Genomic DNA, 124577 nt, shown 5'->3' with positions numbered 1-124577 from the left:
AATGTAAATTCTTTTAAATTTTGTCTAGATATCAGCAATAGAAATCTTGGGTAGTTTTACTGATTTTACTTTAAAAGAAACGATAATAGAAATAGTTGAATAACTGCTGGGATTCATAACATAGATTGCCGAGATTCAAATAAAAGCAAAACTATTTTTTTCTCCACTTTTGACATCCTTAATGATGAAGTAAATGCCACTCAATGAACATCATTTGTTTGAGTGTATATATTTCTCAGGTATAATAATTGTACCTGGAATGAAATTTATAAATATGAATGTTATTTCTATATTGTTTAAATTCATTTATCTCTGTTTTCTTAAAAAATACTATTTGATACTTTTATGTCATTATTTTACTTTAGAGTAGTGTTCATATCAACATTCATATATATGATTATTTTTTAAAATTGTTTATTTTTTTCATTTAATTTTTTTTTTCTTTAAAAAAAATAACATACATATATAAAAAAGAAATAAAAATATTTGAGCACACCAATAAAAATATATATACTTAATAGACTATACAAAAAAATTTAAATATAATACGTCATCTGTCATTTTCATAAAAACATTTTTACCTTATCAAATACAAATATGTATGTGTGTGTTTGTTTTTGGGAGACTGTGTGTTAAAATTATAAATTAGGGCAATATTTCATTTGTTACGATTAACTATTTTGCATATTTTATGAAAATTAATCCATTGTTAATAACTAACAAAATATTTTTATCGATTTGTAATGTGTCCACATCTTTCCCTCCACATGCTTGTTAAAAATTTGAAAATTTGTCGGTGCTGTTAACACTTTGTGAAGCGGTTAATATTAAACCCAACCAGTAAATCTTAAAATTTTTTTAACTTACAAAATAAGCCATTTTAAATTTATTTTAAAATTATAATTTTCTAGACGATCTGAAGCACAAATGATTTAATGTTTGTTTTTAGACAAAATATACATATTTTAGAAATTTTCTCATAGACTGAAAAGTCTAATACTTGAGACCGTGAACACTGCTACTAATTTCTATTAGAGAGGTAAAAAATAATATACTATGCATCTCCTTAATGTTCGCTTTAAGTCGTTATCAAACTATTTTCAATTATAACTTGTATTATTCGCATACAATCTCTTTGTCTGGCAGATGTATTGTCAACCAGTTGTTCAATAAATTTACTGGTTTCGATGTTCGTATTGGGTGGTACATCTTGGGTACACGATATGTACTTGTTAAATATTTCCGTATTCAATGAGGTTGAGCGATAGCTTTCATCACGCTGCAGCAGTTTACTAAGTGATTCAGCTGATGCTAAGAGTTTGGATTTGGTCTTTTGATAGGCGTGTAATTCCTGTAAGTTCATGTAATCAGTACTTGTGATATCAATGGTTTGTGATGATTTATCATCGGGCGGAGAACTAATGGCCTTTTTTGTCAGCAGCATACGTATGTGATTTTTACGTTCTGACACGAAATTGCCCAATAAATAGCCTGGAATGAGATGAGAAGTAATTGATACTTAATTAATTTTAATTATATTGGTTTTATCGAAGATTTTCAATAAAAAGAAAATGTATCTAACATTTCCTATAAAAAAATTATTTAACATTTCCTAAAAATTTAAAAATATAATTTATCGAAAATTTGGTAATGAGCAAAAAAAATTGTCTAAGATTCGGGACAGAAAAAAATTTAGTTTATTAGTTAGTTAGTTAGTCAGTTAGTCAGCCAGTCAGTCAGACAGTCAGTAAGTCAGTCAGTCAGTCAGTCAGTCATCAGTCAGTCAGTCAGTTAGATATCTTTAGTTATTTTTTTTTGGTTTTGGTTGGTTGGTTTTTGTTGTTTTTTGTTTTTAGTTAGTTCTTTTTAGTTAGTTTAGTTCGTTATTTTTAGTTTATTATTCAGTTATTTAGTTTCATTTAGTTATTATTATTTTCGTTAGTTTTCGTTCGTTCGTTCGTTTCGTTCGTTCGTTCGTTCGTTCGTTCGTTCGTTCGTTCGTTCGTTCGTTCGTTTCGTTCGTTCGTTCGTTCGTTTCGTTCGTTCGTTCGTTCTTCGTCGTTTCGTTTCGTTCGTTCGTTCGTTCGTTCGTTCGTTCGTCGTTTGTTGTTCGTTCGTTCTTCGTTTCGTTTCGTTCGTTCGTTCGTTCGTTCGTTCGTTCGTTCGTTCTTCGTTCGTTCGTTTTCGTTCGTTCGTTCGTTCGTTCGTTCGTTTCGTTCGTTGTTCGTTCCTTCGTTCTTTTCGTTCGTTCGTTCGTTGTTCGTTCGTTCGTTCGTTCGTTCGTTCGTTCGTTCGTTCGTTCGTTCGTTCGTTCGTTCGTTCGTTCGTTTGTTCGTTTCGTTGTTCGTTCGTTCGTTCGTTCGTTCTTTCGTTCGTTCGTTCGTTCGTTCGTTCGTTCGTTCGTTCTTCGTTCGTTTCGTTCGTTCGTTCGTTCGTTCGTTCGTTCGTTCGTTTCTTCGTTCGTTCGTTCGTTCGTTCGTTCGTTCGTTCGTTCGTTCGTTCGTTTTTTTCGTTCTTCGTTCGTTCGTCGTTCGTTCGTTCGTTTTCGTTCGTTCGTTCGTTCGTTTCGTTCGTTCGTTCGTTTCGTTCGTTTCGTTCGTTCGTTCTTCGTTCGTTCGTTCGTTTCGTTCGTTCGTTCGTTAGTTCGTTCGTTCGTTCGTTCGTTCGTTCGTTCGTTCGTTCGTTCGTTCGTTTCGGTTTTCGTTCGTTCGTTCGTTCGTTCGTTCGTTCGTTCGTTCGTTCGTTCGTTCGTTCGTTAGTTTCGTTCGTTCGTTCGTTCGTTCGTTCGTTTCGTTCGTCGTTCGTTCGTTCTTCGTTCGTTCGTTCGTTCGTGTTCGTTCGTTCGTTCGTTCGTTTCTTCGTTCGTTCGTTCGTTCGTTCGTTTCGTTCGTTCGTTCTTCGTTCGTTCTTCGTTCTTTCTTCGTTTAGTTCTTTGTTCGTTCGTTCGTTTTCGTTCGTTCGTTCGTTCGTTCTTCGTTCTTCGTTCGTTTTCGTTCGTTTCGTTTGTTCGTTCGTTCGTTCGTTCGTTTGTTCGTTCGTTCGTTCTTTCGTTTCTTTCGTTCGTTAGTTAGTTAGTTTAGTTAGTTTTAGTAGTTAGTCGTTCGTTCGTTAGTTGTGAGTTAGTTCGTTAGTTACCCGCTTCTTTATGAATTCTAGCTCTCGTCCAATTACAAAAATAATAAATCTCTATTGTTTACTCACCCGAGATTAATGTAAAAATGCAATTGTTACCACTAAACTGATGCAGGTCCGTTTGGTGACATATTCCCGATATTCTGACACATTATTGGCACGCACTGCTGTTTCATAACTTAGTACCTGATGCATTGTTTCTGTTTAATAGTTTTTTGTTAATATTAAAAAAAAATATTTCAAATGTTTTTTGTCAGTTCTTTAAAATAGTTATTGGTTTTGATGTTGTTGTTATTTCTGAGAAAATTACATTTATATTTATAGTCGTGGGCTTTAGATTCATTTGTTTGCTCTACTGTGACGCACTAAGACTAGCGGCAACATGTTTAGTCTTTATTGGAAGTTTCTTGTTTTGGTTTAACTGCAATGAAAGAAATTTAAAAGTTTTTAGTTTTTTATTCTTTTAAGAATTTTATAAACAGTTGAAAAAGTATTAATGTATGTACGCAGACGACTTTGGGTCTTAAGTATTTGAAACGTGTTGAGAAAATATAAGGAGTAAAGAGATAAAGTAAAAATGTTTATATCAGTTGATTTAATTTTCTAGGAATGTCTTAAAGATTATTAATAACATATTTAACTGTTTTCGAAGGAAATTTGCAAATATAACAGTATTTACTACTTTACAATATTGTAATATTTTTAGTTCGTAAAGAGTTGTTTTCTCAACGCTAGGGTAGCTCAGCCTTGGCTAGGGTCCTGCCAGAAATGTATTTAATAAGAACAAACTTTAAATATTTTCATTTCAAACGTTATAAACTTTATTTAAATTAAAGGAATATTTATTTATTTAAATTAAAATAACAACACCACACACATTCTCATAATATTACAAATAATTAATTTTTATATTATAAACGAAAGGCAGGTCAACCAATTAAAATTTATTGACATAGTAACTTAGCTAGGAAACTATTTACCTTATCAGCAGCCGAAAATAAACTGCCCATTGTACTACTGTTGATAAGTCTTTTATACTCTCGGTCGATCACACAGACCAGGCATGGAAAATTTAGTACTTTAGAAACTTTTTCAGTACTTTTGATATTGAAAAATACCGCGGTTCCCACACGACATTTTCGGAACTTTTTCAAAATTATAAACTTTTGATAAGTAGTCCACATGGTAGTCTAGTCTAGCATATAGTATATAAACTAAATTATAGACTAGACTAGTCTATAGATTGTAGACTAGAATATAGTCTATAGTCTAGTCTATAGTTTAGTCTATAGTCTAGTCTATAGTCTAGTCTATAGTCTAGTCTAGTCTAGTCTAGTCTAGCAGTATTAGTCTAGTCTAGCATATAGTATATAAACTAAATTATAGACTAGACTAGTCTATAGATTGAAGACTAGAATATAGTCTAGTCCATAGTCTAGTCTATAGTCTAGTCTATAGTCTAGTCTATAGTCTAGTCTATAGTCTAGTCTATAGTCTAGTCTATAGTCTAGTCTATAGTCTAGTCTATAGTCTAGTCTATAGTCTAGTCTATAGTCTAGTCTATAGTCTAGTCTATAGTCTAGTCTATAGTCTAGTCTATAGTCTAGTCTATAGTCTAGTCTATAGTCTAGTCTATAGTCTAGTCTATAGTCTAGTCTATAGTCTAGTCTATAGTCTAGTCTATAGTCTAGTCTATAGTCTAGTCTATAGTCTAGTCTATAGTCTAGTCTATAGTCTAGTCTATAGTCTAGTCTATAGTCTAGTCTATAGTCTAGTCTATAGTCTAGTCTATAGTCTAGTCTATAGTGTAGTCTATAGTGTAGTCTATAGTCTAGTCTATAGTCTAGTCTATAGTCTAGTCTATAGTCTAGTCTATAGTCTAGTCTATAGTCTAGTCAATAGTCTAGTCTATAGTCTAGTCTATAGTCTAGTCTATAGTCTAGTCTATAGTCTAGTCTATAGTCTAGTCTATAGTCTAGTCTATAGTCTAGTCTATAGTCTAGTCTATAGTCTAGTCTATAGTCTAGTCTATAGTCTAGTCTATAGTCTAGTCTATAGTCTAGTCTATAGTCTAGTCTATAGTCTAGTCTATAGTCTAGTCTATAGTCTAGTCTATAGTCTAGTCTATAGTCTAGTCTATAGTCTAGTCTATAGTCTAGTCTATAGTCTAGTCTATAGTCTAGTCTATAGTCTAGTCTGTAGTCTAGTCTATAGTCTAGTCTATAGTCTAGTCTATAGTCTAGTCTATAGTCTAGTCTATAGTCTAGTCTATATTCTAGTCTATAGTCTAGTCTATAGTCTAGTCTATAGTCTAGTCTATAGTCTAGTCTATAGTCTAGTCTATAGTCTAGTCTATAGTCTAGTCTATAGTCTAGTCTATAGTCTAGTCTATAGTCTAGTCTATAGTCTAGTCTATAGTCTAGTCTATAGTCTAGTCTATAGTCTAGTCTATAGTCTAGTCTATAGTCTAGTCTATAGTCTAGTCTATAGTCTAGTCTATAGTCTAGTCTATAGTCTAGTCTATAGTCTAGTCTATAGTCTAGTCTATAGTCTAGTCTATAGTCTAGTCTATAGTCTAGTCTGTAGTCTAGTCTATAGTCTAGTCTATAGTCTAGTCTATAGTCTAGTCTATAGTCTAGTCTATAGTCTAGTCTATAGTCTAGTCTATAGTCTAGTCTATAGTCTAGTCTATAGTCTAGTCTATAGTCTAGTCTATAGTCTAGTCTATAGTCTAGTCTATTGTCTAGTCTATAGTCTAGTCTATAGTCTAGTCTATAGTCTAGTCTATAGTCTAGTCTATAGTCTAGTCTATTGTCTAGTCTATAGTCTAGTCTATAGTCTAGTCTATTGTCTAGTCTATAGTCTAGTCTATAGTCTAGTCTATAGTCTAGTCTATAGTCTAGTCTATAGTCTAGTCTATAGTCTAGTCTGTAGTCTAGTCTATAGTCTAGTCTGTAGTCTAGTCTATAGTCTAGTCTATAGTCTAGTCTATAGTCTAGTCTATAGTGTAGTCTATAGTCTAGTCTATAGTCTAGTCTATAGTCTAGTCTATAGTCTAGTCTATAGTCTAGTCAATAGTCTAGTCTATAGTCTAGTCTATAGTCTAGTCTATAGTCTAGTCTATAGTGCTAGTCTATAGTCTAGTCTATAGTCTAGTCTATAGTCTAGTCTATAGTCTAGTCTATAGTCTAGTCTATAGTCTAGTCTATAGTTAGTCTATAGTTGTCTATAGTCTAGTCTATGTCTAGTCTATAGTCTAGTCTATAGTCTAGTCTATAGTCTAGTCTATAGTCTAGTCCTATAGTCTAGTCTATAGTCTAGTCTATAGTCTAGTCTATAGTCTAGTCTATAGTCTAGTCTATAGTCTAGTCTATAGTCTAGTCTAAGTCTAGTTATAGTCTAGTCTATAGTTCTAGTCTATAGTCTAGTCTATAGTCTAGTCTATAGTCTAGGTCTATAGTCTAGTCTATAGTCTAGTCTATAGTCCTAGTCTATAGTCTAGTCTATAGTCTAGTCTATAGTCTAGTCTATAGTCTAGTCTATAGTCTAGTCTATAGTCTAGTCTATAGTCTAGTCTATAGTCTAGTCTATAGTCTAGTCTATAGTCTAGTCTTAGTCTAGTCTATAGTCTAGTCTATAGTCTATAGTCTAGTCTAGTCTATAGTCTAGTCTATAGTCTAGTCTATAGTCTAGTCTATAGTCTAGTCTATAGTCTAGTCTATAGTCTAGTCTATGGTCTAGTCTATAGTCTATAGTCTAGTCTATAGTCTAGTCTATAGTCTAGTCTATAGTCTAGTCTATAGTCTAGTCTATAGTCTAGTCTATAGTCTAGTCTATAGTCTAGTCTATAGTCTAGTCTATAGTCTAGTCTATAGTCTAGTCTATAGTCTAGTCTATAGTCTAGTCTATAGTCTAGATCTATTTTCAACAGGTCGTCTTTTCGTAATGCGTACGCCCAGGAAATTTTCAACATGATGATATTTTTATTTCTATTAAATGAAGCCAGTGTTATATATTTTATTTTAATTTAATTCAAAGCTTATCACGCAAAGTTTATTTAAAAAAACGTATCTCATAGAGTGTAAATACGCGATTAGGAATTTATATTTAATATTATTAGCATTTTCGACCCGAACATTACCACGACACGCGTAAATATATATTTATTTACTTTATTCTGACGTTTAGCGCGACACAAACACAACTCACGACAGTCAATTTTATTAAGTATCACGTTAGTTGATTTGTAGTTATATTCTTTTAATATTGTTTAGTCATTTTATTCACTCAGCTTCTGTTGCTTTCGATCTACCCTCGTACGTAGACTAGTATTTTATTAAAATCGATTTTTTTCTAATGACATTACAATTAACCTATAAAACAATAAAACTTCTAACAACTATGTATCATTATTATCGTCATCATCATCGTCATCTAATCTTTCATTATTTGGCAGTGTTCGCTGCCAATGAAACATTAGTCGTACAATCTAATTATCCTTGATAATTGACTGCATTCACAAACAAAACTAAGGACAAATAAACAAACAAAAACAACTACTTACTCTACTATTTACTCGTACAATAACAATAAAATTCACTAAATTACATATTGTTATGTGTTTTTAAAGTGCTATGGCAGTGGCACTGACTGTCAATCATTTTTCACTGTCTTTCACATATCACAGCCATTCAAACGGCTGTGTTGGCATCCATGTTCACACACCAATTAACAAAAACCACAAATGTTATTTGCAGTTTTAGAATTCCAAAAGACAGGAGGAGTATTTTCACCAAAAGTAAAAAAAAATAAAATAAACACATGAATGTGGAGCAATATGTTTTGCAGTGGGTATCATTGATGTCTAAACTAAAACTCAATTGTATTAATTTCATTTGTAGATGCTGAAATAACGACAGTTTCGATATGAATACATTTTTAAATCAATATTATTTTTAGTTGATAGGCGGATTCTTTATTTCTCTTGCTAAAAGTGCCACAAAATATTGAAGGTCGACATTTAACACACGTATTTATTTGTTGCTATACATAGTATAAAAGGGAGGAGAAAAGACAGTCAACTGACTGCCAAACACAATTGCGACAGAGACATTAAAATGCAATTTCTTACGTCAAACAAATAAAATTTAATGCATACATGTGTAATGAGTAAGCATTTACCCGGTTTACATTTAATTGTGCCAACAGATTACAATGAATCGTAATGGTTGCAATTATTTTCAACTAAATCTCGTAGATTTGCGACAATTTAAGAGAATTATATTTCTAAAAATGGAAAATTAATTGAAAATTTAAAAAAAAAATGTTGTTTTATTAAACATTTTCTAAACAAAAAGAAAATAGTTTAAAAAAATTTCTATAAAAAGAAAAATTCTACAAAAGAAAGGTTTATCGCAAATTTCCTATAGAAAGTTGTAGGAAAACCTGCCTATAAAAAGACAATTCTTTAATTTCCTAATAAAAAGAAATTTTAAGAACATCAAAAATTCTCTAACAAAATAAATTTATTGAAAATTTTATATAAAAAGAAAATTATTATAAAGAGTGAATTTTTCGAAAATGTACTATAAAGGGGAACATTTTCGAAAATCTTCTAAAAAGAGGAAATTTTTCGAAAATTTTTTAAAAAGAGGTAATTTTCCGAAAACTTTCTATAAAGAGGAAATTTTTTAAAAATTTTTATAAAGAGGAAATTTTTCGAAAATGTTCTATAGAGAGGATATTTTTCGAAAATATTCAATAAATTTACTATAAAGAGGAAAATTTTGCGAAAATCTTCTATAAAGAGGAAAATTTTGCGAAAATCTTCTATAAAGAGGAAAATTTTGCGAAAATCTTCTATAAAGAGGAAGATTTTGCGAAAATCTTCTATAAAGAGGAAAATTTTGCGAAAATCTTCTATAAAGAGAAAATTTATCGAAAATCTTCTATAAAGAGAAAATTTATCGAAAATCTTCTATAAAAGAAAATTTATCGAAAACCTTCTATAATAAGAAAATTTATCGAAAATCTTCTATAATAAGTAAATTTATCGAAAATCTTCTATAAAAAGAAAATTTATCGAAAATCTTCTATAAAAAGAAAATTTATCGAAAATCTTCTATAAAAAGAAAATTTATCGAAAATCTTCTATAAAAAGAAAATTTATCGAAAATCTTCTATAAAAAGAAAATTTATCGAAAATCTTCTATAAAAAGAAAATTTATCGAAAATCTTCTATAAAAAGAAAATTTATCGAAAATCTTCTATAAAAAGAAAATTTATCGAAAATCTTCTATAAAAAGAAAATTTATCGAAAATCTTCTATAAAAAGAAAATTTATCGAAAATCTTCTATAAAAAGAAAATTTATCGAAAATCTTCTATAAAAAGAAAATTTATCGAAAATTTTCTATAAAAAGAAAATTTATCGAAAATTTTCTATAAAAAGAAAATTTATCGAAAATTTTCTATAAAAAGAAAATTTATCGAAAATTTTCTATAAAAAGAAAATTTATCGAAAATTTTCTATAAAAAGAAAATTTATCGAAAATTTTCTATAAGAAGAAAATTTATCGAAAATTTTCTATAAAAACAAAATTTATCGAAAATTTTCTATAAAAAGAAAATTTATCGAAAATTTTCTATAAAAAGAAAATTTATCGAAAATTTTCTATAAAAAGAAAATTTATCGAAAATTTTCTATAAAAAGAAAATTTATCGAAAATTTTCTATAAAAAGAAAATTTATCGAAAATTTTCTATAAAAAGAAAATTTATCGAAAATTTTCTATAAAAAGAAAATTTATCGAAAATTTTCTATAAAAAGAAAATTTATCGAAAATTTTCTATAAAAAGAAAATTTATCGAAAATTTTCTATAAAAAGAAAATTTATCGAAAATTTTCTATAAAAAGAAAATTTATCGAAAATTTTCTATAAAAAGAAAATTTATCGAAAATTTTCTATAAAAAGAAAATTTATCGAAAATTTTCTATAAAAAGAAAATTTATCGAAAATTTTCTATAAAAAGAAAATTTATCGAAAATTTTCTATAAAAAGAAAATTTATCGAAAATTTTCTATAAAAAGAAAATTTATCGAAAATTTTCTATAAAAAGAAAATTTATTGAAAATCTTCTACAAAAAGAAAATTTATCTGAAATCTTCTACAAAAAGAAAATTGATCGAAAATCTTCTATAAAAAGAAAATTGATCGAAAATCTTCTATAAAAAGAAAATTTATCGAAAATCTTCTATAAAAAGAAAATTTATCGAAAATCTTCTATAAAAAGAAAATTTATCGAAAATTTTCTGTAAAAAGAAAATTTATCGAAAGTTTTCTATAAAAAGAAAATTTATCGAAAATTTTCTATAAAACGAAAATGTTCTATAGGCAGGCCATTTTTCGAAAATTTTCTAGAAAAATAATAGTTATCGAAAATCTTCTGTAAAGAGGATATTTTCTATAAAAAGAAAATTTATTAGAAATGTTCTATAGAATGAAAATTTATCGAAAAATTGCTGTGAAAAGTTAATTTATCGAAAAGACTTTTATGAAAAGAAATTTTATTCAAATAAAATATCCCAACAGTTCGACCACTTGGCGTTACCCTTAGCCACTGACTACCCAGGTGACTAGCTATTTTAACATGTGCTACTCCTACGTGGAACTCAATCGTCACTCCATAGACTACGAAGAGACTATCAGAAAGCTAGTCCAAAGATGTCAAATTGTGGATATGAATACTTTTCAATAAGTTTGTTTGTGTCCACTCTCTACATTATCTGGGGACTGTAAAGTGACGCTGTCTCCACTATCGCTTACACAGATGACTGTTTTCATCATTGTTTATAAAGAGTACCTACATACATTCGTTACGAAAGACGAATTAGAGCCAAACAGGTAGTTAGGAGTTAGGAGAATATGACCCTCATTGACTCTTTGTCGAATTGCTGGGACTCGCAAGTGTTTATTGAATTCATTTTTATACCCTTCACTTTCGTGAGAAGGTTATATATAAGTTTGTCGTTCCGCTTGTAATTTCCACAATATAATTTTCCGACCCTATAAAGTATATATGTGCATATATTCTGGATCCTTATAGATAGCGAAGTCGATTAGTGCATGCTTTGATAAAAATGCAACAACAACATTTTTTGTTCTTGTACTGAATGGTGAGGGTGAGGATGTCAAGAACTATGACATGACGTAAACATTTGGATTAATCACTAAATACATTAGAATGAAATAAAGTAAGAGTACGCATACATACATATTTTATGTGAAATATATAAGAGTTTTTAATGACGTAACCAGCAAAAACTAAGTATATCGTCTGCATTACTTTTAAGTACTCTAATAATGACTTAAATACAATTATATACAAAAGTGCTTATGTTTTATGCTTTGCTATTTAACATTAGCAACTGCTTTTTGACACAAACAAAAAATGTATTTGTGTATGTAAACCATTAACGTACAATAAAGTAACTAATCAGTGGTGTTGTGAATATGTATGGCAGCGGGAAATAAAGTGATATGTAATGACTTTTTTAAGTACTTATTTGTAAGCGAGCGTGGTAAGTAATTACCTCCAATGACATTGCCGTGTTAAAATATCAAGTAGTGAGTATGCTTTAGCAAAACAATTAAGAGAATTTAGACGGAACTCGAGAGAATCTTTTAGATTCATTTTAGTTTCGATTGTCATAGAATTCCATATTAAGAGATTTTCTCACTATTTCATACTTATAATTTGTGGTCAAACAGATCCTAATAGGTGTCCAATCCATGTAAATTAACCATTTGGTATGTTTTGATTCTGGTAATAGAGATTATCCAGAAAACTAATTTTTATATAAATTTATAAAATGTTTTTAAAATAAAGTGTATTTATACCGCATCACAACAATTACTCTATGTGTGGGTTTTTTTCAATTGATGAATAAATTTAACACAATTTTGCAAAAAAAAAAAAAGCGAAGGAAATATATTTACTTTATCCTGAACTACAAAAAAGGTTACGAACTATTCATAAAAACTATAAAATTCCAAATAGACACAAATACACAGGCATACAAGCTTTTACCATAACCCAGGCAAAAATTTATAATGCAATACTATCTAAATGTTAATAACCTTAAGTACCTTGTTCTTTCTTTTTAAATATTACTAGCATACCCTGGGTGCTTCGCTACCCTAACCAAAAAGTCCCTTTCAGTAGATTTTCATTCACTAAGGTCCCTACGTTTTAAATATTATATTTTTATGTTCAATATCGTAAAAATATCAAAAAGTACTATCGGAAAAACGAAAAAGTACAAAAATCTCTCTCAATAAATTCTCATTTAATAAGGACCCTGTGTCATGTGTTTCGGTTAACCATTATAGAGTATCCAAAAGGTAACATTTGAAGAATGGAAAAGTACTAGAGTTCCCACTTACAGAATATTATTCAGTCAAGACCATGTATGTTAACAATTCTGTTCCTAGGTTGAATATTTTAGAAAATTCAAAAAGTACCATTTATGAGATAAAAAGTACTAAAAAGTTCTCTCTCTTAAGAGTATCATTTGAAGAAAGAAAAAGTACCAAAATGCAATAAATTCTACCTTAATTGAAAGTACTAAAAAGAAGATTACAATTTTTTCCCTTTTCGCTTAGAAATATATTTTTTCGAGAATTAAGTGTACAAAATCTTCCGTATTTAAATCTATACATTACAGATACAGCTCAAACGACTTAAATCTGCATTCATTTGTTCCAGAAAAATTGTGCTTTCAAAAAGTACCAAACAATTTACTCGAATTTGGTCCTATATAGCCCTTAGTACTCGAATTCCAAAATAATATACCAATAGCTTTTTTTGTGTGAGTAAATAAACTACTTTTTCAAATTTTATAAAAATTGGCTTAATGAGTTTGAATAAAATAAAATTTCCCGTTTCTAACCTTTTTGGTACTTTTTTTCCCAGTGAAATAGCAAAATTTTTGTTTCAATAAATATTACAGATTTTGTCCGTAATTTAATAGGAATACTTCAGTAAATCAAAAAAGTTTTCTTAATATGCTACAAAAAGTACCAAAAATACAGTTTTCTCTCTGAATTTTAAAAAAGTACGAAACAGGTGTCTCTTAATTTTTGAGATATATTCAAAATATTTACAAAAATTTTATTTTGTGTAGTAGTTCAAAAGTTATAAAGGCCCAAAAAGGTACTAAAATAACCTTTGTTACACATATTCAACCCATAAGAGTACGAATTTCAAAAAAGTACCAGACACCCATCTGCTTATTTTAAGAGTAGATACAGTTGCATTTAAAATTTTTCTTGTACCACTAATGTTAGGTAAGATAATTAAGAAAACCTGTTTTACCCCTAAATGTACAAATTTCCAAAAATCCCCCCTTAGTGGATCTAACCAAAAGCACATCTACTGTCAAAATTTCATGATTCTAGGTTCAGCCGTTTGGGCTGTGCGATAATGAATCAGTCAGTTAGTAACGCTACTCTTTTATACATACATATATAAAATAGATTTGTATTTCATCACGTAAGGGAGAATTTTTACGTTTCCCACTATTTAAAAGACAATGACTTGTGGTCTATGACAAATAAAATCTACTTCAAAATATTTGCTGGGACTTAGGCAATACTTTGATAAATATATTGGTGTGAGTAAGTAAATATTTATGTATATATATATGAAAGTATATAATATAACAATATATTGTTGCATTAACAGTGGCAATTTGAATGTCTGTAGAAAAAGTAACGAATGAGTGAGTAAATTGCTTTTATATTTTAGTTTTTTTTCTCTCGTTATTATTTCATATTTATCGATTTATATGCTAAAATTGTAATAATAAAAGAATTTTATAACTATCTATTTTTAATAACAAAAATATAAAAAAGGTATAAATATTTGTATGTAAATAAATGGTTTAATAAATATGCATGTTTTGAAGGTTATTCACTAGATTGGTAGTAGGCTTTATAATTTATATAAAATTGGGTTCAAATAGTAAATATTCCAAATAAAATATATTAACATTTGATATCCAACATTGTACTCAAAGCTCTAGAAATTGGTTTATATACATATAAGACTATATATAGTGAAGGACGATCATCGCGGAATTCATACTATTAAGTATTACAAAATTCGGGTTACACAAGATCTCCTTCATAAAGCAGATCTTATGATATTTAAAACTATCGCCGGATTTGAAAAATAAAACCTGATATACATGGACAATTTCGTGTCAAGTGACCCAACTCAAAAAATCCATATGGATGAAATTTCCAAATAACTGCAAATAAGCTCTTAATGCTTCTTTGAAAGTAGTGATAATACCATTTCATTGGAAGTACTTAATAACTTTTTGTTAAAATAAGTAAATAAATTTTACTTGATACAAAATATTTTTTTTATTAATTTAACTATACTATATAATAATAAATCATCTAATGCCTTACGGATATAGAATGTGTCATCAATTCTCAACAAATTATTTCCATGAACCCACCACAGAAGAATGTATATGTATGTGTGTAGGTTGACATTGGTTCTTTATAAATGTTAGTTAATTAGCTAAATATATTTAACATTAAATGTCATTTTATACAATTAATTAAAACTAAGTAAATAAATTAGATTATCTAAATATTTAGAAACAAGAGTAATTAAATATAAAACAGGTAGTATTATTTTTTTTAACAAAATACTTAAATAAAAATTGACAAACAAATACATATACCCGGCAGTTTTGTTAAGGACAAATGACCACTATCTATAAAAAAACTTTCTAACATTTTAGAAAATAAATGATAAATATTTATAAATTTTGCAGTCTAGTAAAATTGTGGATATTTTTAGTTTTAGTTTATTTAATAGTGAAATTTTCCTGAATGTATAAGTACTACCAACGGTTCTTAGTGCATATTAAATTCGATCTTTTGCAACTTATTTAAGGAACTACAGGGTAAACACAAACACCCACTCATATTGTATTTTTTTGCGTATTTATTGAAAATATTAAATATTTAAGTGGCAATGTTAATTAAAATAATAAATATTAATACCAAAACAATTTGTCAAAATATATCAAATGTCGGTTATTAAACTAACTGTACTATTTGTAATTAATTGAATTTGGTTTTTTTAATTTATAAAATAAGTACGAACAAATCAGGCATGGAAAATTTAAATTTTGAAATAGTTATACTAAAAATTATAGCCTAGAATAAAAATAGAATTTAACCTAGACTAAACTAAAACTGTAGAACAAGACTATAGACTAGACTATAGACTAGACTATAGACTAGACTAGAATAGACTAGACTAGACTATAGACTAGACTATAGACTAGACTATAGACTAGACTATAGACTAGACTATAGACTAGACTATAGACTAGACTATAGACTAGACTATAGACTAGACTAGACTATAGACTAGACTATAGACTAGACTATAGACTATAGACTAGACTATAGACTAGACGATGACTAGACTAGACTAGACTATAGACTAGACTATAGACTAGACTATAGACTAGACTATAGACTAGACTATAGACTAGACTATAGACTAGACTATAGGATAGACTATAGTCTAGACTATAGACTAGACTATAGTCTAGACTAGACTATAGACTAGACTATAGACTAGACTATAGTCTAGACTATAGACTAGACTATAGACTAGACTATAGACTAGACTATAGACTAGACTATAGACTAGACTATAGACTAGACTATAGACTAGACTATAGACTAGACTATAGACTAGACTATAGACTAGACTATAGACTAGACTATAGACTAGACTATAGACTAGACTATAGACTAGACTATAGGACTAGACTATAGACTAGACTATAGACTAGACTATAGACTAGACTATAGACTAGACTATAGACTAGACTATAGACTAGACTATAGACTAGACTATAGACTAGACTATAGACTAGACTATAGACTAGACTATAGACTAGACTATAGACTAGACTATAGACTAGACTATAGACTAGACTATAGACTAGACTATAGACTAGACTATAGACTAGACTATAGACTAGACTATAGACTAGACTATAGACTAGACTATAGACTAGACTATAGACTAGACTATAGACTAGACTATAGACTAGACTATAGACTAGACTATAGACTAGACTATAGACTAGACTATAGACTAGACTATAGACTAGACTATAGACTAGACTATAGACTAGACTATAGACTAGACTATAGACTAGAATATAGACTAGACTAGAGACTAGACTATAGACTAGACTATAATGACTAGACTATAGACTAGACTATAGAACTAGACTATAGACTGAACCTATAGACTAGACTATTAGACTAGAACTAATAGACTAGACTTATACTGACTAGACTGACTATGACTAGACTATAGACTAGACATAGACTAGACGTAGAACTAGACTATAGACTAGACTATAGACTAGACTATAGACTAGACTCTAGAACTAGACTATAGACTAGACATAGACTAGAATAGACTAGACTATAGACTAGACTATAGACAGAGACTAGTAGACTGACTATAGACTAGACTATAGACTAGACTATAGACTAGACTATAGACTAGACATAGACTAGACTATAGACTAGACTATAGACTAGACTATAGACTAGACTATAGACTAGACTATAGACTAGACTATAGACTAGACTATAGACTAGACGATAGACTAGACTATAGACTAGACTATAGACTAGACTATAGACTAGACTATAGACTAGACTATAGACTAGACTATATACTAGGACTATAGACTAGACTATAGACTAGACTATAGACTAGGACTATAGACTAGACTATAGACTAGACTATAGACTAGACTATACGACTAGACTATAGACTAGACTATAGACTAGACTATAGACTAGACTATAGACTAGACTATAGACTAGACTATAGACTAGACTACTAGACTAGACTATAGACTAGACTATAGACTAGACTATAGACTAGACTATAGACTAGACTATAGACTAGACTATAGACTAGACTATAGACTAGACTATAGACTAGACTATAGACTAGACTATAGACTAGACTATAGACTAGACTATAGACTAGACTATAGACTAGACTATAGACTAGACTATAGACTAGACTATAGACTAGACTATAGACTTAGACTAGACTAGACTAGACTATAGACTAGACTATAGACTAGGACTATAGACTAGACTATAGACTAGACTATAGACTAGACTATAGACTAGACTATAGACTAGACTATAGACTAGACTATAGACTAGACTATAGACTAGACTAGACTATAGACTAGACTATAGACTAGACTATAGACTAGACTATAGACTAGACTATAGACTAGACTATAGACTAGACTATAGACTAGACTATAGACTAGACTATAGACTAGACTATAGACTAGACTATAGACTAGACTAGACTAGACTATAGACTAGACTATAGACTAGACTATAGACTAGACTATAGACTTAGACTATAGACTAGACTATAGACTAGACTATAGACTAGACTATAGACTAGACTAGACTAACTATAGACTAGACTATAGACTAGACTATAGACTAGACTATAGACTAGACTATAGACTGACTACTAGACTAGACTAGACTATAGACTAGACTATAGACTAGAACTATAGACTAGACTATAGACTAGACTATAGACTAGACTATAGGACTAGACTATAGACTAGACTATAGACTAGACTATAGGACTAGACTATAGACTAGACTATAGACTAGACTATAGACTAGACTATAGACTAGACTATAGACTAGACTATAGACTAGACTATAGATGACTTATAGACTAAGACTATAGACTAGACTATAGACTAGACTATAGACTAGACTATAGACTAGCCTATAGACTAGACTATGACTAGACTATAGACTACGACTATAGACTAGACTATAGACTAGACTATAGACTAGACTATAGACTAGACTATAGACTAGACTATAGACTAGACTATAGACTAGACTATAGACTTAGACTATAGACTAGACTATAGACTATAGACTAGACTAGACTAGACTATAGACTAGACTAGACTAGACTATAGACTACTAGACTATAGACTAGACTATAGACTAGACTATAGACTAGACTATAGACTAGACTATAGACTAGACTATAGACTAGACTATAGACTAGACTATAGACTAGACTATAGACTAGACTATAGACTAGACTATAGACTAGACTATAGACTAGACTATAGACTAGACTATAGACTAGACTATAGACTAGACTATAGACTAGACTATAGACTAGACTATAGACTAGACTATAGACTAGACTATAGACTAGACTATAGACTAGACTATAGACTAGACTATAGACTAGACTATTAGACTAACTATAGACTAGACTATAGACTAGACTATAGACTAGACTATAGACTAGACTATAGACTAGACTATAGACTAGACTATAGACTAGACTATAGACTAGACTATAGACTAGACTATAGACTAGACTATAGACTAGACTATAGACTAGACTATAGACTGACTATAGACTAGACTATAGACTAGACTATAGACTAGACTATAGACTAGACTATAGACTAGACTAATAGACTAGACTATAGACTAGACTATAGACTAGACTATAGACTAGACTATAGACTAGACTATAGACTAGACTATAGACTAGACTATAGACTAGACTATAGACTAGACTATAGACTAGACTATAGACTAGACTATAGACTAGACTATAGACTAGACTATAGACTCGACTATAGACTAGACTATAGACTAGACTATAGACTAGACTATAGACTAGACTATAGACTAGACTATAGACTAGACTATAGACTAGAACTATAGACTAGACATAGACTAGACTATAGAACTAGACTAGACTATACTATAGACTAGACTATAGACTAGACTATAGACTAGACTATAGACTACTAGACTAGACTATAGACTAGACTATAGACTAGACTATAGACTAGACTTATAGACTAGACTATAGACTAGACTATAGACTAGACTATAGACTAGACTAGACTAGACTAGACTAGACTATAGACTAGACTATAGACTAGACTATAGACCTAGACTATAGACTAGACTATAGACTGGACTATAGACTAGATTATTGATCAGATCACAGACTAGACTATATAATTTTTAGCAACAAAAATACTTCGGTTTTTTTCACTATCAAAAACTGCTGTAAGAATTACAATATTACTGAAATTTCCATTCTGGATCAAATTTCACAAAAAATTTAATAACTGTTTAACTAAAAGGTTCTCTAAGAATTTGACAACTAAGGATTTTTTAACATAAGTCTTCCTCTGCACAACAGGGTGCCGCCTGTCATTCATTTAAAATTGTTGCCACTTTGTCAACTAACAAGTAGTTATTTACTAATAATTGCGCCATTTATGCTGTCACTGGTCGCTATCATTTTTAATGTGACAACTATTGTACTTGTGATGGAATTATTTTCCTTTTTAAACTGTTCAGTGAGGGAATAATTTAATTGTAGGTTCTGGGAAAAAAGTTATAATTTTGTAACAATTTATTCGCTTTTAATCACAATGGTACAATGGGGCACAGGTGATAAAATTTCATGAAAGTTGAAATTTGGCTATGTGCCATTCATTCTATTTTCTCTTTAAACCGGAAAAGTAATACAAAAGGTCCGAGATGGGAGGCCATACGGACAGCTGGAGAAATTTTTGCTTGGAGTAACAAATATTCTCCATTTCTATAATTTAACTTACGCCGGTATAGTAAAGTCGATCTTATCCGACTGTACTTTTTTTAATTAATAACTATTTTATTGTTGTCATGGTTACAGATACATTGATGAAATAAAGTGTAAAATTCCACCTAAAGTAACATTTTATTAAATTGTTTGTTAATCAACAATTTGCTGGAAAAATAACTAAATAAGAATTGAATAAATTTCTAATGAAATTTATTGGCATGTTTTCGTGTTAAATTTGTTTTAAAATATTTTTTAAATAATAACATAAATAAATTTTATAAAAAATTAAAAAAAATTAAATTAAATTCTATTATTCAAATGTTCGATAACATTTGCAAAGAGGATTGAGAATACGTATCAAATATTTTTAACTGATTGAGAATTATAGAAGCAAATATGCATATAATAAATATTAAACTGCTAAAATAAAAATCTTAAATGTATTATTGTCCAACATAAGTTAGAAATGGTTAATTATTCACTGGTGTATTTTTAATAATTAAAATATGAAAATTTCTTTTCTTTTATACATCCCTTTTGGGCAAATGAATTCATGTTCTACAAATTACTTTCTCGCCCTACTTACAAGTTAATTTCTGTTGACACGATATTTTCTATGCAATTTTTCGCACTTAAACAGATTAAACACAAACTGTTGCTGTTGTTGCCCTTTATTGTATTTGAATATGTTACAATGTGTTTTTTTTTTTTTTTTTTTGTAAATATGCAGCAAATAAATACAATAAAACAAAACAACCTAACCGGCTTTTACACACAAACTAAGACAGTGGCGGGCCTTAGAAGTGGATCAACGTATTAAGTTGTAATGTGGGCGGTTTGTATTAGGTTTCTACTTAAACTTTTTCATGCATGTAGTTCCATGTTAGGAGCTTAGAATGGCAGAAGAATTTAAAGTAACTAACTGTAAGAATTAAAACATATGAGTATATTTTAGTCAGTTACGTTCGACTACATGATACTCTATGAGGGTAGTGGTGGGTTAGATTCACACCCTAAGGCACTGGTAAAGGATAGAGGCCTAGGTGTATTTTTCTAACTACTAACTAACTAACTAACTAACTAACTACTAACTAACTAACTACTAACTAACTAACTAACTACTAACTAACTAACTAACTAACTAACTAACTAACTAACTAACTAACTAACTAACTAACTAACTAACTAACTACCTAACTAACTAACTAACTAACTAACTACTAACTAACTAACTAACTAACTACTAACTAACTAACTAACTAACTAACTAACTAACTAACTAACTAACTAACTAACTAACTAACTAACTAACTAACTAACTACTAACTAACTAACTAACTAACTAACTAACTAACTAACCTAACTACTAACTAACTAACTAACTACAACTAACTAACTAACTAACTAACTAACTAACTAACTAACTAACTAACTAACTAACTAATAACTAACTAACTAACTAACTAACTAACTAACTAGAACTAACTAACTAACTAACTAACTAACTAACTAACTAACTACTAACTAACTAACTAACTAACTAACTACTAACTAACTAACTAACTAACTAACTAACTAACTAACTAACTAACTACTAACTAACTAACTAACTAACTAACTAACTAACTACTAACTAACTAACTACTAACTAACTAACTAACTAACTAACTAACTAACTAACTAACTAACTAACTACTAACTAACTAACTAACTAACTAACTACTACTAACTAACTAACTAACTAACTAACTAACTAACTACTAACTAACTAACTAACTAACTAACTAACTAACTAACTAACTAACTAACTAACTAACTAACTAACTAACTAACTAACTAACTAACTAACTAACTAATACCTAACTACTACTAACTAACTAACTAACTAACTAACTAACTAACTAACTAACTAACTAACTAACTAACTAACTAACTAACGAAATAACTAACTAACTAACCTAACTAACTAACTAACTAACTAACTAACTAACTAACTAACTACTAACTAACTAACTAACTAACTAACTAACTAACTAACTAACTAACTAACTAACTAACTACTAACTAACTAACTAACTAACTAACTAACTAACTAACTACTAACTAACTAACTACTAACTAACTACTAACTAACTAACTAACTAACTAACTAGCACTAACTAACTAACTAACTACGAACTAACTAACTAACTAACTAACTAACTAACTAACTAACTAACTAACTAACTAACTAACTACTAACTAACTAACTAACTAACTAACTAACTACACTAACTAACTAACTAACTAACTAACTAACTAACTAACTAACTAACTAACTAACTAACTAACTAACTAACTAACTAACTAACTAACTACTAACTAACTAACTAACTAACTAACTAACTAACTAACTAACTAACTAACTACTACTAACTAACTAACTAACTAACTAACTAACTAACTAACTACTAAACTAACTAACTACTAACACTAACTAACTAACTAACTAACTAACTAACTAACTAACTAACTAACTAACTACTAACTAACTAACTAACTAACTAACTAACTAACTAACTAACTACTAACTAACTAACTAACTACTAACTAACTAACTAACTAACTAACTAACTAACTAACTAACACTAACTACTACTAACTAACTACTAACTAACTAACTAACTAACTAACTAACTAACGAACTAACTAACTAACTAACTAACTAAATAACTAACTAACTAACTAACTAACTAACTAACTAACTAACTAACTACTACTAACTAACTAACTAACTAACTAACTAACTACTAACTAACTAACTAACTAACTAACTAACTAACTAACTAACTACTAACTAACTAACTAACTAACTAACTACTAACTAACTAACTAACTAACTAACTAACACTAACTACTACTAACTAACTAACTAACTAACTAACTAACTAACTAACTACTACTAACTAACTAACTAACTACTACTAACTAACTAACTAACTAACTTCGGAATCTTGCTTAGATCTCTGTTATTGATGCACCGATTTTGATGGTCTTAAATCGAAAACTTTACAAAAGCATGGCTGATAGAATTACTCAAATATGAAATTTATTCAACAACAAAGGTATATCGATGAGTTCAATAGATACAAATTCTGGGAAACATTCGACCCGAGCAGTCGACCCCTTAATTAGGATCAACGATAAATTGACTCAGAATATGATGCCAAGCCGGTTGGTATTCTTAGAAATAACCAAAGTCTAGTTTTCAAAGAATTTGCTCAGTTTTAAATTGAATAAATAACTAGAAATCGATCTTGAATATTATTCAAGGCCCAGTGCTACACTTAGAGTTGGCCTTACAATTGTGGGTCTTTGCAAGCATACATACAATATTTGGCTTAAAATTATTAAAGTTAAAATGCTATATATTTTACCTAATTGAATCAAATTTAAATAATTCTATAAATAACATAAAATATTCTTTTAAGTACTTAATTTTTTTGAAACACACACTTTAAAAACTTTCTAAACACATACAGGTTTTTATATGATTTTTTTTCTCCAAAGTTTTTGACAATTCTAAAATAATACTACTTTAAGATAAAATTGAAACTTCTCTCTAACTTTTATTTTGGCAACAAAAGAAAAAATTAAAAATTAAGTAGCATTTTAAATCGAAAACTTTTTGACAATAAATATATACAATATAATACAAAAGTATGTTTGCCAAAAAAAAAGTTTAAGAAAACAAGATTAAAATTAATATATTTTTGCTTAAATTTATACTTTTTTTATGAAATTTATTATTAGCTTTTAGCAAGATAAACAAAATATAATTAAGATGTTGTAAATAAAACAAAAAATTAACTTGTCATGGTATGAAGTTAAGCTTTAAAGATGATGTTGTAATCCATTAAAGTTAGACATAGATAGAAGATGTCTATGTGACCTTTTGCCATCGACAACAGAGACAGGAAAGCAATGAAAATTCCATCTTAATAACTGTTTAAGTAACAGTTTATGTTCTAGTTAATTTTCATATGTTGTAGTGGTAGGGGTTAGATAAGTGGCCTTTAAATCACCCATACAAAGTAAATATAAATTAAAGAATATCCAAAGTGTTGCTAGGGAGACAATTTTCAAACTTTTCTAAGGCATAGTTAGCAAAAACTTACATTCAAATGTAATGAGTTAAAAAGCCATTAAAATACTTTTTACTACTTATTTATTGACATTTTAACTCATTATTTTAACGCGACGATATCATTGGTGGCAAACTACTACTTAAATAAGTCATTACCGAATATAATAAATGGTAACGTGATAGAAGTAGTTATGACAAACTATAAAAATTAAAGCAAAAACAAGATGTTAGCAATTTCCAGAGGAATGGGGCTAAAATGGTTTTGTAGATCTAAGTACCAATCCCAATATTGAACCAAATTCGAATAAATAGTTTGATACTTTTTGGAAAATAAATGTTCTTAAGCAAATGAATGCAAATTTTTATCGTTTGAGTTTAATAAGTGATAATCTATAAGAGGAGACTCTTTGCTACATTGTGTTCTTCAATTGTCAGTTTTGCTATATGTAATATGAACCCAAAATAAATAGATAAGGTCCTTATTGAATGAGATTCCGCAAGAGAGAACTTTTCGATATTTTTTCGTTCCTCAAATTTTAACAGGGCACATTTTGATTATTCAAATAGTACTATTTGAATTACCTTAATCGTAGAACCGAAAGGTATATTTTCCTCCTTCAAATTAGATTCTATAAAAAAGAACCTTTTGGTACTTTTTAGTCCCTCAATTTTAACATATAGGGATCTAAGTGAATGAAAGTCTACAAAAAGGACCTACTTGGTACTTTTTACACCCTACACCACTTCAGTAGGTTTGTGCTGATGTTTGTAACGCACAATAATATTGGTCCTATACCCACCCAAATCGGCTTAGAATCATTTTCTTGTTCGATTTATCTATGTCCGGCCGTCTGTCCGCCCGTCCAGGTAAACCTTGTAATCAAACTACAGGTCGAAATTTTAAATATAATTCAAAGAAATTGTACCCGAGACGAAGCCTATTGAAAATGGTTAACATCGGTCCATTGTTTCACCTAGCCCCCATATAACTGAATCCTCCGATTAGGTCTCTTGAGTTCATAATTATGTTTAAGATACTCGTATCTCGACAAAAAGCTGCAAAACCAATTTCTATACTAGTGTTGATGACCCTAATGACGTTTATAAAGATAGGGCCTTATTTGACCCTAGCCCTTATACAAATGGCTTAAGTATGTCTTAGGCAAGATACAATTCAACTTAAATACTTTATTATGAAAACTAAATCACATTTTATTTTTATAACTGGTGTAGGGTATTATATGGTCAGCCTCGCCCAACTAGAATTTTTAACTTGTTCTTTCTTCATATTAAATTTAATAGAATAATGAACATAGAAACATATAATTTTTGATTAAATAAAAATCTATAAGTGGTCCTCTAAGATGTTTTCTCAAATGAAATATTGAAAAAGAAACATTATGAAACATCTAATAAATTACAATTTTCTATAATAATACCTAATCTTACTTTGTATTTAATTTTTATTAGAGTAGCGAAGCACCTTATTCTTTAAGTGATTTTGTTATAACAAAAAATTACCCACTTTTTAAAGAAATATTTATAAATAATACTCATGTATAGCCAGCCATTTCTTAGAATCTGAGGATTTCCTAAATTTAACTAGTGAAAATAATATTGCTATATTTTATGTAGTTTCTTTTATCTTGTAATTATGAAGTCCTCAAGGTCACATTAAATTGTTAAGAATACACATCAATGATTTTTGTGGTTCTCTTACATTTTTATTTATGGTTTTTGGTAAATATTTTATAAAGGATGCTTAAATTAACTTTATACACATTGTTAAAGCCCAACAATAAATTGGTAGTAAATTGTTTTTTTAAAATACTATATATTTTCCACATTACATGGAAGTATACATCCATATAATGTGATGATCATATAGTTATGTAAAGTCCTAAGTTCCAGCTTCCATTTTTGTCCCAACAATCTCAATAGTTAATATAAATATAATTCTTATTTGATTTATATTATATTACGCTTAACTTTCGCCACCTTAATATATTTTAAAATAAAAAAAATATTTTTGAAGAAGCATAATTTTTTAATGCTGTTTGCTAGACATATTTCATTTACTTTGTAGTGAAATCTTTTGCTGGGAACATTTAGTTTATGCAAAGTTTGGCACATTTGTTAAAAAAAAACTTAAATATAATTTGTTACTGTTTGTGTTTTTAATGTTGTATAAATGTCAGTAAAATTACAAAGTTACAAAATTACAATGTCACTTAAATAAATATATTTAAAAAATACATTTTATAAACATAATTCACATTAAAATTTAAATATTTTTAAAATAAAATTTATTTATTTACTTACATATAAGGATTGTTTGCTTACTTGTATATGCATATAAAATTAATTTTTAATAATTTGTTTATAACTTCTTACATATGTGTAAAGAAAAAAACAAAATTTTTACATCTGAAAAGTGAAGTAATAGCTATTTAAACTCTTTGGACAATTTTTGCTAGGACCAATGGGTGAAAAGTTTCACTCATTTGACCCTGTATATGTCCACCTTTGACCTCCTCTAACTCTGGCAGTTATGGCCTATTTTCCAATAGTACTAACCTTGATGCAAATTTCATCTAAGTCGACTTTTTGAGTTGGGTTCCCCCCGAGGACATGTAACCTTGGTAAAATCTCCATACCTCTAGTCTGTCGGGACTATAAACCGGAGATGATCAAATGTATCCTCGGCCTTTCCTTGGAATGATTTAATATGGGGTCGAACCAGAACATCAGATAATAATAATCAGATACTACGGGTGGCCCACAGAATTTTGTCCTGGCTAGTCAGTTGGTTGAGGTTCCTTCGAAATCCACGTAGCGGCTGTAGTTTATACCTAAATTCGCGGGGAGAGAATAGTTGTTTAGGGACTGATATATCTAAATGCCATATAAGTCTGGATTCTCTGTCCGGTGCTGTTGCCATCTCAATAGATTGTAACGTAACAGAGCAACTTATGTTTTATTTCTGAACCCATTGAGTATCTCTTACTCTTCGCATAGTAGGACGCCAGTATGGGAAATTTTCAGGCAGACACTTGGTAGTTGCCTGTCATTCCGTATATCGTTATTTATAATCTGAGAATTAAACTGATGTAAGTTGATGAAATATCGGGAAAGACGGCTTACGGCAGGAGTCTAGTAATGATTTAGTATACCTTTTACTTGAGGGAAGTTCTCGGTGCTGTTGCGACTTATGCGACTTATGGTTGAGACCCACCACTCAACTCGGAGCAATTATTGGGTTCGATTTGACTTAAAAATTAATTTCGAACTAGCAAATACGTCTATAGGTGCTGTTACAAAAGCAACCTTGTGAAGTGGTTGTGCGATTAAGGGACGAGAAATCTGCCTGAGCGGATGGAGTGATACGGCGTCGCTCATGACAACGCTTATACCTGATGGTACATCTCGGTGTTATATTGTGATTATGGATTTATCGGGTACGTCTGTTGGGGTTTCGTTACCCTCTTTTCTGATTCGACCGGCACTTCTCCGTTGAGGTTCCTTCGGGATCCACGTAGCGGCTGTGATTTATAACCAAATTCATATTCATAGATACATATTGTTACATGCTACGCGACTTATGGTTGAGGCCCACCACTCAACTTCTCGGGGCAATTATTGTGTTCGATTTGACTTTGGAAATTCCCACATCCTTTGTTACATTTCTCAACAGAGGGATTCTGATTTATTGGCTGGGTATTTCGAACTACCAAACACGTCTCTAGATGTTGTTGCCGAAGCAACAGAGCCTTGTGAAGTGGTTGTGCGATTGAGGGACGAGAAATCTGCCTGAGCGGATCGTTAAGGGATGGGGTTGATACGGCGTAGCTCATGATAAGGCGGGTATAAGCCTATCTCTATCTATGGTCTATCTCGGTGTCACATTGAGATTATGGATTTATCGGTTGCGTCTGTTGGCGTTTCGTATTGTTGCTACCTGTCATACAATAACGTGATCACTTGGCAAGGGATTGGAAAGCTCGAATACTTCGGCAAAGTGCTTGTACAAAAATTGCCACCTGAGTGTTCTTCATCAAGGTCACTCGGGGGCGCGTGGTAGACTGTTCTCAAGTCTATCCAGCGGAAGAAAAAGACCACCGTAAAATAAGTCCGTCAGGTGCCAGGTGGTCACGTTAAGCACTTACAAATTCTTTTTGAGTTGGGTCACAGTACTCATGGTTTGAGAGGTATTTCTAGAAAAAAAGTGGTCAACTGGACATACATATATCTAGGACAAAGTTAAGCATCCAATTAAATACTACTTGTCCCCGTACATGTAAAATGTTATATCCATTGAATTATCCGATACCAAAATATTCGATTCGGCTTCACTGTAAAATGTAGGACTAGGATGAATAAGTTAAGAAACTTAATGGAGCTACAATATAGCTACATATTTGATTAAATTTAGTTTCATTGTACTTTAACTGACAGCAATGGCACTTGCGCATAAGCGAATCATATTAAATTCTTGCAAACACCGACTAAAATACCGGTAAATCGTATATTTTAAATTAACAAAATTTTTGGTAACTGTTTTCAATAAGTTATAGATTTTTTAAAATATACTTCCATCAAACCAACATAAAAATAATTTACGATGTTTTAGATTCCACCACTGTATTCATTATTACCCATTACGAAAGTAGTACGTACAAACGTAATAGCAAAATTACTACTACTACTATTATTCAATGCTATCTAGCAAAATGAAAAATATTTCTGAATAAAAAAAAAAATTATACAACAAAATCATGGTGACCAGTAAATGGAATTTTTATTCTTTTTTTTTACTTTACAAAAAAAGCTTTACAAACAGAAACCCTTTTCAAACTTTTAAATTCCATGAAAAAAAGAAATTTAATATTATACTTAGTAAATAAATAGAAAAAAAAGTAAAGTCACACTTACAGTTCTGGCATCAGTTTTTTTTTTTTTTTTTTGTTTTTGAAATTTCTTTTATTTGTTTGTTGGTTTGTTTTACTATTTATTCATTAGTTTTTGTAGGGAAATCATTAAAGTGGGTGTGAATGTCAAAATGTTGTTGTATCAGTAAGTGTGTGAAAGTGTTTGTAAAAAAAATAGTTGTTTTCACTTAAATATTCTCTGGTATTTGTTACCAAATGACCGCAATTTCTATTTACTTCGAACATTTATTTCACATACAGATTTTTTAATTGAATTTTCTATCAAATATAACAATTTTATTTGCTTTTTCCACTTATATTTAATATTTTGGAAAATTATCTTTTATTTTTAATAAAAATTATTTATTTTTATTTTATGTATATATTTGCTTTAGTTGTTATTATTGTTATTTATTTTTTTTTTATTACATCTATATAAGTATGTGTTAATAAATGTATGTGTGTTTTTTAATGTAAGTGTATATATACTTATGTATATGTATAAAATAAAACACGCGTATATCCGGTCGGTATCATGTAATTTTTATATGTATTGTACTTCAACGGTTCTTATTATATACTGAATATTATTGCATAGTTTACGGAGACTTTAAAGCTTTTGCTATGTTTTTCTTGTTGTTTGTTTTTTATCTTATCATTACTTACTGTCAGTGGTGAATTTGCTCCAAAAGCATTCTCTTTTTATTGGAGAGGTGAATGAGAATAACGATGAATTAAGAGAGTTGTATTTAGTATACCCTTCACCTTATTGGGAAGGGAATATATAGGTTTGTCATTCCATTTGGAATTTATAAAATTTCCTTATGTAGTATACATATGTTCTGTATCCTTATAGATAGCGGAGTCGATTAAGCTACGTCCGTCCGTCTGGCTGTCTGCCCATCTATCCGTCTATATAATCAGAAAACATGCTGATTTGATCAAAATTCCGAAACAACCCATGAAAATATTGTCAAAAGCAACCAATTTTTGTTATTATATGTAAAATTAAAAAATAGAAAAAAAATAAAATCTAAAAAGGTTACAAAATTTAAAAAAATCAAAAGAATCGAAAATTAAAAAAAAAAAACTTTTATTTTTTTTTTTGTAATGCAGGGTATATATTATTCGTCACAGCCGAATACAGTTCTCCTACTTGTTTTTGTTATATTTGTTTGTTGGCTGAAGTGAAACAATTTTAATTTTAAATATTTACTATTAGAAATGCTTTTAATTTCAAACTTACGGCACAATGGGCTTTGTTTGGAAACTAAGTTATGTGCTGGAAAGATTTCGGCCGGGTATAGGCGTTTTATAGGAGTTTTAAACTCTGGCGTATTTCGAATACAGTCTTCGCTAAGTTTTTTTGATAAATGGACTCTTTGGACTTTATGTCATTTTGCTCATAGACATTGTGACACTTATAGTTAGCGGAGTCAATGTCCGTCTTCCTATCTGTCTGCATGCCTATCTGTCTGTCCATGGACACTATGACTTAATTAATTGTGTCATAACGTCCATGGACATTATATCACTGGACATTAAGATACGCCACCGTTTTCTTCATATATTTGGATTAGTTTTGAATCAGTCCTAGTACTTTCAGGAGTACTCTTTATACACGTGTACGGAGTAGTCGTGTGACCTGACAAGGTTATACAATGCATAAGACTGACAATGTGGCTGCGTCACAAGTCCATGATCGTATATATTTTATATGTTGACATGAAGGATATAAACTTGGATATCAGGACCAGGAAATTTGAAAAAAGGCAAAACCGTCTGATGCTTTTCTAGAAGAATGAGCCGTCTGAATCCCAATTTGACTCCATTACATCTGGGATTTAAGATATCGTGTCCTGAGACGTTATAAGAGCGCCAAGACAACTTTAATCATAAAACGTTGTGTGCCATCTGTAAGTCCATTATATCAAAAGGCTTAATATTAGACATATCATTCTTCTTTTTCGAGATATCTTCACCTAAAGCTTGAAAACTCATGGTTTTCGGTATATTCATGGTATTTATACCCTACACTATTGCAGTGTTGATGGTATTATGCTTCGTAAATATTGTTTATAAGGAACAAAATTACTGGATCCAAACCTATCAGAGGTTGTTCTTATCGACTCATAATCACTTTTTGGTTCGATTTAACGATGTCTGTCCATCCATCAACTCCAATGGATGATTTCTCAGCAATTACAGCAGATCTTTAAAGAATTCAAAAAGTATTTTTATATGAACAAGCTTTAGGTCAGAAGCCTTTATTTTAAAGTTCACAGCATGGACTTACAGCTGGCATACTTCATTTTATAAATAAAGTTGTTTGCCGCTGTTAAAACGTAAATTGAAAAACTTTCCCATTGTACTTTAGTTAATAACATTGTTTGTTCACGTATGACATGTCGTTAACGATTAACTTTAGTTGTTGATAGTAAATTCTCTATTGCTTTGAAGTATTTCTTTTGTTTTTCATTTCGATATTCTTAAGCATTTTTAAAGTTCTTTTGAAGTTTAAATCCGCTTAAAACCAAACTATAGGTGTTGTAATATATAAATATTTCATCAACAATATTCAGTTACTACTTCCTCTACAATAAAATTTACCTTGTATTACATTATTGATTTGATGATAACTCTCTTTGATTTGTGTAAACTGAGACAATGTCCATTTCTATGGAATGAAATGCTTATAAGGAAAATGGTTTATATATTGGCAGCAAAAATTAGCTATATTCAAAGAACTGCAATCAAACTAAGCAAACAACAACAGCTATAGTTCTTTTCTATTATAATAAGACACCATCAAAAAATATACATATTTTTTAAATACCATTTTAATGTGCAAAGTAATGACAAACTATTTAAAATATTTTGCAAATATTTAGTAAATATTTTTTATGAATGCTGAGAAAATATGCTTTAGATTTTAAATGAAATAATTGAAAAATATTCCACTAAGTGCTTTCTATCCCACTTTTGCTGTTTGGTTGAAGTATTAAAAAAGTTGATATTTTATAAATATTCACTTATTTTTTGGGAAAAAGTAGGTGTTGTAAAATATTTAAAAAAACATTTTCTGGTTTGTATGAGCAGCGCTCGTAAATATGTCTGCATATAATACACGTTTTCGTTTTCTTAGAAACATTTTGAAGAATTTTTCGTAGAAAATTGTGATACATATACATTAGGGTGACCCCTTTTGTATGGAGAAAAAGTTGGGTAATGATGTTTCTTTATTAATTTTTTAGATTTCAGTTCATTACATTAAAGAAATTTATGGAAATATTTAAAAAAATTTAAATTTTTGTGAAAAAATTAGAAAATTTTTCATATTTTTGAACTGATGATAAGCCATTAAAACCGCCACTCAAAAACTTTTCACATGATATTAATATTTCTCATCATTCCTTTAAGTGAAACATGAAAAAACTTAAAAGAGGACATTTATAAGCTTTGACCCAGTCGATTCAAAATTGACCCCAGAACAAAAATTTTAATAAACGGTACCTTAGAATGAATCAAATTTTCATTTTCGGTGAAAAATCTTTATTTCTCCATACAAACGGAGCTAGCTTAATATATGTATACATGGTAACTTCTATTTTATTTAATAATAATAAAAGAGCAAAAATTATAAAACGAAACTTTTGCTGATTTCAAGACAAATTCAATAAAGACTATTTATGCTTAATTGAATTCTTATTTCATTAACAATTTGATTGATATAGGTGTAAATTTTTTCACCTATTTATAATATAACCCACGTTAAAAAAAAAAAAAAAAAAAAAAAAAAAACCTTTTTAAATATTTCAGAAAAAAATTTACAGTTTTAAATATTAACTTTAATCAATTTATTTGACCTTTATAAAACCTATAGACTGGAAGAACAAAAATGTAAAAGAGGATATTTTATGCTGACATTAATAAATAACTCACTTAAATTGAATTGATATTTTAAATTGTTCAAATAAAAGAACAAAAAAATATCTTTCTATCATACGCCTTGACTTGTTTACTCAATTTATTAATAAAAAAAACTCGAATATCAAACAACGTAAAAGTTAAACAAAATTGTAAAAAAACAGATTTCCAATTATTGCCGAGAGCTATACTAGGAACACCAAATACATTTTTTTACTTTTAATTTAGGAGTAAATTTGTTTTCCCGAGAAGGAAAAATTTAAAAAAAATTTATTATTATTTTCTCACTTGTAGCTTTATTTAAGAATCTAAAGAAAATTTTACGTTTTCACTAAAATTTAAGTGATTTATCTAGATGTCTTTCATATAAAAATCCATTAAGTAAATGTAAGTGTGATGACAGGAATTAAGATAATTCTTAATTGGAGCTTTATTTGAGGATTTTAGCTTTTTTCTAGAAGATAGTAGATAGATTAGATAGACGATAGATAGATAGATAGATAGTAGATAGATAGATAGGGATAGATAGATAGATAGATAGATAGATAGATAGATAGATAGATTAGAAGATAGATAGCTAGATAGATCGATAGATGATAGATAGATTAGATATATAGATAGATAGATAGATAGATAGATAGATAGATATTAGATAGATAGATAGATAGTAGATAGTAGATCGATGATAGATAGATAGATAGATAGATTAGATAGATAGATAGATAGATAGATAGATTAGATAGATAGATAGAATATAGATAGGATAGAATAGATAGATAGATAGATAGATAGATAGATAGATAGATAGATAGGATAGATAGATAGATAGATAGATAGATCGATAGATAGATAGATAGATAGATAGAAGATAGATAGATAGATAGATAGATAGATAGATAGAAGATAGATAGATAGATAGATAGATAGATAGATAGATAGATAGATAGATAGATAGATAGATAGATAGATAGATAGATAGATAGATAGATAGATAGATAGATAGAAGATAGATAGATAGATAGATAGATAGATAGATAGTAGATAGATAGATAGATAGATAGATAGATAGATAGATAGATAGATAGATAGATAGATAGATTAGATAGATAGATAGATAGATAGATAGATAGATAGATAGATTAGATAGATAGATAGATAGATAGATAGATAGATAGATAGATAGATAGATAGATAGATAGATAGATAGATAGATAGATAGATAGATAGATAGATAGATAGATAGATAGATAGATAGATAGATAGATAGATAGATAGATAGATAGATAGATAGATAGATAGATAGATAGATAGATAGATAGATAGATATAGATAGATAGATAGATAGATAGATAGATAGATAGATAGATAGATAGATAGATAGATAGATAGATAGTAATTAGTAATATAGTAATTGATAAATTTCAATTACAATTATAAGTAATTGTTATTGGTCAATTACATACTACAAGTACATTACTTTAATTGACAAAACTTCAATTGCAATTACAAGAAATTGTAACTGGTTATTGCTTATTACAAGTAATTGTAATTAATCATATAATGTGTTAATCATTACCACCAAGTCTGTTGCTTGTAGACATGTCTAATGGTCTCCGGTGTCATTCCGTGCTTATTGACGAGAATGTGACTGCCAAAGCCGAAAGTGTGCAACTGATGAAAACGTCATTTCGACCAACGGCAAGCGCTACACAACCATCTGCTATTTGTCTTATTACATTTCCAGTTCGTTCGGCTATTGGTCATATGTATATTTACATTGTCCGAAATATGTCGGAAACACCCATTTTTATCAAGTACCGACAAAGACTTTTTCATTGACCCTGCTTTGACGTATGCACGTTATTATATTGCGTATTTTATTTCTCTTAAAGACATCAACCATCACAGAGGATTTATGTTGAAACAGCAAAAGCAATTTATCTTCCAATCTATCATATGTATTACAAGAGTCTTCAATCATAATATTAAAACTTTATCTAATTTCGACTTTACTTGAAACAATCTTTGAACATTTTACCATCTAAACATACAAACATACTTCATCTTCTACTTGTATTCCTACTTAAATGTTTATCATCGGTATTTCTAATATTGAAACTTAACCATACATATATACATATACTTCAAATATTTCAAGTACTTGCATTGTATTAAGCTATTTCATTCTATTAATATTATCTTGTAATTTAAAATCATTGAATAGAAAATAGTAAAACACAAAACAAAAGCTTTCATGTTCTTACTTGATAACAATGTATGTAGTATGTAAGTAAGTCTAAGAGTGTAATATAGAATGTATGTAGTTCGATATTGTTTTGAAGATAAATTCAATAATTAAGTTAGAAAACCATTAGAAACGTGCATAAAATCAATAAAAACACAAACACAAAGTTATATGTACATACACCTAGGAAAATGTGAGAGAATGCTGTAAATGTTTAGACTTAGTTATATAAATAAACATACTTACATACATATAAAAATGTACATATGTATGTTCTCATAAATACAAACACTGTAAACACTTGCGGTAAGAGTAGCTGGTGGTATGAGTGTTACAGAATTATTTTTGAATTAAATATTACTCATACTTCACAGGGCACTTTAATGTAACATATAATTGAAAAATAAACACAATTTTATATATATATATATTTTATAAAGGAAATGAAAATAAAATTTTATTTATTACTGTCAACAGTTTTTTTTAAATAAATTTGAGAAAATTTTATTTAACTTAAATGCATTTGTATTCATTGTAGAAATCTTTTATTTATTTTTGATAAAATTGGCCATTTCATCAAATTAAATAATATTCATATGTATTAGGGTGAGCGGAGTTATCCTAAAGCAACATTTTTCGTATCCTTGTCATATCATTCATTTTGAAAAAGTGTATCCTAGAAACCATTAGATATTAATTTTCCGCAGAAACATTAGCAATTTTAATTTTACAGCCACCCTAAGGTAGGTACATACATACATATGTATATAGTACATATTAGAGTAAACATTAATTATTTTATAATACTGTGATCAAAGTGATCACATATTTTAATCCTTTGTGCTCTAGGGCTTTCCGTTTAGCCAGAAAATGGACTATTATGTTCTCACTCAAAAATTTACTTTTGGTGGGAAATGAAAGTGATCACAGATTTTAATCCTTTTTGCCCTAGCGCCTTCCGTTTAGCCAGAAAATGGCTTTTATGATTTTACTCAAATATTGAATTTTGTTGGAAAACAAAAGTGATCACAGGTTTTAATCCCTTTTGCCCTAGGGCCTTTCGTTTAGCCAGAAAATGGACTTTTATATTCTCACTCAAAAATTGAATTTTGGTGGAAAATAAAAGTGATCACAGATTTTAATCCTTTTTGCCCTAGGGCCTTCCGTTTAGCCAGAAAATGGACTTTTATATTCTCACTTAAAACTTGAATCTTGGTGGAAAATAAAAGTGATCACAGATTTTAATCCTTTTTGCCCTAGGGCCTTCCGTTTAGCCAGAAAATTGACTTTTATGTTTTCACTAAAAAATTTAATTTTGGTGGGAAATTAAAGTGAACACAGACTTAAATCCATTTTGCCCTACGGCCTTCTGTTTAGCCAGAAAATGGACTATTATATTTTCACCCAAAATTGAATTTTAGTGGCAAACAAAAGTGATCACAGATTTTAATCCTTTTTGCCCTAGGGCCTTCCGTTTAGCCGGAAAATTGACTTTTATGTTCTGACTAAAAAAATTAATTTTGATGGGAAAAAAAATTTTTTTTGCCTAGGGCCTTTCGTTTAGCCAGAAAATGGACTTTTATGTTTTCACTAAAAAATTGAATTTTGGTGGGAAACAAAAGTGATCACAGATTTTAATCCTTTTTGCCATAGAGCCTTCTGTTTAGCCAGAAAATGGACTTTTTTTTGGTGGGAAACAAAAGTGATCACAGATTTTAATCCTTTTTGCCATAGAGCCTTCTGTTTAGCCAGAAAATGGACTTTTATGTTTTCACTAAAAAATTGAATTTTGGTGGGAAACAAAAGTGATCACAGATTTTAATCCTTTTTGGCCTAGGGCCTTCCGTTTAGCCAGAAAATGGACTTTTATGTTTTCACTAAAAAATTGAGTTCTGGTGGGAAACAAAAGTGATCACAGACTTTAATCCTTTTGGCCATAGAGCCTTCTGTTTAGCCAGAAAATGGACTTTTATGTTTTCACTAAAAAATTAAATTTTTGGCGGGAAACAAAAGTGATCACAGATTTTAATCCTTTTTGGCCTAGGGCCTTCCGTTTAGCCAGAAAATGGACTTTTAAGTTTTCACTCAAATATTGAATTTTGGTTGGAAACAAAAGTGATCATAGATTTTAATCCTTTTTGGCCTAGGGCCTTTCGTTTAGCCAGAAAACGGACTTTTATGTTTTCACTAAAAAATTGAATTTTGGTGGGAAACAAAAGTGATCACAGACTTTAATCCTTTTGGCCATAGAGCCTTCTGTTTAGCCAGAAAATGGACTTTTATGTTTTCACTAAAAAATTTAATTTTGATGGGAAACAAAAGTGATCACAGATTTTAATCCTTTTTGCCATAGAGCCTTCTGTTTAATCCTTTTTGGCCTAGGGCCTTCCGTTTAGCCAGAAAACGGACTTTTATGTTTCCACTAAAAAATTGAATTTTGGTGGGAAACAAAAGTGATCACAGATTTTAATCCTTTTTGGCCTAGGGCCTTCCGTTTAGCCAGAAAATGGACTTTTATATTTTCACTCAAAAATTGACTTTTGGTGGGAAATGAAAGTGATCACAGATTTTAATCCTTTTTGCCATAGAGCCTTCTGTTTAGCCAGAAAATGGACTTTTATGTTTTCACTAAAAAATTGAATTTTGGTGGGAAACAAAAGTGATCACAGATTTTAATCCTTTTTGGCCTAGGGCCTTCCGTTTAGCCAGAAAATGGGCTTTTATGTTTTCACTAAAAAATTGAATTTTGGTGGGAAACAAAAGTGATCACAGATTTTAATCCCTTTTGGCCTAGGGCCTTCCGTTTAGCCAGAAGATGGACTTTTACATTCTCACTAAAAAATTGAATTTTGGTGGGAAACAAAAGTGATCACAGATTTTAATCCTTTTTGGCCTAGGGCCTTCCGTTTAGCCAGAAAATGGACTTTTATGTTTTCACTATAAAATTGAATTTTGGTGGGAAACAAAAGTGATCACAGATTTTAATCCTTTTTGGCCTAGGGCCTTCCGTTTAGCCAGAAAATGGACTTTTATGTTTTCACTAAAAAATTGAATTTTGGTGGGAAACAAAAGTGATCACAGATTTTAATCCTTTTTGCCCTAGAGCCTTCCGTTTAGCCAGAAAATGGAATTTTATGTTCTCACTCAATAATTGAATTTTAGTTGGAAACAAAAGTGATCACAGATTTTAATCCTTCCGGGCCTTCCGTTTAGCCAGAAAATGGACTTTTATGTTTTCACTATAAAATTGAATTTTGGTGGAAAACAAAAGTGATCACAGATTTTAATCTTTTTTGGCCTAGGGCCTTCCGTTTAGCCAGAAAATGGACTTTTATGTTTTCACTAAAAAATTGAATTTTGGTGGGAAACAAAAGTGATCACAGATTTTAATCCTTTTTCGCCTAGGGCCTTCCGTTTAGCCAGAAAATGGAATTTTATGTTCTCACTCAATAATTGAATTTTAGTTGGAAACAAAAGTGATCACAGATTTTAATCCTTTTTGGCCTAGGGCCTTCCGTTTAGCCAGAAAATGGACTTTTATGTTTTCACTATAAAATTGAATTTTGGTGGAAAACAAAAGTGATCACAGATTTTAATCTTTTTTGGCCTAGGGCCTTCCGTTTAGCCAGAAAATGGACTTTTATGTTTTCACTATAAAATTGAATTTTGGTCTAAAACAAAAGTGATCACAGATTTTAATCCTTTTTGCCCTAGAGCCTTCCGTTTAGCCAGAAAATGGAATTTTATGTTTTCACTATAAAATTGGATTTTGGTGGAAAACAAAAGTGATCACAGATTTTAATCCTTTTTGGCCTAGGGCCTTCCGTTTAGCCAGAAAATGGACTTTTATGTTTTCACTATAAAATTGAATTTTGGTGGGAAACAAAAGTGATCACAGATTTTAATCCTTTTTGGCCTAGGGCCTTCCGTTTAGCCAGAAAATGGACTTTTATGTTTTCACTAAAAAATTGAATTTTGGTGGGAAACAAAAGTGATCACAGATTTTAATCCTTTTTGCCCTAGAGCCTTCCGTTTAGCCAGAAAATGGAATTTTATGTTCTCACTCAATAATTGAATTTTAGTTGGAAACAAAAGTGATCACAGATTTTAATCCTTCCGGGCCTTCCGTTTAGCCAGAAAATGGACTTTTATGTTTTCACTATAAAATTGAATTTTGGTGGAAAACAAAAGTGATCACAGATTTTAATCTTTTTTGGCCTAGGGCCTTCCGTTTAGCCAGAAAATGGACTTTTATGTTTTCACTAAAAAATTGAATTTTGGTGGGAAACAAAAGTGATCACAGATTTTAATCCTTTTTCGCCTAGGGCCTTCCGTTTAGCCAGAAAATGGAATTTTATGTTCTCACTCAATAATTGAATTTTAGTTGGAAACAAAAGTGATCACAGATTTTAATCCTTTTTGTCCTAGGGCCTTCCGTTTAGCCAGAAAATGGACTTTTATGTTTTCACTATAAAATTGAATTTTGGTGGAAAACAAAAGTGATCACAGATTTTAATCTTTTTTGGCCTAGGGCCTTCCGTTTAGCCAGAAAATGGACTTTTATGTTTTCACTATAAAATTGGATTTTGGTGGAAAACAAAAGTGATCACAGATTTTAATCCTTTTTGGCCTAGGGCCTTCCGTTTAGCCAGAAAATGGACTTTTATGTTTTCACTAAAAAATTGAATTTTGGTGGGAAACAAAAGTGATCACAGATTTTAATCCTTTTTGGCCTAGGGCCTTCCGTTTAGCCAGAAAATGGACTTTTATGTTTTCACTAAAAAATTGAATTTTGGTGGGAAACAAAAGTGATCACAGATTTTAATCCTTTTTGGCCTAGGGCCTTCCGTTTAGCCGGAAGATGGACTTTTACATTCTCACTAAAAAATTGATTTTTGGTGGGAAACAAAAGTGATCACAGATTTTAATCCTTTTTGGCCTAGGGCCTTCCGTTTAGCCAGAAAATGGACTTTTATGTTTTCACTATAAAATTGGATTTTGGTGGAAAACAAAAGTGATCACAGATTTTAATCCTTTTTGGCCTAGGGCCTTCCGTTTAGCCGGAAGATGGACTTTTACCTTCTCACTAAAAAATTGATTTTTGGTGGGAAACAAAAGTGATCACAGATTTTAATCCTTTTTGTCCTAGGGCCTTCCGTTTAGCCAGAAAATGGACTTTTATGTTTTCACTAAAAAATTGAATTTTGGTGGGAAACAAAAGTGATCACAGATTTTAATCCTTTTTGGCCTAGGGCCTTCCGTTTAGCCAGAAAATGGACTTTTATGTTTTCACTATAAAATTGAATTTTGGTGGAAAACAAAAGTGATCACTGATTTTAGTCCTTTTTGGCCTAGGGCCTTCCGTTTAGCCAGAAGATGGACTTTTACATTCTCACTAAAAAATTGAATTTTGGTGGGAAACAAAAGTGATCACAGATTTTTATCCTTTTTGGCCTAGGGCCTTCCGTTTAGCCAGAAAATGGACTTTTATGTTTTCACTATAAAATTGAATTTTGGTGGGAAACAAAAGTGATCACAGATCTTAATCCTTTTTGGCCTAGGGCCTTCCGTTTAGCTAGAAGATGGACTTTTACATTCTCACTAAAAAATTGAATTTTGGTGGGAAACAAAAGTGATCACAGATTTTTATCCTTTTTGGCCTAGGGCCTTCCGTTTAGCCAGAAAATGGACTTTTATGTTTTCACTATAAAATTGAATTTTGGTGGAAAACAAAAGTGATCACAGATTTTAATCCTTTTTCGCCTAGGGCCTTCCGTTTAGCCAGAAAATGGACTTTTATGTTTTCACAAAAAAATTGAATTTTAGTGGAAAACAAAAGTGATCACAGATTTTAATCCTTTTTGGCCTAGGGTCTTCCGTTTAGCCAGAAGATGGACTTTTACATTCTCACTAAAAAATTGAATTTTGGTGGGAAACAAAAGTGATCACAGATTTTTATCCTTTTTGGCCTAGGGCCTTCCGTTTAGCCAGAAAATGGACTTTTATGTTTTCACTATAAAATTGAATTTTGGTGGGAAACAAAAGTGATCACAGATCTTAATCCTTTTTGGCCTAGGGCCTTCCGTTTAGCCAGAAGATGGACTTTTACATTCTCACTAGAAAATTGAATTTTGGTGGGAAACAAAAGTGATCACAGATTTTAATCCTTTTTGGCCTAGGGCCTTCCGTTTAGCCAGAAAATGGACTTTTATGTTTTCACTATAAAATTGAATTTTGGTGGAAAACAAAAGTGATCACAGATTTTAATCCTTTTTGGCCTAGGGCCTTCCGTTTAGCCAGAAAATGGACTTTTATGTTTTCACTATAAAATTGAATTTTGGCGGAAAACAAAAGTGATCACTGATTTTAGTCCTTTTTGGCCTAGGGCCTTCCGTTTAGCCAGAAAATGGACTTTTATGATTTTACTAAAAAATCGATTTTTGGTGGGAAATAAAAGTGATCACAGATTTTAATCCTTCTTGGCCTAGGGCCTTCCGTTTAGCCAGAAAATGGGCTTTATGTTTTCACTAAAAATTGAATTTTGGTGGGAAACAAAACTGATCACAGATTTTAATCCTTTTTGGCCTAGGGCCTTCCGTTTAGCCAGAAAATGGAGCTTTATGTTTTCACTAAAAAATTGAATTTTGGTGGGAAACAAAAGTGATCACAGATTTTAATCCTTTTTGCCATAGAGCCTTCCGTTTAGCCAGAAAATGGAATTTTATGCTCTAACTCAATAATCAAATTTTAGTTGGAAATAAAAGTGATCACAGATTTTAATCCTTTTTGGCCTAGGGCCTTCCGTTTAGCCAGAAAATGGACTTTTATGTTTTTACTATAAAATTGAATTTTGGTGGAAAACAAAAGTGATCACTGATTTTAATCCTTTTGGCCTAGGGCCTTCCGTTTAGCCAGAAAATGGACTTTTATGATTTTACTAAAAAATCGATTTTTGGTGGGAAATAAAAGTGATCACAGATTTTAATCCTTTTTGGCCTAGGGCCTTCCGTTTAGCCAGAAAATGGAGCTTTATGTTTTCACTAAAAAATTGAATTTTGGTGGGAAACAAAAGTGATCACAGATTTTAATCCTTTTTGCCATAGAGCCTTCCGTTTAGCCAGAAAATGGACTTTTATGATTTTACTAAAAAATCGATTTTTGGTGGGAAATAAAAGTGATCACAGATTTTAATCCTTTTTGGCCTAGGGCCTTCCGTTTAGCCAGAAAATGGGCTTTATGTTTTCACTAAAAATTGAATTTTGGTGGGAAACAAAACTGATCACAGATTTTAATCCTTTTTGGCCTAGGGCCTTCCGTTTAGCCAGAAAATGGAGCTTTATGTTTTCACTAAAAAATTGAATTTTGGTGGGAAACAAAAGTGATCACAGATTTTAATCCTTTTTGCCATAGAGCCTTCCGTTTAGCCAGAAAATGGAATTTTATGTTCTAACTCAATAATCAAATTTTAGTTGGAAATAAAAGTGATCACAGATTTTAATCCTTTTTGGCCTAGGGCCTTCCGTTTAGCCAGAAAATGGACTTTTATGATTTTACTAAAAAATCGATTTTTGGTGGAAAACAAAAGTGATCACAGATTTTAATCCTTTTTGCCCTAGAGCCTTCCGTTTAGCCAGAAAATGAATTTTTATGTTTTCACTAAAAAATTGAATTTTGGTGGGAAACAAAAGTGATCATAGATTTTAATCCTTTTTGCCCTAGGGCCTTCCGTTTAGCCAGAAAATGGACTTTTATGTTTTCACTATAAAATTGAATTTTAGTGGAAAACAAAAGTGAGCACAGATTTTAATCCTCTTTGGCCTAGGGCCTTCCGTTTAGCCAGAAAATGGACTTTTATGTTTTCACTATAAAATTGAATTTTGGTGGAAAACAAAAGTGATCACAGATTTTAATCCTTTTTGGCCTAGGGCCTTCCGTTTAGCCAGAAAATGGACTTTTATGTTTTCACTAAAAAATTGAATTTTAGTGGGAAACAAAAGTGATCACAGATTTTAATCCTTTTTGGCCTAGGGCCTTCCGTTTAGCCAGAAAATGGACTTTTATGTTTTCACTAAAAAATTGAATTTTGATGGGAAACAAAAGTGATCACAGATTTTAATCCTTTTTGCCATAGAGCCTTCTGTTTAGCCAGAAAATGGACTTTTACATTCTCATTAAAAAATTGAATTTTGGTGGGAAACAAAAGTGATCACAGATTTTAATCCTTTTTGGCCTAGGGCCTTCCGTTTAGCCAGAAAACGGACTTTTATGTTTTCACTAAAAAATTGAATTTTGGTGGGAAACAAAACTGATCACAGATTTTAATCCTTTTTGGCCTAGGGCCTTCCGTTTAGCTAGAAAACGAACTTTTTCACTAAAAAATTTAATTTTGGTGGGAAACAAAAGTGATCATAGATTTAGTCCTTTTTGCCATAAAGCCTTCCGTTTAGCCAGAAAATGGACTTTTATGTTTTCACTAAAAAATTTAATTTTGGCGGGAAACAAAAGTGATCACAGATTTTAATCCTTTTTGGCCTAGGGCCTTCCGTTTAGCGAGAAAATGGACTTTTATGTTTTCACTAAAAAATTGAATTTTGGTGGGAAACAAAAGTGATCACAGATTTTAATCCTTTTTGGCCTAGGGCCTTCCGTTTAGCCAGAAGATGGACTTTTACATTCTCACTAAAAAATTGAATTTTGGTGGGAAACAAAAGTGATCACAGATTTTAATCCGTTTTGGCCTAGGGCCTTCCGTTTAGCCAGAAAATGGACTTTTATGTTTTCACTAAAAAATTGAGTTTTTGGTGGGAAACAAAAGTGATGCCATAAAGCCTTCCGTTTAGCTAGAAAACGGACTTTTATGTTTTCACTAAAAAATTGAATTTTGGTGGGAAACAAAAGTGATCACAGATTTTAATCCTTTTTGGCCTAGGGCCTTCCGTTTAGCCAGAAAATGGACTTTTATGTTTTCACTAAAAAATTGAATTTTGATGGGAAACAAAAGTGATCACAGATTTTAATCCTTTTTGCCATAGAGCCTTCTGTTTAGCCAGAAAATGGACTTTTACATTCTCACTAAAAAATTGAATTTTGGTGGGAAACAAAAGTGATCACAGATTTTAATCCTTTTTGGCCTAAGGCCTTCCGTTTAGCTAGAAAACGGACTTTTTCACTAAAAAATTTAATTTTGGTGGGAAACAAAAGTGATCATAGATTTAGTCCTTTTTGCCATAAAGCCTTCCGTTTAGCCAGAAAATGGACTTTTATGTTTTCATTTAAAAATTGAATTTTGGTGGGAAACAAAAGTGATCACAGATTTTAATCCTTTTTGCCATAGAGCCTTCCGTTTAGCCAGAAAATGGACTTTTATGTTTTCACTAAAAAATTGAATTTTGGTGGGAAACAAAAGTGATCACAGATTTTAATCCTTTTTGCCATAGAGCCTTCTGTTTAGCCAGAAAATGGACTTTTTTTTGGTGGGAAACAAAAGTGATCACAGATTTTAATCCTTTTTGCCATAGAGCCTTCTGTTTAGCCAGAAAATGGACTTTTATGTTTTCACTAAAAAATTGAATTTTGGTGGGAAACAAAAGTGATCACAGATTTTAATCCTTTTTGGCCTAGGGCCTTCCGTTTAGCCAGAAAATTTACTTTTATGTCAAATATTGAATTTTGGTGGGAAATAAAAGTGATCACAGATTTTAATCCTTTTTGTCCTAGAGCTTTCCGTTTAGCCAGAAAATTGAATTTTATGTTAACACTCAATAATCGAATTTTGGTTGGAAACAAAAGTGATCACAGATTTTAATCCTTTTTGCCCTAGGGCCTTCCGTTTAGCCAGAAAATGGACTTTTATGTTTTCACTCAAATATTGAACTTTGTTGGAAAACAAAAGTGATCACAGATTTTAATCTATAACCTAAGGTGTATTAAATTATAGAAATCAAAACTAATCGTCTTAGTTTTGGCTCTAGGGCAAAAAGGATTAAAAATAAAATAATAAAATATGCTTTAAGGAGGTATAGAATCATTATTTTGTGATTTTTAATTACTAATAGTATTTTAACATTATTTCAAATCGTTTTAGATACTTTTTTAAGCGTTTCTCTGATTAATCAGATTGTTGTCATCAAAAGTAGTCTAAGAAGACACAGTTTTGAGACCAGTTTGAGTCATTCGACAATCCTCCAAATGCTGACTGGGTCTTTTTCAGCGATTTCCCTTAGTAATTTCTAATCCTTTTTTCGTTATAAGTCCTTTTTACTTACACATTATAGAATTGTCCCCATTGTACATTGCAAGGTACTCATAACTCATCCACCTAAAGTTTGAAATATCAAATAATTTTAAATTTTTTAAATAAAACTTTTTAATGATTTAATTTTGTTACTTTCCAGCTGCAATATCTATTGTCAGCAACTGTTTTTTTATTATACTGTCTATATGACGAAATTGGAGATTTTTTTATAATTACTTTAGCTCATGACACCCATGGTGTAAAGTAGACAATTAAAAAGCTACAAAAAAAGTTTGCATTTTCAGGCAACAAACACATTTTCTTCTCATACCAAAGTTTGTCACAAGCTTGTTGTTTAATGTTTAAAAAAAGTGTCAGATATCAGCAACCATAAAAATGTATATATAATCAAAGTAAAATTGCATTCATTAAAAATTTCTTGTAGTTTAATTTTATGAAATTAATTAAAATTATTTAAATTAAAAACTAAATACTACCTTAACAATCGATCTAAATTAAGTAAAGGAGTTACAGTTCAATTGTTTAATTTGATAAATTTATTATTATTTCATTTTCATAAAAAAAAAAATTAATAAAAAGGTGCTAAGAGCTTTTCTGAATACATGTCACTTGTATGACATTCAACTTAACAAATCCTAAGTGTTCCAAAGCAACATATGTACAAGTGCAAGTTGTGTGCGCTTCAGTAATACGAAAGTACATATGTACTATAGTTATGTTGAAGCTATCTGTATGAGAATACTCTCAAGAGAGCGAGAAAGAATGTATACTTCAGTATTCTTGAAATAGGCAATCAACATATAGTTGCATGATTATGTTATTAGAGTTTCCCAAAGAATAGCAGGATTAGAATTGTATTCATATACTTACCTTATAAGTATTCAATGGCTACTAAATAACATTATAATACAAATACTACTAACACTAACATTTATTAGATATATATGTAACTCTGAACCGAGTATGTTGGATACATCATACCGAATGCCTAAGGGAAATAAATATTTACCTCCAATGACACTGCATGCTAAAATTAAGTTGTGAGGAGCATTATTTTTATAGTAACTAAAAGTTCTATGGATCTTTATGTTGGGTAATGTGTAATAAAAACTCTTGATAAGGATTGCCCTAATTTCTAGCTACATATTTACATTTATTAATTTCTACAGTGTGTAAAATATTTATGTATGAAATCCCACAAATTTGGATTATTTTTACTGTTATAATTTTTCTTTTAATAAATTTTGAAATTTCAGAAGTATAATAAGCTAACTTTTATAAATACTACTGGAAATGATGTAGAATTTTTTAGTTCTAAATTTCACAGATCTAAAATTTTCACATAACCGAAGTATCTTTCTGTGGGGTCACCTGAAGCCAACTCCAGTGCGATTTTGTAAAATTTTATTTCAACTAAAGTCTTATTTTTCATTTATTTCCCAAATAATCCCACACACGATTTAGTCTATACTTAACAGGACTTACATTATGCATGACTTGTTATGTTAGTTATTTTTATAAAAATAATTAAGATTTTTAACCGGTAACCATAGATATGTTGAAAAACATATGGTTCACATTGTGATACTTAGTTTAAAAAATTGGTATCACTGACATTTGCCACTATGAGGTATAATTCTTTTTTTTTTATTATTTAACATGTGTATGTGTTTGTATGTCAATCCACTTGAATAATAAAACTCGAAAGTTAAGTACCTGTATATACTTACACGTATGTATGAATACATACATATATATGTATGTACAATTTATTGTATTCATTTTTATACCCTACACCATTTTAGTCGGATTTGTGCTGATGTTTATAACGCATAGAAATCATGGTCATATACCCACCAGAATCATTTTCTGAGTCCGTCCGTCTGTCCGTCTGTCTGTCTGTCTGTCTGTCTGTCTGTCTGTCTGTCTGTCTGTCTGTCTGTCTCTCCTTGTAATCTAACTACAGGTCGCAATTTTTATGATAATTCTAACATTTAACCTACTGGTTAACCTACTGGTGTAGGGTATCATATGATCGGCCATGCACGTCTATACTTGCTTACTTGTTCAGAACTTTTTTGGTTTTTAACGAAATTCACATACTGATACATATGTTTGAATATTATATTAGGATATTCCATTAAAAACAACAAAGATTGGTCTCCTTTTTGTATTATAGAATTTAGAACTAATTATTTCCAGATTTTAATCAAAACAGCTGGAAGCAAAGACTTGACGGGTTCTATACAAAAAAGTTTAAGGCTATTAAGTGTTCGTCGATAATGTCCCTTTCAAATTCACTCTAAGCTACAGTTTCATAGATTTATGTAAAATTCAATTCTTTGAGGCTGAATTTCAGCGGATGGATAAATGTTTGATATGAAAGTACCTTTCGAAAACCTTTTATATGATATTGCGCATATTTTCTTTGTAAAAAATATCGAAAAAATCATAAAAACATCAAAAAGGACCTTCGATCACCAGCTCACCAATTGATGCCGTTAGGACAAACAAACAAATTGAGAGTTGGTTTATTACATACAATGAGTTAAATTTTCATTTTCGGGAGTAACTTCCATTATGGGGCCCACCCTAATGTACATATGTGCATGGAATTCAAGTTGAAAATCTTGTAAAGTGTACATCTCATGTGAATATTTTGTTTTTTTGTGAGATTATTTTTTGTTTTTACATTCATTACATTCTTTTTACTGGCATTTATTTTCAAATAAACATAAAATTATGTACACATGGCAGAAAGCAAAAACAAAATGCTAAAACAAAAAGGGAAATATGTATGAATTGAAATTAAAGCATTGATCAAATCCGACAGAATAATGCGTTTAAAACCATTAAAATTTCATTAAGTTTGAAATTATAAAAAATCGCGGGCAAAAAATGACACTGAGCAGTAACGACTTAACCCTTTATAGCTCCATGTAACATTATTTGTAACAAACCTGAAATTGTCTCTGAAATAGGTCCTTAGCACATAAATATTTAAATTAGTAGAGCACTTTCATAAGATACCACTTAACTGTATTATATGCATTTTAAGATGGTATGTAGCAAACTCATTTTCAATTCTTATACGTATGCATAAACATCTAACGCCCCTTTCGAAAATCAGTTTTCCCCATTACTTAAAGATAACGGTATAAATGCGTAAAATCTTAAACTTTATTCAATGCAAAAAATTCCAAGGCTACACAAAAAACCCCCCAAAATGTTACAAATGCTTACCACAACTAAATATACACCATGGCCCTTGCGAAGGTCATGCTGCAAAAGCTGAAAGAACTTTGAAGAATGGAACGTGCATAAAACTGAAATATGAACGTGATAAAATGTATTTTTCATTCACATCTTCACACAGGGCAATGATCTGTGTTGACATTAAAAAAAGACGAAAGAAAAAGAAATGTGGACATTTTATCTAATAAATAAAAAAGAAATTATTTAATAATAATAATTACATACAAAAATGTACACGTAGGAGTGCATATGTTTGTTTGATGATCTTAAGATATAAAACAGTAAATATTTAAGAAATGAAACATTAGCAAAGAATTGTTACTATTGTTAAATTACTCAAACTGAAAATTAGCATTATTAACAACATCTTAAGTGAGTTTTAAGGCCATGTTAAGAAACAGAGAAAACCATAAAGGGGAAAGAACATAGTGTTATTGTTATATGCATGGTTGAGTAACCACTTTTTTTAAAAGACCCTACAATTTGGGATTGGGAAAGAAGTACTTCATTATATTCGGTAATTTTATTCTTTAAGTGATTTTTAAATTAGTGTTCTTAAAGTACCAATTAAAAAAGGAAAAAGTAGCAATATGTTTACTCTTATAAATTTCCATCAGGAAATTTTAGTTTCAATATTTCGGAAATTCAAAGAAGTTCCGTCTGAATGACGGAAAAGTACTTTTAATTTAGTCAGTATGCTGCGTGTTTAATTTTGCGTGTTTTAGGTTTAATATTATAAAAGATAGATAGATAGATAGATAGATAGATAGATAGATAGATAGATAGATAGATAGATAGATAGATAGATAGATAGATAGATAGATAGATAGATAGATAGATAGATAGATAGATAGATAGATAGATAGATAGATAGATAGATAGATAGATAGATAGATAGATAGATAGATAGATAGATAGATAGATAGATAGATAGATAGATAGATAGATAGATAGATAGATAGATAGATAGATAGATAGATAGATAGATAGATAGATAGATAGATAGATAGATAGATAGATAGATAGATAGATAGATAGATAGATAGATAGATAGATAGATAGATAGATAGATAGATAGATAGATAGATAGATAGATAGATAGATAGATAGATAGATAGATAGATAGATAGATAGATAGATAGATAGATAGATAGATAGATAGATAGATAGATAGATAGATAGATAGATAGATAGATAGATAGATAGATAGATAGATAGATAGATAGATAGATAGATAGATAGATAGATAGATAGATAGATAGATAGATAGATAGATAGATAGATAGATAGATAGATAGATAGATAGATAGATAGATAGATAGATAGATAGATAGATAGATAGATAGATAGATAGATAGATAGATAGATAGATAGATAGATAGATAGATAGATAGATAGATAGATAGATAGATAGATAGACATTTTTTGTTACCATACTTTTGACTAACACTGTACATCAAATTTACACATGATCCTTATATACACACATGTGTAAGTAAATTTATGTAAATATGATGCCCTTACATATATATCTAGAATACTTTATCACAATAAACAATTTAAAGACCTACAAAAAGAAGAAGAAGGAAGAAAAAAATTGCAAAAAATTAATATTTGATGTTTGACATTTACTATGTTTGTAAAAGAGGAAAGAAAAAGACAAAAAATAAATACAACATTAATTATTCATTATGGAAAATGTAGAACTTTTAGATACATATGATGTCTGATGTTTTTTTCCAGGTATAAACTTAATATTTTCATAGGAATGTAATATTTTGTAATATATTTAAAATATTTTTAATTTTATTCTAATATTATTAAAAAAACAAGTACATACGTAGTTAGTTGATTTGAAAGGACGATGTATCTTACATCAAATCAGAAGAAATACACCTGGGCCTCCATTGAGCCCACTGCCTCTGGTGCGAATCGAACCCATGACCTCCGGTCTGACAGACTAAAACACCAAATTTGTGTATCTTATTGGGAGTTTTGCTTATATCTCCGTTATATATGAACGGATTTTAGTGATTTTCAATAGCAAACTTCACAAAAGCATATTTGATAGATTTCCGAAGATATATGGAGACTTTAGAGAATTGTTTTCAACATACAGACTGGTATACATACAAAAGGACATCGCTAGATCGACTTCTAATCGAATGCGAAGACAATAATGTTAGTCCAAACTTTAATAATAAGCCTTCTTCGGAAAACCAATCACGTTTTGATGCTGATTAAATGTATAAGAAATACGCTGGCCACTTAGATTTCTCACGATGAATTTTTATGAATGACCCTAGTTAACAATGACTATTAAGTTTAAGTATACATTTGATACATACATATGTATATTAGGGTCACCCCAAAATAGAAGTTGCTGAAGTTCCCGCCTTAAAAGAAAATTAGTTCATTTAATGATACCATTTATCATTTTTTTGTCCTGACATCAATATATGGGTGGCGTCAAACATTTTGAAAAATGCTGTCTTAGAATAAAACAAGCTTTCATTAGCGATAGGAATATCATTACCTCATTTGTTCTCCAAACAAACTGGGCTACCCTAATATATACACTAGGATTTACATGCATTGTTGTCATTTACATATATTACATAGGCTTATAAGTACCACTTAATATTACATTGGCCTTACAGCTTTTATTTTCTTTTTTTTATTGTTTTATCATTCTTATTGTTTTGGCTACAAAAGATTTTACATATATACTTTTGTAGTTATACATATGTATATGTGTAAATATATGATGTATCATTTTATTTTACACATGCATTGAATATTTTATGTATTTACTCGGGTATATAATGTATCTTTTATTATGCACTTTCACTTAAACACTTATTTTTTATTATTGTTTTGTTCTTATTCTTGTTTGTGATTGAAGCCTTGAAAGATTTTGTTTGCTTTCATTCATACATTCATCTTATTTTTTTATGTATGTAGGTTTTCAATAACTTTTAAGTGTCAATATTGAAATTATATCTGTATACTATTTATAAATGACAAATATGAAATTTATTTTTAATTTTTATAGAACTTTTCACATATACATACATACTTTAATATTTACAGTATATCGAGGGACTATTTCCAATATTCTATATCTTAAATAACACAAGTTTTCAGAAGAACAATAATCTACAATATTTTTCTACAATTTTGTATTATTTGCAAAATTCATACAAATTAATAGAGTTTAAAGCAATTTTTGGAAAATATAAAGAATTTTGAAAATTATCTCTTTCTAAGACAGAAAATTTTAAAAATTGTTAATATATATATACCTACACATTTTTTTAATTTACATATATCACGTATCCGGAAGTCTTTGTTGAATATTTTGACATCAATCTATAAACTTCATGTTGAATGTTTATGTAGTATGAGCAATATATAATTTATATAAGAAATAAATATTGCTCATACGCCACATAATTTTAAGGTAAATTCTATAATCAAACATAAATAGCTTCTAAATTGAATAGTGTTCTATTTATAAATATTAAAAAAATTAACCACACATTGTTAAATCACTATTACACCTATACCTCGGTTTCCACGATACTTAAATACGTTGCTAAAAAATTTAGGCAGATTGTATTTGAAAAACTTTGTGTGGAAAAGTTTATTAAACGCAAAAGAACAAATGGTTTTTCTAACTACGAAAAACAAAACTTGTTAAATAGATAAAATAAACCAAATATTTCTTTATATACAAAATACAATTTTGATATAAAAATTTGTTTATTCAATTTGTTTAAGGTATGTAAATTTTTTTTAGTCCCAATATAATGACTTCAAATAATGAAGAATTCGTGTAAATCGACGTAATTTCGATCCCTCGATTAACAGGAAAAAATGGGAAATTCATATTAAAGTGTAAGTGTAAATCGAGGTATATGTGTACACACTTATTTCGTTTAGAATGCAATTGAAATGTTTGTAGGTTTTTTTTATAGTTTTTAATGAGAAAACTTTTTAATTTAAAGCTATTGACATTCACAATATGCACAAGTGGATTCTAAAATTTTACGAATAGTATGAGTAAAGTAAAGTTAGTTATGTATAAAAAACTAAAAGTAGTTATAGTTTAGGAGTGGGAAAATATATAAAAATGGTATACATTAGCTACATACTTTTAGTTTTTGCGATAATAACTAACTGCCAGCTGTTCGACAAGATAGTAGACACTGTCCAAAATTATCTAACAATAATAACCTAATATTCAGTAACAGGGGTTATATACTTAGGAGTTAGGGTAAAATAACGAATGATCAAGAAATTTCCTTATAAAACTTCATTATTCTTAAACTGATTTTCTAAAGGGGGCCTTATATGGGGATAGGGACAATTAGGAACTAGTCCTCATAAAATTGGATTTAATTTTTTGGATTAAAAGGCAACACTTGTGTCCTTAAAACAAAATATCGGATTTGAAAATCGGTTTCAAACTACCAAACTTATAATTTTTTAAAATTAAAACTCCAAAAATAGCTCTTTCTCATTTATGGGCAATTTTATGAAATTTGCACCAAGGTTAAAACTATTGGATAGTAGGCTAGACACACATTTTTAGCTCTATCGCTCCAGAACTGCCGGACTTAGAGGGGGTCAAAGTTGGCCTTTTTTCATACAGGGTTTTATTCAAATGAGTATAACTTTTCACCTATTGATCCTAGCAAAAATTGCCCAAATGAGTTCAGATAGTTATTTCTTCATTGTTTCAAAAAATTATTTTTTTTTTAATTTTTTTCAAAAAACTCCCTTTTTGGGACATCTATCAAAAAAATTTTTTTTAACTTAAACAAGATTTTTTTTTAATATCTGCTACTTAATTTTCCCCTATCCTGCAAGGAAATATGTTGATTAGCTCAAATGCACTATTAATAGAATCTGCGAACAGAATGCTTATAAGGAACCTATGGCCTATCATTATTTAATTGTATTTAAAACCATCATTTTATTGAGCTAAACTTCATCATATTCTGACATACATACATATACTTACCATATAAAGGACATTTAGTTTTGTCCTTCGCAACCAAAAACCAATAGTCTGTCATTTAGTAAAGCTAATGTCTGCTAAATTTTTTCTTGGCATAGAATTTATAAATAAAACCTGCCAACCTCCACTATTAAATTAAACAGGTTACAATAAAAATATTTTACACATACATACCTACAAAGACTTTTTCATTACGTATGTATATAAGCATCCTTCTTATCAACACATACATGGCAACATGATTGCTTATGGTTTTGCGTCATCAATTTATATAAATTTGAAATTTTCATTACATCCTTTTATAAATAAATTATTTTAATTTATTATGTATATAATAAGCAAATAAATGCATGTATTTTTCAAAAACACATTTTCAATATATTAAAAATATGCATAATAACTTCCCTTAACTAATTAACATGTACATACTGTTTTTCTCATCATTCTTGTTGTCCATCAGCACCTACATACATACCTGCTTTATGTCATGCAATATTGATTTTCATCTTTAACCAACTGAAATTAATGAACTTTATTACTGTTCTTCTGCGTGTTGTAAAAATACTGAATAAACTATTTTGGTGGAAAAACCAAAATGCTATACGCAACATAACGTAAAGGGGTGAAAGCAAACACATGACATAAAACTGCTTTAATTAGAAAAATGTTACAGATCGTTCTCTGGTGTACATTATTACCTACATATTGCTCAAGGCAACATGTTGTAACAGTATATGTTGGTCAATTAAGTTAATATTTTGATTTTTTTTTTCAACATTTATAAATTGCTGACACTTGTTTGTTGCAATATCTAACATACAAAATAGAACTAAGAAAAGGTCATAAGGTCAATTAATTTGAAAAGGAAGTCGAATTGAATTATGCATAACAGAAGTGGGAAAAGTATAAAAATATTGAAAAATTTCGAACAATTTGTCATGTGAGTATTTTTTTAAATACCCAGCAAAAACTCGGTAATGGGTTGTACTTCAATAACCACTTACTTTTCAATGACTACTACTTACCGTAACATGTTGTAACAGTATATTGGTCAATTAAGTTAATATTTTGATTTTTCAACATTTATAATTGCTGACACTTGTTTGTTGCAATATCTAACATAAAAAATAGAACTAAAGAAAGGTCATAAGGTCAATTAATTTGAAAAGGAAGTCGAATTGAATTATGCATAACAGAAGTGGGAAAAGTATAAAAATATGGAAAATTTTCAAACAATTCGTCATGTAAGTATTTTTTTAAATATATATTTAGAGAAGATTTTCAACATTTTAATTACAAGATTGAATAATCTTTATAAATAGAAAAAGAAAAAAACTTTATTTACACAAAATTTTTCATAGAATTGTAAATTTTCAGAAAATTTCTAAAATTTTTGTTAGTTGTTTTCAAATAAGTGTGTTTGTTACATCAGATTCGAAGTAAAACACTTAAGCCACTATCGGGCCTGTTGTGTTCTTCTTTAAACAATATAAATCGTATGAAAAAACTTATACAGCAGGACAAGATGACTAATGAATTAGAAAGTGTCAATTGCCAAAGTTGGATATTTTGGTCACAGGGTTTTATTCAAATGAGTGTAACTTTTCACCTATTAGACCTAGCAAAAATTGTCCAAAGGAGTTCAGATAGCTATTTCTTAATTCATTCCTAATTTTTTTTTTAATATATTTCTTTTAAATTTTTAAAAAACATTTCAATAATACCCTGTATGACCAAAATGCCCAACTTCGACCCTCTCTAAGTCCGGCAGTTCTTTACCGATAGAGCTGAAAATTTGTGTCTGACCTACTATCCAATAGTACTAACCTTAGTGCAAATTTTGTCAAAATCAATTTTTTGAGTTGGATCACTTGACATGAAATTCCCCATATATGTATATCACATTATTAATAAGGCATTACTATACTACTTTTATGTAATCAGAACGATATGTGGTATTCATTAAATAGTATGTTATTACGTAAATGGTTTCAATTGAATGTTGTGAAAACTGATAATAAACGCAGTGGACGTATCCTCCTATGCAATTTTTTCTCAGAAACAAAACTACTTGTTTAACTCCCAATTTGCAGGCGATTGCAGTAAGTACTTACATATCTAACTCCCTATTTTTAAGCGAATGTGTCCTTGCCTGCAATATCCTCTCCTTTTAAAATAATGACTTAAAATGCAATTGTGTATTAAATATTAGCATTTTAACTCCTTACTTTTCAATGTAAGTTTTTGCTGGGATATTTTCAAAAAAATCTCTTTATACCTATAGAAAAAATTAAAAAAATTGTTAATAAAAATTTTTAATAAAATTTCCAATAAAATATATTTGGAGACTATTGAAAAATGTTTAACAAATTCTATAATTATAGAAAATTTTTCAAAAACTTTTATTTTTGGTAGAGTATGCTCTTTTAAAATTTATCCACGACTCCTAATACTTCTTCCATTTTAAACTAAAAAGTTTTATGTGCCCATGTTTATGTAAAAAAAAAACATGTTTACTTTTCCATTCAAAAACATGTCTATATTAACTTTGAGTATATATGTTGTACGTAGTTTTTCATAGGATTACGAGTAGTATTCTTTTATTTGCAACAGTTGTTTATAAAAAAATTTGCTGTATCGCATCTCCATACTATAAGATTGATTTAACAATAGATAAGTATTTACTTCAAGAGAGTTACTTACGTGGTGAATATGGACGTGTTTTTTTAGAGAAGCGCAACAATTTTAAGAGAGAGAGTGGGAGCTTTTATAAACCAAAATATGTTATATAGAAATAAAAGCTTTTTTTTTTGAGTGATTGCCAACATTATGTGAATTAAGTATTAAATATGGTAATCATTTTTACATACCCAATAATTTACTGTTCAATAACCAATAGTGTTACACACTAGAACTGCCGATGATCCAAGAAAACCTTGTACATACGCTACAGATCACAATTTTAAAGATAATTTAATGAAATTTGGCAGATACTCTTCTTAATGATGAAAATGGTTAAAATTGGTCCTTTGTTTCGGCTAGCTCCCATACAACCGTACCCGCCAAATAGGGCTTTTGAGCCCATAATTATGTTAAATCTTCTAGTATCTCTACAAAAATCGGAAAAACTTAGTTTTATATAAACCTCATTTAACCCCAGCAACCATACAAAGTCGTCCCCTTCAGAAAATGACGTGAAGGTCAAAATTCACTTAAAAAAATAATATCACGATGAAATTCTGCATTAATCACTCCAATGTAGATTTACCACTACCAAAGGATAGGCCCATATATACTAGAGTGTCCCAAGGAACATCCTTTTTAAGAATTTCATGTAGGAATACCTCTCAATCGATGTGTATTAATGTACTGAACACCAGAAAAATAAAAAATATTTGTTTTCGAATGGTCCTCAGTTCCCTACCAGCGATTAAAAATCCTGACCTCAGTATAATTTGTGAAAAATATTATTTTGAAATAGGTTTCAAAAATTCCGTAATTTTAAGCTGATTAAGGGAAAAACAATGTTAATTTTTGTACAGTATTTATGGTCCATAAAATGATTTTAAGTTGGTTGAAAAGGCATATTATTTTCGCTTTTTATCGAAATAGATGTCAAAATTGTCGTAATTTTTAGTTTATACAGGGAATTGTTAAAAAAATAGTTTGGCATTTGGTTTGGTCCATTTTAGTATTTTTTAGATTATTTTGAAATTTATATACCCCTTATAATACACTTAAAGTCGTTTTGCGGACCAGGAATAGTCTAACAAAAATTTTAATTATTTTTCCCGCGATAATCTCAAAATTATGGAATTTTTGAGACCCATTTCGAAAAGATTGCAGAAAAAATTTTCGGGAAGGGTAGGGAACTTAGGGCCTTTTCAGAAAAATTAGTTTTTATTTTTCTCGTATTTAGTACATTAATACGCATAGTTTGAGAGGTATTCCTCCAAAAAAGTGGTCCACGGGACATCCTAATATATACCCTTTATTAATCGAACATGGCCATTTTTGCCAAAACATTTTCATTCAGAACAAGAAAAGATCATAAATAGAATGATACGATTTTTTTACTTGTTTTAACTAGTGTAAAGTGTACAGAAATCATCCACTTTTCTCGATAAACATTGTTTACAAAGTTATTGAAGTTTTTAGATTTTTTGTCTTTGTTCGTTTTAATGAGCTTTTGAATAAGACTTTCAGATGACATAACAAGTTGTATAAATAAAAGTGTCTATAACGTTTCAAAAACCTGAGGTGATGGAGAAATTCTAAGGCTCGATCGGTTAAAAAACTTTTAGAGTTTATCACCAAAGAAATGCGTGAATACCAATTCTGCTTTACTTTGTTAAATGTTTATATACAAAGTTATTGAAAAGTTTTTCATTCATTGCAGATAAAGCACTATTTCTCTATTATTATTTATGTACGATAATAAAATTTCCGAAATTTTTCTTACATAAAAGAACATTTTGCTCAATTAACAAAAATTTTTTTTTCGTTCCCCCTAATGTCCATAATACATTTACATTTATGATAAATGACATTACTAACATGTGAAAAACTTTTTTACCAGTTCAAGTTTGCCGAAGCACTAAAAGCACACAATTTTGAACAGCTATACAACTACTACTTTCAACAACTCAATACAAAAAGCTTTATGTTGTACTAAAAAAGCTATAATCGTATGTTAGTTAATATTTTTACCACAACAAAAGTTTAAATTACTCCAAGCTTTTTCTCTTAAATTCGGAGTTCAAGCAACGAAATTAATCCATCATTAATATTTTTTTTAATAATTTTTATATTTCTGCAAAAAAAAATTCTGGTGGATTTTAAATTTAATAATTTTTTTTAATCTAAAATAAATAATATATATTTAATAAAAATTCTATTGCAGTTAAAAAATAAATAAAAATTTATTTTTATATATAGTTAGTAATAAAATCAATACAGCTGTTTGACCTCTCTTTTTACCACCATGTTTGTATGTATGCATGTATGTACATATATTGAAATTATCGTTAAACATTCTCTATTCAATTGTGAAAACAGGAAACAAAACTTAGAAAAGCCTCTTGACCCACATTACCAAGTTGACTAGTGCTTAAATATTGCTAACATATGTTGTATGTTTGGCTAATATTTTATCATTCTTACAGTTTATTTACCTTTGTCAGGTATAATTTTGGTAGAATGTTTCTATAGTTTTCAAATACCGAAGAAGCCAAATAAGTTTTAAAATTTTTCACATGTCTGGTAGAAGTCTATTATAGTAAAAACAGAGAAATTGTATTTTACATGCTTCGTACACAGATTAAAACATATTGATTTTTACTGCAATAATGGTAGAACTCAAAAAACTTAATTTTGAGTTTTGAATATTTCTCATCTTGAATCAATCAAAAATAGCTATTTTTGACGCCGAAAATATATAAATCTATACGAAAGACTTTAAACGAAAATATTTTGTTTACACAGTCCAAAATTTTGAGTTATGTTAGTCTTATAGTAAATGAGCTATAGCAAACATATTTAAAGTGTTTTTGTTTTTATTTTAATCGATGACAGTACTTTTAAAGATTTAATACGGTTTGTGTTTTTAATGAATTATTGAACAAAACTAATTAAACAATAATAGATTTCCTATTTGGAAGATTATTCTTTAATCTTATTAAGCAGATAAATGATTCAATGTAAAAATTTAACTTTAGGGCAAGAGAAGACTCATCAAGTAAAACTGATTTGTGACCTCTCGAATTTAATATACAATCTTTTAGGCGAAGTTATACCTTTGTACTACACCGAGAGCAGATGAAAAAGTTGATGAGCGTAGAGAGAAATATTTGTAATAATATATTTGCAAAATGAATCAGCACTGCCTCTGATATGTGACCATATTTCTGGGTTCAAGCATCTCTTTGAAATACAAAAAAATTTCTTTTTGTCGAAAAAAAGTCGAAAAGTCGAAGTCGACTATTTTGTTCCAAAAAAGTCGATAACTCGACTATCGTCTATGAAAAAAGTCGAAAAGTCGACTTTGTAAAAGTCGTAAAAAGTCGAAAATAGTAGAAAAAAGTCAAAAATTGTCAAAAATTCGAAAAAGTGGAAAAAAAATCAAAAACTCTAATATAGTCGGAAAAAGTCGGAAAATCTCGAAAATAGTCGAAAGAAGTCAAATAATAGTCGAAATAATCGGAAAGGAAAAAGTCGAAAAGTCGGAAAATGTCGAAATAAGTCCAAAGGTCTGAAAAAGTTTAAAAGTCTAAAAATCGACTTTTAATTAAATAATAAAAATCGAAATATCGAAAAATCTACTTTTCATAAAATGCAAAAAGTCGAAAAGTCGACTTTTAACTAAATGTAAAAAGTCGGAAAATCGAAAAGTCGACTTTTCGTTTCAACTAAAGAACCCTAGTTGTTATCACTTGACAGGCCGACAAATTTTTATCCCAGAGACCAAAGGATTGAGCTATGCTGAATCTGGTCTTAGAATTTAACATCTTGGATTCGAGATATCGTGTCCTGAAATTTGAAAAAGCGAAACTTTTGGCCCTTTTTGAGACGTTAACAGTGCCAAGACAACTTTATTTATAAAGAAGTTTGAATGTGATGGAGATAATTAGATTTCAGAATCGGATTCAACACGGCTCAATGCTTTAGAAAAGTTGGTCTCAGGGTATCGACTTTTTTCAAAATTTTTCGGCCTATGCAATCGTGATCTTTGAATGTCGCGACATTAACCTCAACCGACATGTCGGTTGAGGTTAATTCTGCAAAAACAATAATAAATCCGGAGAGTTGTAGGATGAGTATATATTGGATTTGTGCATATGTTTGTATATATAAATTATAGAACATCGTTAATACCCTTATAAACACTTGTATTCCGATTTTTAGACTGAAAATGTTTCTATATGTACGCAATTTAAAGAATTTTATGAATAATGGATGCTTAGGTTAGGTAAGGTTAGGTTAAATCCGAAGAAATACACCTAGGCCATTATCAGGCCTGTTGTGCGCTCCTTTTCATGAAAAAAAAATTGTAAATCTATTATTTTTCAATGTTCAGAAACTGTTTCCTGGACGTAATTCCTAAGAATTTTCCAATCAGTGTTAGTCAGCAATATTATTTCTGGAATAAAATCACTTCCAAGACACTTTGATCTAACTTCGTTGAATGCCTAACAGTGGCAAATAAAGTGATCCAAAGTTTTACTGCCCTCTCCACATGCTCCACATTCGTCTGAATCCGCACGTCCAATTTTGTATAGATGTGCTCGTAATCATGTGTGTCTAAAAAGAATACGTACCATCATATTAACCTCAAGCTTGCTCATTTTGAGGAGATTTCTCGTCTTGATCTCATCAGGGTTACCCCATAGGATCTTTGTGGTTCTACCCACCGTTTCATTATTCCAACAGGCCTTATGGGATTCTCTCACCCATATTTTTAATTCGACTTTTCTTGAGTCGTATGGTTTTGCATTCGTCAGGTTAACTACCTCTAGCTTCCTTCCCTTTAAAGCTATTATATTCGCTTTTTCGTTGCAACTACTCCCGAGTGACCTGGTACACATATGATGACAACCTTACCTCTGGGAGAGTATTCGGTTAAAGCTTTTTACAATCCAATACGGTCTTAAATTTAATTCTATCGCCTGATATTGCACATTTCGTTATTGCTTGGGCTTCTGCCTGGAAGCTTGTGTTATGATTAGGTAAACGGTGGTATATTTCAGTTTCTGGGATGGTATATTTTAGTACCCATATGATGAAAACCTTACCTATGGGAGAGTATTCAGTTAAAGCTTTTAACAATCCAATAAGGTCTTAAATTTAAACCTGATATTAAGCCCTGTGGGCGCCATATTTATTCTTATCCAATTTACACATTCCGTTATTGCTTGGACTTCTACCTGGAAGCTTGTGTTATGATTAGGTAAACAGTGGTATATTTCAGTTTCTGGGTCTTCAATCTAGAACCCCACCAATTTAAAGCCATCCGATAACGAATTCCTACTGGTATTTGCTCTAATGTTCCGCTTGACCAAGACATTTTATCTATAGCTGCGTGTAGCAACGGAAACTTACTGGTATTTGCTCTTATGTTCCGCTTGACCAAGACATTCTGGGATCACCGTTTCAAAGTTTCTGGGGTGGTTTCTCCTATTTATTTTAATTTTTTTTTAATATATGGATATAATCAATAGATAGATTAATATATAAAGGACATTCATTGCAATAAACTATTAAAGAGAATATGTAAAGAATTATACAATATATGAAATTTTCTTATTCTGAATGAAAATTGTCTGGGAAGAAGGTTATATTCGTTATGAATTATTATGTTTCGTGAAATAATTTTTGGTGTAATATGAAACCTATAACCGGAATTCGTACTTAATACATATTGAAGACTTAAAATAAATAACATTTTAAATGTCAAATGTTTATTATTTTTGTCAAACATACCACTACAAAATATTTTACACAAACATATGCAATTGTGCAAACATTCTAAAAGAGAAAATAATCACATTTCCTACAATGAGCTTAATACAAAAATAAAAAAAAACCTCGCTAAGGTTTCCATCGATCAATAGAATCAGAATAAACAATTTCACGTGCCGCAATGACAAGTAATTTTGTTTGTTTTCAATGCATTGCCAATTCATTCACCCTTTAAAATTGTAATAGATTTCAAATATTTCAATATTTACTCATCCAGCCAAGTAGAATCAAGCGTGCAGAAAATAATATTGACAAGTATTACATAGAAAAAATGTGACATTTTCGATTTGTTTTGTATTTTCTTATGCCTTTACACTCTTAGGCTCATATGTTTTCAATGACCGATTTTGAAAATAGCAAAAAGTACTAATGTAATTAATGACATACTTATACCAAGGTACTTGAACAATTTTCAAACAGTTCTTCGCGAACTCTTGGATAATTAACATTGGATAAGAAAAGACAAATTTTTTAAGTGAAATTTTTTCAAAATTTTGCACACTTTTTGGTTTCTTTCCAAGGATATATTAATTGAAATAAAAGGATATATTGGATAAACTACCGAAGGATATACAAGGATATTAAATATAAGCGTAGTTACTTTGTGTAAAATGCGCTTATAGAATTAAGCAAAAAAGTAAATAAAAAAGTGATTATATAATAAGTGAAAAAATTAATTAAAGAAACCTTAAAAAATTTTTGGAAAAAATCTGCAGAAAAAATATTAAACCGGGATAAAGGATATAAGATTGAATTTGTGCATAAATAAACAAAATATAAAAGGACTTTTTGAAAAAAAAAAAAATTAAAAATATTATGGACTGTTGAAATATCTACCTTTGATCCATCCAATTTGTAAAGAAAAATATTTAATATTATCCCTCATGTATAATGGACAATTAGTCAATATTTGTGTTGATAAAATACCGATTTTAGTTGTCAAATAAAATTAATTTCGAAAATATCTGATTCCAACAAGATGTTTTAACCAATAAGGTTCCAAAAAAAAGTCAACCGAAAAATCTCAAACAGGATTAAATCTAATTTTCCAAAAGAACTTGACTCAACCATAACCGTCTGTTTAAAATATTCAATTAAAACTAATTTATATAAATAAATCCTTAGATATCCAAGGATTTTAGACTCCTTTGGAAAATCTAGTTTTTATTTATTGTGGAAACAAATAATTTATTTTATTTTTAGATAATAAATTTATAATTCCATTAATCTGGAATTTCAATTCATGTTGAGAAAAAGCTAAAATTACAACCTTAAACCTAAAGGAAGAAAAAAAAAACTTTCAAAATGGCTAGTGATCCGGAAAAGGGGAAAAATGAAGAAGAAAATTATAATATACAATTTGCAGATGAATATGTTTTATCGGATGTGGAGAAATCTTTTTTATTGGCTTGTGAGCGTGGTGATATAGCAGGTGTTAAGGCGTAAGCTAATCACTATCATCTTAAAAGATGTTTCAAATTATCGACGTTGCTTTTTGTTTTAGAATAATTGAAGAGAATAAACCCTTCCCGGATAAGTTTAATCTTAATTGTGTTGATCCTATGAATCGTTCGGCCTTAATAGCAGCCATTGAAAATGAAAATTTTGATTTAATTGTTGTTCTGTTAGAGGAAGGCATAGAGGTTGGCGACGCATTACTGCATGCTATATCTGAAGAATATGTTGAGGCTGTGGAAGAACTCTTACAGTGGGAAGAAACGCATCATAAAGAAGGTAAACCATATGTAAGTATTAGTTATGTATGTTTATCAATGAATTAAAATAATTTGTTTTTTTTTTCTGTAAAGAGTTGGGAAGCGGTTGATCGTTCCAAATCGACATTTACTCCTGATATAACGCCCCTTATATTAGCAGCACATCGTAACAATTATGAAATTTTAAAAATTCTATTGGATCGTGGTGCCACATTGCCAATGCCCCACGATGTCAAGTTAGTATATTTTAATATATTTTGTATTATTTAAAATTTTCAACTAGAACTGAAATAGAACTGAAATAGAACTGAAAAAGAACTGAAATAGAACTGAACTAGAACTGAACTAGAACTGAACTAGAACTGAACTAGAACTGAACTAGAACTGAACTATAACGGAACTATAACGGAACTATAACTGAACTATAACTGAACTAGAACTGAACTAGAACTGAACTAGAACTGAACTAGAACTGAACTAGAACTGAACTAGAACTGAACTAGAACTGAACTAGAACTGAACTAGAACTGAACTAGAACTGAACTAGAACTGAACTAGAACTGAACTAGAACTGAACTAGAACTGAACTAGAACTGAACTAGAACTGAACTGAACTAGAACTGAACTAGAACGAACTAGAACTGAACTAGAACTGAACTAGAACTGAACTAGAACTGAACTAGAACTGAACTAGAACTGAACTAGAACTGAACTAGAACTGAACTAGAACTGACTAGAACTGACTAGAAACTGAACTAGAACTGAACTAGAACTGAACTAGAACTGAACTAGAACTGAACTAGAACTGAACTAGAACTGAACTAGAACTGAACTAGAACTGAACTAGAACTGAACTAGAACTGACTAGAACTGAACTAGAACTGAACTAGAACTGAACTAGAACTGAACTAGAACTGAACTAGAACTGAACTAGAACTGAACTAGAACTGAACTAGAACTGAACTAGAACTGAACTAGAACTGAACTAGAACTGAACTAGAACTGAACTAGAACTGAACTAGAACTGAACTAGAACTGAACTAGAACTGAACTAGAACTGACTAGAACTGAACTAGAACTGAACTAGAACTGAACTAGAACTGAACTAGAACTGAACTAGAACTGAACTAGAACTGAACTAGAACTGAACTAGAACTGAACTAGAACTGAACTAGAACTGAACTAGAACTGAACTAGAACTGAACTAGAACTGAACTAGAACTGAACTAGAACTGAACTAGAACTGAACTAGAACTGAACTAGAACTGAACTAGAACTGAACTAGAACTGAACTAGAACTGAACTAGAACTGAACTAGAACTGAACTAGAACTGAACTAGAACTGAACTAGAACTGAACTAGAACTGAACTAACTGAACTAGAACTGAACTAAAACTGAACTAAACTGAACTGAACTATTACTCGATTTCTCTTGTGATTGTGACTGTTGACATGTATACATACATATGTATGTATGTATGTATTGCAGTTACTTAAACATATGTACGTATAATTAACGCATTATCTGGACGAAAGAAACTATGACCTTTAAAGGAAACTTTTACTTTCTAGTATCATTTTTTATATTTGAATACAATTTTCTTAGAAAGCTATGTTGATTTTTTTACTTATGTTGATATAAAAAGACTAATGTCCTTAGAGTCGACATAATTGAATTTATTAAACAAAAAATACATAAAAAGCTTACCACCCTATATATAACAACATAATCCCACCACAAATGTATTAGATAATACCAAGATGTTTATAAAATGTTATTGTTTGATTATAGATGCGGTTGTGATGAATGTGTAACATCACAAGAAAGCGACTCCTTACGCCATTCTCAGTCGCGTATTAATGCTTATCGTGCGCTTTCAGCTAGTTCGCTTATATCCCTTAGTTCACGTGATCCTGTTTTAACAGCATTCGAATTAGCATGGGAATTGAAACGTTTGCAAGCAATGGAGTCAGAATTTCGTGCAGAATATGGAGTAAGTTTGCTAATGTTCATAAAATAATAATAAAATATGTAATTAAATTGCTAAATACGATGGAAAAATATACATTACATATTTAATAAATTTTTGTTTAATATTTGCAGGAAATGCGTCAAGGTGTCCAAGAATTTGTTACATCATTATTAGATCATGCTAGAACATCAACCGAACTTGAAGTAATGTTAAACTTTAATCACGAAGCATCTAATGACATTTGGACTCCTGGTCAAAGACAGACATTAGAGAGATTAAAATTGGCCATTAAGTATAAGCAAAAGACGGTAATTTAATGTTTCCAATAGAATGAATCTTTCTAGGATTATAAATATTTCTCATATAAGTTAGAATTTTGGTATAAACTCACTGTAATGTATTTCTGGTGGGGAAGCCAGAAGAGCTTTTCCAAAATTTTAAGAAAACTAACAAATTGTTGTCTTAAACAATGTATTTTCATTTACTTCTATAGTTTGTGTCTCATCCAAATGTACAACAATTACTGGCCGCCATTTGGTATGAAGGTTTGCCCGGCTTTCGTCGCAAACAAAGTTCTCAACAAATAATCGAAGTTGTGAAATTAGGTTGTATGTTTCCCATCAATAGTATGAATTATCTTATGGCCCCCGAATCAGATGCTGGCAAATTTATGAGAAAACCATTTGTTAAATTTATCTCACATTCGTGCTCTTATATGTTCTTTTTGAGTAAGTATTTCATAGATTTATTTGTATCGCCTTTAGTTTTGTATTGAAATTTTAAACTTGAAAATGTTCTTTTGAAAAGTACAAAAAACAACATACGTACTTTTTCCAGGAACTAGGGCCGATTCTAAATAAATTTAAAAGATTTTATTTTTGTCAGGTTTATGTTAGCTATTTGTAGCGAAATTTAAATTAGAATTTGAAAATATGAACGTGGATATATACGATTTGTCAGTGACTATTATAACTTTTTGTTTTTCTTTTAATCCCCGCAGTGTTACTTGGCGCTGCTTCATTGCGTGTGGTTCAAATAACTTTTGAGTTGCTAGCGTTTCCATGGATGCTCGAAATGTTGGAAGATTGGCGTAAACATGAAAGAGGTTCTCTGCCCGGGCCCATTGAATTGGGTATCATTACTTATATTGCAAGTAAACATCTAAACAAATATCGAAATTATATATAAATACTTGTGTAAATTGAAACTTTCGTTTTCAGGTTTAATTTTGGGTGAATTAAAATCATTATATTCCGATGGTTTGTTTGAATATATTATGGATTTATGGAATATTGTGGATTTCATTTCGAACATGTTTTATGTAACGTGGATATTATGTAGGGCCACCGCCTGGATTATAGTGCATGTGTGTATATACACTTTTTTATTAATATTATTTCATTATTATATCCTACACCATTCGCCAATCGGCTCCAAATCACTTAAGAACTCGATTAAGCTATGTCTATCTGTCCGTCTGCGTGTTCATATAAACTTAAAATGTATCTAAACATGAATATGTCCGAGATGTATCTTATCTCATATGTGCCAAATAACTTGAATTAGTTATTCGTCAATTACATATTGCAAGTAATTCTAATTGGCAAATCTTCAACTGGAATCACTAATAATTCAATTTGACCTTATAATTAATTACTTTCTACAATCATTACTTCCCTGGTCACTTCAATATATCGATATTGGAATGAAATCGAATGATTTATTATAAGACCATCTTCTTATACCTAGTGTAGGGTATAATATTAACGATCATGATCGACTTTAATTTCTTACTTGTTAATTTTATCTTTAATACAGCGTGATCTCTGGTTTCGTGATATAAATCCCTATTTTCCAAGAGAACATTGGCATCCCTTTGATCCCATGCTGCTGTCGGAAGGAGCTTTCGCTGCAGGCATGGTATTTTCCTATTTAAAACTAGTTCATATCTTCTCTATAAATCCTCATTTGGGACCACTACAAGTATCGTTGGGTCGCATGATTATCGATATTATAAAGTTCTTCTTTATCTACACTTTGGTATTGTTTGCTTTCGGCTGTGGTCTCAATCAATTGCTGTGGTACTACGCTGATTTGGAGAAACACAAATGTTATCATTTACATCCAGATGTGGCAGATTTTGATGATCAAGAGAAGGCCTGCACCATATGGAGAAGATTTTCAAAGTAGGCTTGAAATTATTAAAATATACAAAGATTTAAGTTGTATTTCTTTTCTTGTATCTATTCCAGTCTTTTTGAAACATCACAATCACTATTTTGGGCATCTTTTGGTTTAGTAGACTTGGTGTCATTCGATTTAGCCGGTATTAAGAGCTTCACCCGTTTCTGGGCCTTGCTAATGTTCGGCTCATATTCGGTTATAAATATTATCGTCTTACTTAACATGCTTATTGCCATGATGTCCAATTCATATCAAATCATTTCCGAACGTGCCGATGTTGAATGGAAATTTGCCCGTTCTCAATTGTGGATGAGCTATTTTGAAGATGGTGGTACTGTACCACCACCCTTCAATATGTTCCCCTCGGTTAAAGTGATGCGTAAATTATTTGGTAAGGAGCGACCAAAACGTACCAAGAGTTTTATGGTGAGTTAAATATGTTTAATTATTTTGCAGTTTACGTCACATTTTAAATTTGTCCTCCAACCGGAAATACCCTTTACTTATTTTACTCGAAATTCTAGTTAAACCTAAAATAACAATATTTTTAATTCATTCAAATTTATTACGTTCAATTGCCGTTGGTTGCATCAATTTACCAATAAATTCAATAGTAAATATTGACAATGTTCCAAAGATTTGATATTAAACAACCTCCTACCGCAATGATGCAATATGTTGACAACTATTTTAATAACAAAACAATTTTGCAGGACATTTTAGAATTAATATAAATAAATGATTGTCATTATTTGCAATCAAGAACCACACTAACACACCTAGTGGTCTTTGACTAAATCTTAGTAGGAAAGTGTAACTTAAATAAAGATAAAAATGCTGTGTATATACGTCAATGGCCAACTGAAAGTGGGTGGTTTTAAAATTTTTGTATGTATTTGGTAATACTATGGGCTACGAGGAAATTTAATGAGAATAGACATCGTTTAAGTAAGTCTCGATTGAACCTTGGCTTGTTTTTGGACGGAAGGACATTTCTGTTTGAAACAAACTTTCTTTTTGGACTTCCTATGCCTTCTTCAATACCAAACATTTCTGATCATCAGATCAGACAAGCTGTATTTTGTTGTTCTTTTACGCAATGACTAGTTTTCGAATTTTTTGACAATATTCTCATGACTTCTTTTGGTTCTCCGATTTGGTGATTTAAAGAAGAAATTTCTCCAAAATAAGTCTGATGAAACTATTCAAGATTTGGATCCCCAGGATATCTGGAGTCTTCCGAAAATTTACTTCAAAAAGCACAGACATTAAGGCGCACATTGCTAAATCATGTGACCTAACTTTTGAAACCAATATCTTCCGATCAGGATGAAATTTAGACCTATTGGATAGTAGTTTAGACATAATTTTTCAACAAGATCGGTAAAGAAATTTCTGAGTTACAGTGGGTCAAAGTTTGTGACTCAACTACTGTCTAATAGGACTAACTTTCCCAGCAAAAATTTTCATTACCTAGTAATCTAGAAAGTAATATTGGAATCACGTGGAAACTAATTACTTTTGGGGTGAATAACTAATTATTTTTGTTCGACGAGGTTCAAATAATATGTACCTACCTTAAACAAATTAATAAATGGTTACTAATTTGATTACAAAAACTTTGCGAAATAACTAGTTACAAATAAACCTACAAATATGTTATGTGATAGCTAGTTATTTTGGGCCGACTTTGTATGTAGAAAACATAAAAATAAAAAAAATTCGGGATTTGAACCCAGGCATTCAGTTGTTTTCTATGTTTCTCACTCCAGCCGCTTACTCGATGCTCCATTAACACGTTGCTTTTTGTAATTTTGAGAACGGCATTTTATAAAAATATATAAATGAATGTCATTTTGAAAAAAAAAATAAACAGTATCCAGCAGGGCTCGAACCACGAACCCCCTGTTTGTTAAATAAACGACCTAGACAATTGAGCCATAGCAAATCCAAATTGTTTTGTTCTTTACCAGTAATAAACTATTCAGCTAAATGAAATAATGTGGATGATAATGAACACTCATTACCAAGTAATGTATGAAATAACTACTGGCTATTACCAAAAATTTCAGATTTTTTGCTGGGTTGGTGCAAATCCCGATCAGAAGACAGATTTTAAAGGGCCGAAAAATTATATTATAGAAAATACAAAATTATTTTTGATGGTGATTAAAAAAAATTGTACACAAATACAATTTTCTTAAATTTTAAATAAACCCTCGTAAAAATACTTTCATACATTATATAGCATTTGTTAAGGCGCCATGATATAGTCCTAAAAAAACACCAACAAATAAATGTAAAAATCAATGTAACTAATTTGCATACACATACACAACTTTTCCTAAACATTCTATTCACCATTATCATCAAATCTTGTAATAATTTTATTCATTCACAGATGAAATCAAGGGTTAAGGCACAATCATTACATGAACGTGTAATGAAACTATTGATACGACGATATGTTACGGCCGAACAGCGTCACCGAGATGATTTCGGCATAACCGAAGATGATATCATTGAAGTGCGTCAAGATATCAGTTCGTTGCGTTTCGAACTGTTGGACATATTTACAAATAATAATTTTACTGTTCCGGATATAGAAAAGAAATCAGCAGGTGCTGGTAAGTTAACAAAAACTATATACGTAAAAATTTGGATATGATAAATATATTATTTAATAGCGGCTGGTAAGAAGGGTAAGATATTGGAACGACGAATTTTGAAAGATTTCCAAATCGGTTTTGTCGAAACTCTACAAACTGAACTGGTAAATAGTGCAGAAGAGGGCAAGGATATATTTGCATCGTTAGCTAGTGCTATACGCAAAAAGAGATCACAAAAAGGGTAAGTGAAAAAGAAATATTATCATTTTTTCATAACTTAAATCAACTCTTCTGATACTTATGTAGCGAAAAAGATTGGAATGCTATTGCTCGCAAAAATACTATGAGTTCAAATCCCATTGGCTCCAAACGTTCATCTTTACAGAGACATTCACAGCGCAGTTTGAGACGCCGCATTTTAGAACAAGCCAACGAAGGTCTTCATATGAATCAAAATCAACTTATAGGTAAATATATATTAAGAAAATAACCTAATTATATTATCACTATTGAGTTTTTTTTTTTTTTTTTTCTACAGAATACAATCCCACTCTTGGAGAAGTTACAAGGGCTACTCGTGTTGCATATGTCAAATTCATGAAAAAGAAAATGGTAGCTGAAGAAGGTAAAGAAGCTGAAGAACTCAAAACAAGTGATGCAACTAACGCCACAACAAAGGATGAAAAGCCCAGCACTAAAGCCACATTGAAAAAAACAGACGTAATTTGTGATCAATACAAAATTTAAACTATTGATAATAACTTAACTTTTCTGTAATTTAAAGGTTAAGAAAGATGATGCCGCTAAACCAGCTGCTGGAAAACCACCAGCTCCAGCTGGAGATAAGGCCAAACCAGCGGCGCCTGCTAAGCCGGGAGCTGCCAAACCTGCTGATGCTAAGGCTGCTGCACCCGCTCCACCCAATAAACCAGCAGATGCTGCTGCTAAACCTGCTGTAGCTAAACCCGGGGCAGAAACCAAACCTCCTGCAGCAGCTAAAAAGGAAGAAACTGCTAAAACCGCTGGTGCCAAACCTGAAGCACCTGCAGCAGCTGGAGCGGCAAAATCTGCTACTCCCAGTGCACCCGCAAAACCGGATGCTGCCACCAAACCTCCTGGCGATGCTGCCAAAACAGCTACGGATGCCGCTACAAAGGCAGCTGATGGTGCTGATAAGAAAGCAACCGACAAGAAACCCGATGACAAGAAAGCCGATGACAAAAAACCCGATGACAAGAAGCCCGATGACAAAAAGCCAGACGATAAAAAACCCGAAGCCGCTGTTAAGAAACCAGATGACAAAAAGGATCCACCTGCCAAGCCAGCAATTAAAGTTGGTCAAAGTAGTGCTGCTGCCGGCGGTGATCGTGGTAAATCAGTTGTTACTGGTCGCATGATATCGGGTTGGCTTTAAACTATTTTATATGATTATTTATTTGAAATTTAAAAGAAATAAAACTGATAATTTTAAAATTCATTTACTTTTCGTTTTTTCCAATATCTTAAAAAGAGTTTTTTAAACCGGTTCTTGTAACCTTATGACATATTTTTAGCAACTGAAACCGAATCTGATATCTGTTTTTCTCTATCACCCACAATTTTCTCGCAAAATGACATTGAATATTTAGTTCACATATAGCATTTAAGGGTTAATTTCGATGTCATCATAAAAACAGGTCTTCATTATATATATATTCTAATTTACAATATTGCATAGCTTGAGTTTGACCTTCACAGTTTATCCCATAAACATTATTCGATTTTACTAAAACTTCAGATTTATGTTTCCCGTTATCTGGAATTTTATATTCTGAAAAGGTTTTATATAAAATGCATAACAGTAACGAATCAAAAATATTACCAAAAATAATTTTCTCCGAAATCCTCAAAATTTAAATTGTAGGTACGGATAATCTATGGGAGGTATCGCTCTAATTTCTTTACTATTTGATTCCCTTCTTTATTGTCCATAAGTCACATGGAGATTTTATCAAAATTTCAAAGTTTACTTAACAAAATTGTTAAAAGTTTGAAACTGGAGTTTTAAAACTGCCGTCTGAAGGGTCTTTCATTTATGACTATACCCCAAATACACTATATATTGAAAATAAAAACTCACATTTAAGTTAATACTTATTAACTTTTAATGTAATGATATAGATATAATAGAATATTTCCCAAAAATGTTATGTGACACTAAAAGATCTGAGAAATTCTAAAATTGTTGTGTTTTATATCTTATTGGAACGATGATTGGATATATCTTCCAATTATTTGCTGATAAAATCCAAAAATTTATATTAAGGGGTCAAATTTTTTAAAAAAAACATTTTGCACTTCAGAGCCCTGACGCCACCAGTTAACGTAGTTCTATCGTCCGAATTTTTTCAGAATGCTCTTTTCTAACTTAGAGTTTAAGTCTAGAGGCAGAGACGGTCAATATTCGTAACTTCTGTAAAATTAAAGAATTGAATATTTGAGACACAAGTCTACAGTCACGGGGACTGAAATATCAAAATGTTGAAAATTGGTGAGTGGAACGATCAAATACTAGGATTAGTGAAAATTATTTAAAAGTTTATTCATCATTGGCTTGTGTTATTAATTGCTCTTGTAGTTTGAAGAACTAGTTTGATATGACTCCATTTTAAGTTCAGATAACCAATAAATAACACGAAGAAACAGCGCATTTCTAGAAAATATTGAAAAAGAATTCATAGTTTTCACTTCACTTATTTTGAAAAAAATAGCTATGTTTCACAATATCCATAGAAAATGTTGTCTAGAAATGGGTAGAAAAAACACTTAGTTTCTAAATTATTCACTTTTTTTATCTGAAATTTTAAATGTTTTCCCATCTACCAAAATTCTGTAAAAGCTTGTCTCTACATCATCCTTTACTCTTTAATTCTTAGCATAATTAATGAACCACATAAAATTGTTTGTAAAAAATAATATTTTTTTTATTATTTTAAATAATTTCTGCCCTGAATCTCTCAATTCGAAAGCAATATATAAAAAAGGAAGTGTTTCCCTGCAAGTCCTCAAACAGACTATTAATATAGCAAAAATACTAAAAATATATTGCAACATTTGATTTTTTTCGTCGCAGCAACATGTTGCTAATGAAACAACTTTATTAAAATGTACCTGTTGCGTTAAAAAAACAAACGCAGTTGAATCGTTGAAACGCCTGCGCATTTTTATGCAAATAATTACTTTTTAAACGCAAAATATGAATGCAAATAAACACTAATATTAAACAAACACACGCAAATTTCTATTTAGTAAATAATATTAGAAAATATAAACAACAACAATAGTAACTAAAATAATACTTATTGAATATTCAAATATAAACCAAATACTAATTGTTGTACAAGATACAAACAACCTACAGAAACGGTAGCAAAAAAATTAAACGATACGAACAGCATCTCATTATTCCCCAAAATACATATTCGTCATACATAAAAAATACGTTGTTGTATTGATGTTTCAGTTTTTTATTAGGATGGTCCCAACTAACACGGAGTTATGATTTAGTATCTAATACTGTTGGGGAAAAACGAAGTGTCGTCTGGTTTAAGTTTTGAACTTAGACCTCACTTACCCACAAAGATATGGGCCAGACGTTCCATGTATGTAAAATATTGAAAATGATTCCTTTCCTTATGTTTAAGTTCAGTTCTAGTTTAGTTCTAGTTCAGTTCAGTTCTAGTTCAGTTCTAGTTCAGTTCTAGTTCAGTTCTAGTTCAGTTCTAGTTCAGTTCTAGTTCAGTTCTAGTTCAGTTCTAGTCCAGTTCTAGTTCAGTTCTGGTTCAGTTCTAGTTCAGTTCTAGTTCAGTTCTAGTTCAGTTCTAGTTCAGTTCTAGTTCAGTTCTAGTTCAGTTCTAGTTCAGTTCTAGTTCAGTTCTAGTTCAGTTCTAGTTCAGTTCTAGTTCAGTTCTAGTTCAGTTCTAGTTCAGTTCTAGTTCAGTTCTAGTTCAGTTCTAGTTCAGTTCTAGTTCAGTTCTAGTTCAGTTCTAGTTCAGTTCTAGTTCTAGTTCAGTTCTAGTTCAGTTCTAGTTCAGTTCTAGTTCAGTTCTAGTTCAGTTCTAGTTCAGTTCTAGTTCAGTTCTAGTTCAGTTCTAGTTCAGTTCTAGTTCAGTTCTAGTTCAGTTCTAGTTCAGTTCTAGTTCAGTTCTAGTTCAGTTCTAGTTCAGTTCTAGTTCAGTTCTAGTTCAGTTCTAGTTCAGTTCTAGTTCAGTTCTAGTTCAGTTCTAGTTCAGTTCTAGTTCAGTTCTAGTTCAGTTCTAGTTCAGTTCTAGTTCAGTTCTAGTTCAGTTCTAGTTCAGTTCTAGTTCAGTTCTAGTTCAGTTCTAGTTCAGTTCTAGTTCAGTTCTAGTTCAGTTCTAGTTCAGTTCTAGTTCAGTTCTAGTTCAGTTCTAGTTCAGTTCTAGTTCAGTTCTAGTTCAGTTCTAGTTCAGTTCTAGTTCAGTTCTAGTTCAGTTCTAGTTCAGTTCTAGTTCAGTTCTAGTTCAGTTCTAGTTCAGTTCTAGTTCAGTTCTAGTTCAGTTCTAGTTCAGTTCTAGTTCAGTTCTAGTTCAGTTCTAGTTCAGTTCTAGTTCAGTTCTAGTTCAGTTCTAGTTCAGTTCTAGTTCAGTTCTAGTTCAGTTCTAGTTCAGTTCTAGTTCAGTTCTGTCAGTTCTAGTTCAGTTCTAGTTCAGTTCTAGTTCAGTTCTAGTTCAGTTCTAGTTCAGTTCTAGTTCAGTTCTAGTTCAGTTCTAGTTCAGTTCTAGTTCAGTTCTAGTTCAGTTCTAGTTCAGTTCTAGTTCAGTTCTAGTTCAGTTCTATTTCAGTTCTAGTTCAGGTCTAGTTCAGTTCTAGTTCAATTCTAGTTCAATTCTAGTTCAGTTCTCGTTTTTTATTAGTTCAGTTATAATTCCAAACTACTTTTTTTAACCATCCTACTGTACATGTATTTTTGTTGCGGCATTAAGAAAACAACTGAAAAGTAGCAATAGAACAGTAACAACAAACATCAACAAATGGATTTCAATTGGTAGTTTATGTTACAATTTTCAGTTTTGGTTGCTCGGAATCTCTATGAGAATTTGTTTTGTTTGTTTGCAATACAACATCTGTGTGTATGTTCGTGCATAGATTTATTAATGTGTATGATAATGATGATGTTGAAAACGATGTTGTTGTTCTTTTTGTCGTCATTGTCGTAGAAGTGATGATGCCGCTGCTTAGGGCCATACCTTTTGTCATTTTCATATAAAAGGACATTTCTGTAGCAGTTTTTAAGCATAATTCGTTTGAACGTTCTCTAAAAAACAACAAGCATAAACATCTTTTTTTAGTTCAAACTTGAATGAAAAAGAATTATATTTTTGTGTAAATAAAAATTTGTGATTAAAACTAAAGAGTGTCATCTAACGTCTTTTTTACAAAAGGATATTGGAATTTTGTTCATATATCAAACCGATATTAAAAAAAGTTTATCAAAAATGAAATCGTTTAATTCTGTGGATTTTGTTATGTGTTCCCTAGTAGTTATTGCCATTGTAGGATCTTCAAAAGCGGGTAAGTTTTTTGTTTTGATTTTTAATGTTTTTAAACATAAACTTGACAACTTGGAATATTAAAAATAATTTTTAAAATAATTAAATATGCAAAATTAAAGTAACTTAGCCAACGTCATTAAATGAACTTTATGTTAGAAACCTTTAATATATTATTGTGAAATAAACTTGAATATCAAAAAAAAAAAATTATTGGAAGAGATATTTAAATAAATAATGGAATTTTAAAACTTAAAACAATAGAATAAAGTGAAAGATAGTATCAGACAGTCTAACAAAGATATTTTAATTTATTGATAAAAGTCGAAATTTTAACTTAAAAAACTTTGAACTGATTACTTTTTTAAAACACTTTTATCAATTTTCTTTACTTTACAATTTAATTCAATGAATAAGGTTTCCAATTATTGATGTCAAAATTTATCGAATTCATTTCTGAGTTATTTCAAAAGTGATTGCCAATCTTTTAAGAACGTGGAATGTGAATTACTTATATGAATTTTCATTATTTAACAATTTTGATATAATATCTATTCATCGCTATACATACATACATACAGACATATATGCATAACGTTGTCCAGCATTTGGACATAAAAAATTCAATATTACGTAATATATGTATTAAATTTCTATGTTTTAAAAATATTTAGTTAATGACAATTTCTGTTAGGCAATAGCTGCCAGAAATAATTAATAATTATGTGAGATGAAACTCATTTAAGATTATATTTCATTTATAGAAATTTAATTACATATTTTTACGAAAGAAATTATTACTGATACATTTCATACTTGACTTAGTTCTAGTTCAGTTCTAGTTCAGTTCTAGTTCAGTTCTAGTTCAGTTCTAGTTCAGTTCTAGTTCAGTTCTAGTTCAGTTCTAGTTCAGTTCTAGTTCAGTTCTAGATTAGATCTAGTTGTGTTCTAGTTCAGTTCTAGTTCAGTTTTATTTCAGTTCTAAGTTAAGTAAAGTTTTAATTGACGAAAGAAAATTTCAATAGAAATTTTTAAAAAATGCAATAAACTGTGTGAAGTTTTAGCATTTAAGTACATTTACATGTATGTGTATGTACAAAAGTATATGTTATTATTTTGGGATCTATTAGAAAAAACAAAACAATAATGATGGATGTTTGTAAGTATGTGGAAAACATAAACATAGATTTCAATAATTGCTTCAAATGACACGTAACGTAAACTAAAGAAGATTAGAGAAACACTAACTATTCATTGCACAAAAGGACTTTAGAAGGTGTTAAATATCCTGTGACATCAATACAGAGTAAACTCATATTTACACCAATACAGCTTTACATCCTACACACATAAACACCCCTTAGTGTATGCTTAAAAAAAATAAAAATAACTGACAGGAGAAATGGCTTAAATGACGAAAATAATGCTGCTAAAAAGAACAAAAAAAATTAATTATAATGTTAACCTAATAATTAACAACTTAATACAATTTGCTACTTTTTATTTTTAGTACTTTTTTCCAACAAAAGTAGAAAAATATTAAAATAATGCAAAAACAATAGGGAAGTTGAACTTTATTTTACCCGGGTAAACGTATTTAGACATGAATGAATATAAAAATATATTAAAACAATTTACCTTATAATAATGGCAAAATAAGCTTCAATGTCCCTTAACGGAGATATTGTGAAATTATGTAAATTTCTTTTTAACTTAGAAGGCAAAAACGAAACCTCAAATAGATTTGAGATTTTTGTTTTTTAAATTCTTTACAACATTTAACTGCAAGAAGTCTTTGTAGGTTTAAAAACCAATAGAGTTGTTTAAACTGTTTTTGTGTGTATGTATTTGTATATTGTGGAGGTGGATATTGTGCATAAATTATTGGCCTAAGGAGCGATTGATTGCTATGGCTTAATAGTCCATCATAGAATAAAGTACAAACATCAATAGATTAATTTATACATATGTTTTATTATGTTATTTATATTGTTTGATTTTTCTTCATTTTTTGTTTTTTTTAATTTTTTTTAAGTTCATGGTTCCTGGAAATACTCTCCCCGAGAGAATGGTAAGATATAAGTGATTATTTTTGTTATTTTATTTTTATGGTTGAAGATTAAAAGTCAAAAGATTTATGGTGTCATGAAATTCTTATGTATTAAAGTTTTACACCATATAGAATCAAGTTCCTTTATTTAAAATTTTTTGGTCCTACACTCACCTTAAAGTATATCAATCGGCTCAGAACTTTTTGAGTCGATTTAGCCATGTCCGTCTGTGTGTCCACCCTACAGATCACAATTTTCAAGATAATTTGATGAAATTTGGCACATACTTTTTAGACCCAAGGACGAAGCCTATTGAAAATGGTTAAAACCGGTCCATTTTTTCGTCTAGTCCCCATACAACCGTATCCCCGAATAGAGGTTTTAGACTCATAATTAGGTTAAATGTTCTAAAATTAGTTTTATATAAGTCTAAATAATACTGCCGATTTTTCGTAATGATCAAACCTCATTTGACTCTAGCCTCTATGTATATAAAGTTCCCTTGAGGGTCAAAATTCATTTACAAACACTAACATCACAATTTAATGTAGGCGTTAATCCTACTACTCACTGGTGAAGGGTATCATATGGTCGGACATGCCCGACTACACATTCTTACTTCTTTTGACTTAAGTTCTTTTAACATTTTCCCACTAATATTCACTTTTATGTGTTAAAGTATGTTTTTGACATAAAGCTCATAAAATATTCATTTACGTATTATTATTTACTCCCTTTCTAAACTTTCTAAACACTGACCAAAATCTTTACTTTTTCCAGCAATTACTTTATAATTTTTTTTTGTCAAATATCTTTTATCTTTAATAAGTCCCCAGAGTTAAATCAATTTGCTAGTGCTTAAATTCAACCAAGAAATGCTAATAATACTTCATAAAAAAAAACAACATGTTAAATATTTATTACAACAATTTGTTGCTTTTAAAAGTTATTTGGTATTTTTTTTTTTTAAATAAACCACCGTTACAATTTCATTTGAATATTTGTACACAAATACATAATTTAAAATGTTTTCATTGTTGTGTGTGTTTTCTTTTGTTTTCTATAGAATTAGAACAAACCAAAAATCGTCGTGGTGGTGGCGGTTCATCTGGACTTTTTGCTTTTCCCCGTGTTGGTCGCAGTGATCCCAGTTTAAACATCAATAATTTACATAACCCAGATGCGGCAGCTGACAATGCGGCAGCAGCCGCTGCTGCTGCTCTAGATGATTTATATCCTTCATCATCTTTTGAAGAGTATGAAGGTATGTAACGTCTTGTAGACTGATAGTCTTATGTTATTTGCCAAACCTAAAACAACAATATGTGGAATATATTAACCCTTGCATGTGTTTCTTTAGAATACCCCAAGTCTGATGTTAAGCGTGCCGGTTTGATTGTCTATCCCCGCATTGGTCGCAGTGATGCTGATGTACGCAAATGGGCCAGACTTTTGGCCTTGCAACAGGCCTTGGATAAACGTACTGGACCTAGTGCCACTACCGGTGTATGGTTTGGTCCTCGTTTGGGTAAACGTAGTGTAGATAATCAACAATATGAAAAACCTTCGGGTCAAAAAGAGGAATATTAATTTGTTACCGACTCTATGCAAACGATTAAAACAAATAAAAGACGACCTTGGCTATACTCAATATTGACTTGATTCTCACCTACTGGAACTTAATTTTCGAAATATATACACAAACAAAATAAAATTATATATACATATATTTTTAGTTAAATAATTGAAATTAATAATAAGCTAAAACCTCCTATTCAAATATATAAATTTATTTAAAATCGTTCACACTAACGTGTAGTGTGTTATTTGCAAAGAGATCAATTTTTGAATTTTATTTTTATTGTAATAAAACTTATAGATGTATAATTAAGCCTTATATTAAAAAAAACAAACTCCAAAATAATAAAAAAAAAATCATTTTAAATGGGCTGGTGTAGGCTTTCATTTTAGATCATTTTCATGATATTTAATGAAAGTCTTAAAAAAAAACATTTAATTGCGTTTATATTATATACCATAGAAAAATTGTAAAAAAAAGGAAAATTTTGTGTAAATATTTTTTAATATAATTGTATGTCTAACCGTACTATGTATTTTGCATACAAGTGATATTGTTATTTTATTGAATTGAATTTATCTGCAATGTAAAATATTTATAAAATAAAATGCCGCACATTAAAATAAAATAAAAAAAAGAAAATAAATTAAATAAAGCAAATGCTCCCAGTAAATAGATAGTTTTTACTTAATAGGTTCAGTTCACACTTATCAAATATCAACATTTTAAATATTTTTTTGTTTTTTGACAAAAACATAATATATCTTTGAAGTTATCAATTTAGAACGTTTTTATTCTGAGATTATTTGCGATTACAAGAATCATATAGGATTTAACTATTAAAAGATAGTAGTTACGTATTTTTGGTCAAATATTTGATAGATGTGAACGTACCTTTACTCTTTGAGCAAGGATTCGAAATATTTTACAGAAGTAAAATTTTTATTTGTTGTTTAAAGTAATAGTGAATATCTTGACTGATCACGCTTCCTTTTAAAAGAAAAATCTACTCCAGTGCAATTTTCAGCCTATTGTTTTCTTCTATGAATTTAAGCAACACAATAAATTAAGGTTAAAATTCACCTTGTCATGATCGGAAAACTTAGACTGTAAGTGATATAAGTTAAAGAATATTTGCGTAATTATCAATCACACAGTAACTATTGTAACAAAAAGTGTCCACATCACAAAAGACATTTGATCCTAAACTAGAACTGTATTGGCATGATCTTTCGGTCTAACGTGTACAATTCCATAAGAAAACAAGTAAGAAAGTATAGTCGGGCGTGATCATATGATTCTCTACACCAGTTATGAATATTAAATTTGATTTATTTTTCATAATAAATCATCTTCAAGCATCATTCAAGCATCTTCTTGTTCTGATACTTTTAAGCAATTTATGGATGAAAAACTAATTTTCTGAAAGAGGGTTTATATGGGGGCTAGGGGCAAATATGGACCAAGCCCGGTAAAATTTTGTGAATATATTTATATAATATTTATTTGCGGTGAATTTCATCGCGATATTTGAGTTTTGGACATTCAAGTAATTTCCTGAAGGGGACTTTGTATGGGAGCTAGGGTTAAATGAGGCCCCATCTGTATAAAACTTAGTTGTGCCGCTTTTTATCGATATAGCTTAATCGACACAGAAAACGATTCTAAGCCCATTGGTATACTTTAAGGTGGGAATAGGTAGAATATTTTTGTATATTACAAACATCAGCACAAACCCAATATACCCTCCCCACTAAAGTGGTGTAGGGTATAATAATAACAAATTTGTAACTAAGTTCATAAAAGGCGTTAAGATCTTCAAACTTTAAAAGATGCGTATAAGAATAGACGAATACTTATAGTATAGTTTATGTCTCAATCAAAATTTCGAAGCGATCTTCTCCAGTCTTTATCTGAATGAACTTTATATTAAGTTCTTAAAACCAATAGTTTATACATACATATCGTTATGTGTAGTAAAGTGTCCCGAGGACACACCTATCAAACGAAAGGTATTACTGTATTGAATACTGGAGAAATAAACAAGTACATATGATACCCCGAGTGAGTATGTTAAAAATGTGGATATTATTTTAATAATAAATATGTATGTGTGTATATATGAGGGTAAGGGTAAATAAGGGGGTGGCGTGTCTATTGTCCATAGACGTTATGACACACTAAATTTAGTCATAATGTTATGACCATTTCAAAAGTGTCACAATGTCCATGACCAATGTGACATAAAGTCCATGGATTTCAAATAGTCCATTTGTCAAAAAAGGCTTAATTTAGCAAAGCTGGTATTCTAAATATCTCAGGGTTAAAAACCACTGCGCCCGCCGCAGTGGTTTTTAACCAGTGGTAACTTTGATCAAAACATCGTACGATGTTTTGATCAAAGTTATTAAGAGGCGTTGAGTATTCAGAAAGTAGAATCACGGAGAAAGAAAGTCTAATATTGCTTCGTCAGATCGTGCACTTTCTACTACACTGGCAAATGTATCTCTAAATAGATGGTTTTAACACCACAAAAAAGTTTAAACTTCAACATGACATTAGTGACCCCATTGAAAAAAAAAAGTTTTTTTTTTTAATTTCTCATACATTGGATTTTTGACCTTTTTGGCCGTACCCAGGCGTAAATAAAATTTAAAATAACCAAATAACCATCTGTTAAACTTTCTACTATATTTAAATGCAATAATTAAAATTTCCTTTATACAAATAAGAAAAACTATAATTAAAATGTTCTTATTATAAAAATTACACATTATTTAAGTTTGTGCCTTGATGACAAAATTACTTGGGATCATTTTGAAATTTTCGCAATTCTTTTTGTATGGCCTCTATTAGGGGTGCTGTGGAAAGATCGTGCACAGGGCGGGCGGCCATATTAGTGCTGTGAAATTCAGCTGGACGATGAAATGGACCAGCACTCATGGGACGAACAAGAGGCGAGTGTGAGCCATGAGCACTGCCACCACCGCTACCCCAAGCACCTAGATTGGGTGAAGGTGGTTGTGTAGAATGATTTGATTTGGTAGTTTTTTCCGGTTGAGCTGTTGAAGGACGATTATCCTGAGCTGAAGACTTTAGATTACAGCTGTTGAAAAGGAAAATTAAAAATTTATGTAAATTTCAAAATATTTGTTTATGAAAATTACTTGGAAGCTCCAGCCGAAGAACCGCGTAATTCACGTTTTGTCGGTTTACGTTGATTGGTGAAATCTCTGTTGGGCAATGGCATGGGTAGATCATCTTGACTGGAATACATTTGCAAAGCGCCCTCTAGTAAGCCTTCATATTGATTACGCATAGCAGCTGGATCTCTTGAAGGGCTATAATAATCCATTTTCTTATGTTTATATACCTCATTATCCTCTTCTTCTATAGGTGAATGTTTGACAAACGATAGAGAAAATTCGAAAACAATAAATTATGTAGGATGTTATTAAAGAGTTCAGTAACGTTGTCTTCTTTCGTAATTACCATTGTCTAGGACATCATCGGCACTTAAACGTTTCTTATGTCGTTCCCAGACTATGGGACCAACAACTCCCGGATCGGGATTATCACTTTGTGAGGCAAATCGTGAAAACTTTTGTGGCGCTTTGGGTGTAGGAAAACTTTCAATGGTAGCTATGGTTGTGGAGTCTAAGGCATCCCTCGTAGAACGTTTCTTGTTTTTGGACGCAGCTTGATGAACATTTTCTATATTGTCATAGTAGGTGACAAAAACAGGTTCTAAAACACGATTTAAGGGTTCGGGCAAGGTTGTTTTTGGAAATGCTTTTACCGACTGCATAGACAAAAAGGAGCCTATGCTGCCCGAATCAGAAGATTTTTCGGCCGGTTGCAATGCTCTTATAATCTCCTTATTAATAGCTTCCGAATTTGCTTCTGCCGCATCATCTCTGTCGCCATAAATGGTTTTTTGATGTAATAATTTGTTGCGATGATAATTGTTGTGAGGATTATATGCTTCATTTGCTCTCTCGAAATGACCATATGATCGTCTAGCTTCATCATCCGAATAATCTTGTTGACTTTGTGCCGGGCTTGTTTCCAAAGAACCTACGCGATTTTCAGATAAGTAGCGACGTTTTGGTTTATGTTGCCTAGATTTGTCGCGTTTCTTTTCCGAAATCACCGTAGTATATACGGCATCCTCATGACCTTCAGCTCTGTCGTATCGATTGTGTCGTCTTGCCTTATGACGCTCAAATAGGTTGGCTGCCTTTTCATCGAGCATTCGTTGAACATCTGCTGTTGGTGGATTAATGGGACAATAGACAGATGAGTCGGAAGTATTATCGGAAGATGTTATAGATGATCGCCGTGTACGTTGTGCTGGCGGTCCTGGAAAATGTATGCGTGGTTCTCGGGCCGAATTCCCATTTTCATTTTCAAATGAAAAATTTTGAATGCCAACATCACGTGACTGAGTAGTTGTGCGACCGGTATCTAAGCCTGATATTGTAGAAGTTGGTCGTACTGATTGAGTTTCGGATAAGAGCTCATTTCGGCTAGTAGTTCTGTAAAGATCGATTACAAATATGAATATAATTTCAACAGAAATTATTTTATGTTGTTATTTGTTGTTTTCTTTTTCTTACCTGTTCGCCTCCTTTTGTTTATGTCGGACATGAGAGCGTCCCATTAGAAGTAATGCTATTAGTAGTAACAACAGCAATAATATAGCAATTGAACTAACTATCACCAATATGGGATTATTCTGAATGGAATCTATAAAACCGGAATCGGTACCACTATGGGTAGCTGGGGCTAATGGTGTTGCCTGAGGTTCTCTTAAATATGCTATAAATATAAGTTAAATTTTAGTGCATAAAACTAAGCTCATTGCTAAACCACTTACGTTCTGCCTTCATAAATATTTCCTTGCCCATTACCGTAGAGACCTCGGACTCGCTAACCAACTTCATGTCATTGGCCGCTGTTACAGCTAAGACAGGACGACCATTAACAAACACGGAATATATTAATTCTGTCTGATTGGCTAAAGGTCGTTCATCTCTAGGGGTGTAAAAAATAAAAACAATTTAGAACATTTTGTGCAGTATGTAAGTAATATTTATATACCCACATTTTTTCATTGATATCTTCATCATATAATATACCACTGACACCAGTCCCTATACTCCCTCTCTCCTGTACATCCTCTGCTGTTAGTTGCGTGACATTATGTATAATAACTCGCACCTGGTCGTCACGAAAGTTTAATGCTGACAATCGTTGAGCTTGCATTAGGGGCAGAGCATGTGTTTTCAGTGCTAAGGGAGTCAACAGCTTTTGAGATTTATCATTCTCTTGTATCAATTCCCAAGGTGCTACAGTCGCCACTTGTGATAAAATATCAGAAGATTCAGCCTGCATATCTGTTACAGGCGCTGGATAATCCAATAAAGTTGTATCTTCAAAATTTTCCTCAGACGAAGTCATCAATTCAGAATTTATATTAATGGGATAGGGAGATTGAGAATTTTTATTGAGAGGATCATTATTGACATGCATATCGATTAGTTCGCTGTCGTAATCGGAAGGTTCTAAAAAGCTCAATATATTATATATCAAAGTCATATAGTGAGTGTTACGATTAGATTACCTTTAGTTGTAGTCGATTCACTATGTCTCCTATCCCTGCCCGCCGTTGATATTGCAATTCCCGATATATGTTGAGCTCCATTTATGCCTAAATGTCTGGTTTGTTGTCTGCAATTAATTTAGCTTTAAGCTTAACTAAGTTTTTTATTTATTTTAAATATATCTATGTTTACCTTGTAAAAGCTAAACGATAAAGTCTTGCTAATTTCTCTTCTAATATGGGATTATCTTTTTGTGTATAAAACCCCGACATCACTGTCAATAGCCAGTAACGTCTATCGGTAGCTGAGTAATTTAATGGTGGCATATTTACCCCAGTCCAAGTGCCATCTATACCCACGGTACCTTCACCATAGCAATCCAAACAAATGGGAATATCAACTTCCTGTTGGACAAAATGTCATGTATTTAATAGGTGTTATTAAATCTTAGGTAATAATATGCATTGTATTGGTTTTAGTATTTAGTTAGTTAGTTAGTTAGTTGTTAAGTTAGTTAGTTAGTAAGTAAGTTAGTTAGTTAGTTAGTTAGTTCGTTAGTAGTTAGTTAGGTAGTTAGTTAGTTAGTTAGTTAGTTAGTTAGTTAGTTAGTTAGTTCGTTAGTTCGTTAGTTATCGTTCGTTAGTTAGTTAGTTAGTTAGTTAGTTCGTTCGTTTTAGTTCGTTCGTTAGTTTCGTTCGTTCGTTCGTTAGTTAGTTCGTTCGTTCGTTAGTTCGTTGTTCTTTCGTTCGTTTTAGTTAGTTCGTTCGTTCGTTCGTTCTTCGTTCGTTCGTTCGTTCGTTCGTTCGTTCTTCGTTCGTTTTCGTTCGTTCTTCGTTCGTTCGTTCTTCGTTCGTTCGTTCGTTAGTCGTTCGTTAGTTAGTTCGTTCGTTCGTTCGTTCGTTCGTTCTTCGTTCGTTCGTTCGTTCGTTCGTTCGTTCGTTCGTTCGTTCGTTCGTTCGTTCTTCGTTTCGTTCGTTTTCGTTCGTTCGTTCGTTCGTTCGTTCGTTCGTTTCGTTCGTTCGTTCGTTCGTTCGTTCGTTCGTTCGTTCGTTCGTTCGTTCGTTCGTTCGTTTCGTTCGTTCGTTCGTTCGTTCGTTAGTTAGTTAGTTAGTTTGTTAGTTGTTCGTTAGTCTAGTTAGTTAGTTAGTTAGTTAGTTACGTTAGTTGTTAGTTGTTAGTTGTTAGTTAGTTTCTTAGTTGTTTTCTTTCTTAGTAGTTAGTTTCGTTAGTTAGTTAGTGTTAGTTAGTTGTTAGTTAGTTTAGTTAGTTAGTTAGTTAGTTAGTTAGTATGTTAGTTAGTTATGTTATTTAGTTCAGTTGTTCGTTCGTTTGTTCGTTAGTTGTTAGTTCTTCTTTGTTTCTTTTTGTTAGTTGTTGTGTTAATCGTTTTCGTTGTACTCCAAATTATTACCATCCACATGACGGTAGCAACAACCGTTTCCGTCTTAACCACCACATCTTTTCCTTTACTTATGCCCGTGTGCACCTTTTTCAAATAATCAGGTGGACCATCACCGGATCCTGTCCAAAAGAAATCTTCCAAATGAACTTCTTCTCGTAATTCCGGATAATCATCGCCCAGGTCATCATCTAAATATATAAAATATTTAATTTAATCTTAATACATATAAAAATCACCTGTAGATACTATAATTAAATTATCTACTTGTATGTACATATGTATGTTTGTAACTATAGAAATAATTTTTGTGCATTTTTTATGCTTTATTTTGCAGACATTGTTTATTGACAAATCATATCTATTTGTTATAGTTGTTACCAACGTTATACAAATAGTTCTGCTTTTTTACATACAACTAAGTTTTTATTCGTTTTTTATTGTGCTAAAAAAGTTTGTTTGATCAATTTAGTAAATGAGGTCTTAATAGGTCTAAAGATTATCAGCATTACAAGAATTTATTTATTAATATTAATATTTATAAATTTTATTTTTATAAACGTACTTTAATTAAGTTCATACTTTATTGTTATTTACAAAAAACTATTATTTTTGAAAAAAAAATATTCTCAGGAATAATCCTTTATAAATTTTATTTAGAATTTTTCTTTTGAAACATAAGAAGTGAAAAACTTAATTAAAGTTATCATTAGAATACAGTTTAATATTGTGATTCTATTAGCTCAGTTATGTATATTTACATAAAAAATCAGTAATTGTATTAAATTTTATAGTAATATTTTCAAAATTAATCACTCACGCATAATAATTTTATTACGAGGTCAAACCATAGAATAGGTATCTACATAACAAATCACAATGAACAGATCACATCACAACAAAACACATACAAAAATTTATAGTTAATATGAAACAAAATAAGTTCTTTTACTATACGATTATGTCAGAATTTCGAATACATTTCATTTCTCTATTGTAACACCTTTATTACAATAGAGTAAAACTGTGATCAGTTATGTTTTATATCGCAAGCACTGGTCTAAAAAACAAGTTTTTGTTTGGTCCTAATAATAATTATCAGGACAAGCATGGCTGCTAAAGTTCATATACTTATATCAGAGTAGTATGGGGGCTAATATGTATAAATAGGTTTTGTTATTGAGCCAAGTAACATGTAAACCATATACATATGTATATTATCGAAATAATTTGAAAATTGCGACAAGAATTTCATGAACGGTCTCAATGGCTTAAACGATTCCAAAAAATGCTTCTGATTCGTTTGTACCGATTAAGATAGCTGTTACAAACATCAATGCAAAGGCATAATATAATACTCACCCCACTAAGATGGTGCAACAACTACAAACATTGTGGACTGTTTCTAGACAATCATTCTCAGGCCAGATAATTTGAATGAAGTCACATTTACATGCTGTCCGACTTTACTACCCAGTTGGAAATTTTGTCTTAACGACAATGTCATGTGACGAATTCAGCACGGACTCTGACATGTCATGAAGTATGTCCAAAAGACGTCTTAAAGAAATATCCAACTGGGTACTTTTCATTAAATTTTAAAATAGTTAACGGCCAAATTTAAAATTTTTAAAATTTTATCAAAATGCATTCCCATAAAATATTCTAGTGTCCGATACCCAGTATACGAGCACTAATAAAAAGTTATTTGCCAATTTTGTTCTACATTTTTGGATTTAACTTAATCTTATGAGGTCATAAGATTTTTTTTAATAAAATTTTATTTGATATTAATATTGAGTTGAGTATTGTGGTGAATCAAGTTAATAAAAGTAAAGCAAAAACAACCTATGATATTTAGAAATTACTAAATTAAAGCAAAAATATAATTTGTGAACAGAAACATACCAGAAATTACATATTTTTATGTATCAAGAATGTAGTATTAGAAGTGTTCAGAAATATATGTAGATTTTGCTCAGACGAGTTTTATTTTAATTAGTAGTGTCTTAAGCTTACTGGTGTAAAATTTTAGTCAAATCGAAATATCCATGGACGTTACTTAGCGAAGCCCAGAGTTTAAAATCCCAACACTCGACCGAAGACAGCAAAATTAGGAACAATTCTATCAAGGATAAGTGTTCACCTATCTTAAATTCAAAACATTTATTCCAAAATATTACCGTTTTAAAAGTATCATGAATGTCCATGAACATTATGACAATTTTAAAAGTATCCAAGGGCACTATGACAATTTTATGACCAAAATATAATCATTTTTAAAGAAATAAATAAAAGTCGTATTTTTATACCCTACATCACTTTAGAGGGGAGGGCATATATATGTATGTATATATATTGGGTTTGTGCTGATGTTTGTAACGCACAATAATATTGGTCCTATACCCACCTTAAAGTATACCAATCGGCTTAGAATCATTTTCTGAGCCGATTTAGCTATGTCCGTCCGTCTGTCCGTTAATGTTGAAGATAATTCAATGAAATTTGGTTCATGATCTTCTATTGTCCCAGGGACGAAGTCTATTGAAAATAGTTACGATCGGTTCATTATTTCACCTACCCCCCATACAACTGAACCCCTGAATAGGGCTTGTAAACCTTGTAATCAAACTACAGGTCGCAATTTTGAAGATAATAAGATAAGAAATTTGACACGCGATCTTCTATGGTACCAGAGACTAAGTCTATTGAAAATGGTTAACATCGGTCCATTATCTCACCTAGCCCCCATACAACTGAACCCCTGAATAGGGCTTGTAAACCTTGTAATCAAACTACAGGTCGCAATTTTGAAGATAATTTTGGCACACGATCTTTTATGGTACCGGAGACGAAGCCTGTTGAAAATGGTTAACATCGGTCCATTATTTCACCTAGCCCCCATACAACTGAACCGGACTAATAGGGCTTTTAAGTTCATAATTATGTTTAATATACTCGTATCTCGACAAAAAGCTGCAAAACCAAGTTCTATACTAGGCTTGATAACCCTCATGAATTTTTTAATTATAGGGTCTCATTTGACCATAACCCTTATTCAAAGCCCCCTTCAAAATTCGACTTAAATGTCCACAATTTTATTTAACAATAAATGGCTGAAGTATATCTGAGGCAAGGTACAATTCAACTTAAATGCTTTATTATGAATACAAAATCACATTTTTTTTGTAACAGGTGTAGGGTATTATATGGTCGGCCTCGCCCGATTATAATTTCTTACTTGTTTATTCAATATTTTACACTTTACAAATGAATTCCAGCACGATTTCCTACTATACAATTTGTTTTAAATTTTACACCAGTAAATTTTAGACAAAATAAGACGTAGCTGAGTCAAATCAATATTTTTGAATACCTCTAATGTTATATAGTGTTCAACGTACCATGACTTATCTGTATCAGCGGCAAACCAACTTCCACGGCGCGACAATTATTAGAGAATTTCAATAATATTCCACAAATAACAATAAAAGTGTTCACACAATTTTCAGAAATCATTACAATTGTTTGGACATAGAACGCCAAAAACCAGCCGAAAAAATAACGCTTTATTTATTAAAAATAACTACGTAGACTTTGAGTTTTATTTTATTTATTTTCAACTCAATTCCAAAATTGTTGACGTCAAAAACATTTATAATGACATGAAGTGTTGGTGTAAATGTTTGTAATTTGTTTCCTCAACTTAATTGTCATATTATGTACTCGTATGAATAGTTAAAAGAATTAGTGTTATAATAAACTTTTTCACAACTTGGTAAAGGAAAATATTCAAAAAGAATTTTTTAATTCATTTTATTTTCAAAACTGTAAATCATTTTTGTAATATAAGAAAACACTTATTTGCACAATAACTTTAAAAGTTTTATCACACGAACAAAAATTATAATTTTTTTAATACTTTGGTTTAAAACTATTTTTTATACAGTTTTTTTATTGCACCAAAATTTTCACATTCTTATGAAATGTATTTTATCCGTTTTAAGTTTCATTTAAGTTTTTTTCTAACTCTCTCCGCCAAATGTTGTTCGAAAACTGTTTGGCTCAATCATTCATTGGTGCCCCTTTAGTTCGTTAGTTAGTTGTTTGGTGGCATATTATTGTTCGCTGATGGTGGTAGTTTATTAATTTCCCTATAGTCTGACTTCCTCTTTGTATAAACAATAAGTTTTTCGCTCTTATTGTTTGGTTTAGAAAATTTCTCTGTTTGGGCCGTATTTAGTGTGGTCAGTTACCTGTGGCAACGATACTATAATATTTTGAAAATTTCTACAAAAAATAAAAAAAAAAACAAAAAAACAAAAAACATGCTTGCAAATAAACAACAATAACTATTGTTTAATTTGTAAACCCATCTGAGGAGTGTGTGTATTTTACTAACTACTACATACTTCAGTTTGTTTACAATTTTTTTTGTTCTCTTACCCTTACATACTTAGTTCAAGTTCTTTGTAAAGTATTTTGCAAATTTCATTATGACTCTGTTATCGTTTTATTTCCGCCAAAATGTGATGTTTTTTATATGATTTAAATTAAATCGAAATTAATGATTTTTTAGTAAGAATGACTATTATTACAGGGTATGACATAAAATGTGTATGAATAATGTTTTTAAACGCAAAATCAAAAAGGATAAGAATTATTAATTCCGTTTGTAAAACATCAATGGCACATAGTATATAAGTATATATCACATGACCATTAGGGTGGCCCCAAAAGGAAAGTGTTTCCGCCAAAAATTTAAATTTAGTTTATTCTATGATATTATTTCTAAAATTTCTGTCCTGACATCAATATTTGATCAGCTATAGCAAAGTATGACATGGTCCTTTTTTAGGATATTCATGATTTTTTTCATATTTCTTCCAAAGACAACGTTTTGGTGTTATAAGAAACATCCTTGAGATACGCTCGCAATTACATATCGAAAATGTTTGTTTAATTGCAAACTTTAATTTTAATTTGCAACATTGGCACCTTATTTGTCCTCCATACAAGAGGGGCATCCTAATGTATATTATATATATATTAGTATATTATACATATATTTCTTGGTTCTTATAAAATAAACAAGTAAGAAATTATAGTCAGGCGAGGCCGACCTTATAATACCCTACACCTACTAAATGTGATTTAGTTTTCATAATAAAGCATTTAAGTTGAATTGTACCTTGCCTCAGATATACTTAAGCCATTTATTATTGAATAAAATTTTGGACATTTAAGTCAAATTTTGAAGGGGGCTATGGTCAAATGAGACCCTATAATTAAAAAATTCATAAGGGTCATCAAGGCTAGTATAGAACTTGGTTTTGCAGCTTTTTGTCAAGATACGAGTATATTAAACATAATTATGAACTTAAAAGCCCTATTCGTCGGGTTCAGTTGTATGGGGGCTAAGTGAAATAATGGACCAATGTTAACCATTTTCAATAGGCTTCGTCTCCGGTACCATAGAAGATCATGTACCAAATTTCATTGAATTATCTTCAAAATTGCGACCTGTAGTTTGATTACAAGCTTTACAAGCCCTATTCAGGGGTTCAGTTGTATGGGAGCTAAGTGAAATAATGGACCGATTTTAACCATTTTCAATAGGCTTCGTTCCTGGGACAATAGAAGATCATGTTTCAAATTTCATTGAACTATCTTCAAAATTGCGACCTGTAGTTTGATTACAAGGTTTACATGGACGGACGGACGGACGGAAGGACAGACGGACGGACATATCTAAATCGACTCAGAAAATTATTCTAAGCCGATTAGTATATTTTAAGGTGAGTATAGGACCAATATTATTGAGCGCTACAAACATCAGCACGAACCCAATATTATACCCTTCCCACTAAAGTGGTGTAGGGTATAAAAATATTTCATTCAATAAATGAAAAGTTTGATTCAATTTTCAGATTAACAAATTTTAATAAGAAAACTGACAGCGTCATCTAGCGGTTAGTAGTGACATAATGGTTTTGAACCATACTACTAGCTGCTGTTAGTAAATAAAACATATAACATTTTTCTTTAACAGTGAAACTTATTATTTTTTTTATAAATAACAGAAGTGGCGATAATAATAAGTAAAGAACATTTATATTCAGCCAGACGGACGGACGCATAAAGTCATTCTGAATAAATCACAATGATCTCAATTAAAAAAATTCTTGGGCGGTACAATCATCAGTGTAAACTTATATTATTACCTAATTAAAGTAGTACCTTGATGCTATTATGTTAAGTACCTAGAAACTGTATGGTTTATTAAGGTCCTATACTCTGTATACTATGTATATGCATATGATTCTCTTCTGATAAAGAAGGTTTTCTAAAAGGGGGACATTTCCTGGGCTTAAAACTACAATAGGGTTATTTCCGGTTGGTTACTGGTTATTTTCTTGTAGGTTTAAAAAAATAATCATTAAAATACAAGATCTGTAAAGTTTTTGGCAGCAAATATAAGTTTGTCATGCGATATATGTCTATCTAATAATATATTTAAGATACATCTATTTAACTCGTTTTATAATCATTGTTCTAAAATACTGTCATTTAATTTACTCTGAAAGTTTATTTTATTTATAAGTGTGCCAATAAAATAAACTGATTGTTAAATGTCAAATAAGAATGTTGGTAAATTATGCAAAAACTGATATAAATAATTGTTATTGTTAATATGTAATGAACTTAGCGGTAACAAAATAACTAAATAAATCAATGCACAGAGGGACTGAAACTAATCAAATAATGTTGTAAGTTATCTATTTGTAAACATGGTAATGACGTACTTACTCAAGACCTTATTTTTCAATGACTACTACATACAGCTTGCATAACTTAGAAGGAGACTAGTAATGACTTACAAATAATACGACTATAGCGATGAAATTCGACATAAACGAGTTCTATACAAAACAAAATCTACGTACAAAATCTTATGAGTATCGGTTCATAATTGACCCTACCCGCATATAAGGTCCCCTTCAGAAAATTACTCTTACGCTCATGACTTGAAAATACGAGTAGTACGATGAAATTCGGCACAAATAAGTCTTAGACGAACAGAAATTTTTCTATTAAATTTTACGACAATCGGTCCATAATGGCCCTCCGCCCACATATGTATGTATGTTCACGGTTTAGATTGTGTTGATAGGAGGATGTATAATACATCGAATCCGAAGAAATACACCTAGGCCACTATCTGGCCTGTTGTGCGCTCCTTTTCATGAAAAGAAAAAAATTGTTCACTGAGTATATTATTTTTCAATGTTCAGAAACTCAGTTTCCTGGATTTCTGTAATTTCCAATCAGTGTTAGTCAGGAATGTTATTTCCGGAATAACATCACTTCTAAGATACTTAAATCTAACTTCGACGAATGCTTGACAGTGACAAAGATAGTGCTAGAGAGTTTCACTGTCGTCTCCACATGCTCTACATTCGTCTGAATCAGAATACGTGCCATCATACTAAGTTCAGACTAAGTTCTCTCCTATAGGATCTTCGTGGTTCTACCCACCGTTTCACCGCGTCGAATGGTTTTGCGTTTGTCAGGTTAACTACCTCTAGCTCCCTTCCCTTTAAAGCTATTACATTCGCCCTTTCGTTGCCGACTACTCTCGAGTGGCCTGGTACCCATATAATGTAAATCTTACCTCTAGGAGAGTATTCAGTTAAAGCTTTCTTACAATCCAATACGGCCTTAGATTTAATTCTAACACCTGGTATCGCCCTATATGCCTTCTGGCTGTCGGTAAATATATTAATCTGCTTGTGGGCACCATATTTATTCTAATCCAATTTACACATTCCGTTATTGCTCGGACTTCTGTCTGGAAACTTGTGTTACACTGAAAAAAATCCATGCCTAATATATACGAAAAATGTCGTACATTGTACGAATCGTTCGTTGTTTCGCACCACGAAATTCCTTCGTAATATATACGAAATTGTACGAAATATTTTAGTATAATGCAAAATAATCTTGGAAAAATTAATTTACATAAATTGAAAAAAGTGAATTTTGAATAAATATAGTAAAATTTACGAAATATTAATTTATGCAAACATTTTTGTTCATTTTAAAATAATTTTTCTAATTTTAGTTAAAAAATATTCTCCACACGAATTTAAAATTTTTTTTTTTATGAAAATAGTTCGTGAATTATATTATACTTTTTCCTAATTTTTATAAAAATGTTGTAGTTTTATTTAACGATAATATAATTAATATCATTATGTTTAATTTCGCTAAAATTTAAGAAAAAAAATATTACGAAAGGTTTTCGTACTTTCGTAAAAATAGAAAAGGGTCTTTTTAAATAATATTTCGTATTATACTCGAAATTTTTGTAAATATTACGAAAAAAGAAGTTACGAAATTTTTTTTCGTAAAGTTGAGCATGGATTATTTTCAGTGTATGATTAGGTTCATGGTTTAAAAATTTAACAAAAATATTTTGTTTTAAAAAATTAATATTTTGTTGATTTAAAAGAGTTCGGTCCATAATTGACTTAAACCGTATTCCAAATATCACCCTGATGTTGTGTTTACCTAATTCCCTACTTATAAGCGAGTGCCTACAATATCGTCACCGTGTTAAAATATTGACTTCCTATTGAGACTAAAAGCAATTATGAATTAAACTATTATAAGACTGATTTATTTTATAGAATAGAGCCAATTGGACCGTTTTTTTTTTAATTTCCACTACCAAATGAGAAGAGAATATTTCAACAAAGTTTCTGCTCACGTTTAGAGACTATCGACCCTTCAACATACATACATATGTACCTACATATTGTCAATACATCGTTACTAGCTGAAAATCATATATTTGGACGTTCATGATGATTTTTAATTCAAATCTCGACTGCTCAATAGTTTTTAGTCTGATGCCGTAGTTGTTGAAAAATTTAAGGTCAAAGTTTAACTTTTAACAGGTTTTTACTTTATAAATTCTACAATAGATTTTACTAAAACAGTTATATTACAACCGGTTTCACTAGAATCATTGTTAATTCTGATCAAAAATAGAAAATATAAAATTTTTCCTTATGCCACGCCTACAATTATCAATATTTTGTTACCTTACCGTGATGATTAGATATCATTGACGGAATAAGAAAATATATTTATATACATATTTGACAGTCATTGCTAAAATATGTATGTTTACTACTAAATATGTTTTCTTATCTTTATTACGATATTTATCTAACTTTATGTGACAATGATGATGCTGCATAATCACGAAAATCTAGTCATATGTTAACTAATTTGTCAAAAACTCACATAAATTTACACGAATTTTGCAATAAGCTAATTTTTTAATACAACTACAGAACTTTTTGCTAAAAAAGTAAAAAAAAATAATTGGCAAATTTGAAATGATTATGTAAATTATTGACTTCGATATTTGAATTTGAATACTACTGATCACTTCTACTATGTTTTTTATTAAACTTGGTAGTCATGCAAAAATCAAAGAAAAAGATTTGTAATTTAATTATAAAAAAAATATGTAAATAACAATTGAATAAACGACTAAAAAAAAATAAAAAAACCTGAACTTGAACTTTCAATGCACATGATTTAATTGCTAATAGTACGATTTAAGCAAAGTTATTTTATTAACATAATTATAATTAAAAATGTGCTTACGAACATTTTACGGGTGATATGGGTGGTCTTCGTGAAATAAATGTTAACTACATATAAGTACATCATACATATTTTGTATTTCTTCAAAATAAAATTATAACATAAAAATTAACAATTACTCCGAATTATTCTCATATTCACGAGTAATACTTATACAGATACATACACATACATGCATACTTACATATATTGATTCATAGGTTTTCCATAACATGAGATTTTGAAAATCCTATTTTAATCAATAGATGAACATAGAATCCACACCTTTCCCCGTATGAATCTACAAATTTTGTCAAAATTTTAAAAGAGATCATAAACTTATTTATTTATGGTAAAGAGTATAAAAACACATAATTATAATATTAACTGTTATTTAACCAGCTGTTAACCAACCATTGACTTTAGTGTGTTAGCACTCAATTTACGATTTTTAAGCATATAACGGGGCTTATAGCCATCCTTATCGGCGGTATACATAGTTACAGTATCGGTGTCAGTCTTTTCATCGTACACTGAATAGGTACCCATAACCACTAATTCTTCTTCGGGTGTGCCGGGGTTAATAACCATGCCCACTTCTTCACGTTTGCTGCCATCTGGTTCTTCTAAACTGAAAAGTTATATAGTTAATAAAAAAATTAGATAAAAAATAAGATTGGTTATTAATTAAAAAAAAACTTACTTTAGACGATAACCCTCCATGGTGGGCATAAGTTGGTATTTCTCTTGTAAAATGGTGGGTATAAATATGGCGTCCAATAAACCGCCAAAAGTGGTTCCCGTAAGAACTATCATTAAGAGGCTTAAAAAAATCTGAAATAAAGAAATTAATAAAGTTAAAGTTTATTTAAGAATTATATTTTTGGTCGAAAGCCTGAACTAAAATCGTTTTAACTTTGTTGAAATATGATTAATTAAAAAATAAGAAGTCATCACTCATTTTCGCAAGTTAATTTTTAATTGAAATCTTGAGAAAATTAAAATTTCTTGCTTAAAAAATCCGTTTTTTAGGTCGAAAAGGAAGCTCATTTTTCTATCACACTTTCTTTGTTCCAAAATCAACCTATTTGGTTGAAAATATATTCGTCCTATACCCAGCTTAAAGTATAACAAACGGCTTAGAATTGTTTTCTGAGTGTCCGTCCGTCTGGCTGGCTGGTTGTCCATATATATCTCGTACGCAAGTACGGATCGCAATTTTCAAGATAATTGGATAAAATTTGGCACATACACCTTTTTTCACCTAGCCCCCATACAATAGAACCCCTCGAAAAGGGCTTTTGAGCTCATAATTATGTTTTATACAAGCCTAATGACCTTGCTAAATTTCGTAAATATCGGGCCTCTAAACACTAATATTGCGATGAAATTTAACAAAATATATATATACATTTTATCGGGATCGGTCCATATTTGACCATAGCACACATATTAATATCGGAAACAAAGTAATATTGAAGATAAATACTTTATTATGAAAAATAAATCACATTTAATATTCATAACTGGTGTAGGGTGTTATATGATCGGTCACGGCGGAGTATACATTCTTGCTGTCCCGCTGTTTAACTTACAAGATGCAAAAACATGACTTCCGTTTACGACTCTATTAAGTCGGCAACAGCATCTAGAGAAGTAATGGGTAGATCGATTCTTACTAACAAGACACACAATTTCCGGACAAGGAAACTCAATTGTGTCATTTGTACAAGATACCTTACATCCATCGCCTTTTAACCTAGAACACTTCACATTCATCCGACACACTCATTGTGAAAAACATCCGAAACTCTCATATACCCCTACATCCATCACGTATCATATACACTTGACACTAACTCATTTCCAACTCATGGTCCAACCGTCACTCGTCTGTGGGGAATCTGTTGTCTCGGCGACTTCACAGTCTTTAACCAACATTATCTCCATCAACATACTCTTTATAGTCCCGGCAGACATTCAAATGGAAGTGATGTTTTTACATCCCGAAAGTTAAACAACGGGGCAGCAATGGTCAGAGATTGAATAGCTCGAGGATTGAAAAATTCCATAATTTTTTTTTTTTTTTTGTTTCTTAATTTAATGGAAAACTTCCAGTAACGATCACTTCAGTAATAATATTATTCAATTAGGTTTTATTTGATTATTTTTTTAATAGTTTCCTCCACGAAGATTTCCTCACAACTCACCAATTTAACAGGTGTCATTTTTTATTGCTTATTTTTAAATATTCTAAGAAATTGTCGATTAAATGTGTCTGATTGTTTTAACAACACAATGAAGACTGATTTCTTAAGAATAGTAAGACCTAAAACAATAGTTTGAAAACTGCATTTTCTTACAACTTCTTGACATGACGAAGACTCTTAAAGTGCAATTTGTAAAATAAAATACAAAGATTTTACAAATATTCATTCTGAATGCTGTTGACATTTCTGTGTTAAACTTAAGAATATTGCATTTATTTGTTTTAATTAGTCACTATCATTACAATGATAGTTATTAACATAATAAATAATAATGATGAATAATGTCGGAAACGTTAAAATGCTTAATAAATCTGATAAATTGATTACGGCTAAAGTAATTTTTTGTTGTAATACGAATATTTACATATATTTACTACAAGACATTTATAACTTAAAATTCAGTTATCAATGTATAATAAGTCTTACATATCGTCGTACCTATTTTAAGAAATAAAATTTATAAGTAATTAATCTTTACTATTTAAATCACAGTCTATAGTCTAGTGTATAGTGTAGTCTATAGTCTAGTCTATAGTCTAGTATATAGTTTAGTCTATAGTGTAGTCTGTAGTCTAGTCTATAGTCTAGTCTATAGTGTAGTCTATAGTGTAGTCTATAGTCTAGTCTGTAGTCTAGTCTATAGTCTAGTCTATAGTCTAGTCTATAGTCTAGTCTATAGTATAGTCTATAGTCTAGTCTATAGTCTAGTCTATAGTCTAGTCTATAGTCTAGTCTATAGTCTAGTCTATAGTCTAGTCTATAGTCTAGTCTATAGTCTAGTCTATAGTCTAGTCTATAGTCTAGTCTATAGTCTAGTCTATAGTCTAGTCTATAGTCTAGTCTATAGTCTAGTCTATAGTCTAGTCTATAGTCTAGTCTATAGTCTAGTCTATAGTCTAGTCTATAGTCTAGTCTATAGTCTAGTCTATAGTCTAGTCTATAGTCTAGTCTATAGTCTAGTCTATAGTCTAGTCTATAGTCTAGTCTATAGTCTAGTCTATAGTCTAGTCTATAGTCTAGTCTATAGTCTAGTCTATAGTCTAGTCTATAGTCTAGTCTATAGTCTAGTCTATAGTCTAGTCTATAGTCTAGTCTATAGTCTAGTCTATAGTCTAGTCTATAGTCTAGTCTATAGTCTAGTCTATAGTCTAGTCTATAGTCTAGTCTATAGTCTAGTCTATAGTCTAGTCTATAGTCTAGTCTATAGTCTAGTCTATAGTCTAGTCTATAGTCTAGTCTATAGTCTAGTCTATAGTCTAGTATCTGTATATAGTCTAGTCTAGTCTAGTCTATAGTCTAGTCTATAGTCTAGTCTATAGTCTAGTCTATAGTCTAGTCTATAGTCTAGTCTATAGTCTAGTCTATAGTCTAGGTCTATAGTCTAGTCTATAGTCTAGTCTATAGTCTAGTCTATAGTCTAGTCTATAGTCTAGTCTATAGTCTAGTCTATAGTCTAGTCTATAGTCTAGTCTATAGTCTAGTCTATAGTCTAGTCTATAGTCTAGTCTATAGTCTAGTCTATAGTCTAGTCTATAGTCTAGTCTATAGTCTAGTCTATAGTCCTAGTCTATGTCGAGTCTATAGTCTAGTCTATAGTCTAGTCTATAGTCTAGTCTATAGTCTAGTCTATAGTCTAGTCTATAGTCTAGTCTATAGTCTAGTCTATAGTCTAGTCTATAGTCTAGTCTATAGTCTAGTCTATAGTCTAGTCTATAGTCTAGTCTAGTCTAGTCTAGTCTAGTCTATAGTCTAGTCTATAGTCTAGTCTATAGTCTAGTCTATAGTCTAGTCTATAGTCTAGTCTATAGTCTAGTCTATAGTCTAGTCTATAGTCTAGTCTATAGTCTAGTCTATAGTCTAGTCTATAGTCTAGTCTATAGTCTAGTCTATAGTCTAGTCTATAGTCTAGTCTATAGTCTAGTCTATAGTCTAGTCTATAGTCTAGTCTATAGTCTAGTCTATAGTCTAGTCTATAGTCTAGTCTATAGTCTAGTCTATAGTCTAGTCTATAGTCTAGTCTATAGTCTAGTCTATAGTCTAGTCTATAGTCTAGTCTATAGTCTAGTCTATAGTCTAGTCTATAGTCTAGTCTATAGTCTAGTCTATAGTCTAGTCTATAGTCTAGTCTATAGTCTAGTCTATAGTCTAGTCTATAGTCTAGTCTATAGTCTAGTCTATAGTCTAGTCTATAGTCTAGTCTATGTCTAGTCTATAGTCTAGTCTATAGTCTAGTCTAGTCTAGTCTAGTCTAGTCTATAGTCTAGTCTATAGTCTAGTCTATAGTCTAGTCTATAGTCTAGTCTATAGTCTAGTCTATAGTCTAGTCTACAGTCTAGTCTATAGTCTAGTCTATAGTCTAGTCTATAGTCTAGTATATAGTCTAGTCTATAGTCTAGTCTATAGTCTAGTCTATAGTCTAGTCTATAGTCTAGTCTATAGTCTAGTCTATAGTCTAGTCTATAGTCTAGTCTATAGTCTAGTCTAGTCTATAGTCTAGTCTATAGTCTAGTATATAGTCTAGTCTATACTCTAGTCTATAGTCTTGTATATAGTCTAGTCTATAGTCTAGTCTATAGTCTAGTCTATAGTCTAGTCTATAGTCTAGTCTATAGTCTAGTCTATAGTCTAGTCTATAGTCTAGTCTATAGTCTAGTCTATAGTCTAGTCTATAGTCTAGTCTATAGTCTAGTCTATAGTCTAGTCTATAGTCTAGTCTATAGTCTAGTCTATAGTCTCGTCTATAGTCTAGTCTATAGTCTAGGCTATAGTCTAGTCTATAGTCTAGTCTATAGTCTAGTCTACAGTCTATTCTATTGACTAGTTTATAGACTAGTTTATAGACTAGTATATAGTCTAGTCTATAGTCTATGCCATAGTTAAGTCTACAATCTAGGCTATAGTCTATATTAATCTAGTCTAGTCTAAAGTCGAGTATGTAGTCTAATCTGTAGACTAGTGTAGTATAGTCTATATTCCGTAGATCATTAAATAACTCTCCAACTGAAAAAAATGTCAAAATCAATCACATTTCCTATGAAAAATAAATTTTTATATAAGAAACTTAAAATTGGCCGCAGTTCATTAAATAAAGCTGGAATTGAGAAAGTAGTAAAATATCTTTGACCAAAAACATTGGGCACTTTTTTGGCAACTTATAAAAAAAAATCATACAGTGCCATCTAACGGTTGGTAGTTACAGAACACAGTCAAATGTACATATATAATAAATTCTGTTAAAATGCTGCTTTAACAGTGTTGATTACAAATAATAAATGCTCTTATAGTATTTTTGTAAGCCGGTTCAAGTATTTTATATTGATAAATCTTTCACTAAATTTAGTTAGTTCTTTCCATGTTGGTGTTGGTGTATGCATGATGTTATTCTGTAACAGAAATTAATACAACAAGATTTAAACAATTTATTGACGAAAACCTAATTAGCTGAAAGAGGCAAATATGGAGCGATCTCCGTAAAAGTTTGTGGATTTATTGGTGGCGTGTCATTATGTCCAGTGTCATGATGTCCATGGACACATTTTGAACATAAGCGTCATTTAAACTCTGGGGTATTCCGAATAACGGCTTCGTTAAAGTAAGTTTTTTTTTGATAAATGGACTATATCACATTGCTCATGGACATTGCTAGAAAGACGTCCATTGATACTATGACTCAATTTAGTGTGTCATAACGTCCATGAACATGAAATGAAATGATTCTAAGCCGATTAGAATACTTAAAAGTTAGCCATTTTCTTAGCCATTTTCTAGCCTTCTTTTTTAAGCATTTAAGTCTTTTCTGTACCTTTTTAATGTCCGGTTTAGCCTTTTATTCCTGAAACTCCTGTCAACATTGGTTATTACTTTAAATCAACATTAAAACATGAAAAATTTAATAAATATGTATAAAATGACATTTATTAATTGCAAATGCATAAATACTTTTTAAATGTTAGTATAATTATTACCAAACTTGTTTAAAATATTCCTAATTAATACTTTTTTTTAAATAAAGTAAATTAAACTAATGAAGCGTTTATTATTAGTGATTTTTTTATTATTAGTATTTTATTTAGTATTTTAAAATTTTATAATGGACATGTACCTATGAACAATAAATAAATTACAACATGCATATATATTATTTTTTTCATATTTGTGAAGATTTGTTATCACAATATTCATAAATGATTCAAAATTGCTGTAATTTTTTCCATAAATTATTTTCTTCTAAACAGTTTATGGAGCATATTGCCTGCAAAACGGATGAGTCAGTTTGACTCACATGTCGTTCCATACATTGTTTACACTCGAACTACATATTAAAATTTCAACTTTGTTTTTTATTAATATTTTTCAAATAATAATGTGCCAAAAAGCTTCACATATCCTCTCCTTCTATGTATGTATTTTACAGTATATCATTTTAAATGTTTCTAATGACGTGAATTTTTAAACACATTAGTTGTGGTTTAATTACTTTTAAATTATTTACAAAATTTCTTATGAATGAAAAAAAAAATACTTAAAAAGTTATTTGTTTATATCTTAATTAATTGCACATCATTTATTATTTATTTCATAAAATTTTGCACATTTTACAAATTGTTATTTAATTATAAAGCAAATGTTAAAATAGCTATTAAATTCGGATTTGGTGTTAAGAATAAGGTGAAGTAATATCGCAGCAATGAATAGGAATAATAACAAGTAAAAGTGTTATATTCGGCTGTGCCGAATCTTATATACCCATCATCAAATCATTGATAAAAAGAATGCTTCTTTATAAATAAACTTTAATATTTAAGAATCTATGCTTTTGTTATTATCGAAACAATTTTCTAATTTTTGGAATATTTGGAAGAAGGCCTTTAATGAGGGCTTAAGTATGGACCGTACTCTTCAGAATTAAAAATATTCATTTTTAAAAACAAATCGTTTTTGTCAAATTTTTTATGGGGGTAGAGTCAATTCTGGACTTATCCTCATCGGTTTATACAACAATTTAATAGCTGTATTCGAATCTTTAATTCAGTCATGAGCTTTGAAGTAATTTTCTGAAGAAACCCGTCTATGGGGGTTGGGTCAGGCATCGACCGTTCCTCATCAAATTCGGTAGAAAGATTTCAGTTCCTATAAAACTTTTTTATATCGAATTTCATCACTGTTCTCGTATTATTAACCAATAATGAGCGTAAAAGTTGTTTTCTGATCTTAAATGGGAGGTAGGAACTGTTTCCGACCAACACTAATCGAAGTCGGTTGGAAGGTTTAAGTTCCCATAAAACTTGTTTGTGTCGAATTTCTTAGATCTACTCGTATCTTTAAGCCAGTAATGACCGTTAAAATCATTTTCTGAATGGGACCTTATATAGGGAGAAGGGTCAGGTGATCTTTGTACAATTCTGCAGTACGATTTTCGTTTATAAAAACGTATATATGTCGAATATCATCGCTGTACTGATATTTACAAACCGGTAATGAGCGTTAAAGCCATTTTCTGAAGGGGACCCTGTATGGGGGCCATGCGAAAACGTGGACCGATATTGGCCATTTTCAATACCAAACAACTTGCATCAATAAAAAGTATTTGTGGAAGTTTTAAGCCCTCTAGCCTTTTCCGTTCGGACACTATCGTGTTTTCAACAGACGAACAGACAGACGGACGGACATGGCCAGCTCGTCTTAGAATCTAATGAGGATCAAGAATATATATACTTTTCTGGGTCTTAGACCAATATTTCGATGTGTTACAAATGGAGTGACAAAAACAATATACCCCCCATCTTTTTGATGGTGGATATAAAAAAGAATATCCCCTTCTATGACAAATCTGTTCTATTTTAATACCCTTCAGCTTCTTGAGCAGCATATATATCGTCACCTGAAATGTAAAAGCGCGTAACAGCTAAAAAACTGTAAAATCGACTTTTTGATTGAAAATAGTCCACTGCATCAAAATACATGTTAGGCAGTCCGGTTGTATGGGAGCTAGGCGATATAATGGACTTATATCAACCAAAATCAATTGGACTCGCCCTTTTCTGAAGATCCCAGATATCTTCAGGATCCAAATCTTCAACAATTCTATCAGACATGCTTTCGAGAAGTTTCCTATTTGAAATCAATAAAATTGATCCATAAATAACGATCCGTGAGCAAGAATCCGAGACGACCTCTGAAAACGAAATAACAACAACAATAAAGTAAATGTTGTTCTTTTTCTTAGTTTATAAAACAAAACATTAAATGCTATTTTTCCTTCTTTAATTGATACTTTTTTAGTTTTCTATAAAATTGACTTTAGAAACCTAAAATTAAGCATGTGGAGTCCGGAGTAAATGAGAACTTATAAAAAGGGTCATTTTGGTACTTTTTCATTCTTTAACTGGTACTTTTTGCGGCAATAGGCTAATGGGCAGCAATTTTGAACATACCTACTAGTATTTTGGTAAATTATAACGAAATGTAATAAAACATTTACTTATTTTTAAAACTTAACAAAAATTTAAAAAAATTTAACTCAGTTTCATCGATTCTTAAACATTTTTGATTCAGCACATTCGAATATATAGTACTCTGACTTGTTTTCTTATAAAATTGTATTTTAACTTATAAATGAAAATAATATTTAAATTAGACATATTAACAAAGTTTGCTTGCTAAATAGTTGTTTTATGTCAGTTAAGAATGTAATTAGTAAAATGTGTACATTAGGGTGATTCCACAAAAATAACTAATTATAGTATTTGTTTGGTATTGAAATTGTTGGTCCATGATTTTGGTGTAAAAAAGTTGAAGTCTATAAATCAACTATACTGTAAAAAATTAATCAAAAAAACTAATATGTTCAATGTTTAACATTTAAAACTGTGAAAAATTATCATGTGCAATAGTTCAAAAAGTCGATATACAGTGACTCCTAAAAATGATACATTGACTACTTATAAAACTGTTGGGGAACATACTGCAACATTTTTGCAACAATAACGATGATGACTTTAAACTTTAAATATGTATGTAAATAAATTTGTCAAAAATGCATAATAAGAATTCAAAACATTTAAATATTCACGAATTTTACAACACGCAATTTTCAAAACGATAAGTCAATCTTCCAAATGCACATGATCTTCTCATAAAGATTAAACAAATGAATTGAGAAAATTATTGATTTCAACATTTGTATACAAATACTACTGATCATTTCTAAGACTAATACATACAAACTAATCTTATATAGTCGTGCAAAAAAAAATCAAAGAAATAAAATTGTAATTTTATTACAAAAACAAAAACGTTTGAATGAGTACTTAAAAAAAAATAACAAAAACACACATGCTGAACTTGACCTTTTAATATGTCTAATGATTAAATGCTAATTGTTTTTTTTTTATTGTCCAAGAGTAAGAGTATCAAAGATGTTTACTGAAATATTTAGATAAATCATCATTTATATAATCAATGGAATTAAAATATTTAACAGGTGGGTGTTTAATGGTGGCGCTGCGAATTATGGCCCCAGGTAAAATGGCCCCAAAACGTAAAACGAAATATGGCCCCAACAAAGATACAGGAAACAAAAACACGAAACTTTTGTTTTTTTTTATATATATTTTTTGGGGTATTTCAACATTTTTACATTTGGGGTAATACTGCATTTTGCAAAAAAATAAAAATGACCCCAATGTTGTGAAATGAAGAAATACCCCAAAACAAAACTTTTTTCCTTTGGTGCTAATTTTCATTCTTAAATTTTGTAAAATACGTGAATATTAAAATATTAAAAAGGGACCTAAAAAACCATATAATTAGGGGTGATCTTTCATTATTACTATTTATTAATATTTTATAAAAAATCAGAACATTATCGCGCGATATTTTTTATTAAAAAATATTTTATGTAATAATATTTGTTGTATTTTCATAAAATGTTTGTTAATTTTGAACATATTTTTACAAAAAATATTTCAAGAATGTTCAAAATTAACAAACATTTAATAAAAATACAACAAAAATTATTAAATATGAAATTTTATAAATATGTTAGCTTATATTTGAGGTGGGATGTCATAATGTCCATTGACGTTATGACACACCAAAAAGTTTCATAGTGTCCATGGACGTTATGACAATTTTTAAAAGTGTTATAATGTCCATTGACATTGTATCACTTTTAAAACAGAACTGTATTTGAAAATTTGTAAAGAATTTATGAAAGGGACATTCTTACCCCCAAAGGAATTTATCCTAAATTTGGTGTATGTTGCATTTTGGTTTCCATTTAAAAAGTTTTCTGTATAGCCGGCCTTCGGCCGGGCGCAGAGGTTTTAAACTCTGGGGTATTTCGAATACCGGCTTCGCTAAATTAAGCCTTCTTTTGATAAATGGACTCTTTGAAATCCATAGACTTTATGCATTGTGACACTTTTGAAATTGTTATAACGTCCATGGACACTAGACTCAATTTAGTGAGTCATAACGCCCATGGAAAATATGACACTGGACTTTATGACACGTCACCTATATTTGAATTAAAATTAAATGGGGTGAAATTTCATTTACGTTTTTGGGGTAATTGTTCATTACGAAAAATTAACCCAATATTTGGGGCCACTTTTCATTTCAACCTTGGGGAGATTTTTCATTAATTTTGGGGTGATTTTTCTTAAAAAATGTTAGGGTTATACTTCATAATGAATTTTGACCCCAACATTGGGGCAATTTTTCGTTTTATATTTTGGGGCCATTTTACCTGGGGCCATAATTCGCAGCGCCTTTAATGGTATATAACGACTTTAAGTGTTTTTAAATAAGTGCTAAATTAAAGTTTAACTATTAATAGAAGTCATTAATAGTATATTTCAAAATATGTGAATACTGGGAACTACGAGGGTTCACTATTTGTTGACCAGCCTCCATCGTTTCAAAATCTGCCCAAACTATAGGTACATATGTATTTGTAAATCGTATGTTATTTGACGAATATTTTTCTCACTTTAAGTCAGACTATACTTACTAAAATCAATGATGATCCAATTTGGTTATCCCTCACTAAAAGTCGTTGAATATCTCTCGATCGTTTACAACTGTTAATCATTACAGACATACTTACTTGTTTAAAATAACACATAGACCAAAGTATACAGCTCTAAACGATTGAGCAGTGTTTAATCTCAATTTTTTGTAAACGATTGAGCAACTCTGAATCCAAAACTGGCCTCAGAAAACACATCCGATTTTCGAGATATTCTGTAAAATCTTTGAAAAAATCCTATTTTTGGCCATATTTGAGACGTAACAGCACGACAATACCTTAAATTTGTAAATCTTTATTTCATCTGCAACTTCATTCTCTAAGAAAGTATACACTAGGAATCTGGATTTCGACTTATTCCAAATTTTGTTGGCCTGTGTAATCTTTTCTTTAATCCGCTAGTTTTTTTTCCGAAAAAACTTTTCCAAAAATGTGCTACACTTTTAGCCATTGACCATAAATTAAGGCCATCTAGAATTACTACAAAAATATATGTATTTTGACAAACGAAACCAATTTAATTTGACACTTCTGTTTGCTTAGTGGCTTGTAATACACGCATGATTAGAATTTGAATATATATTCAAATCATTTATTAAAAAAAAAAAACAAGATAACCTTCGAGCAAATATTGAGGATTATGTCAAATTAAATAATTGGTATAAATATCAAGAAATCCAAGTAGTCGTAAATTCAAATGAAAACCAAAAATAAATTAAAAAAAATATGAAAACTAAGAATATCAATAAAACCTCAACTAGTAATTGTAGTTTAATGTGTGAAGCTTATAATTCAATACTTTAGTAATACAAAAATCATATAATAATCATAACTTGTTCAAATTAATGGTGAAAATATGAACTCAACATTGACCTTGTCAAAGAGCACAAGCTAATAAAAAACTTCTTCTTCACTAACATTTATTTTCTAGGTTTCATGCTTAACAAATTTTGGCATCATCAAACGATATCATCATCAGAAACATGTTTTAACTAGAGATTTATATAATAACATACGAATTCATGTTTTAATATTTGGTCATTGTCTAAAATTTCAACTAATTCTTTAATAATTTTATACATATTTGTATAGAATTTCTTTTTAAACAAACACACAATTATTTTAAACCAGTTTTGTATAACCAACAGAATCTTCAAATAATTTATAACAATATTAAAAAACAAACAATATATTTAACTCATCATTTTATTATTTAACAATCATTTACAATTTACAAAAAAAAAAAACATTTATCATTTTTTTAATTAAAACAAGTTTAACCAGACAATGATTTCAAAGAGCCAGGACTCAATCTACGGTTCTTAAGCATATAACGAGATTTGTAACCATCCTTATCGGCGGTATACATGGTAACGGTTTCAGTATCAGTCTTTTCATCGTACACAGTATAGGTACCCATAACAACTAATTCTTCTTCGGGTGTGCCGGGATTAATGACCATACCTACTTCTTCGCGTGAGCTGCCATCGGGTTCTTGTAAGCTGTAAAAAGTTAAAATAAATAGTAAAGAATACAATAATAACTTATTTAGGTTTTATCAAACTTACTTAAGACGATAACCCTCTTTGGTGGGCATAAGTTGGTATTTCTCTTGTAAAATGGTGGGTACAAATATGGCGTCCAACAAACCAGCAGAAGCGGTGGCTGAGAGAATGGCCATAACGGCGCACAAGAAAACCTAGAAGAAAATTTTAAATAAAAATTAAAAATAATTCTTTACTAACAGCAGCAGTCCACAATTTGACTATAAGTATTTTCTATGCAAGAATCTAGAATCCCTTAAAACTATAGACTAGACTATAAACTAGATAATAGACTAGACTATAAACTAAACTAGACTATAGACTAGACTATAGACTAGACTATAGACTATACTATAGACTAGACTATAGGCTAGACTATAGACTAGACTATAGACTAGACTATAGACTAGACTATAGACTAGACTAGACTATAGACTAGACTATAGACTAGACTATAGACTAGACTATAGACTAGACTATAGACTAGACTATAGACTAGACTATAGACTAGACTAGACTATAGACTAGACTAGACTATAGACTAGAACATAGACTAGACTAGACTATAGACTAGACTATAGACTAGACTATAGACAAGACTATAGACTAGACTATAGACTAGACTATAGACTAGACTATAGACTAGACTATAGACAAGACTATAGACTAGACTATAGACTAGACTATAAGACTATAGACTAGACTATAGACTAGACTATAGACTAGACTATAGACTAGACTATAGACTAGACTATAGACTAGACTATAGACTAGACTATAGACTAGACTATAGACTAGACTATAGACTAGACTATAGACTAGACTATAGACTAGACTATAGACTAGACTATAGACTAGACTATAGACTAGACTATAGACTAGACTATAGACTAGACTATAGAGTAGACTATAGACTAGACTATAGACTAGACTATAGACTAGACTATAGACTAGACTATAGACTAGACTATAGACTAGACTATAGACTAGACTATAGACTAGACTATAGACTAGACTAGACTAGACTATAGACTAGACTATAGACTAGACTATAGACTAGACTATAGACTAGACTATAGACAAGACTATAGACTAGACTATAGACAAGACTGTAGACTAGACTATAGACTAGACTATAGACTAGACTATAGACTAGACTATAGACTATACTATAGACTAGACTATAGACTAGACTATAGACTAGACTATAGACTATAGACTAGACTAGACTAGACTATAGGCTAGACTATAGACTAGACTATAGGCTAGACTATAGACTAGACTAGACTATAGACTAGACTATAGACTAGACTATAGACTAGACTATAGACTAGACTATAGACTAGACTATAGACTAGACTATAGACTAGACTATAGACTAGACTATAGACTAGACTATAGACTAGACTATAGACTAGACTATAGACTAGACTATAGACTAGACTATAGACTAGACTATAGACTAGACTATAGACTAGACTATAGACTAGACTATAGACTAGACTATAGACTAGACTATAGACTAGACTATAGACTAGACTATAGACTAGACTATAGACTAGACTATAGACTAGACTATAGACTAGACTATAGACTAGACTATAGACTAGACTATAGACTAGACTATAGACTAGACTATAGACTAGACTATAGACTAGACTATAGACTAGACTATAGACTAGACTATAGACTAGACTATAGACTAGACTATAGACTAGACTATAGACTAGACTATAGACTAGACTATAGACTAGACTATAGACTAGACTATAGACTAGACTATAGACTAGACTATAGACTAGACTATAGACTAGACTATAGACTAGACTATAGACTAGACTATAGACTAGACTATAGACTAGACTATAGACTAGACTATAGACTAGACTAGACTAGACTATAGACTAGACTATAGACTAGACTATAGACTAGACTATAGACTAGACTATAGACTAGACTATAGACTAGACTATAGACTAGACTATATATTAGATTACTATAGAGATTACTATAGATTAAAGCAAGACTATTGACTAGACTATAGACTAAAGCAAGACTACTGACTTCAGAAAAGTCGCGACAGCAAATTTATCCATGCCTGTCGTGGATCATATTTAATCTACATTTGAAATAGGTAAAAAGCTTTTATAATCATTTTAACTCCCTTTCATTTACTCGTAATTTATTGATAATTTACAAAATATTACTTTTTACGATTGAAAGTACTAAGTTACAGTGAAAAACCTTATGGACTTATGTACTAATCAATAGGCTAAGCTATAGTTTAGTCTATTAACAAGTATACAAATTAGTCTATGGACAAATCTGTCAGTCTTTTGAATGGCCTATCGACCTTTTTGTTGACTAAACTATGGACCAGTCCGTTAAAGACATCATTTGTCACTCTCTACCGATGACTGATCTCAAGTCGTAATAACTGAAGAATATTCAAATAAGAGAGAGACAACTTTAGTTTCAAAATGTTATGTTATAAAACTATTTATTGGGAGGCACTGTAGTAATCGAAAGTGATGCTAATATACATTTATCGAAACATGAATAATCATTGTTTCTGATTAATTATAGAAACGGTTATTGGTAATGATCGATTTTTTGTTAATATAAGATCACTTTTACTTTATCACAATGTATTTCATTTGTTTCTGTAGTTAAAATACATTTGTTTTAAAAATAAAAAATGCAGCATTTAATTTTGCATACACACAATTACTAAATAATTAGTTAATTACATTTCACATATTTCATTCAATAGTTGCTCCATTAAAAAAAACTTGTTTTATTTTAAAATTCATTCACAATAGATCAATCACATGAGTTTAGATTTGAAAATCGTAATTGTTGTATTTAAATTGAAATATTTCACTAAGTTGTCTTTTTATTACATTTTAATTATAAAGCAAACATCCCGTTGCGGTGTGTTTAATTATATTGTTTAAATATTTTTTATTTTATTTAAATATTTAATATTATTTTTGTTCCAACAACTCACCAATTTAGCAGATGCCATTTTATTTAGAAATAAATGAGTATGTGACTGATTGACTAAAGATCACAATGAAGACTGAATTCTCAAGAATAGTTTGACTTAACACAATGGTTTGGATGGCAAATTTTGTATTTTGACGAAGACTCTCAAAGACTGATTTGAAATATGAAACGACGGGCAGAAAGATCTTTCAAAGATTCTTACTGAGTGTTTGCTGTGTTGACGTTTTGCTATTAGCAATATTAATTTTATATTTAGTAGATTTTTTCCATAAAGTTACTACTATCATTAACTAAAGATATGAAATAATAACAACATCGTATAGCGACAAAACCGGTCTAATAAATTCGACAAGTATTAATTTGCCTCTAATTTTATGTTAGTATTAGTATATATGTATCAATGTGAGCGTATGTATCTTAAAAAATATTTTAATCTTTTGCATAGTTTTTAATAATGTTTTATTTTTTCTATATAAAAACACAGATTGTTTTTATGCGAAACGCAAAAATATAAACACTAAAAACAAATAATACCCTAATATCCCAAATTAATTAAAATAACACAAAAATTTGCTACTAATAGTATAAATATGCGGATTTAAAATAAATGATTCTATTGAATATTTAATTCATGACTTAAGGTTGTTTCCCGCTAAAATGAAACACTAAGCAGAGGTCATTCATACTTTTTTATTTATATTTTACAAACTAAATTAAAATTTGTATTTTTATCTTAACTTTTGTTTAAAGGTATTTCCCCGTTTATTATTATTTAATCTGCCAGTCATTTTTAGATTCCAGTATTGTAATCTTATTCTGAAATTGTTAAGTTTAATCATAAATCAATACTTAAAAAACCTTGATATTGAAAAAAAAAAATATCTATTTAACTTTTCTATTGTCTTAAAAAAATATTCTTCACTTATAAACTAGTTAAAACAGTTAATTCCGTTATATAAAAAAACACAAATTTTTAAGTCATTAAAATTATAGAGAAATTAATAAATTAATTTTGTTGAAAACAAAGTGTGAAGGAACTGGTATTTTTGTTTTCTCTTGAATGCCAAGATCGTAGATCCTGTACTTAATGAGTAACTGGTTCAATATAGCTTTTGCCGCTTAAACCGCTATGACGCTCGCTGCACTGATTTGGCCTGAGATAGCAATTTTTTGTACATATCAAACGTCGACACCATAGTGGTGTAGGGTCTAAAGAGGATTCAACAAAAAAGTATATTTCCCATTAGAAAAATATTATCAGATCTGGAGTTGATTTGAAGTTTTTGTTTCAAAATTTGATCTTTAAAATGGATATAAAAGTAATCACAAAATAGTTTGAATCTTATGATTTCCAAGTTATATAATTGAAATTAAGAAAGTTTTCCACAGCTTGGTCCACTTTTTAGAAAACAAAATCCAATATCGTTTCAGAATTCGATTTTATGGACCAATCCGGATTTAATTTAAACACATTCACGACGAATTTTATCCTGACATTTCTGTCCGTTTACTTGATTTTCGGAAGTGGACCTTATATAGCAGTGAACAATTACGGGCCTATCCAGAAAAATAATTCTGATGATTTGTATTTACAAAAAAATTATTTATATAGAATTTAATTCCGATATCTTTATGATCAAATGTTCAGGACACGACATCTCAAATCCCAAATGTCCTGGAGAAATTTTAAGATCAGATTCGGATTCATTCTTTACAGATGTATACTTTGGTCACAGGGTTAAAAATTTGTGTGAATTTTATGGACGGACATAGCTAAATCGACTTAGAATTTCATAAGAACCCAGTATATACATATATACCATTTATGGATATTGATTTCCCCTACGATATTTCGAACTTGACATATTTTTCTATCAAAAATTTAACTATTCTTCAAGCTATGATCACAAAACGAGAATCAGTTTAGAAACCTTCATATGATTTTATTACCTATTACATACTTATTTATTAAGTTTCTAAAACTAAAATTTGTTTCAAAATATCGGACAAATATCGGGAATATTTGAACAAATTTCGATTTTTACAGTTTTTCAAAAAAGATGGGGGTATATTGATTTTGTCATTCCGTTTGTAACACATCGAAATATTGGTCATAGACCCACAAAAATATATATGTATATTTTGGGTCCTTATTAAATTCTAAGACGATCTAGCTATGTCTGTCTGTTCAAAGTCCGAACAGAACGAGATAGAGGATTGAACATTTCAACAAATATTCTCTATAGGTAAGGTTTGTTTAGTATTGAAAATGGGCAATATCGGTCTCCGTTTTCGGATAGCCCCCATACAAGTGGACCACCGATAAACAGCTTTAACGGGCATATCTGTTTCAAAAGTACGAGCATAAGATCAGTGAATTTCGAGATAAATAAGTTTCATTTCTTACGAGCCAAAACCTCTCTACTGTCTTTTATGAGAATCTGCATATGATTGACCCCCATATAAGCTCCCCTTCAGAAAATGGCTTAAAAGCTCATTACTGGATTAAAAGTACCAGAAAAGCGACGAAATTCGACACACATAAGTTTTATACGAGTTAAAATCTCTCTACCAAATTTATTGCGGATCGGTCCCTAAGATAATTACTTTAACGATCATTGTTAACTTAAAAATTCGTGAACAGTTATGAAATTTGATATAAGAAACATTTATAGGAATGTAAATCTTCCTACCGAATTTTATGCGGAAAGTGTCGGGAAGTGATATACGATGTAAAGATTTTTTATATGAACTAAAATCGGTCTATAAAAAGTATGAAAAACAGTTAATAATTAACCCTATCTCTCATATAAGGACCTCTTCAGTTTATTTGATGAGTAATATCACCCTGATGTTTATAGGGGAGCATTCCTTTTAAGGCATACGGTTTGATGGTGGGTATGTGAGATTCGGCACAGGCGAATATAACACTCTCACTTGTTATTTATTATAAAATGTAAGAAATCATTTTTAATTGTACGATTTTATTAATCACGTTTATTTTATCAAACATTTTAACATTGTTGTATATTGACTTCGGGTCATTCGGAAAGTGCAAAATCACAATAGCATGAGTGTTTCTAAAGTTATATACATTTATAGCATTGAATCTAGTTAAATATTAAATAATTTTCTATTTGTTTTTATAATTTTATTCCTTAATTAGCATGTAAATAAATTTATTTATTTTCTAATCATTTTTAATTAATGAAATATTTTATAATGCGGTTTTGAATTAAATATTATTGTAGTAAACAATTGTACATACATACATATAAAGAAAAACTAAATACATATACAAAATTCTACTAAATTAAATTTTAATTATAGAATTTATTTAACTTCCATATTAGCATTCATTTAGTTTTCATTTAGTATGTGGTATCATTAACATCTGTTGCTAAAGTTTGTTAAAACTTATTTAAATAATTCACACAAACTATATTTTTTTAACTTTTACTTTTATTTAAAATGATCTTAAACTTGTTTAAAAATGTAGAAATACTCAGGAAAGTGTCATCATTTTTAATTTATTTGTTCTTTTTTTTAAATTTTAATATTTATTTTTATAATTAACGAAGTATGTATATGTTTTAATTAAAATTCGTATTTTTCCTATGAAATTAATAAAACAAGTTGGTTAAGATATTTCGAATATTCGGGTTTAATAGAATTTTTTATTTACTTTTTTTTTAATATAACAAAAAATAACCTGTAGGAGTAGCTATGATGATGATCATGGGAGTCGATTTTTATTGAGATTATTTAATAACCAGCAACAAAACCTGCTTGATTGTGTAATCTTATTGTTGATCTAGTTATCATTTGATATTTTTCAAATGCTAAAATAATTATTATGAAATATTTTATATTCTTTCCAGTAATTTTTTAACATTTGCATTTACTTATTGTTTTTATTGATTAAGATTTCAAAGATTAAGATTGAGAATTATTTCAATACATGCATCGTGTAAGCAATCACCATTTAATTAAAAAAAAATTATTTCAAAGCTTATCAAAGTATACCTCGTAAATCTTAAATTAAAAAATTCAAAGCTTATCAAAGTATATCTCGTAAATCTTAAATTAAAAAAAATTGTTTATCTTTCGGAAATAACTTACATTTATTAAATTATGCTAAAAAAATAATTGCATCTTGGAAAATCTCTTCTTGTGAAATTATCAATCAATCAGTTTCCAACAAATTCAATTTTGCACCAAAAAAATTGTAATACAAAAAAAAAACTAAGTTCGGCTATAATATGCTCGTTATTAAATATTAGGCACTGTATTTAAAAACTTTGCGCCTTAACTGACACTTTAATATATAACACGATTTATTTAGCGGAAAACGGAAACGTTAAATTTTAAATGTACAAGAAAAGATCAGTTGTTGGCAGCACATGTTGTCTAGGTTTCTTTGACAGCCTAAAGATATGCAACGATAAATATGGTCTTAAAAATGTGTTATAAAAACTTGCAAAATTGAAACAAAATTATGAGACAAGTTTCTTTTATTAAAAAATTAATTATTTAATTTAACATATAATTAAAAACTTTAAGGGCATCAGCATAAATCTTCCATTTTATATTCAATCAGGTCGATCTTGCAAAATTACAATTATGTTGTTCTTGGTGACATAGACTATGGCAACACATGATTTTAGAACATGTGGCACAAAGTTGACATTTTTATAAAAAATTAGTAAAACTCAGAATGTCGTAGTGGTATGTGGGATCGTTTATTGATACTAAAAAAATATTATTTTCAGAAAAATATAAAAATCTACTTGCTTTTAAAGAAAGTTTTCGCCCGAAGAAAATCTTTAATTTTTGAATTTTTAACTTATTTTTAACCTAGAAACGAATATTGTCAGTAATTAGCTTTAAAGTAATTTTCTAGACTCAGGCTTATGTGGGCGGTTAGCCGACACTTTCTGCATATAATTCTGTAGGAAGATTTAAGTTCCTATAAAAGTTTCTTATATCAAATTTCATAACTGTACACGCATTTTTAAGCCAATTTAAACTAATTAAACTAATTTTCTGAAGGGGAGCTTATATGGGGGTCAATCATATGCCGAATCTCATAAAAGTCAGAGGTTTTGCCTCATAAGCAACTTACTTATGCCGAATTTCATCTCAATACTCGTACTTTTAAGCCAGTAATGATTTTTAGAGTAATTTCCTGAAGGGCACCTTATAGGGTGGTAGGGTCAATTATAGATCGCTCCACATAAAATTTGGTTAAAAGATTGTGACTCGCAAGGAAATTTCTTCAGTCGAATTTGATAGCTATACTCGTATTTTTAAGACAGTAATGATCGTTAGAGTAATTTCCTGAAGGGCACCTTATGGGGTGGTAGGGTCAATTATAGACCGATCCACATAAAATTTGGTTAAAAGATTGTGACTCGCAAGGAACTTACTTCAGTCGAATTTGATAGCTATACTCGTATTTTTAAGACAGTAATGAGCGTTAAAGTCATTTTCTAAAGGAGACCCTATATGGGGAGTAAGGTTAATTAAAACCGATCCACATAGTTTGGTTAAAAGATTGTAGCTCGCAAGGAACTTACTTCAGTCAATTTTCATTGCTGTACTCGTATTTTTAAACCACTAATGAGCGTTAAAGACATTTTCTGAAGGGGACCTTATATGGGGAGTAGGGTCAATTATGGACTGATTCACAGAAAATTTGGTAGAGAGGTTTTGGCTTAAAAGATTTTGACCCATATGAATTGAATTAATGTTTAATTTCATCACTATACTAACCCATTTTTAAACATATATTCCCGTTAAGTCTGTTTTTCGGGAGTCCAATTGTATGGGGGTTACACGAAAACATGGAACAAAACATGATTCCAAAAAAATATTTTTTAATTATCACGTGTTCAGTACGTATTAATGTACTGAACAACGATTAGGATTTAGTTCTACATAAGATTCTTAAAAACGCAGTACATCGGGACACTTTAAATCCCATTTCTCGGAAATTATTTCCAAGATGTCTTTAACTTGCAAAGTTTTAGTCAGTTATGAATTTTCTAAAGGGAATTTTATTTGGGTATCAACTATGGCCAAATTAATTAATTTGTGCAAAATGTGAAATCGTGGACCTTATCCTTTATTAAAGACAATTGATTAATCAAGTTCATGACTGCCTTCAAAGACTTGATTTTCAATATCAGTTTAAATATAAATCATTTTATTCAATTAACGGATTAATAGCAATATCAGGGATTTTACACAAATATATAAAAACAATTTTAACATTGTTTTGAAATAACATTAGTATATTAAACCACCCTATACTTAACCTTAGACACAATGACCCCGTCTGCACTTTTGTAAACAAGGCCTATAAGTGCAAGTACTTACCTTGTAAAGCTTTTCAACAATGCATGAATTAATAATATAAATTGAATACTTTTTTTCTGTTTTTTTTTTTATTAAGCATTTAAATTTGTTTCTTTATTAAAATATTTATTTTTCTTGATTTTTTTAATATAAGTATATGTATATATACACAATAGAATATAATCGTACCAATTAAATTAAATCAATTGAAAAGTGTTTTGGATTCAATCCAGCCATTAAAAACTACCAAGTATATGTTTGTATATTCAAGTATAAAATTACAATGAACAAATAAAAGAAATTTTATATATTTAAATGGTTAAATGTAATATGTTGTATGTTGTTTATGATAAAATAAAATAATGAACAGCCTAATTTTTATTTTTATTATTTAGTATTTTTTTAGAATTGTTTTATTAAAAGCACTCCATTAGAATGAATATAAAAAATAATGTACAAATTAGGTGAAAAAATTAAAAACAAAAAATTAAAATAATTAAATGAAATTTTGTTTAAAAATATAAAAAATATATAGACACCCTTTTGCCAGGACCCCAGTGTTAAATTATTAAATTAGATTTTTCATAAAGATAAAAAAAATAAAAACATAAATTTATAGTTTAAATAAAATAAATCTTAAGAAAAATAATTAACAAAATAATATAAAATAAACAAACACACATTCATACGCAAACATTTAAGCTTGTGTCACATAAAACAAATATTTGAACAAATAAGCGTAAACACTTAACAATCTCTTAATAACTTCATTTAATCACTTCAAATATTTGTGTTTTTCTAATGCCAAACTTCTGTTAGAGTACACAACACTGAAAGAAATTGAATTTTCTTAAATTGTGTGATCACGCTTAATTAAACAAATATTTGTATAATGTGTTAGCCTAAGTTTAACACATACAAACACGTAACAACAAATACAATTACGATTTATAAACTAAATTTTTAATTATTCATCAATCTGTTGAATGTGTCATTTAATAACATTTACAAAAGATTTTCAACTTATTTTTTAAATAAATTTCAACATTTTACAAAAAAAGAAATATTTTTTAACTTAAATAAAAACTTAATTAATTGATAAAATGTATTTTTTGTTTTTTTTTTTTCATCTTCTCTACTTTTGGCAAAAATAGTTTGTTTTGTTTATTTGTTAATTAATTATTTCTTATAAATATAAAATATTGCTTTTTTACGTTTTCTATAATATTAGGGATGGTCCTCTATGGTAAAATTCCTTGGTAACACCTGCAGATTGTTTTCATTAGTAACCGTAATATTGTTGTATTTCTGTTGTTGTTGCTGCTGCTGTTCTGAAATGTTTTTATTGAATTTTTTCGTTTCGTCGATCTTCTTAGCATCGCCCACAATCACTTTGCACATGACCATCTTGACTTCGGCAAAGAAGTCACTGAGGTAGCATCATGTGGGTCGTGGCGGTGCTGTTTGACTTTTACGATGAGTTGGTGGTGGTGGCGGTGCACTGCGCATACGTGGCACTGGCTTAACATCCAACGGTTTCGGTAATGGTGGTTTTAACAATTGTGATTTCTGTTGGTCCGCCAATGCCGAAATCGTTGAGGGTGCTGTTGATGACGTTAACGATGATGTTGTGGAAGTTGTCGTTGTTTCATTCGTCATTTCGCTATCGGCGGCATACGATTTAGCTGTTAGTTTCGGTTGGGTCGTAATAACATTGCCATTTTGTAATTCCATGCGGTTTTTACTTTTTAATGTTAAAATATCATCTTCAGCATCCGATGATACGGAATCATAGGGTGAGGGTGATCGAGAGTGTGTTGAATAGGTCTCATCGTCATCTTGTTCCTGTTCTTGTATCATGGTGCGAAATTCTTGGATGGAATCATTAAGGGCCCACAGTTGGGATAAAAGGGAGAGATCTAATTGGCGAAGTCCAAACTGCAAATAGAGAGAAAGTGTAAAAGGAAAATTTAGAAAAGCATTTTTTTTAATGTTAATCTCATTAAAAATAAAAAAGAAATTAATTGACCGGTTTATTAACCTATGACCAAGTTCCGATTATAGAAGGTTGTGCTACCTTTTAATAATTTACAATGAATATTTCAAATTCATACAATTGACTAGACACACGTGTTTTGAATAACCTTAGTTAGGCGTTTTCCCCTAATTTACACTCAATTTGTATTTTTATTACTCATACATTTGGTATAAACAAAATGTGTCCCTAATTAATTAAAAATTAATATTTGTTTACGCACTGAGATCAATGCAGATGTCCGATACTAACGTGTAAAAGTACTTTATATGTAAATTGTGTGTATTAATATTTATTTATTAATTGCCTTTATAATTTTCTTATTCATAATGTAAATATTTTCTTTCGCACAAATGTAACGATATAAACAAATAATTGTTCAAATGTACGACTCGTACATATGACTAGGTCTAATACAGTGTTGCCAATTTCACATTATTCCCTCCAAATCTGACGTTTTTGAAATGTCAATTGCGGAAACAAATTCGTTTTAGCGGTTAGCGAAAATTTGGAGATTTTTAACCAGCGTTTGGAGTCTATAGTCCTACATATAGACTAGACTATGGACTATATATAGTCTTGTCTATAGTCTAGTCTATAGTCTAGTCTAGTCTATAGTCTAGTCTATATAGTCTAGTCTATAGTCTAGTCTATAGTCTAGTCTATAGTCTAGTCTATAGTCTAGTCTATAGTCTAGTCTATAGTCTAGTCTATAGTCTAGTCTATAGTCTAGTCTATAGTCTAGTCTATAGTCAGTCTATAGTCTAGTCTATAGTCTAGTCTATAGTCTAGTCTATAGTCTAGTCTATAGTCTAGTCTATAGTCTAGTCTATAGTCTAGTCTATAGTCTAGTCTATAGTCTAGTCTATAGTCTAGTCTATAGTCTAGTCTATTAGTCTAGTCTATAGTCTAGTCTGTAGTCTAGTCTATAGTCTAGTCTATAGTCTAGTCTATAGTCTAGTCTATAGTCTAGACTATAGTCTAGTCTATAGTCTAGCTATAGTCTAGTCTATAGTCTAGTCTATAGTCTAGTCTATAGTCTAGTCTATAGTCTAGTCTATAGTCTAGTCTATAGTCTGGATATAGTCTAGTCTATATTCTAGTCTATATTCTAGTCTAGTCTATATTCTTGTCTAGTCTATAGTCTAGTCTATATTCTAGTCTAGTCTATAGTCTAGCCTATATTCTAGTCTAATCTATATTCTAGTCTAGTCTATATTCTAGTCTAGTCTATAGTCTAGCCTATATTCTAGTCTATTCTATATTCTAGTCTAGTCTATATTCTAGTCTAGTCTATAGTCTAATCTATAGTCTTCTAGTTGACTTACCAACCATTGACCGCAGGACAATTAGTTAGTTAATTGGTATTTTAGACAGCATTAGGTATAAATACAGAGCTATAACTTTAAGCAGCAATCAGATATAATTTTTTACATTATATATATGTATGAAATTCTTTTGCTATAATTTTGCCCATCACTGGACATCATTTTATGTATGTTGTTTATTTACTGTAAATAATTTTTTTCTATTTATTTCAATAAATTCTATCATTAAATGACCGCAAAATTTTCTTATGAATACAAACGAATATACATAAATACATTTATGTATGTATGTATGAATGTTTGTATACACATAAATGTATATTTTTTCAATTTGTACACATTCATATTTTGAGGTGGAGACCGGCTGCTGCGGCTGCAGATGCAGTTTTATTTGAAGAATTGTCGAAGTAGTAAAAAATAAAGAAAAGAAATCAATGCGGAAGACATGTAACAAGAAATTAAAAACTACAATCACAACAGCAACAGCAAAAACAATGTCGAAAGTCAGTGTGTAATTTAATTAAACCAAACACAAAGGCAGCAAAATCAACAAACAACCAACATCTAAATAAACAATTCATTAATTCTTTCGATACAAGAGAGAAGTAAACAAAAAAGAAATCCTCAGAAAAAACTTTGCAAAAAGAATGCGGCAATATGTTAATGATGAAAATCTAATCACATCTACAATAAAACATTTTTGGTTTGTATATATTTTTTTTGTATATCTTTCAATATCTCACACAAAAAGGTAAATATTTAAAATAATATGACATCAAAGAATTTTTGTTGCTGTAATGTTTAGCCATTCATTCATAAGTTAATTAATTAATACATTTTAAAGCTTCATGTTAGTAGGTTGTTTAGAAATTTACATAATCAGCTGAAAAAAATTCCAACCTGTTCTAGTAGTATTATACAATAACAAAACATAAATATGAAACACCAAAAAACACCTTGAAATTTTACTAAAACATTGAAAGAAATCTGAAAAAATCAATAATTTCTAATAGGATTTCTAATACTTTAAATGGTCATTTAGACGCCTTTGCAAATTCTTAATACCGTTTAGTATTTGAAAAAAATATATATTTTATGTAAATATAAAACATAAAAGCATTAATTAAATGTGTGAAATAAAGTATTCCTTTATATTTGTTTAACAGAAGATAGAAATCACGTGCGGTAGAGTTCTTAAACTAAAAATCACAGTGGCAGTGAAAATTTTAGATACAACTAACTAACTAACTAACTAACTACTAACTAACTAACTAACTAACGAACTAACTAACTAACTAACTAACTAAACTAACTACAACTAACTAACTAACTAACTAACATAACTAACTAACTAACTAACTAACTAAACGAACTAACTAACTAACTACTAACTAACTAACTAACTAACTAACTAACTAACTAACTAACTAACTAAAACTAACTAACTAGACTACTAACTAACTAACTAACTAACTAACTAACTACCTAACTAACTACTAACTACTAACTAACTAACTAACTAACTAACTAACTAACTAACTAACTAACTAACTAACGAACTAACTAACTAACTAACTAACTACTAACTAACTAACTAACTAACTAACTAACTAACTACTAACTAACTACTAACTAACTAACTAACTAACTAACTAACTAACTAACTAACTAACTAACTAACATAACGAACTAACTAACTAACTAACTAACTAACTAACTAACTAACTACTAACTAACTAACCTAACTAACTAACTAACTAACTAACTAACTAACTAACTAACTAACTAACTAACTAACTAACTAACTAACTAACTAACTAACTAACTAACTAACTAACTAACTAACTAACTAACTAACTAACTAACTACTAACTAACTAACTAACTAACTAACTAACTAACTAACTAACTACTAACTAACTAACTAACTAACGAACTAACTAACTAACTAACTAACTAACTACTAACTAACTAACTAACTAACTACTAACTACTAACTAACTAACTACTAACTAACTAACTAACTAACTACTACTAACTAACTAACTACTAACTAACTACTAACTAACTAACTAACTAACTAACTAACTAACTAACTAACTAACTAACTAACTACTAACTACTAACTAACTAACTAACTAACTAACTAACTAACTAACTAACTAACTAACTAACTACTAACTAACTAACTAACTAACTAACTAACTAACTACTAGCTAACTAACTAACTAACTAACTAACTAACTAATGTTTTTTACATATATCCCCACAAATAGTAAATTCTTAGTGGATTATGGACCCCAATCTTCATAAAATATCTCCTTCATGATCGATTTAAACCAACTTCAATCATTCCAAAATTTATTTTTACTTTTTAAATAAAATTTCATTCTTTCAACTTTCATTTTCCAGATAGCTGATGCGCCAACCTTTACTTTCTTACGTGACCCCACCACTGACTGCCTAATACACTTGTTAGTACAATGAA

The 124577-nt window shown here is 30.2% G+C and overlaps 7 protein-coding genes across 12 annotated transcripts; 2 read left to right on the top strand and 5 right to left on the bottom strand.

Annotated features, from left to right (window-relative positions):
* Positions 1-872: 872 nt before the first annotated feature.
* LOC119602227 lies at positions 873-29516 on the bottom strand. Of its 4 annotated transcripts, none has more exons than XR_005231325.1 (4): positions 28962-29516; positions 3443-3553; positions 3202-3332; positions 873-1491 (listed from the first exon to the last, which is right to left on the bottom strand). XR_005231325.1 is itself a non-coding variant. In XM_037953619.1 (3 exons), the coding sequence occupies exons 2-3, from the start codon at positions 3325-3327 to the stop codon at positions 1079-1081; spliced, it is 540 nt and encodes a 179-aa protein (XP_037809547.1). In that variant the 5' UTR covers positions 3328-3553; positions 4113-4138; the 3' UTR covers positions 873-1078. The 4 variants fall into 4 exon arrangements, 1 of the variants encoding a protein (XP_037809547.1); XR_005231324.1 differs by lacking the exon at positions 28962-29516 and adding an exon at positions 4113-4135; XR_005231323.1 differs by having other exon boundaries at positions 3202-3553.
* Positions 29517-62596: 33080 nt separating this feature from the next.
* LOC119602220 (transient receptor potential protein) lies at positions 62597-72140 on the top strand. Of its 2 annotated transcripts, none has more exons than XM_037953611.1 (16): positions 62597-62819; positions 63386-63624; positions 63687-63927; positions 63991-64133; positions 65690-65891; positions 66002-66178; positions 66364-66598; positions 66871-67023; positions 67091-67236; positions 67689-68056; positions 68123-68480; positions 70456-70681; positions 70742-70904; positions 70970-71130; positions 71202-71383; positions 71448-72140. In XM_037953611.1, the coding sequence occupies exons 2-16, from the start codon at positions 63488-63490 to the stop codon at positions 72075-72077; spliced, it is 3522 nt and encodes a 1173-aa protein (XP_037809539.1). In that variant the 5' UTR covers positions 62597-62819; positions 63386-63487; the 3' UTR covers positions 72078-72140. The 2 variants fall into 2 exon arrangements, with proteins under 2 accessions (XP_037809539.1, XP_037809540.1); XM_037953612.1 differs by lacking the exon at positions 62597-62819 and adding an exon at positions 62897-63257 and having other exon boundaries at positions 71448-72139.
* A 3823-nt stretch (positions 72141-75963) lies between these two features.
* On the top strand, positions 75964-80275 carry LOC119602222 (cardio acceleratory peptide 2b). Of its 2 annotated transcripts, XM_037953614.1 has the most exons (4): positions 75964-76234; positions 78248-78283; positions 79330-79527; positions 79624-80275. In XM_037953614.1, exons 1-4 carry the CDS (start codon positions 76159-76161, stop codon positions 79851-79853), a joined length of 540 nt encoding a protein of 179 aa, XP_037809542.1. In that variant the 5' UTR covers positions 75964-76158; the 3' UTR covers positions 79854-80275. The 2 variants fall into 2 exon arrangements, with proteins under 2 accessions (XP_037809542.1, XP_037809543.1); XM_037953615.1 differs by lacking the exon at positions 78248-78283.
* Positions 80276-82619: 2344 nt separating this feature from the next.
* LOC119602223 lies at positions 82620-90382 on the bottom strand. Its single transcript, XM_037953616.1, is given in 11 exon segments — positions 82620-82948; positions 83010-83232; positions 83335-84380; positions 84462-84663; positions 84722-84879; positions 84950-85409; positions 85469-85575; positions 85641-85854; positions 86854-86868; positions 86871-87038; positions 90252-90382. Coding segments are annotated over 11 exon segments (3012 nt in total). The 5' UTR covers positions 90367-90382; the 3' UTR covers positions 82620-82644.
* A 6525-nt stretch (positions 90383-96907) lies between these two features.
* LOC119602225 (endocuticle structural glycoprotein SgAbd-9-like) lies at positions 96908-98803 on the bottom strand. Its single transcript, XM_037953617.1, has 3 exons — positions 98721-98803; positions 97214-97344; positions 96908-97141 (listed from the first exon to the last, which is right to left on the bottom strand). Exons 1-3 carry the CDS (start codon positions 98736-98738, stop codon positions 96916-96918), a joined length of 375 nt encoding a protein of 124 aa, XP_037809545.1. The 5' UTR covers positions 98739-98803; the 3' UTR covers positions 96908-96915.
* A 10199-nt stretch (positions 98804-109002) lies between these two features.
* Positions 109003-112650, bottom strand: LOC119602221 (endocuticle structural glycoprotein SgAbd-9). Its single transcript, XM_037953613.1, has 3 exons — positions 112369-112650; positions 109383-109513; positions 109003-109316 (listed from the first exon to the last, which is right to left on the bottom strand). Exons 1-3 carry the CDS (start codon positions 112384-112386, stop codon positions 109091-109093), a joined length of 375 nt encoding a protein of 124 aa, XP_037809541.1. The 5' UTR covers positions 112387-112650; the 3' UTR covers positions 109003-109090.
* A 6169-nt stretch (positions 112651-118819) lies between these two features.
* On the bottom strand, positions 118820-120660 carry LOC119602226 (probable inactive serine/threonine-protein kinase slob2). Its single transcript, XM_037953618.1, has one exon. It carries the CDS (start codon positions 120585-120587, stop codon positions 120168-120170), a length of 420 nt encoding a protein of 139 aa, XP_037809546.1. The 5' UTR covers positions 120588-120660; the 3' UTR covers positions 118820-120167.
* Between the last annotated feature and the right edge of the window lie 3917 nt (positions 120661-124577).

Source organism: Lucilia sericata, unplaced genomic scaffold, assembly GCF_015586225.1.
Source record: "Lucilia sericata isolate MDLA Ls3-8-SP2 unplaced genomic scaffold, ASM1558622v1 Contig000215F_arrow, whole genome shotgun sequence".
Lineage (NCBI taxonomy): Eukaryota > Metazoa > Arthropoda > Insecta > Diptera > Calliphoridae > Lucilia > Lucilia sericata.
Note: the sequence above shows the minus strand (reverse complement) of the source record. Positions and strands in the feature narration are given on the sequence as shown.

Bases quoted from the DNA above. Each gene is read 5' to 3' on its own strand.
- LOC119602227 (XM_037953619.1), bottom strand. From the start codon at position 3,327: ATGCATCAGGTACTAAGTTATGAAACAGCAGTGCGTGCCAATAATGTG. The intron at 1,506-3,214 runs ACATTAATCTCG...ATCAATTACTTC, and splicing joins GTGGTAACAATTGCATTTTT to TCATCTCATTCCAGGCTATT.
- LOC119602220 (XM_037953611.1), top strand. From the start codon at position 63,488: ATGGCTAGTGATCCGGAAAAGGGGAAAAATGAAGAAGAAAATTATAAT. The intron at 66,179-66,363 runs GTAATTTAATGT...TTACTTCTATAG, and splicing joins TTAAGTATAAGCAAAAGACG to TTTGTGTCTCATCCAAATGT. The intron at 67,024-67,090 runs GTAAACATCTAA...TTTCGTTTTCAG, and splicing joins TATCATTACTTATATTGCAA to GTTTAATTTTGGGTGAATTA.
- LOC119602222 (XM_037953614.1), top strand. From the start codon at position 76,159: ATGAAATCGTTTAATTCTGTGGATTTTGTTATGTGTTCCCTAGTAGTT. The intron at 76,235-78,247 runs GTAAGTTTTTTG...ATTTTTTTTAAG, and splicing joins TGTAGGATCTTCAAAAGCGG to TTCATGGTTCCTGGAAATAC. The intron at 79,528-79,623 runs GTATGTAACGTC...GTGTTTCTTTAG, and splicing joins ATCTTTTGAAGAGTATGAAG to AATACCCCAAGTCTGATGTT.
- LOC119602225 (XM_037953617.1), bottom strand. The intron at 97,142-97,213 runs GTAAGTTTTTTT...ATAACTTTTCAG, and splicing joins ATGGAGGGTTATCGTCTAAA to TTTAGAAGAACCAGATGGCA.
- LOC119602221 (XM_037953613.1), bottom strand. The intron at 109,317-109,382 runs GTAAGTTTGATA...AACTTTTTACAG, and splicing joins AAAGAGGGTTATCGTCTTAA to CTTACAAGAACCCGATGGCA.
- LOC119602226 (XM_037953618.1), bottom strand. From the start codon at position 120,587: ATGATACAAGAACAGGAACAAGATGACGATGAGACCTATTCAACACAC.